Below are 108791 nucleotides of genomic sequence, written 5' to 3' on the forward strand. Positions count from 1 at the left end.
GGTGAAGTTAATCACCGATGAGCACGTGGTGCAATCCATGGAATTGAGCGGTTCCCCTTTAAGATTACCAGTAACTTACATAGAATCGGTGACGTTGGGGTGAGAGCAAAAAAGTTCAGCAAAATATGGCCCATGATGAATGTACATACTGTTTGTTATTACACAAGTTTGTCATTTTAGTTTTGAAATGACAATGACAGCGTTTGTGTTTTAATGATAGCCAACACCTATTGGTCAAGTCGGGTAAATTCATCATTACATCCACTATTCTGGATGACCAAGTTGTTTACATGGAACTGTCTACATTTGTATGTGACAAGTATTTGCATTACATAGTTTTCGTGAGTTGTTATATTTTAACATAAACGGTCAGGGCATGTCACAGGTATGGCTTCAGAACTTAATTTAAAAACAAAATGGAAATCCGTCGGCCATTTTGAATCTGATCTAAAAAACAGAATGATGTGCATCACAGTTCGAAGTTTTGTCCATGCCAGACAAAGATCCTAGTTCTGGAATTTCAGAAATGCTAGAGTTTGATGAATTTTTAACATTAAAATGGCCGCCATTCAGCTATTTAGATTTGGATCATCAAACAAATACATTTGTGGAACATGCTGTATGATTTACACAATCAGTCGAGAATAGCAATCTTAACAAAATGGCAACCAGCCAGCCATTTTGAATTTGATCTGGAAATGAATGTATCCCAAGATATAATTTGATCAGTCCGCAAGTCCCTATTATTGGACTGCGATCAAATGGGCACAAATAATGTTTTTTGGTACCAGTGCAAGTGATCTATCCACACCCAATGTCATTACAAGGTTTTCAAAATGATCCAAATCCATGAAATAAAAAAAAATCAATTCCATCAGAATGCAGACTGATGTTGACGTTGCCAAAAACTGGGAACTTGGACAATGGGATATAGTAGGCGGCAGGCCATTGATGGTACCAGTCCGACCACTAATTAGCTGTCTCACATATGTCAGGTTCAAAGATATAACACTTCACACAAGTCCATAGTGAATACACAGATATATTCAAGATGATGTAAGGCTTGTTCCAGAGTTCATTTCATATTCAGGGTTGTTCCATTCACTATGTAGGGGTGAGAGGCTAATCTTCCGAAGCTTCAATAATGGCCTCACTGTTTGCTAAATCCCAATAATGTTCAACACCGTGATTACGGAACTGTTCTTTTGCAATTCTCTCTGTAGGGCAAGCTTTGAATTTAATATCGCCAAATGCTCTGTTTTTATTCATTCCTTCCCACACTAAGCAGCATTTATTTCCTTTCTTTTCCCTTTCGTCATCAGAATCGTCATCGTCATCTGAAAAATAAGTATAACATTAATAAAGGGTGTCCTGTCATCCTAACCATGCATGTGCACAATGATCTGGTCACTGTACAGAAAACAGTATCATGGCCAAGGAGTTAAAGCACATATAAATAAGAATCATTCATCAAGCAAAACTTTCTGAAATTTCTGTAATCTGTAACCATAGAGACCAGTGATCTTAACAGTACGTGATGTGGATGACCATTAACTAATATTGAGCATGCTTTCAGTAAAAGTGAATACTGTAAAATAATTTATTTTAGATGGAATTAATTTTCACTGATTTTTGATTAGTTGAATGTAAAATATAGGAAAAATGTATATTCGCTGGATTTTATTTTCACTGAATTATTCCTTAAACGAAAATAGCGAAAATTAATTCCAATAGAAAATAAAGTATGCTGAAGTAATAGAATGATGTGTGTTGTCAAAATAAGACATGTTGACACTAATACGTACCGTCATCTTTGCTTCTCTTATCATCATTCCATTTTATTCGCTGTAACATTAGCCTTTTAAACTTTCTCTGTTGCTTTGGACCTGAATATAATTATCAATACAATGTAGCGTTATTTAAGAATCAATACAAGATACACATTTTACATCTACCTACTCTACTATAAGCAGTGTTTGAAATTCCTACCTACCTGGTAACTTTTCTGATAACAATTAAAACCTATCTGTGCGATGGTCTGCTAATAATTGTTTACAGTTTATTTCGACAACAGTTTTGAAAATACAAATTTACTAAATACATGTTTATTGTGTATGCATTAAACAGTGTTTATGACATGAATCTTGCGTGTTTATCATGTGACTTCGTGTGACGCAGTCTTTAGTTTGTAGCCATCTTGAACAGTTCAGTTTTTTAGTCCAGTGTTTTGATTTTCTCCGAGTTTAAATTTACTTGAATTTACTCCTCACGACTATATTTCGAACACCATGGAGAGCAACATACTGAAAAAATCAAAACAGTCAGTCTTGAATCGAAAAAAGAATTAGAAACAGTAAATTCCCCGCAACGTAAGAAGCCGAAAAAGGCTGACAAAATAACTGCTTCTAAAAGGCAGTCTATGTAAGGTGTGAATACTCCCATTCTTAGTGTTTCCACACAACTTGCTGCAATATCTGCTGTAAAAGGTAATCTTATCCTACCAACAGGACGTTGTTCACGTTTAATTGCCTTTAGCAATAAGTTTAACCTCAAAAGTTCACCACATTTACATTTCAAGGGATTCGGTACATCAGACTCAATATAAGCAAACCTAACTCCAGCAATATACAATAGTATAGTAGACACACTTAAGTGTAATAAGAACTATAAATTATTCCTTTTGTGTGTTGGCCGTCTAACAGGACTTATCTTCATAAGAGGGTACACACTAGTTGACAGAATTTTAAGTGTTTGTGGAGTATTTCAAAATAATATTAATATTTTTGTACACAATTTTAAGAAATTTTAAACACTACTATAAGACTCAAATACATATTTATCTCATATGACTTTTTTTTATTCTTTGCAATCTGTATAGTGGTGAGTATATGATTACACGCAAAACTTGTATACACTAGTATTCTTGGAAGTGATTATCCGGGCATTTTACTAACCTGGCAACAACAACCAGTGAAAATAACAGTCGAAAACTCATGAAAAAACTGTATTATGGACTCTCCTGAACAGTGCAACAAGATTACCTCTCATGTGCAACCAACATGTATATAAATTTGGTTGTCACATAATTGAATTAGTGTTCTTTTCTAGGCTTTAGGTGTTTCACAGAAGCCCATAAAAATGTGGTGTGCTCTTTAGAAACGTAGAATGGTCTGTAACATTGCTCCAGCCCCGAGAATAAATTGATTGTTCTAAATCTAGGTGTATATATAGAATGTTCACTGGATTACCTCCTTCAACAACCACCACATTAACATCTCGATATAACACTACAAAACCAGTCATATGCAGCTGATTACAGTTGGCTTCGATTTTAAATTTTCTAGAAGGATTCTGTAAATCTCGTATTCTGTAAACTGATGTATGAACCCCACAGGATGTGTCCTCAGTAATCTTCTTAAGCTTCTTGGCACTTTTCTGTTCAGCTGTGAGTTTTCTTGCTTGGTTAGCTTCTTCGTGAGCTCTAAAGGAAATACGACATTGTGAAACTATTACATACTTGGCCTTCATTTAACCTTTTTACCACCAGACTTTCTCGCCAGAATTTTTTTGCACTTTTTTCTTATATTCTTGAATATTTCTAGAAATGAACCTTAATTAAGACAAAATTTAGGTCAATTTTTAGTTTTTACTGAAAAAAATTTGGCTATTTTTGTCCTAATCTTCTGAAGGGAAGTGCAGACTATAAACAGGACTGTTATGTGAATTTGTGATAAAAGAGGGAACTGGTGGTGAAAATGTTTGAGAGACATAAAAATGTACATTGTAATAGAAGTTATTAGATTGATTGCACGAGTAACAAATTTGAAAAAAGAAAATGTTGATTGCGATCACATACACAACGTATGTATCTCCAGTGCTGAAATACAGGACAGATAGTTTGGCATCACATACTGCAAAACTGTTTTCATTGTATACAATACATGAAGGTTGTCCAAAACTTATAAATGACAGATTGTGGTAATGATGGTTCATATTGGCAAAGCTCAGCTGATGTGTATATTTTCTGAATTATTATTCCGTTAATAATCCGTTAACATCCGTTGAAATTAAAAAAAAAATCCTAAAAGCAAATATGAATGAACAGAATTCTGCATGAAAGCTGTTCACACAAGATTTGCTACAGAATACTGTGGAATACTTTATTTTCGCTGGAATTAATTTTCGCTGAAAAGGCTTTTTGGGCGTTTTGCTTGGAATTTATTTTCACTGATTTTTCATGAGTTTAATGTGAAATATAGGAAAAAAAGTATATTCGCTGGATTTTATTTTCATGGAATCATCCCTTCAGCGAAAATATTCTACAGTACATTATTAGTACAGTATGGCAATGTGTTGGGAAATATGGTTTTCATAATATAACATACTACCACTCACTTTGTGTCAAGACAACAGTAATATGGGCAGAACCTCTAACAGATTATAAACAAATATTAGTTACCAGCCAATTTAAATATATTTTGATCAAGTTTTGAATCAAACGGGAATGTGGGGTAGTTTCAACTATTAAATAGTTTGATGGTATAACAAATATAATCTATGTACTGGCATAATGATCATCTGAGCCACATTAATTAATACAATCGATTTCTTGACTTTTAGGATATTCTGTCTTACAGTGACGTATCACAACATAATTAAAAGTGCTATACTTACTTTTGTCTTTTTGCCATCTGTGCTCTGACATGTGCTTCTACTTTAGTAGGATCTTGTACGGCTTCATTTCCAAGTACTCTCATCAAATTAGCCAGTCTTACTACAAAGCAGAGAGTAGAGTGTGAGAGGATACTATAATGGTTCAATCAGGCAATCTAGGGACTGTTAACCTTAAGTCTACGGCCAGTAGACATCTCAAGTCTAGTTCTAATGGTCATCTTAAGCCTAGGACTGGCAGTAATCTAAAGCCGAGGGCCACTGGTAACCTTCAGTCCAGAAACAGTGGCCATCACTAGTCCAGGACCAGTGCCATCTCTTGTCTAAGGTCAGTGGTCATCTCAAGTCTAGTTCCAATGGTCATCTTAAGCCTAGGACTGGCAGTAATCTAAAGCCGAGGGCCACTGGTAACCTTCAGTCCAGAAACAGTGGCCATCACTAGTCCAGTACCAGTGCCATCTCTCGTCTAAGGCCAGTGGCCATCTCTAGTCTAAGGCCAGTGGCCATCTCTAGTCCAAGGTTAGTAATCATTTTAAATCTGCAGACAGTTGTAACATCAAGTCCAGGGTAAGTGGAATTTATCATGCCAGTTGTATTTAGGGTACAATCTATACTCAACTTCAATTATTCATACTAAACAACAAGCATGAAATGCGGTATGCGGTGGTTGCAGTGCCCAGGAGCCATACCATGATACGCGTTTATTATGTTTATTTATTCCTTCCTTACATATGTAATTATTCACGAATAATTGATGATGAATCCCTCATCGCGAATACATAGACCGCCCAGGAAAAACCAGGTATAAAAACCTGTTAAGGGGAAAAACATCTGGAAACCTGTACCAGACGCAATGTCAGATGTACTAGGGGTGGATGTCGAGCATCATTCATATTAAGAAAAGTATACATTCATAAAAATAAAAAATACCATGTGAGTTGTTTGCAGTTGAGACTGAATACAATAGAATACTCTTCTTACTATAAACTCATGAGCACCTGGCTACTTAGCCACTAACCAATCAGAGCTGGTGAAATCCCACCTGTGAATAATTTACATACGAATAGATAGCAATTATCTGCTAATCTACGAAACGCAGATAATTTATCATACCTTTGGGTTCAGGTGGTGGTTCCAAACCAAGCCTTATTTTCTCGGTTGTTTCCCTCTGTCCTTCCCTTCTACCTTGTCTTCTTAATTTCTTTCTCTCTTTTTTAGTGAGGAATATGGGTTGTTCAACCGGCTTCATTGGTTCATCTACAAACAGAGAAAAACCAATGAATACATTTCTGTATGTTCAAACGTATAAATAAACCATCCACACAGTTGATATTTTGATTGATGCTCAGTCTTCCTTAGAAAATATTGTAATGTAATATTTACTATATTCAAGAAGACCACATAACTAAGCAGTGTATATTTAAGCAGTATTGCTTTTACCCATTACATCATTTTAAAGAGGAACCGATACTATAAATAGTGGCATAATGGCCACTGCAATTAGTATGCTAATCCGAACCAAGCCACTCACATCGTGGAGGGAGCTCCGGGAAATGTGCCATTTAGGATGTTTAGAGATCAAGCTGGGATACCAAATACATTTCTACGGGGGCATGAATATGTACGCTAGCAATTACACTCATATGGTTGGGCATTTGATATATAAATGTTGTTGTTTTCTGTCGAAATGTGCCACGACAAGTAAAAATCCTGAGTTTAAAATGGCGGCTAATATATGCAACACGTGGTGCAATCCATGGGATTGAGCGGTTCCCCTTTAACATCACAGAAGTTATCAATAGAGGGCACCACTTCTAGGGAAGAAGTACTGGTATTTAATAACTTTGGAACTGCTATTACCAGGGCTAATTTCTTAGGCATAAGATCTAACAGTAAAAAAAAGTTTATGCCTTGGAATATTAGTCAGATTGACGTACACCATATTTGTGGATATTACAAATTTAAATGTGTTACCTGGCGGCCTCATCTGTGCTGGATGCTCTATTAAACTGGTTATTCCGGTATATTTTTCATTTTTTTTTCCATCTGAATCTGTTTTACTGTGAACATCTTTATAACTGTCAGAAGGCAATATAAAAGCATCCCACCATTCCACTTCAGGGATCTCTTCCTCAGCCTGAAAAATCAAAATAATTAAATCAGAATAATAATAAAAAATAATAATCAGAAAAAGTAAACCAATAGCCAACACAACAGGAATACGACTCCTTAAATGAACTTTGATTTTTTAATCAAATCTGTACATGGTTGTAGCCAATTCAGATTTCCCACAATGGTTATTACAAAAAATGTTAAAATTAAAAATGAGAAGATAAAAAATATCACAAAAATTATTCACAGAGATTTAAAGTCACTCAACAAATCTGATAATTCCTCAGATGAGTGGAATCAAGGTCAATCTACTTTTTTTATTTTAGGAAATGACATTTCAAATGTCAACTGGCTTGAAAGACACTGTACTCTGTCGATACTATTTTTATTTTATTTTGACAGTTTTAATTTTTGTAATTTTATGGGATGCGAGTACGCTGGCTTCATGTAATTAAAACATCTCAACAAACACCTTAGTATAATCACATATGAGAAATCAATCTCGTCTTGTGCAATACATTGCTATAACTGTATAATGTACATACCACTTGTTTTTTTGGCACAATCAAAGCTAGCTTAGTGGCACATGAAATACCAGTCTTCTTGGCTGCTTGTGCAATTTCCTGTTGAAGACGTTCTAACTGAGACTGAAAATAAACACATGGTTGAAAAAAAAAAATTATTAACATGTTCGATATCCTTGAGCATTATAAACAAGACAAATTAAAGGATACAACAGTTAATATCATAAAAACATGCTACTGTAAAATGACTAATTTTCACTGGGTTTAAATTTCGCTGATTTACCATTTCAGGCATATTCAGTGGAGTTTAAATACACGGTTTTATCATTTAGATAATGTGTTCTATGCTGAATTTAACATATTCACTGGGTTTTAATTTGGCGCATTTTCCAGTCAGCGAAATAAGCTAAATTAAAACACAGTGAATAATTAATCCTTTTACAGTAGATACACAGCATACAAGCAAACCAGAATACTGTAGTCAATTCATTTAGAAAGTAATACATGCATGTTGAATTTCTTAATCTTATTACCATTTCCATTGGTGTCAATACATACAACTTATGCTAGCAAGCATTGGAGGAAAAATCTAAATAAAATTATACATGTGAATACACACCTTGGCTCGAACTCTTTGAGCAATCTGTTCAAATTTACCCTGGTCATGAAACTTGAATTGCCTCTTGGCTCTACCTGAGGGCGCTGCAAAGACTCTTGGATCATAGAATTGACTAGATTCATTGAAGACATCCACAGCTTTTTCTTGCACCAGTTTGAATTCCTGTCGTTTTTTGGCTCTGATATTGGCCTGTGAAAAAAAAAGTATGGGGTGTGACTTGAGAATTTGTAAAGTGATGAAATGTGTGATGTGAAAAGTCCTCCTAATGACTAGAAATTGAGTTAACCCATAATGCATGCAATACACATCTTGTAGTGCGTTTGGTATCTCTGAGTTCTGTAGTACAATAAGTGTTCAGGTTATTTTTTACACTGCAAGTCAAAGAAACTGTGAGATGGTGCAGTGATTTATTCCTCTACAAATGTGATTTGCCCCAGAGTCTTCAGTGACATAAAGAATTACCGGACTACTGGCTGTGATTGGGTCACCAATATGTATCCTTCCATAGCTATCTAAACATCACTTCATATCAGTGAAATTAATTAATTACATTTATGTTATTGCAGCATTAATTAATACTTCTAAACTTTTTAAATAAATCTAAACATGGGATCTATTTAGTGTAAAATACAGCGACTATAAAAATTTAATCACACTGCCAGCCAAACACTGAATTTATGCAACTGTGAATAATAGGCACATTAGAAAAATGGAAATTAATGCAAAGTAGTATTTTGATCAAATCTGTAGTTGCTTAGAAATGATGTCCAACTGGTCTAAAAGTAAGAAATTGTAATGCGTAAAAAAATGTAAAAATGTTTCTCCACAATTTTTGAGGAAAATTATGAAATGGATATGGTGTTTATAATCCAAAAAGAGAAGTAGGACAACTACAACAATGGGTGATCAGATATCAAGATAGGATATATATTTTGTTGAAAGCAACAGTGACACAAGATCTCCCCTCAAATAGTGATGCAATCTCTATCGTGATCGCATCCAATGTTTTCCTGATCTATGTAACCATGATATTGTGTATAGCGTAGACTTTAACGAGAAGGAATGGAACACAAGAGAAAATATTGAGTAACATGACTTCATTGTTCTCATGCGATTTCAGCAACCATTTTTGTACAAGGTCTATTTACCTTCAATGTTGGCATCCTTTGTGTCAGTTGAATTGCTTTACCAGTAGCATCAACAGTCCTTCCTTGGTCATCTAAAATCAATGGTGTTGGTCTGAAAAACAGTGAACAGTGTCCAGCAACATTAGAGTTGATACTGTGATAGTGGTTTGTCATACGCTTGTCAAAACCGAACACATGAAAAACAGTAAACAAATTAGAGTTAACAAGTCATTGAAAATGACACAGTCCCCGTTAAATTATTGAAAGTTCTCTTTGTGCTCGTCATATTAAAGCGGAGGGGTTGTCGGGAGCGTGTCCTTGAAACTTGAGTTCCAATTGGTGTATACAACAGATTGTTTATTTACATCAAAACACGTGTTCCGTGTAGTAGTAATATGGCCAAAAATAAAAACAGCCGTTATTCAGCCATCTTTGATCTGATTATGAAACACACTGATATGTATGATGTATGTGCCAAATACGAATGAAAATGGTACATAAATTGTGGAAATATAGTAGTAAGGCCAAAAAGTCAGATGGCTGTCAAACGGTCATCCTTGACCAGATTTTGAAACAAATTGTCATGGACATGCATCCTAACATGTATAAAGTACATGTATGTGCCAAATTGGAATGAAAACTGACAGAGCACGTCCAAGATATCGCATAAAAAAAACAAGATGCCTGCCAGTCGACCATCTTTGATCCAATTGCGAAATAAATCGTCATGGACATGTATCCTAACATGTATAATCTATGTACCAAGTTTGAATGACAACTGACAAAGCATGTCCAAAATACAACATTTTCAAAAAACAAGATGGCTGCCAGTCGGCAATCATACATCCTATTGTGAAATAAATCGTCATGGACATGTATCCTAACATGTATAATCTATGTACTAAGTTTGAATGAACATTTTCAAAAAACAAGATTGCTGCCAGTCGGCCATCTTTGATCCAATTGTGAAATAAATCGTCACGGACATGTATCCTAACATGTATAATCTATGTACCAAGTTTGAATGACAACTGACAAAGCATGTCCAAAATACAACATTTTCAAAAAACAAGATGGCTGCCAGTCGGCAATCATACATCCTATTGTGAAATAAATCGTCATGGACATGTATCCTAACATGTATAATCTATGTACTAAGTTTGAATGAACATTTTCAAAAAACAAGATGGCTGCCAGTCGGCCATCTTTGATCCAATTGTGAAATAAATCGTCACGGACATGTATCCTAACATGTATAATCTATGTACCAAGTTTGAATGAAAACTGACAAAGCATGTCCAAAATACAACATTTTCAAAAAAACAAGATGGCTGCCAGTCAGCCATTTTGAATCGAATCGCCAAACCACTGCATGTGCATATGTCCCACATAAAGTACGAGGCACATGCAAAGAATGAACAGAATCGGTCAAAGGGATTCTGAGATATGACTCCGGATTTGATTGAAGCATTTTTGTGATTTGATTGAAACATCTTTTTAATTTGATTGAAACATTTTTGTAATTTGATTAAAACATTTTTGGAATTTGATTGAAACATCTTTGTAATTTGATTGAAACATTTTTGTACTTTGATTGAAACATCTCTGTAATTTGATTGAAACATCTTTTAATTTGATCGAAACATTTTTGTAATTTGATTGAAACTTTGTAATTTGATTGAAATATCTTTGTAATTTGATTGAAACATTATTGTAATTTGGTTGAAACATTTTTGTAATTTGATTGAAACATCTTTGTAATTTGATTGAAACATTTGTGTACTTTGATTGGAACATTTTTGTACTTCGAAACATCTTTGTAATTTGATTGAAATATCTTTGTAATTTGATTGAAACATTTTTGTAATTTGATTGAAATATCTTTGTACTTTGATTGAAACTTTGTAATTTGATACATCTTTGTAATTTGATTGGAACATCTTTGTAATTTGATTGAAATATCTTTGTAATTTGATTGAAACTTTGTAATTTGATCGAAACATTTTTGTAATTTGATTGAAACATTTTGTGATTTGAATGAAACATTTTTGTAGTTTGAAACATTTTTGTGATTTGATTGAAACATTTTTGTGATTTGATTGAAACGTTTTTGTTGTTTGATTGAAACATTTTTGTAATTTGATTGAAATATCTTTGTAATTTGATTGAAACATTATTGTAATTTGAATGAAACATTTTTGTAGTTTGAAACATTTTTGTGATTTGATTAAAACATTTTTGTGATTTGATTGAAACGTTTTTGTTGTTTGATTGAAACATTTTTGTAATTTGATTGAAATATCTTTGTAATTTGATTGAAACATTATTGTAATTTGGTTGAAACATTTTTGTAATTTGATTGAAACATCTTTGTAATTTGATTGAAACATTTGTGTACTTTGATTGGAACATTTTTGTACTTCGAAACATCTTTGTAATTTGATTGAAATATCTTTGTAATTTGATTGAAACATTTTTGTAATTTGATTGAAATATCTTTGTTATTTGATTGAAACATCTTTCTAATTTGATTGAAACATTATTATAATTTGATTGAAACATCTTTGTAATTTGATCAAACATTTTTTTAATTTGATTGAAACATTTTTGTACTTTGATTGAAACATCTTTGTAATTTGATTGAAACATTTCTGTAATTTGATTGAAACATCTATATTTATTTCACTAGAATTAATTTCTATTTAGCATATACATGTAGAAAGAAGGCCTTGAAGTACACATAAAAAATCATCTATATTACATCATACATAGAAAATAATCTCTTCCATCGATGCTAGAAAAAAATGAAATTAACATAAAAAATAAAGTCCAATGAAATAATTTATTTAAGTATTTTATTTGTAATTTTCATGCCATCATAGGGCCTTGGTATACACTCAAAACAACATAGATCACCCCCTATTACATTTTTATACATTGTATGTCATGCTTATGTGGATTGTGATTTGAATACTCACTTTGAAGGCTGACCTGGTATCATTCTAATTCCTGGTATATTCCCCGGTAACAAACCAGGTTGCCTGTTAAGAGTAGCCTGAATTCTTGCCTGGATTTCAGCAGCTTTCCTGGCTTTTTCTAAAGCTTCATTCATCAAGGCTTGTGACTGAGCCTGAGGCATCATGGACTGTACTGACATGGACCCTGGGGCCTGTAAACATTACAGAAACATTACATTCACTATTAGTAGTGCTTACGCAAATGGAATATTTTAATGATCTAATACACAGTAAATGCAATTTCTAGTGTATGAGGGTTGTCATTGGAGATGCACTTTCAAATACGCTAAGCATTGTTCAAAAGAAATAATGTAGGATAGACATGCCATGGATGTACAGCCAAACTGTTGCCCTGTTTAGAAAGCCTTGTTAGCAATCAGAAATACTGACTGTATTTCTAACTGGTAAGGTATATGGACAGCATACCAGAGGTTGAACTTCAAGAAATTATTGTCGGATTCGCACAGTTTTGCTGCAGCCGACAACCCGCGGTAGTCACTATGAATCAGTGCATGATTGTGTTTGCAAAAGTTGTATTTGACCTCAGTTAAATTGAATGATTAGATTGGGCAAGCCAAGTGCTGGATCCCAAAATCAGTGTTCTTGTAACTGCAACTCTCATCAATTTTAAATTTAAACCAATAGATTTTGCCGTCTTATATCAGGTCACAGCTTAACTGACACAAACATGTGACCATGTTTCCATGGAAACGCATCACAGCAATTGACTTCATGTTCCATCTACCATAGAAACACAAGAGCATGCAGCGCTATGTTGTATTTCGTCAACTGTGAATATAAGGTTATAGTGGGAATTCTGCCCTTCCAAAAATATTCGTGCCTTACGAATATACTAAGGCAATTTTACAATATTTTGCCCTGAAAAGGGGTGTCATTTCAACTTTGAAAGTTCAAGCCCTGCCATAGAAATGTACAATCAGAAGTGACATGATTCTTAAAAAATAGCACAAGTAGCAAAGTTATAATTAGAAACGTGGTGTATCTTACCAAACCTGTCAGCTGTTCTTTCCTAGCTTCTATAGCTCTCCTTGCATTGGCCATCATTTCTTTGATTCCTTGTTCTGTTAACTGACCCGGACTAGGTTGTGAATTCAATACTGGTATATTGGGTTCTTCCTCAATATTCATTGGTAATTTAGCTTTCTTCACTCGTACCTCATCCCCATCATCCTGCTGTGCCTAGTAAATATCATATATTGATGATTTCAACAAGCAGCCTTTGTTCAGATAAACATATTTGAAATGGTAGCAGAAAATATAATAATAATAATAACTTTATTGCCTCCGTGTAAATAGATTTACAAAGGAAAATACAGTAAAAAAGAGTTTTAAAATAATAACAACAAAAGAACGTAACTAATATTTAAATTATGATGGCCAACTCACACAAGTGAGAACAAGTTTCGCAGGTTAACAAAAAAATCGCAAAATTGTTTTGCATTGAAAATTTCTTTTGGGCCATAATACAAAGATTGTCAGCAACTTTCGTGAATTTTTTTTTCATCATATCACGAAAGCAAAACTAAGTGATTTACATAATTTGATATGGGACCATGTAACACATACGATGTGCGTAAAATACACTATACATATATACATGAAAACGATAGTGGCTTTTTGCTAACAATATACAACTAAACTAAAGGGTGGTGGTTATCACACAGTATGTGTTTCTATTTTGGGTATTTTACATGCGTTGTGTACGTCGCTCTGAGTCCTATAACAACAGGAAGCGACACAACAACCTTTGACAATTAATTTGTCAATTACTGATGCGCACACATGAAATTTTTCAGAATGGATTATATCTCATGTTTTAACAGCTCACAGTAAAATTTGTGGAACCACCCAAATTTTAAAACCAACATTTGTTAACCATCTGTTTAATTATTCTAAAAAATAACATGCCAGATACACATGAATTACTACAGTAATGACCAGAATTGTTGACATATCATTAACTTTGACAGTCAGTGGTAAATTATGTTTTTTCTTCTTTTTCATCAGCCATCATTATCTTGCTGATTACATTAGCATATTTAATGATGTTTTCCAAATTTGGCCAAAATGATTTGAGGCTGTGACGAAAGTTGAGTTATTTGCAAAATGATATTGATACATTGTTTGGAACATCTCGGTAAAACTTGGGCCTGGTTCCAGGCCTACCAGTTGAATATAAATATCTCAGTTAAGGTAGAGATGCAGTTTATTTGTGAATTTCAATCAAAAATAGTTTTTTTCGTTTTTTATATAGATTTTTATCTAAAGAACATTCTGTGAAAATTTGACCAATGAATTCTTATTGGAACACCGTTAAAATTGCTGTTTATTTTCTGGTTAAAAATAAAAAACACTCACACGTGGCAATGTTTATGTCCAATTGCCTGATTTGCATGAGTAACCAAATAACAGGACCTTTGATTGACAATATGCAAATCGAGATTGTACGGGTCATAGTTCATTCAATTCACGCGCATGTGCAATTATTCTCAAATCAGTTCTCGCTCGCTAGCAAACCAAACATTATATTTCCTCAGTGTTTTTTTCCTAATTTGTATCATTACATTATGCGTGGTGTGAAAAGAAAGAGAGGTAGAAAGAAGATTCAGATGATTTCTATGTCGGAAGAGACAAAAGCTACACTGAAGGCATCAGCCCACCGAACGAAAAACAAAATTGATGTGAGCGTCCAAACATGACTTTCCCTGAAGGCATGAATCCGAGTTTCTGATTGACTGAGAGATTTTATTTTTAAATAATTGTTCTCAAAAAATAAACTGAGCATGTGAAGAATAATTTAACATTGTTTACAGTGATAACTGCTCATTGTCGAAACGAAGCTTACCCATTCACGCTAGTCACAATAAACATCATACTCTTGAATCACAGGGGGTCTTGAATAGGCGTCAATGACTACGGTAAAACTTAGACTCTATTTTAGGCATCAGGAATTATTGAAATATCCGAAAATGACGCCAAAATACACCTTAAAAGTCCCATTTTATTTTTTTTCTAAATCCCATCCCGAATTTACGGCAGAATCTGGTCCCTCAAATAAGGGACACGTGAGCTTTGATTCTAACCGGATATATTGCACTGGGTCGGGGAGATACAAACTTTTGTGTATCTTTTGTCCAATGGGTACCTGTACTTCGATCATTCGCAAGTTTTGCTAGTTAGTGCGAGACAGCTTTGTTTGCAATCGGACGAACTCCGTTTAATTCAATGAAGCAAACAACTGACAATGCTAAAATAAATTGCAGAAGTACGCTAAAATTAATTGAAAATAACCAAATAATTTCAATGAAATATAAATCACAGAGAGAGGTAACTTGATACATTATGGTAACAACTCTTTTGACGCGCTGACCGCTTCTCCGCGTCTGATGTTTTGCTTTCCTTGTCATAATACTTACTGATTGATGATTTTGTTTTGATTTTTGAGTTTTTTAGCCTGCAACACGGCCACGACCTTTGCTTTTTCCGTGAAAAAGGGGGAAGTTTACATAAATTTGACGGACATTCCATAAACTAACGAAGCACACTGTTTAGCACTCCTATTTTTTTCATTTGCCGATTTCTATTCAGAAAAATTCGACCGCTCGAAAATGCACCTTAATTTTGCACTCTTAAAACATGTCAGATTTCCAACACAAATTATTTAAAAACGGTCGAAATTTTAAAACTTTTACGTTAGGAGCTGGAGCTCTCTTCTTGCAGGCGACCGTCGCCGGTAGTACAACAGCATGTTTTGTACGTACAAACGGTACATCCGTGCGCTGATTGTCTGCGACTGTCTTAGAAAATCCCTGAATAAGGCGTTGCCAAAATCGGAAAAATAAAAAAATGCCTCCTTAAAAAACGAACATAATTCAAATATGTCTTTTAACAAATATGTTGCAGTGGGAAAAATGGGATTGGAAACGATGAACAAAACTTCTGTGCCTCGCGTTTCAATTCTAGGATTACGCGATTATTCATTATTGTGCGTTCGCTTCCTGGAGTTGGTTCTCAATACTACATAAAAATCATCAAGGATAAATAATTTAATATCCCACTTTGTACTCTTCACGGTAAACCATAGGCTCTGAAATACTCGTAGATTTTTTATTGAAAATACATCGAAGAGAAGCCATGATGTTTTGATCGTGATAAAATGTCACCTTCCTAGGACCGCCCCCTGTTTAATAATTCATGAGATGACGTCATATTTACTGGACATTACCACGTGTTTTTACCGACCCCATCAAAACACTGGTATGAATGACGTGTTTCTGATTTATATATTCAAGAGCAGTTGTTCTGGTCCAACGATTTTACATAAAATGTCTATGTCTATACGTTAACTTTCAATTTTAATAGTCTAGAAAGTATGACAAAGTATGACAAAGCAGTAATTCCCGGTTTAACGCGCAAATATGCAAATTAGCCTTTTTCTCGTCTTCTATTTTTGGTGAATTCTTGGGTTTTAAATTAAAATAGCTGATAGACGCTTTGGCCATTTGCCTCGAAATTTTTACACATTATTGACAAGGTGTTCCCCCTTCAAAATGCGTCCGGACAGTTTATTACAGCGAGTGGAACAAAAATAACAAGTCCGCAATTAACATGGATATATAAATTATGCAAAAATAGAAAAGAGTGAACTTTGAGGTCATGATGTGCGACTTTGAAAGCCGTTAGAGAGATGAGTGGACGCATTTGAATTAGTAGTATACCAAGGTATCCAGTGATGTAATTTTACCCACGAATGGACTTGAAGTTTTTAAGCTAATTTTTTTTAAACCACTTTTGTCCAAAAAAGCATATTTTTGACCCAAAATCAAAAACGCATTCTGGATATTTAAAATAAAGACAAGTTTTACAAAGTTTGTATAATAAGCTTTCAGAAAATATATAACATGTTGGATATATAATACCATCTTCATTGTCTAATTACTCAATTAAAAAGCAAGCCAAATAAACTGCATCTCTACCTTAAAACTGTTATTCTCCTCTCAGAATTGGTGTTTAATACTTACTAGTGCTTTTTTAAGAAATAAACTTTTAGTTTACAATGCAGTTCTACTCAAACATCAGCCAAATAAAACTTCGGGATGGCAATAGGAAAGAATTATCTGAACCACACATATTTTTGGAAATTATGATCGCAGGAATGTACTGTAAAACATGTTTTAAAATCGACTTGCAATTTTAGCGAATTGTGGTAAAATAACTAACGAAATGTTGATTTAGCGAATCTCTCTTGTCATTGTTAATTTCCTGTTTTCGCAATACTTGTTTGTCGCGTGCCAAAACAAATGTGCAGTTATCACCTCCATAAAAATAAAGAAAAACTGTCAAGTGTAATTGGGAAGCGCCCCAGATTTTTATGTTCCGGATTACTGTATACAAATCCCCAAGCCTTGGCCATTTTGAATTTATAATAAAGTCGTTAGCGACATCTTGAATCAGCGAATCAGTTCTCTCGCTAAAATAACATGCTCGTGAAAAAGACATGTTTTACAGTACATGCATGTTCTGTATCAATTCAGTCTCATGAAGAAAACTTACCTTTACTGCTCTTTTTCTTTGCCTGTTGCTTGCTTTTATTTCTCCGACAGCATTATATAATTGTTTCACAAATTTGGGTGCGGATTCATCTAAAAAAGGCTTTAAATTATCTGTAAAATATGATAAAGAAAAACACATTGAGTTCCCATACGTTTATCAGCCTGAACATAACGATTCTCCAAATTCAGTGTTCACTTTCAGTTTGTACACGTATCCTGGAGAGAAGTGTGAATTAGAAGTTATTTTTAAAATTAAAATGTTTTAAGCGTCATAATAAAAAAATAATATTGTAAACTTGGCGAGCCACACTTTGAGACCAACTGCACAGTTTTAGTAGTGTAAAGTCTATAATGGTGAATTTACTGTAGACCAGGGTTTGATTATAATAACATGTATGTGTTCTGTGTCCAAATAAAATATGGTATGCAAGCTGAAGGTAAGATACGTGTAAAAGGGGTGCTATTTAGTTATTTTTCACGTATAAGTATTTACCATGTTTAGGGTTGAATATTTTAAAAGCTATACTACAGCATGGGTACCAAGTCCGACCATCCCTGGGTAACTAATCTACTAATTTCAGCCAATTTGCATCTACTCTAATAAGTACCAAGCTTGTTTTTTTCTGTTTAATAACATATTTTGAAGTGACGTGAAAAAAACAAGGCCTGGGATGAGATTTCGCACACTCGTTTACGGTTAATTTTATTCTGAGAAATATCATCCCAGTCTTTTGGGGTGTAGGAATCTATTGCCCCCCCCCCCTCGGATTATTGCCTATTACCCTAGGCAAAAAAACGCCCTCTATGATCACAATCTTACTGCAAGATACAGTAACTCAGAACCTATATCGAAAAATGTAAACAACTTGCCAACTGTCTTCTGTTCGTCCATTCCTTTTGATACACAATTCAACGCGGCGGTTACAACTGTCGGTTCGGAGAACCCCAATACTTTTTTCACTGTCTTGTCCAGCCATGGCTTCAACTGTTCTACGTCACGTCTCGACAAAGACATGGTGACTTTCAAGGATTCCTTCGTTGGTGTCGGGACAAAATATTATTAGTTCGTGATTTTGAAACCACAACGACAGTTTGAAATATAATCGTCGATCTCGGTAAAACCTTGATTTTCACTTAATTTCCGGACGGCGGAGATACACACGGAAAACTACGGAGAGAAGCGTGTCACATACTTTACATGGAGGCAGCCATTTTGAACGTACCAACATCGTTCAGATGTAAACACTACTGTAATCTCCCAGTAACAATCAATTTGATTGGACGAGGGAGAAGACCAATCAGGAGTTTGCTTAAACAAAACCCATAAATTCGGTGTTCTCATAAAAATGTTGAAATATATTATGTTGATAAGGTAATGGAAGTGGTTACGAGTTATAACCCAATAAATATTGATCTTCGACTGACAGTTTAATTGAATTTTATTTAATTTGCAAAGCCAATCACATCACTCGTTATAAAATAAGTTTGCGCATGACTGTTCTAGAACGCGGAAGTGTCAGAGTTGCTGGTACATGGTAAAGTAGTGGTCAAAGGGCGCAATTTACACGTTTAACGACGAATTCGCAATATCGCATTGTTTTTGGAACTCTAAAACATAATCCCGGTTTTATTTACAGTAAGTATATCAGGAGTTGAACACCAGTTGCGTGTTTTATTTAGAATATAGCGCCCTCTATACACAAACATAATTTAAAGTTCTATTCTTTTCTATATTGCGTTCAAACAAACATGTTTTGTCTGAGGTCATGACACAAATCAAGTAGTTACGATGTTTTCCATGTCAGTCTTGGTGAATTTTGACGCTCACCGTCAAAGTATATTTTTCTTATCAGGACGAACAAAAATCCGTCATTCAAATCGGTGTTTCAAATATAATGAGTGTGTGAAAAACATTTTTGTTTGGCCTTGTGTTATAGTGGTTAAAGGGTGGCGGTCGTCGCCGCAGTGCATGTGCGACATTTGTGTTGATAAACATTGATTTTCCCACAATCCAATGCGCTCTTCTGATAGAAATCACGAGTGTAAGTTTTGACCTGGGCGTGACTTGCACTAATTAACCCCGGTGACTCTTTCAATACCTTTCAATACCAAAGCAATTACCTAATTAAAGCTTGGTAACGTCTCAGTTTGTACTCGTTGGTCTTTGCAACAGTCAAAGTCGCCATCTTTGTTTAAACGAGACCCATATCTCACGCATGCATGGTGCAAGGACCACTGCTCTTTAACAGCATGCAGCTGATTTGTAGGAATCTGAAAAACGCGTTTCACAACTTGTCTCTTATTTAGTTTTATGTGTCATTCAAGATGGCGGCCCCCATATAGTAAATATCGTATTTATTTTATTATCACGTGTGCGCTAGCTGACTGTGCTTTACAGTTAGTTACGTCTGTGTGTATGCATGTCTGTCTGTGTGTGTGTGTGTCCGTTAGAAAACCAATCTTCAGATTTCATGAACTTCGTAGTGTGGTACATAAATGCTCTGGAACAATGCACACACCTGATTTGTCTTTGGTTAAAACCAATTAATTAATGAATATTAATTTGCTAAACTGCATAATAATTAGCCTTTTTCAACTTTTCGATTGATATCTCAAAAACTGTAATTGCATTTCAATGAAACTTGGTATATAGATGCCCTGGGACAATGTAAACCCCTGATCAGTTTTTGGTTGAATTCAATGCATATCATTTCCCTAATTTTCATAATAATTACCTAATTTTTTATTTTATCCACCAATGTCTCAAGAATCATTTATCAAATTTCACTGGAACTTGGTACCTAGGTGCTCTGGAATAAGCCATGTACATGTTTATGGTTAAATTTTATGATAACTTTACCTAATTTACATAAATTAACCAATTCATATGTGTTCCACAGTTATTTTGGGTACCACTCATCAAATTTCAATGAAACTGGTACATAGGTGCTTTTGGATAATCCACAGATCTGATTACTTCAGGGTTGAAACCATGCATATTAAATACCTATATTGTGTAAATGAGGCCATCTGACCTCACTGATATGCATAACTAATATCTTTAGCACTGTTACAGACAAATAAGGACATGCAACTAATGCTATATTGCAGACATTGCACAAGAGATGACATCACATGCCCATATATGGTCATATGACCTCATTAAAATGCGTAAATGTAATATCGATCACATGTGGTCATGTAACCTGATTGATATAATACTAATATTCATTATTGTAATTATATCCTTATTTGGATCCTGATAAAGTTGAACAATAAAAAAGAAAAACAAAACATAACATTTAAAAAAATCAACGGGAAAATGAAAAATTATAAATCCATAAATGTATGGCGAATTTATGAAGCAGCTGGCAGTTTTATTTTATTTAAATTTTCATAGTATACAATATGCAGATCTAATTCTGTGTGTGTGTCAACAATAACACATTTCTAACCATTATCCCTGTGTAAACTGAGAACAGACTTCTCAAGGTAGAGTGAACCAAGTGAGTATTGGTCACCAGATCCGGGAGGAGAATAACACACTGGAGAGGAGCACTTGTAGCCAAGGTGTTTATTGCTCAACTGCTAGGCCTGGAACTGAGTCTAAATACTCACGAGATGTTCCATACAATGTATCAATATCATTATGCAAATAACTAAACTAAACGTCATAGCCTCAAATCATTACATTCCTTTCCCCTTATAGAGGATGAAAACTCTGTTTTTAAAAACTTTGAGATACACTTGAAAATACTTTGAACTCAATAATAACAAGTTAAATATATAACCATAAATACCAACAAACAATTCTAAAATATCGCTATGCTGCAGTACCTGGATAAACTTAATATCTAGCACCTGATATTTAGGTGATAGGTGAAGCACCAAGCCGCACACAACACTCATCATTTTTTTTTTTACTCATACTTCACTCATACAACTACTCACAACTAATTTGGGAAGTCAACCCACATCTGACTGCCATGCTCTTGACAAGCCATCAGCATTGCCATTTTCAACCCCTTTTTTATGTTGGAAATTTATCTGGTAACCTTGCAAGGTCAGACTCCAACGCATCAGTCTACGATTCCGTTCGCGCAATTGATTCAGCCATTTTAAAGGATGATGGTCACTCTGAACAGTAAATGCTCTACCATACAAATATGGATATAATGCTTCCACTGCCCAAACAATGGCCAAACATTCCTTCTCAATAGTCGCATAATTCATTTCACGAGGCAACAACTTCCTACTGATGTATACTATGGGATGTTCTTCTCCTTTGTCATTATTTTGACTTAACACCCCACCAATACCATGATCACAAGCGTCAACCTGCAAGACAAAAGGTTTGGTATAATCTGGATTATGCAGTACAGGTTCAGATGTCAATGCTTGCTTCAATTTACAAAATGATGTCTCACAGTCTTCAGTCCATATTACTTGATTTGAACACTTCTTCTTTGTTAACTCTGTCAAATAAAAAGCAATTTCAGAGAAGTTAGGAATGAATTTACGATAATATCCCACTAAACCCAAAAATGCTCTAACATTTTGTTTAGTCTTGGGTCTTGGAAAATTATTAACAGCTTGCACCTTGTCCAGCATAGCTCTTATCACTCCACTACCTGCCATATATCCAACAAAGGACACTTGTGGCCCACCAATATAACACTTGCTAGACTTCACAGTCAACTTTGCATTCCTCAATCGCTCAAGTACAGCCTGCAAATGTAACAAATGCTCTTTCCAGCTAACATCATGTACCTCTATATCATCCATATATGCACCAGCATACTCATTTGTACCTTGCAGTATCTGATTTATTAACCTTTGTAGGGTTGCTGGACCATTTTTCATGCCAAAAGGCATCACTGTAAATTCAAAGAGACCAAATTGAGTTATGAAAGCAGATTTCTCACAGGAAGATTTACTCAAAGGAATTTGCCAATATCCCTTTGACAAATCAAAAGTAGAAATATAACAGGCAACAACAAACTTTTCTATGAGATCCTCCACACGTGCCATGGGATAAGCATCAAATTTGGTGACACTGTTAAGAGATCTATAATCTACACAGAACCTAACTGTACCATCTTTCTTACCCACTAACACAATAGGACTTGCCCATGGACTTTTAGATGGTCTAATAACACCTGATTTCAGCATTTTATCTAACTCTTCTCTCACTGTGGACTGTACTGCTTGAGGTAACCTGTATGGTTTCTGACGTAAGGGAAAGTCTTCACAAGTAACCACTTCATGTTCCACCAATCCAGTCAGCCCTGGTGCATCTGTAAACACGTCACCATAACGCTCTAGTAACTGTAATACTTCTGCCCGCTGCTCTTCTGTCAGATTTTCATATATTTTCACATCTTTCCAGTTTTCCTTACCTTTCTTTTCTGCTACTGTGTCTAACAGCCCATTTTCTTCCTTGACCACATCCACTATATCGACGAAACATGCATCCAATACATCATTTTCTTCCTTGACTACTTCTACTATATCCACGAAACATGCAATCTCTTCCCTCTCCTTCCAAGGCCTCAACATATTAATATGGTACACTCGGCAAGTTTTCCTTCGACTACCAACATTCACCTCATAATCTACAGCTGTCATTTTCCTTGTAACTTGAAATAGTCCTTGCCATTCTGCCTGTAACTTCTGACTTCTTGATGGGAGTAACACCAGCACCTTTTCACCAATATCAAAAGATCTATCACGAGCTTTCACATCATACCATCTTTTCTGTTTAGCCTGTGCGACCACCATATTCTGCTTCACTACTTCCATCATCTCCCCAATCTTATCCCTCATGTTAATTACATATTCCGCTAAATTTTCCTCTTCTGGAATATCTCCAGTCCACCCTTCCTTTAACACAGCCAAAGGTCCTCTTACATGTCTTCCATATAATAACTCAAATGGAGCAAATCCTGTGCTTGCTTGTGGAACTTCTCGGTAAGCAAACAACAAGTATGGTAAATAGGTATCCCACACCTTTGGGTGTTCTGCTGTGTAGCGACGCAACATACATTTAAGAGTACCATTGAACCGCTCAACAAGCCCATTGCATTGTGGATGATAAATACTAGTTTTCAATTTGTTAATGTGTAGCTTAACACACATATCACTTATAAGTTTAGACATAAAATTTGTCCCTTGATCACTAAGTAACTCATTTGGAATACCTACCCGACTAAAAATCTCAATTAAACAATCTGCTACTGTTTCAGCTTCCATATTTGGAATTGGTAAAGCTTCTGGATATCTAGTGGCATAATCACACAACACCAATATATATTTATTACCTTTTTTACTTCTTGGTAAAGGCCCTACCAGATCTATTGCTACCTTCCGAAATGGTACATCCACAATTGGCATTGATATCATCGGGACTTTTTCATGAGCATATCTCTTAGCAGATTTTTGGCATTCAGCACACGTTCTGCAATAATGTGCCACATCTGAAAATATCCCTGGCCAATAAAAATGCTGCAGTAACCTTTGTTTTGTCTTCTCTATTCCTAAATGACCAGCTAAAGGAATATCGTGAGCAATCCTTAACAACTCACCTCTACACTTTAACGGGACCACTAACTGAGTCACCTCAGCTGCTTCAGCTGAGTTCATGGGCCTCCATTGACGAAATAATAGACCATCCTTCCAGAAAAAACAAACTTTATTTGCTATCATATTTTCTGGCACTACTACTTCACGGACCTTTGTCAATGTTACATCTGATTGCTGTAACTTTATCAACTCCTCTCGTCTCAATTTGAATACATCAAATACTTCATTATCACTTACTGGTAACTGAATCTCATCATTATGATCCTCAGCTTTATCTAACTCACCTTGATCATCTATGCTGTCATTAGTATCACCAACATCAACAACACTTTCTGGCAGTTGCTCCACTGGTCTTGCATGAACATCTGTTAATTGTTCATTACACCTTACCTTAGCATTTTTCTCTTTTAATGCTTTACTTTTTCCTCTAGTGACAACATAAGCTGTACTCTTTTGACTATCTTTAGTCATACTTACATATACCTCATTACCCAAGATAACATCTTCAGCTAAGGTATCTAAAACCCCTACATCCAATTTTCCTCTATAAAACTTACAATTCAAATGTACTCTTGCCATGGGTACTTGCCTTGTACTACTATCTGCAAGTCTAACACACACATACTGTCCCAACAAGTATGCACATTTCGATACAAACTTTGACTTTATCAATGTCTGAGTACAACCTGTATCCTGTAAAACTACCACTTCCTGTCCATTCAGCAGTCCCTTGCACCTATGTATATCCATACAACTACCATATAAACACTTATCTACATTTTTCTTAGATTCACCTGCACAATAAAATACTTTACTACCCTTGCCTGATCCACTATTTGAACTAGGCTTGAGATTCATAGGACATGTTGTAGTAATATGACCAGGTTTACCACACTTGAAACATGTATTAGCTTGACTATTCTTATTAGATTGTTGAACAGAATTAGATTGCCATTTTCTAAATTTTCCATTTGATGCCATTGACTTATCTGTTTTAGGTTTACCATGAGCAGCAATATACTGCTCAGCTAATTTAATGACCTCACCTTTTGATTTAGGTTCTCTTTCACGAATCCATATCTTCAATTCATAAGGTGAATTCTCTATGATTTGCTCCCTCAACAACAGATCTATCATTGTCTCCATACTGTCAACTTCTGCTGCTTCCAACCAATGCTCTAACAAATTCTCCATTCTGGCACCCCATTCGGTAAATGACTCGCATCTCACATCCCACTTTACACTTCTAAAGCATGTTTCGCGGCCAATGATGTGCAATTGCAATCTTTTCAAATGTTCTTAGATAAACATTAATATCATCACCTTCCTTAAAATGAGAAATGTTAGGACCCTTGTCTACAATTACAGTACTATTATCTGTACTATGCTCCCTACCTTGCATACGTAACTTCTCCAATTCTAAATCCCGCAACTTCATTTCCACTTCATGTCTTCTCTTTTGCTCCTCAGCAATCCTTACTGCTTTCAATTTTTCCATTTCTAGCTTCTGTTTAAGCATAACCATCTGTAATTCATATTCACGCTCTTCGCGCCTGAGCCTCACTGTATCCTGATGCTTTGGATCCCAATCCTGCAAGCCCTTATTCAAATTCCCTTCCAAATTAGAATGCATGGGAGTCAGTAGTGGTGGACCCCCAGAAAAATCAGCAGCATCCCCTGTATCATTCATACTCACAACTTATTTTTACTCACACACTGACAAGTATAACATGCAGCTACGGTACCTACCTACCAAAGAACAAATTACCCACTGTTTAGTTTAACCACAAGGAAACCAAACAGGATGTTACAAACTAGAAACCAATTATTTATCCAAACACTGCACTTTTTTTTTATACACAGCCTTTTCTGACTTTCCTTTCCTTTGATACTTGATAGGTCAATCTTTGTTATTGTAAACAAACCAAAGCACTAAAGGTTGGCATAACAACCACCAGTTGCTAAGTGAGTGATGTAAAATGTTCTAAAAGTTAGTTAAAATGTTGCAAAAGTAAATCTACAGTCAGTGAAAAAGAGTTCTAGAAGAGCTGAAACAATGTTGCAATCAAATCAAAAATGTTCCATTTCAACGTACACTGCTTCCACGAGCTGTCAATCAATTCAGTTCAAACCGGCTTTTCACACAGCTGGCAAATTTACATTCCCCGATCTGTCACTTGGATAAAAATATAGTTGACATTGATAACTTCACAGCATTTCTTGAAGGCAAGTTATCTATTCAATGTACAGGCAATTCTGATATCACAGGCAGTTTATTTCTTCACAGCTGGTTGAGTTGAGTGTAGAGAAAAATCAACTCACCAAATCCCAGTTCTTCTGTACAGTTAGTACTCAAAGTAGTATTTCATCTTCCTTCAACTTGCGATGCACAAGTCTCTCCCTCTACTGTGTTGTACACAGAAGGTTGTTCTAGATGTTACAGAGCTCAACAGGCCTTTTCCACAGATTCAAGTTCCTCAGTACTTTGCAAAGAATTATTATTTCTTCAGTAGTATTTCTTCCCCCTTTTTCTTTAACCGCTGCCACCATATGTAAACTGAGAACAGACTTCTCAAGGTAGAGTGAACCAAGTGAGTATTGGTCACCAGATCCGGGAGGAGAATAACACACTGGAGAGGAGCACTTGTAGCCAAGGTGTTTATTGCTCAACTGCTAGGCCTGGAACTGAGTCTAAATACTCAGAGATGTTCCATACAATGTATCAATATCATTATGCAAATAACTAAACTAAACGTCATAGCCTCAAATCATTACACCCTGGTATCACTGAATGCACTGAGTGATTCGAACATTTTGTTTACATAAACAGAGATGATCAAGAGTATTATTATTATTATTATTATTGAAAAATGCATTATGTACATAATACATGCTTTACCTATATGCAAGGACACAATTAAAATGCCCCAAGAGGAACTCTTACAACCAGTTCTTTCACAGACTCGAGTATTTCTAGAAATGAATGTTTGTCATGTGATTTCATGATCTTCTCTCAATTCTGTGACTTCTCCAACTCGCATAAAATCTTCATCACATATCACGTCACTTGCATCCTCATCCTCATCTTATAAATCCTCAGTCTAAAGTAATTATATTTTATTTTAATCACTTTTTTTGTGGTATTTTTATGCACAGATACAAATAATCATGACAAACTTTTTAACAAAGACTATAATGATGAATAAGACATCACAAATCAGCAAAAGTCTAGGCGTTTCCGGTGACGATGAAGAGGTGGATGAGGAACAGCTCGAAAAATCCAAAAAAGAAGCCATGTTAGAAGACAAGAGAATTGCAGAAAGAAGGTATCATAAATTATCAAAACATTAGCCTGTTAAAAACATGAAGAAATGAGACAATCGTAATGTTTCCTGTGGGTTTTATGTGCCCTAAATTGCAGTCAAGCTGTTAAAATTGTTACATAGTCAATACTTTTTTTCTGAAATAGATTGAAACGTGATGCATGCATACTGTTCATTTACTTGTATAGTAATAGTCTGTGGAAGATACATGGTAAATCAAATACAATGGCTAAAAGTAGTTTAAAATCTGTTGGGTACTATGCACTGATAAATATATACATCATAAAATGTTGAGATTGGTATATGGACTGTTAAATTAAATTTTATAAACAATATACACTAAGTTAGGTGGCTGTGTTTAAGGCCACATTGTAAATATGCTTTGTTTAAAAGAAAAGAACCCCTAGTACTAACAAAATGAAATGTGTGTTAAGGTGAGAGAAGAATCTAGTATGTATTAATATATCATGATTTTTGGGAAAAAACAACATAATTTTTTACACAGTTTGACTTTCAACTTGTTCTGGGAATTTTTTACAAATTTGCATTGTTCGAATGTAACATTTAAAATGTTTAACATCATACTGTAAAATACTGAAGGAATGATTCAGTGAAAATAAAATCCAGCAAATATACTTTTTTTTCTATATTTTACATTAAACTCGTTAAAAATCAGTGAAAATAAATTCCATACAAAACACCCAAAAAATCTTTTCAGCGAAAATTTATTCCAGCGAAAATAAAGTATTTCACAGTATATGTCTATTTTGAATAATCATGTAGGAAGTAATATGATAGCACTTTGTAGACTAACTAGTTAAAGTCTATCAAATAAACAAAAACTTACAAAATAAATATTTTTTTATTTGGTTTCAGAGAACAACACGCTTTAAAGCATGCTGCAAAGAAAGCTGATCGGGCAAAGAAGCGGAATGAAATTCGTGAGAAGTACGGCCTGAAAAATAAAGACTATGATGATGCTATTATATCATCACATCAAAAAACTGCATCATCTGGTTCCGTTGCATCAAAAGGAAGTACTTCTTCTGCAAATCAAAGTAAACAAAACAAAGATTGCTCTGTAATGTAAAAAACAAAGTAACAACACCTCATACCACTAGAGGGGGCTGTGTTAGTCTAGTATTTAAATGTAGTGCTGTATATGTAATTGAAAGACGAATTTTGAATCAGAACCATGAAGCTTAGTAACAAACTGTTTTTTTTCCTGACCTGAATCCAAATATTTTCAGACACAAAATGATTCTACTAATCCTATGCAGATGTAATGGTGCTTCTAATAAGATACATGTAATCAACATAAAAATTAAATTAATACATTATTATTATTTACAATGTCATATATATTTTACTGTTCTGTTATTTGCATGTATTATAAAATAAAAATAATTTATATTGTATTTTAGAATTTCTCTTCTTTTGTGAATTTTGTAAGTACCGATACACCAAACTCGTCTTGTCAAACAGGATGCGGCAAGACGACCACCGTCCTTTAACATATCTTATTGTTTGTTTTTGTCAAAAGCAAAAACCCTTCCCTTTTTTTTTGTAATGCTGACAAATTGAAAGACACGCTGTTAAAGATATATCAAGAAACAGGAAAATTAATCAAAGAAAGCTTAAAAAAAACTTTATTGGAGACATGAAAAACAATTAAGGAATACTGTTTGTATTACTATATTAGAAGCGCATCTTCATTGCACATAAAGCATTGTGTTTATTGCATACAAAATATGTCTTGAAATATGTCTTATTTTGACCATAGGTTGTCTTTGACCTTTATTTTTACAGCAGGCATATGTGCTTCTAATAGTGAAAATAATCAGGGTGGTTCCAGGTAGCTATGACTTAATAATTATAAATATTTAATGAAATGATGACCATATATGACTTGATATTTTGGTTATATCTTGTCAGACCACAAAATAATAGCACCAGTTGCATGTCCCCATCTGCAACAGTACTTAGTACATTGCAGTTAGGCATATAAAGAAACACGCATGAAACTAATACATGTAGCAGGTAATTAATATGCACGAAGTTATCAAATCGGTGGATCTGTGGCACCTATGTACCTAGTTTTATTAACATTTGATCAGTGGTATGCAAGATACATGTACCTTTGGAGCACCTATGAATTAGTTAATTTATGCAAAGTAGAAAGCTCACAATTTTACCCTAAACTGAACAAGTATTTGGCTATAGTTTCATTGACTCTGATGTGTGGTTGAGATATTGGTATAAAGATAAATATTGGCTAATTTATATGCAAATCAGGCAATTAATATGCATGGATTTCAAGTAGAATTTGATCAGGTCAGATTTTTGTCCTAGTGTGTCTATTTACCAAATTTCATTGAAATCTGTTTAATGGTATATGTCAATTTCCAGAGTTAAAAAGGTAGAAGCCTACTCATGATTTGAAATGCCCAGAATTTATTCATTTTGTACTTCTGGGCAATAGAAGAATATTGACTTAAAACAAGCAGCCTGTCGGCTGAGATAGCTCCGCTGTTAGCAATGCACATTTCAATTAAAGAACTGAAGATATCATTAAAAAATGAACAATATGTATAGTATCAAAGCAATCAGACTTGATGTTTTCAACAGGAATTTGAAAATATCACTTTTCACCAAAAATGACAAAAATATTCATCAAAATTAGATAATTAAAGATATCATCACGAAATGAACAAATCTGAGAGTTCCACATGTAGTACTATATATGTAATATCAAAGCAGTCAGACTTGCTTTTTTTTAAAAAAAGAAGTCGAAAGTATCACTTTTTACCAAAAATGATAAAAATATTCACTAAAATTAGAAACTTACTGAAGATATCACGAAAGAAACAAATCTTGAAGAGGTCCACATGTAGTACCTATATATGTAATATCAAAGCAATTGGACTTGCGGTTTTTAACAAGTCGAAAATATCACTTTTTACCAAAAATGACAAAATATTCATCAAAATTAGAGAATTGAAGAGATCATCATGATATGAACAAATCTAAGAGAGGCCTACCCAACTATCAAAGTATTCAGGCTTGTAGTTTTCAAGAAGATGTCGAAAAAGAAAGACATGGACGCCGCCGGACAATCACACATATGATAAGCTCCGCTCGACAAAGTCGACAGCAGAGCTAAAAACTTAGGGGTCACCAGGTTACTAGTAATTTTCGAGAAAATCATGTTTGTATTTTTAGTTGATAGCAGCCATTTTGGCAGTATTATAGGGATTTTATCATAGGTTCCTATGGCAGAGATATTATGCCATATCAAACTGTAGACTGGGTTGTAAAAAATGTAATTTTTGTTCAACATTGCGTACTATGGAATTGTTCAAAAAATACGTCAATGTAACACACAAAAGAATGCTATTTTATGTCGCCATGGGCCAATAGCTCCACGATTTTACATAATAAACCGATGGACATTGTCATGCGATATATGACCAACTTCCTCAAAATTACGCGGGACGCTCGTCACCTGCGCATACGCGACGATTACAACACTCGCTCATGGGTAGACGCTAGTTTGTAAACAATGACACGCTGACAATGACGTATGCACAGGTGACGACTCCCCCGCTTTAATTTTCTGTTGCAAATTGTACTAGTACTTGAATAGTATAATGCCAGAATTATGTGACTGGGTGACGTAATTTGAAAACATTCGTTTTCTGTAAACAAGTCTTCACTACTCCATGCACAGTCACTTGTTACCCATAACAAGTCTTTTATTAACAATCGGAGGTCCGTACTACACATAAAAATAGTCTATTTTTATGTGTAGTGGAGGAGGTAACAAGTGACTGTGCTCCATGCCCATACATTCTGCCTGCTCTACATATTTGAGATGTTCGCTGTTTCTGCGCAATTTTAAAACAAATAAACAGTTTTTTATTCGCTCAACTTTCGAAAGTAAAAGGAAACCCCATTCTCGCCCGCCAGAGTATTTTTTCCGCCCACTCAAAAAACCATCAATTGCCGAAAGAGGTTTGCAACGATGGGAAACCCCGAACTCCGCACAGTTCGATACGCGTTACTTATCATCACTGCACAAAGCAGATTTGCATAGAACTCATTTGCATATTCGAATATGTTCGAACCACAACCCCTTGGCGGTTAACAAAGTTATGCGAAAGGTTACTTTAATCACTTTAATAAGACGTTTCACGCCCTGAATCCGAATAAAATGTTTAGTGATTAGAACAAAATATACAAGACTTGCTTTAGAAAACTGCAATAATTTCCTAGATGCCAAAGCATTATAATGTACAATAAATAAATAACTTTATACACTTACTAGAACCTTAGTGTTCTATGACTGTTAGACGCGGAAAATCGAACCCGTTCAAGCCAGAAATAGTATTGAAATATTCACCAGAATACAAGATGAACGGAAATGTTAGGAAACCCCTTTCAGTGAAATTAGTCTTTAATGTTTCTTTCCCAACTATATTCGTTAACAGAACGTTTCTTTCGTCCAAGTTTTAGTGTATCACGTGCGCCATTTCACCACTATAACATTACCTCGCAAAACATAGTCCGCGATAAAATGGTTCGTATTTACGTTTTTACTGAAGTCTGAAGTCTGTCAGACATTAATAAATAGTTCGGATGTCACATACGTTTTTTTCCATTTTTTGTAGTACGTTTTCAGATGTAACAGCTACAGGGAAATGGCCGTGCGTAGTGAGGTGATTGACCACAAAATTGAAGGCTGCCTGTGGCAGAGGCACTATTGCGTAAAGCGCAAAGCCCTCTGGGAAGGAGATTGGGGAAACCCCTGAATGGCCACGAGCGTAAGCGCTGACGTCAGCACAGGGAGTTGGACAAACTTATGTATTTTAATAAATTATTAAATAATAAATTGTTATATAACTTTTCTTTTACCCCTCCTGGTCTTTTACCCCCCTTGTTTATACCACTCTTTCCTTTATCACAACTTAGTTACGCGCTATGTTATATGCAAATTTTAACGCGCGATGTAGACACGCCCTATTATAGAGATATTTTACTATAATAGGGCGTGTCTACATCGCGCGTTAAAATTTGCATATAACATTAGCGCGTAACAAAGTTGTTATAAAGGAAAGAGTGGTATAAACAAGGATCAGTGATTACTTGAAATCGATACCTGGAAGTCGGGGGTAAAAGAAAAGTTATATAACAATTTATTAATTAATAATTTATTAAAATACATAAGTTTGTCCAACTCCCTGTGACGTCAGGTTAACAATCATTCTCCATCCAGAGACTATGGGTCTTTTATCACTAAGCTAGGTAGTCGCCAGGGAACGTCCCACTCGTCTCTACCACAAGCTAATTTAAATATTAATGACCGGACCTACTTTTTGCTTTGCCATGAGTGCGTTCGCGTCGCTCCGCGAGGGTGCCCCAAACGACGTGACAGGAAGTAGATGTATTGGCTCGTTGCTATGCGAGGGAAACTCGTATAAAATGTATAAAATTTATTTTGAAATCACGCCCACTAGCATTTTATGTTTGAGAAAATTACCTAAACACCTTTTTACCTATCGATTTCGTAGTTCGTTATCTTTTTCCCAACATCGCCCAGTAGTGACGTCATATAGCAGTCGAACGAAAACTGGGCAGCCGCGAGCCGTCCGCGTCACCTCGAGGCAACAACGCGAACGCACAGACGATTTGAACGGCAATTCACATCTACGTCTCCTACCGCAGGATCTTCTTTTTCTTTATTTTAACATTTTGAAAATATTTTAGCACTGAATGTAAAAATATTTGATATATTTATTTTAAATAACACACTTTTTTTTCAATAGAAGCTTAGGATATAAGAAACAAATGAATTTTAAAAAAACGCTATTTGAAAATCGTTCTGCTACTTGAAAAAAAGTCGGTCGGCTACTTGAAAATTGCTCCGTTACATGAAAATCGGTCGGCTACATGAAAATCGGTCGGCTACATGAAAATCGGTCGGCTACATGAAAATCGGCCGACTATATGAAAATCGGTCGGCTACATGAAAATCGGTCGGCTACATGAAAATCAGTCGGCTATATGAAAATCGGTCGGCTACATGAAAATCGGTCGGCTACATGAAAATCGGTCGACTACATGAAAATCGGTCAGCTACATGAAAATCGGTCGGTTACTTGAAAATCACGGTAACACAAATTATTAATTTATTAAAACATTTATTATTAATTATTAAAACAAGCGGGAAACTATATGCACCCCAATGAGCTAAAGATGATGCATTTGTGTCTCGTATTGTTTAATTATTTTTAAATCTATATAACGGCATAGTGTAAAACTCGTATGTATATTTACTAAAATCTTGCTACACGTGACGTACAATGAAGAGTTTAAATTTAAATCGAAAGCAATGAATTGACATAAACACGTAGCTCTTTAAACGAACTTTGCGAAGAAATACTACGCGTGATAATTTACGCATGTTTTGCAATAACTTGCATACTAGTATATATTTTTCGCTGTTATTGTAATTAACATTATTGTTGTTTAGGAGTTAAAATGGTATAGAAATCCATTTATGTATTATTATCACCACCGGAGGAGGGATACACGTGTTCACGTGGATTTGAATCGTCACCTGGTTTGTTTCTACTATTATAATACTACGTCGTACAACTTCATCTATCTAGTACTCAAATACCAATTTGATCTACGCATATATCCGTTTTGGCAATTGAGATTCTGTCATCGTTTTTAATATCCGAAGTACATGATTAGTTTTCGTCCATTCTTGAGTATTACAAATCATTATTATAGTTCATATAGAAATATTTTGTTTATACCACATAGCGTTTATTGGAAAATATTGCGTCATGTAACTACGACTCGTCTCAATTGGCCATGTTGTACCGGAGCACCGAGTTACTGACGTTATATGACATATTTTTATAGCTCCATTGGTAAGGCTGTTTTAAACAAATCTATACCTCGTCATAGATCATTTGAAGGTGATCAAATTATGATTGAGTATAGACCAAACATCAGCCATGATATGTGCATGGGCTTTATGAGCGAGATTTTTTCTTGTCGTTTTTCGCTTTCTTTTAAATTTTAGAGATCATGTGTGCACGATATATTCACAACATGATGGTAGACCAAATTGTTGAAAATGTCCTCATAGCATGTAGGTAAGCTTTGTGTGTCGCGCCAAAATTGCACACATTTCAATTATTACAGATAACATAATGTTTGTTTGTGCAATTAGTTTAGTTGACCGTTCTATCGCCCTAGCTTTGACAATCACACCGATTTTTTAAATAAGTCATAAACATTAGTGTGCCCGATTTACAACCCGTAGTTGCGAATCATGTGATATGACGGTCGGCAAGGGGTATTTTCGTAAGCTGTAATCAATTGTTTTTATTTTTCGTAATAATGTAATTTAAAAAATAAAAAAACGTAATTTCGTAGACATGAGCAAGGTGTAAAACGTAATCAGCTATTCTATTCTTCCGTAATTCGTACACAAATCTTATTTTTTGTAAGTGTATAAACCATTTTCCACATTAAATGTTGTAATTCGTACGAAATTACAAACTTGTAATTCCTCATTTGAAGCCCGGTGTCATGCGAAGAATTTTCCGTGCGCTAAAACTTCCGGGTGAGGTCGTCGCACAAGCGCAATGCAGTTCTTGAATTTTCTTCGCGGTGTAGTGGATTCTCGTAAATAATGTGCATTGTTCAATGAAAATAAACGTTCTGCTGTTGACGCATCGACGGCAGATGGCTAAGTTGTAACGTATATCTCGAATGTAGGTAGTTTCGGCCACACATGTGTTTTATATCTTGTTGATTGAATCTCAGACTAGTATTACTAGTCTGAGATTGAATCTATGCAGTTTTATATATTTAGTAATCCAAAATCTAAATAAATGCATATAACAGCAAAGACTGTGTTTGAAACTATTTCCGTAAAACTATCAGTAAATACAAATAGTACATTTATAAACAAAATACAACAACCTAGCGAGCACCTCTGCTTGTGTAAACACCAGATGTGTTATTTACTTAAGGATTATAAATGATTAATATTATTTTGCCTGGCGTTGTACATAATACGTGTCGCATTGTTTTTGTAATTCAACTATTCTATTGTTTTATTAAAATAAAATGTGAAAAAGTTTTCTCTTCTAGTTTCCTTTTATTGATGATTCCACATACATGTCAAGCATGCTCACGTATAATTTTATTTTTCAAAACATGGAAAAATAATTGCTAAGAATTGAGAATAGTTGATATCGTCACAAAAAGAACATATCTAATATAGATTAACACAGGATACCTACATAACATTTATCAAATGAATTGAGCTGGTAGTTTTCAAGAAGTCGTCGGAAATAGCAGTTTTGACATAAATGACCCAAAATATTTTTAAAAAAATACAATATTGACACAAAATCTGAGAGAGACCCATTCAAGGTAGTAGTATATTATTATTATTAGTATTCAAGTCGCAAATACAAAACTTGTTATAATTTATAGTTATTTCGTCAATAACATAATGAAATTAAACAATTGTTAAGTTTAAGAGCTAATCCTTACAACAGACAATGATGATTATTGTTTCGCCTCGTATATTATATTTCTGATGTTTTGTCTGGCATCAGATTTGTATTTGTTACTATAATATTATTTTAATAACTTGTCAAAAGATCCATTTCTTACCTCTATATCTGAACAGATTATATCATGATTATTATTTTATAGGACTATAGAATTTGAACAACTCACTGTAGTTTGTTTAGTGAATTATTATTATTATTATTATTATTATTATTATTATTATTATTATTATTATTATTATTATTATTATTATTATTATTATTATTATATGCATATTTAATTTGTATGCTCATTTGCTAAAACAATGAGCGAGTTAGCGTGACGTTCGAAGTTAACACGATGTTCTAAATATTCTGACTTTTACAATGACATGTACGCAATGTTATCTACACTTTATTTAATGCGGTGTGCAAGTGTCCTCGTCAAGCATTGTTCTTAGTAGAACACCGGAAAATATATCAAACCGGAACTAATATCGCACGTTAACGTTCGACATTAATTCCTGGCCTGATTCGCGCATATGCGTCGCACAAACCCATGAGATTTGTCACAGCAGAACGCGTTCACCGGAGGTTATTCTATGTGTGACATTCTTTGGCTCTTAAATCAAATTTATTAAAATAACTGTAAAATGTAATTATGAATTTGTTTTATCAGTGTAAAGTGTAAAAACCATTTTTCACTATACATGAAATTTTCATTTTATTTTTTGTAAAAACGTAAAATGCCTTTTTAATTTTCTGTAACCTGTATCAGCTACCCCCCTCGCCCACCCTGTGATATATGTTGACAGCATGAAGACGCTCGTTTTATAGGTGAATAAAAGCTAAACTTAGTAGTGGTAAAGCCACGAAACTGATTTGTAGTGGTGTAAACGTGATACACGGTACAGTAGATTTTGGTAACGAGTCGTAACAATTTATGGTTGTATAGGGTTAGAATGGCGCACTGACTTATAACATGTTTACATTCAAAGCCTAGAGTCAGCATGCCAATACAATCAACACATGCAAATATGATGTTTCAAGTATACAGATTGGTTGACTTCATTTTATTTAACAAACAGATGAATACGTTGTTTACCAGACTTCGTAAGCATACACAAGCAATGGTATACATTGCATGTTGTACTTCCGGGTCATATCTGCAGGTCGAAGGTTATCTCGCAACATACACGCGATTTTCTAGATAGAGGAGCAATTTTCATATAGCGGCGCGATTTTCAAGTAGCCGACCGAATTTTTCAAGTAGCGGAGCGATTTTCATGTAGCGGAGCAGTTTTCAAGTAGCCGAGCAATTTTCAAGTACTAGTAGCCGACCGATTTTTTTCAAGTAGCGGAGCGATTTTCATGTAAGGGCGCGATTTTCATGTAGCGGAGCAGTTTTCAAATAGCCGACTGACTTTCATGTAGCGGACCAATTGTATATATGGGCCACCGTAATGAAACGCTCAATCTCCTTCCTCGAGGCCTGTTTGCGGAGTTCGTGACACGCTATGGCCATCTGACGCATGCGCAGGTGCCGACTTCCCCGCTTTAATATCAAGCTGGAAATTTGAGATGTAAACTTTTTGACAGTATGTTGTCGTTTATTGGATGTTTGGTCGGCTTTTTATGCTGAATCAATCCATGTTTTTTCTGCTTTATTGACTGAATAGGTCATTGAAGTCATTGACCCCAGCGGGGTACACATCCACCGGCAGCTATGCATACACTCGATCAGGGTCGCCCAAAGTAGGAAAGCACTGCTATAAACAACATGTATTCAAGTTTAAAAGGTATTCTACACATTCCACAAGGAATCTCGCGATTTCGTTATTTCGCTGAATATCAAGAGTCGTACATAGATGTGGGTCATAGCTCAGTTGTGTCGGTCTGTGTAATCACCGTCCCTCAGGTGTTGAGGGACAGTGTTGTATGATAGACACTTCTTTTTTTCATTCTGAATGTTTCTAGCATGGAATGACAACCATGCTTTATTGTACTTAGATCTATGTCCATTTTTAGGATACGACTTCAATAAAGACTATTATTATGAAACCTACTACTAGTATTCCCGGATATTATTAGGGTTGTGTAGACACAGAAGAGTTGTACATAGGTACCGAAATCGAAGTTGCGTTTGCGTATCTCATAAATACAGCATTGCTTCACTCTTGTAATTTTGTTCACCATTTATATACAAAATAGCAATTTGAAAAATTTAATAAAATAAATAAAATACTATTAAATCTTTGATTGGCTTAGGCGTTTATATACGGTCGTGTCAGGACGAGATACATTAGCATACAGCTGCCGTATCAGGCTAGTACTACATTCTAACGATTGATTGCTACGTCATATGACACCACATAGCCGTGTTCGATGTTAGAAAGGTACCGCTCTCTATTAGTTTTTGCATTATTCCGCTGTTTTAACAACACATAAGGTAAGGTAAATTCTAGCTTAGGCCAGACTTTTATCAGGGGCGTCGATCCATTCTGAAAAGTGAGGGGGACACTTTTGTGTCCGCGTAAACGGCCAATGTCCGCGCTTACGCGAACAGGGGGGTGTCTGAGAAGGGGGGACTGCCCTATGCTCCGACATCTCTATGTTCTGACACACAGTATACTTGTGTCAAACTTAATCTGACTAGCCGTGCGTGACATTTTACTACCTTGATATAATCAGGATGTCCTGTGGGTTAATACTGGAAATCCAACTTTAGTGTAGTCCAGCCATGATGCTCGAAAGTCCGTGAAGGCGGGATCTTGCATAATGTTATCGGATAATTATCAGAGAATTATCAAACAATGTTGCCCATTGTATCATTCTAATACTTCGACAATTATTTGACAATATTCGTGTCTGTTGGATGTGGTTCCAACCTTAAATCCTCCGATTGCCTAACTATCGAAGTTTTAGATCGATAATTATCGGAGAATTATTTTACCTTTTTTTATGAAAGTTGTACTTCGATATTCATCAGTCGCGGAATTGCAAGGTTGCCGTTTACATCCGGTAGCACCTTTCCAAGTTTATCTACATATTAATTAAAATCATTTATTTATTTATTTATTATGCGAGAGATGAATAGGCACTGCATTTAGCATTCCGTAGTGTTTGCATAAGTTTTTGAGATTGCCAAAAAAATACAAAGGTTTCACACTATCTCTTTCCATTTCTATAATATTGTGTGTTTTCGGCCAACATTCCTTGTTTACCTCCACACGTTATACGTTTTCCTATCAATCTAAGACATTGATAGGTCTCAGAGAATTAAACCACCACCCAGCTGTAGACCCTGTCTAATATCAAACTAAAACATCGAGAATTATCAGATATTTATCCGATAATTCAAATGTACAATAGGCCGGCTTCCTCTAATGCGATGCATAATTCATCATTCAAGGTTAAGGTCCATATTAGACAGATTTCCTTAAGGAAGTCAGAAAGCACTATTCTATTCTATTCTTCGTTGTTCCATTGCATTGTTCTGATATTCCTCTTTATTCTGAAAATATTCCCATATGTTACACTCATAATTTACAGTTGGTATAACACACAATTTAAATACTTATCCTTATATCTGCCAAAACATGTATATCCCGTATTTATACTTTACATTATTTCTTTGTCAATATCCTTTGTGTTCTGCAGATGTATTTGAAACTGCCTATTCGCTCCATTGTGCAGTCGTCGATTTTGTATTTTACGTTTGTGTAAATTACCCAAACTTCTTTGCTACATATGTTACTTATGTAAATCTTAGGCCAGGCAACGTCTCGCCATCTATTTGAATTCCATTTTTATCTATATGTTATTTCTTGGCAGTGTAATAGCGTTCTCTTAAATAAATAAATAAATAAATAAATAAATAAATAAATAAATAAATAAATAAATAAATAAATAAATAAATAAATAAATAAATAAATAAATAAATAAATAAATAAATAAATAAATAAATAAATAAATAAATAAAATATTGAGAAAGTGTCATGAATTTGTTTTTGCGTATCTGTTGACCGACTTAAGTAGCTGATTACGAGCGAATTGCTGTGTTATGTCTGTCATCGTTTAGGCCTATTTGAAGTTTTGGACGGAACTTGGCTCAGTGATTTGGAACTAATTACGAGATAACCGTCGCTATTCTGACTATTTATTCTGACAGTTGGTATCCGTAGTTATTAATGTAGTGAACGATTAATCAAAAGATATGACGTATTCAGTACTTAGTGTGATTGGCTTTATGATTGAAGGTTATGCCTTAGAGTCTTTTTACTGCTTTGTAATTGGGGAGTACAGCAGAACAGACGCAGTTCTGGAGAGCCTTGGGGCGAGTGTTGACGCAGTCTAAGAGAGTCTTGGGTCAGCCTTTCGATAGTCTTGGGGACTTTTCCCCAGGGCGCTGTGTCTTATAGAGTGCTCCACAGACCGACTAAGACGAGAGTTGAAACGTATTTCGTTGTGCTTGTCTTATTTGACTGTAAAGTATAAGTGACTTCCCCGATCCCGCACCTCAAGGGGACGCGATAGAGAGACGAGACGAGATTTCCCCCCCCCCTGGCAAGTGTGGAGAACCCCGTGGAGAAGATTTTCCCCCTGATAAAAGCATAAAAGACTTATTTTCAAATAAATGAATATGTCATGACTAATTCATTTTATCATAGACAGGATTTGCCCAGAAAAAGCCATTTGATGATTTTGAACAACGTATAATAAAGTTAATGAATTCATAATGTCAATAAGTAATGGATTATACGATGTAATATCCAACGTAATACTTGTACGCTACACCAATATAGCTTTAATTTGATATATAACATGATGGTGTTTGTCTGAGGTATTCCTATTTAATTAACATGTGACAGGCTATTACGTAATTATATCTTTGTATAAGGTTGATCCCATAAAATTCCCTTTTATTTGACGCTGTGTATAATTTTTTAAAGCTAACATATTTACCCTGATTTTCGGGGGTAAAACGGCACAGATTCTACAGCCAAAATTGACCAAATTAATTCCCATGTTTTCGTCTATTTTATGGCATGTAAATTTGACAGCCTTTTTTTAATTTTAATTGCACAGTCAATATTCTGTAACTAGACTGATCGCGCTGAACAGAGAAAAAACATGTTGCTTTGTTCGACCATGGGGAGGGGTATTTATCCAATTTTGGCTTCCTACCACTAGCGTACATATTTCCATTGAAAATATGGCACATTCTGGCCGGCTCAGAATTTATTGGATGATTGTCGAACTTAAAAGTACTAAACAATGTAATTTAGGTCTCCCCGAGTACAAGCTGTCAGAGGCCCACATGAAGACTGTCAGGTACATAGTTTATTGTTGACCTGAACGTTTGGCAATAATTAAAACAAGTAACCTGTAGAATGCTGTGTGGGTAATATTTTTATATTGATTTTTGTTGCATTTGCAGCAAATAGTTACCAAACAATGAGAAATCTATAGGATTGGATATACCTCTCAGCTGGCTTCACATGCATAGTTCAAGACTGCCTAACCGGTGCTTATACCAGGATTTAGTTGCAGCACTGTGGTCTGTGGTTACAGCTTCATTTTCCGAGTAATCACAAGAAATTGACATTACAATAAAAAATAAAAGACTGGCACTCCCATACAATTAATAGCAAGTGAAATTCCTGGAATTGAAACATAGATTTTGAAGTCACTGGTGTAGGCATTGAATAACTTCAAGTTGGCATAAAGACGAGGTAGTTTATTTAATCAGTGCTGAACTAGAGGTTGAAATTATAATTAAGTTCGTTGTCATATAATTTGTTTATTTAAATTTCTCCTGAATTCAAATAGAATACACTGGTGAAAGGATGTTTTTGCGGTGTGGTTACATTGTGTATGGAGTGGTAGGGTTGGGTGTCATATAATTTTGTCATTTTCAACTCTCATGAAATCACACAGAATTTCACTTAATTTATTTTCGATGAAAAGTTTTCAAGCATACGGTGTGAATCAAATTTTCACTGTGCTGTGTCAAGTCTCAATAGAGCATGAGGGAAATGGCATTTTCACTGGAATTTATTTTAGCGGAAAAATGTTCACAGTGAAAGGAAGTATTCCACATTATTACATATATACTGCAGTTTATTTTGATTCGTCCCTGAAATCAAAATCGGTACTTCCACACCCCATATGCAAATGAGGTCTGAGAGCGAATAAAGTAGTCCGTTCAAGAGTAGCGTTTTTCGAAACATAGCAGAAATAAACAATATTTAGAAGTACGATACTTTACGTTTGGGTACATGAATATATTTGCCGAGTGAAATGAAATTTGAACAACAGTAATGGTACTTCTAAGCAGTAACTTATTTTGACTAAAACTAATTTGCATATCACCCATGCAATGATGTTTTTGGTATTTCCACGGTCAATATGCAAATGAACATGGTATTGGCGATTCGCTCCACTTGGATTGCCCTTAAAATCACTTTAATTTTGTGTATCTGTGTGTGTGTGTGTGATTTCTAGTGTTTTCACGTATTAATTCTTCTGTGATTTGTTTGGCTTGGCCGATTTCGCTCAAACTTAGCAGGTAGGTCACACCTTCACCCTAGTTATCAGGAAATATATCTCCTACAAATTTTGGATACAACACCTCAGACATAGCTCATTTTGCTCAGCTTGAGTGTGGGCACAAAGTTACTATTGGTAAAATCTGAAAACAAATTCTGACCACCGTTTCCATGGAAACAGCCAACAACTGAATTTGTTAATACCTTCACGCCAAATGTATCACACCCTACATTTCTATGATTAAAAAGCATGGACGTAGCTCATTCTAATCCGCTTGAGTGTGAGCAACAATTTACTGAGATTTTTTCTGGCTTGGCTAATTTTGTTTATAATTGACAGGCAGGTCGTACCGTCACTAATTGGCAAAACAATCCTGGTCCACAGCTACCATGGCAACAGCCAAAAACTGTTTTTTGAATACTTTCGACCCCAAATTTATTACCTCCCACTAGTCTTGTATTCATGCCTTTTATTTTGGCTACGTTGCACACCGGTAAGAGATCACCGACACCGACAGTGTTACACTGTATCAACGTAATCCCGACGCAACTTTGAACTTTGAATGAACTGTAAATGCTGCCTGCAATCTAGAAAATACTATCGGTTGGAAATAACAAATTTAAGGGATTGTTCAGTTACTCTGGCCTGGGGGGGGTGGTCCGGCAGATTCCATTTTGTCAGCTGTAAATCTCAGTTGACCCACCTCTATCAACAACAAAAAGTGGGCGACCCCCTAACATTATATTTTAAAACATGCTGACCCCCCCCCGAAAAACAAAGAAACATTAACAGTTTTGGCTCTGACATGATTACAAAATGTATGATGTGCATTGAAAATATCGTGGTATGCCGTAATTTTTAGTGTTTGCATTTAATAGACCAGTCACCTTAGGAGGGGAGGGGAAGCATAAAGCCAAAAAACGACTACAGAAAAGGCTGCAGGAAGTAGGGAAATCTATGCTGCTAAAGATAGTAAATAAAAACAAAGCTGTTGAGTACTCACTTGATAAACGCCCTTATAAGATAGGAAATGAGGATTTGAATCTAGGCGGTTTGAAAACTAATTTGGATTTAATATATCTTTCATCTCTTATAGACCAGGAAAGCTTTACACCTGAAGCACAGTCTGTGCTTATGAAAACAAAGGAAACTTTGATTTTTGTATAAATTTGTGTTGGATTTTGGTATTTTACAGAGCAAAATATGCATATTTAAAAGTTAAAAAAACAAAAAAACTATTTATTAATATACATGAATCCATTTAACTTTTTTGATTTGCTGAACAAAAACTGTCACTGCTCTTTGTACTAATTGCTGTGTTTTTCCGTCTCCAGCTACAATTGGATAAATCCAGTAAATATCTTATACAATGGTGACTTCAGACTTTAAATAAAATAATCTGATATCACATGGACTTGGGATGTGTTCAAAACTTAACTGTATAATTGCATGGGGCTCTGCCGCATTGCATAATCTGTTAGTTATTTGTCAACTTCAATCCCAAAATATTTAGCCTATAACATTTTTTGCATCAACAAATTTATAGGCAATATGGGTAATAGTTATTATTAAGAACACATTTGTACGATTAACTTTTTAATATATTGTTCTGAAATAAAATTTAAAAAAATATATGCATAAGCGCGTGTGTGAATTGTGGAAAACAGGGTGACCCCCCCCCCCCATTCGCAAAATCAAAAACAGGGTAACCCCCCTACTGATCCACCCCCCAGGCCGAAGTAACTGACCAATCCCTAACAACAGCATACGTTCTAGCAATAAAATAAAATGACTTCTAAGGACTGAATGTTTTTTTGCGAACTTTGTATACGGTGCCTGGTTTTAGTTATAAACCGACGTTAGCTTCACGTTCATGTCCTACCATGGCAACAGCCGAAAACATATTGCTAGTTTTTTTTTAGTGGAGTGGATCGCCAACCGGCTTGTTTTCATTGGCAAAATCGTTCAGCAACATGTTTGGCATATTAGGTGTACATCACATGGACTACTACGATTGAGAGAACTTTATGTATGTTGAATGAGTTTTATAAACCCCGAAGGGCTCTTGGAAGATCCACCCGCAGTAAAATTAGCGATTGCCATGGAGGCGCAACCATCAACATCAAAATCCCAGGAGGTTTCTGCTGGCGACGTTACCCAGTTCCAAATAAAGATCACCAACGCCAAATAAGCAACATTTTAACCGGTAATCAAGATTAATTCAATCCACGGCTAACAAGCAACATTACAAGTGAAGTTGTAGCGTGAAGCTCAGCGACTACTGCTGACAACGTAAGTCATGCTTGCGTGCCTTCACCATTGTATTCCAACCAATCACGTGGTGTGCCGTTCTCTTTCAAACCCGGGATTCGATCAATAGGGGAGTTTCAGTAAAAAAAACACATTGCAAATCAGGATAGATGTTACTTTTCATTATACACATCTCTGTTGATACAATCCCTCACATATTCTATTCCCAGTTATACCTGCGTAAATGGATTAGCCTCTTTTGATGTTGACATTCAGAGTAAAATCACGTGACAGGCTGTTAAAATTGGCTGTTGCATACACTTTCGCCGCTCTGGAAAATGTGTTTAGTTAGCTCTCATTCAAGCAACAATGCAGATTTCCCAGTGGGAGTGAAACTATTCGACTCTGCCATTAAAAAATAGGGGTGTTTTGAGCAAAAAACGAATAACCCTGGAGTGCACACAACACACTGAATTTCGGAACAAATCGTGCAGTATTTACAGCAGCAGAATACCACAGAAATATCAGACGAAACATGGAAACACTATATATATGTATTTCGGCCTGAACCCTCTCTATTGCAATTCCAGGAATTACCCCCCATATGTGCAACCATTTTCCACCTTGGTATCACCCCCCCCCCCGAAAACAAACTCTTAATACCACGCTGAAGCGTTTGGTAATAACAAAAGCTGATATTACAATGACTTCACTACCAAGGCATGCAAATTTTAATCATTTTTTAAACCGTGCATTTGACCACCCATTGAAAGGTAACGTGTAAGAATCGTCATAAATATGTATTTTAATGTATTTTAATAAATTATTGAATAATAAAATGTTATATAACTTTTCTTTTACCCCCTCCCCTTCCTGGTATCTATTTCAAGTAATCACTATTTTTATTTTGTAAACACATTTCCGTCTGCTATTTTTGTCAGGTTCAAGTCGTTCACCAGCATTTTTGGCATGTTAGATGTACATCACATAGAATACTAGGATTGGGAGAACTTAATGTATGTTGACCACCTGGAAACTGAGTTTTATAAATCTTGAAGGGCTCTCGGTAGATCCACCCGCAGCCTGGACCCGCAGTAAAATCAGCGATTACTATGGAGCCGCAACCATCAACATCGAGATACCAGGAGGTTTCTGCTGGCGACGTTGCGGCGTTACTCAGTTCCAAATAAAGATTACCAACGTCAAATGAGCAACATTTGACCGGTAACCAAGACTCTATCCACGACCAGCAAGCAACATAACAAACGAAGTTGTAGTGGGCAGCTCACGAGTCAGCGACGACCGATGTCAACGAAAGTCATTCCGTCAGTGGAGTACCGCACTTGCACGGCATGTTTGCCAATGCACAGATCTGTGGAGGAACTTTTAACTTCAACATAAACCGTGTATCGTAGTCGCCCAGTTTAAGTTCTGGTTCTGTCGTGGTCCCAACTAAAGGGCGACAGTCGTCGTGCTGCGCCCTGTTCGATATGGGACTCATAGCGACGTATACAGCGCGTGTAAAATACATTGTTTATTTACTTGAAGTTCGAACACGCGCTGCGCGACGACTACCGCGCTTAAACATCCACGAGTTATTTATTCGGACAATGACTCAAATTAGACGTCTGATTATATTATTTTCACGAGTACACTGACACGCGTTCTACACTGACACGCGTTGCTAGGTCGCAGCACTGTCTTGGAGCATATTAATGGGCAATTGGGTTCCCCGACCTAAATTTCTATCCCGGTTTGTTGCACGTTCTTTCTTTAATATGAAATAATCAAATATGGGACATATGTAATAATAACAGAACCCCACACCCTCCCCGTGGCTTTGCTCGTGAAAATACGGCAGCAGGATACACCGCATCACTCGTGAAAATAACTTCCATACGCAATGAAAGCCACGGGGAGGGTAAGGGGTTCTGTCATAATACTTCATTATCACTGAAAACATTTTTCCCCTGAAATAAATTCCAGTGAAAATGCCATTTCCCTCACACTCTATTGAGACACAGCACAGTGAAATTGGATTCACATGTAATGCTTGAAAACATGTCAGCAAAAATAAATTAAGTGAAATTCTACGTGACTTCATAAGAGTTGGAAATGAACAAATTACACCCGACCCTACCACTCCATATACAATGTAAACTACACCCCAAAACATCCTTTACTACCGTGTTTCACCAGTGTATTCTATTTTACTTCAGGAGAAATTGAAATAAACAAATTAATTATAATTTCAGCCTCTAGTTGAGCACTGATTAAATCATAAACTACCTCGTCTTTATGTCAACTTGAAGTTATTCATTGCCTACATCAGTGACTTCAAAATATATGTTTCAATCCCAGGAATTTCACTCGCTGTTAATTGCATGGGAGTGCCAGTCTTTCATGAATTTCTATTGTCATGTCAATTTCTTGCGATTACTCGGAACATGAAGCTGTAACCACAGACCGTCTAGGTGCTGTAACTAAATCCTGGTGTAAGCACCATATGAACTATGAACAACGCATGTGACGCCAGCTGTGGGATATATTCAATCCTATAGATTTCTCATTGTTTGGTAACTATTTGCTGCAAATGCAACAAAAATCAATATAAAAAATATTACCCACACAGTATTCTACAGGTTACTTGTTTATATTATATTTTATCTGAAAATAGCTTTATGAAAACCCTACTCACTTCGCGCATGTTACTTTAATTTAGTCAAAATTGAAACACCATTTTCACGTGTTTTCTCTAATAATTTACCCAATTTTGAACCGAATGGACTCCTTAGGTTTCGTATTTAACACTAGGTCTTGGTGGACACTATTATCAATTGGTGAATGCAGCAATGGTCGAGAAAACAGCACAAACTCAACTTTGAAATAATCCTAAGAATGGAACCCTTTTTTTAGCTCCATGTCCTGAGCAACCAAACTTATATGTTGCAAACGTAGGGGTATTCTCAACAACCATCCCAAAGTACCGTTTTCTGAAAGTTTCCGGCCCTTGTTTTCACCGTGGTGGTTGCTAGACGATGAAAATGCCCGGATGTCTGCCACAAGTATCTGAAGAATAAATCAAGAAAACTACACAAATTGACTACATTTACGAATACAAGACTGGTTACCGTGTCGTGAACTCGCAGTGGTTCGTAACCAGTCTTGTGATTGGGTCTTGACACATTATGAATAGGCCACGCCTCCAACTGTGTCGAGCATTCAGTTGACCGTTAGAATATTTGTAAATGTAGTCAATTTGTGTAGTTTTCTTGATTTATTCTGCAGATATCGCTACAATATAGGTGAGACTTTGGCGAAATTTGAAAGAGCAACTAATATTCTTCAAGCTGGATTTTGTTTATAGGTTTTAGTTTTGACTCCCGTGTGCGAAGCCACGCCACTAGGAAATACCATTATTCCACGGGGGTGACAATACAGTGACTGTATCAGCAGTCTAAAAATTAAACATGTCCCTTTATGTTTTTAGCCAAGTTTGAACAAAATCCGTTTATACACGACAAATATTTGGTTGCAGAATGGTGAAAATGTGTAATTTTGATTCATTTCTGGATTTAAAATGGCTTACATTCGGTTAACGCAAATTGAATCTCGAAACAAATTTGTGAACAAATTATATGAATTTCTTATGAGTAATTCATGAACAATACAAAATATTTAAAAATTACAATTGTTATACGATTATATATGTAAGGGGTTATCCCAACTTTTTGAATGATAATTTTTCGATCAGAGAACATCAATGTTTCAATGTTTCTGGCCAAGCTGATATATAATGCTGATATAAAGGATAGATGGCATCTTCGTGTTACAAGCAAACAGACTAGCCAGTCTCACTCTACATATATCACCTGATATCACTAGGGTGGATGACAATTTTAGTTTTGCCCTTAAATGGTATTATGACGTCATTCAAAATGGCCGCCATAACGGTACGGACCCATTTCAAAAAAATGGCCATATCATGAAAATATATGAGCAAAAGAGCTATAAATTGGCATGAATGATACTCGAACCACAGTTGCCAAGCTGTGTAAACATTATCGCCGAAGGTTTACAATTTGTGGTTTTAAATAACAAACAGATTTTCAACAACCTGCTGCATGTCATTAACAGACTGACTCTTTTATGGCTTCTCATAAGAATTATAAAAAATATTTATTTATTTATTTATTTATTTATTTATTTATTTATTTATTTATTTATTTATTTATTTATTTATTTATTTACTTTTTATTTTAGACAAAATAAACATTTCAGGGGAAAATTACAAAAACATCTATTTTCGGTTTTGTGCATTCAATGTTTTTTCTATATAATAGGTTGATATATTAGTACATTTTATCCCGAGTATATTACGTATTATAACATGCTTGATCTTAATCTAGCTATCTTACTGGTTGGAACAGATTTGTATATGTGACACTAAAATACCTGCGTTTGCATCCAAAACTAAATAAACTGTTCATCGTGATTGTGGATGGTAGGTCAACTGATCGGAACTGGTAATCTTGGCCCAAAATATCAATGCGAATTATTATTGCCTATGATTTTGTGCGGAGTTCGGGTCCGTAAATAGCTCACTGGACACAAAAATCACCGGATGTTCCTATTCTAAAGTGTGTGTTTGATTGGCGGGCGAATGAAGGCATGTAATAATATATATAATGTACTAGTATTAAATGTCACGCCTATCACTCTGTTTTGTGTTGTTGACTGTTTCATTAGTCTTTCAGGGGCGGCGGCACGAAATTTTGCATGAGCCGGGCGAGATCTAAACCTTCTGAAACGCTATTTCCAGTATTTTGAGGGGCAAATTTTGCTGACTCCAAAGATTTCAGCTTTATTTTCCGCCACCCCCCCCCCCGCCGCCCGGTGCCCCCGCCACTGTCTCTTATACGTGAGTTCAACAAAGTTTAACGTACGTACACTAGACTGTGTTGAACTAGTACACACAGACCGCATGTCAGGTTTTCGCTTAAGATGCCATGTCAGGATAGTTTGACTATTTACCCATAATTCCTCGGCTATCTACTGCCATATCACCCTCATTAATAGCTTACTAGTACGTCATATGTTGTGAAACAGGGTCACATGACGAATTCAGTGATACAATAAACACAATACATGCCGTATCAGGCTAATTGGAATTCCAAGCTTGTTCATAAAAAGGGTTCTACAGAATTCCAACTCAGTTTTTTTATTGACTGAAAGACTGCGATCCAACCAATCGAATCTATACGTCACAGTCCCTCTATAGTGTGTACGCGTATTTCTAAATATCAGGCTTTCGAGATCATTCCTGATAAAAAACGAATATTTACGTTTGGCTGTTCTGCGTATTTGTTTGCAGGTCACATCCGGTCAGTGGCATTTTTTAGTGACTTGGTAAGGCGTGGTTTACCCTTTTTTGATGCGTCGACTATTCGTTCGAAAAACATCTAGTGATTAGTTACATTACAGCCAATCATCGTACCTGTCACAGTTGCACAGTGTAGGCATTCAGCAGCTGAAAAAAATCAGGTTTCTGCATTCATTTCATTCATTCATTCTGGTGGACGTTCCGCGCATACAACCCGAGACCAACAGTCAAGTTGGACTATAGACTTATGGTAGGTTACTTATTTCATTCATTTACTGCGGAGACCAACGAGTGAAAAACTCTAATGATAGTGCACGGTAAAACTAATAATTCTACGGTAAAACGCTAATATTGCACGGTAAAACTAATAATTCTACGGTAAAACTTTAATATTACATGGTAAAACTAAGAATTCTACGGTAAAACTTTAATATTACATGGTAAAACTACGAATTCTACGGTAAAACCCTAATATTGCAGGTAAAACTAATAATCCTACGGTAAAACTTTAATATTACATGGTAAAACTAAGAATTCTACGGTAAAACTTTAATATTACACGGTAAAACTAATAATTCTACGGTAAAATTCTAATATTGCACTGTAAAACTAATAATTCTACGGTAAAACTTTAATATTACATGGTAAAACTAAGAATTCTACGGTAAAACTTTAATATTACATGGTAAAACTAAGAATTCTACGGTAAAACTTTAATATTACATGGTAAAACTACGAATTCTACGGTAAAACCCTAATATTGCAGGTAAAACTAATAATTCTACGGTAAAACTTTAATATTACATGGTAAAACTAAGAATTCTTCGGTAAAACCCTAATATTGCACGGTAAAACTAATAATTCTACGGTAAAACTTTAATATTACATGGTAAAACTAAGAATTCTACGGTAAAACCCTAATATTGTACGGCAAAACTCCACAATTAGACGGCAAAACTGAATAATTAGACAGCATAATAATAATAATTATTTCACAGCAAAACTCCATAATTTCTCAACAAAACTCCACAATTTGTAGGCAAAACTACACAATTTGATGACAAAACTGTATAACTTCACATCAAAAGTCTATTATGCCAAGGAAAAACTCTATAATTTCACAACAAATCTCTACTATTTCACGGTGAAACTATGAGTACAGCAAAACTCTCCGTTTCTCGCGGCGTAAGTTGGCATTGCTTCCCATAATTCCCGTCATTTCCCCGTACTGCCCATAGATTGAATGGAAGTATACTTCTGATAGTGGTTAGTGGCCGAAGAGTTTTCTTGTACATATGATGTCGAGCTGACTCACGATATACTAGTATATCATTTCCCTCGACGCAATGATCCCGGGACCCGCCGTAGGCGGCAGTATTTTCATTCGAGGTCAATTTTGGATCACCAGGTCATTCCTAAACGCGTAATTAGGACTGAGTCGAGAATCAATTTTGGGTGCCAGAAATCATCCAAAGACGTTTATTTGGGTATAATTTGCGCTGTTAAGACAAAGTTCAGGCTAATAAAATAAGATTGACGACGTTTTCCCATGAGAAAAAAGTCAATTATTTGTTGAAAAAGGCGGAGAAAAATTGATACGCAGAAATTGTGACGTTGACTCCACGCATGCAATGCAGCGTCATGGAAATTGTCTACAGTACACGTACACGCATCTTTCGATGACGTGATTATTTTGCCAGCCAGCCCAGGACGCCGTACAGACATTGTACTAAGGTAAGAGCCTTTGCCCTTTTCCACAAATTTTAATATATTCTTAACAATTGCTTTACCTCTAAAACTCTGCACACCATGCTCTGATCATTCAGTGTTTTGTACTAAACGACTCATCGCTTAGCAAAGCTAATTTTCAGGATTTATTGGCACATGATGTCATGAATCAGAGAAACTAATGACCAAAAATAAATATTGCATCGTATATAAATGATGACAGCGATTTACTAGACCTATGGCCTGTGAACTCATATGATGTGTGTGCACGGTGCGACTAGTAACAATTACCTAACCTACCGGTCCTTCACGGCCACAGTTGTCGCGATGCATCTCAATAAAATAGCATCTAAAACCAATTAAGGCCGATATGTGTAAATACTTGTACATTAATAGTCCAGTCTATGCAACCAGCAATAATGACATGCAAGAATGGAATTGGCAAAATGATGACCTCGGATGTAGCCATGTCTAGGGGCATGGATATGATTTATAGTCTTTGCCCATTAATGTAATGTTATAACACAGTCCCTCTATCAGATAGAGGGACTGTGGTTATAATGTATATGAAGTATGTGATCATGATCTTCATGATCATTTGTGATCACACCATTGATTATTCGGCATAGGCTACCACACACTATAATATTGAGCAGAAAGTCATGCAAGAAATTGCATTTGATTCACCACATTGGCATGGCTGGCTGTATTCATTCTTACTTTTTCATGATCATTGTTTGGCTCACTACAAGTTTCTTGTGATTTAGGCGGATTTTTGTCACATGCAAGAAACAGCAAGAGCTGCAATGTGTACATCAGGGGGCTTTTATCATGCTTGTGATGTTGCTACTGTAGGTAAATGGCCACAGCAGGAATGTACATAACTGTCATTTATTAGGCAGAAACTGATAGGGGCCAATTCCTTTTGCTCACTACATACACATGTACATCAGTGAAGGTTTTTCTGTTGTCAGCTGCCATTTTTGAAATGGTGCCACCGATCAACAGTTCATGCCACTCACCTCAACCTTAAACAATGACATGTGTTGTCATTTGTTATTAATTTTATTTTTATGGAAATGAGTTACCTTTTTCTAAAATAAACAAAATTTGATAGTAATATCATCATGTGAAAAAAAAAATTGTTTAAAATGTTTGTATTTGATATAGACTGAACATGTTGGGGAAAAAATAAATCTAAAATAATAAAATCCCTGCCTAACTACCCAATAGTTTTCACTCTAATATTGGAAACACCAAATTTGTTTTTCATTGGCCTCGTAATGGTTTGAGATCTTTTTAACATGGTCCACATAAATAATGAGGGATGAACTGAGATTCTGTACAAACAGGTCCATGCATTTACATTCTATGTTTCTGGTTTGATGTTGACTCATTTACAGCCCTGTCATTGGTGATACAAGAAGTTTACTCCTTATAGCATGTGTGTGGGTTGTCTTATGCAACCCAACAATGCTGTTTTTGCACATGGTCAATTCACTCCGGTTATATGTCAGATGACACATTACCATTGCCATGCGATAAATTCATTACTTTTACCGGTTCTATCAGTCTGATGGAATTGATGTCATCATTGATGAAGTACAATTACATTCCATATAGTCTCTTTGCACCTACTTTATTTCTTTTTCATTCTGAATGGACAGTTGGATGAACATACAATAGCCTAAAAGTAAGGGGGTATATTTGTACAACACCCTGTAACTTTGCATGATATGGGTCTATAATACTGTCTTGTAAACAGTTAACTACTGCTTTTGTACAGTTTATTGTTGCTGCACATATACTTATTGAAAACAACAAGATATAGTATTTTCGGCAATATGACTACTACCAAATTGGTCGGTGGTGATACCTATCATTTGGGTCTTCCGTCGACACTTATCTGCTTTTGCACCATGAGTCGTTCCATGCACATCATACCAGATTTAATCATGACACTTCATTTACAACACTAATTTACTTCATTATAATGTGCATAACCTGTGTTTTCATTGAGAGGATGCTTGAATGCATGGTAGTGCTTTCAGCATCCTCTCACTAGTTATTTACAATGTGCCTCAAGATTTAATTTATGGAAAGTCCAATCATATCCAAAGCATTTCAACAATGTTCTTCCTATTGAACATTCCTTTACTCAACACCTTACTCAAATCATTCATTACAATATATAATCCTTACCACTTGTTTTTTTATTTTCTTCCAGGCGAGATAATTCAACCATCACCTGTATCTCCTATTGGTTCAACTTTTTACTTTATTCTTACTCGAATTTTGTATATTGATGGTTAAGATAAAAAATAAAAAATTTATTTTTTCCTTGTTCATCACAGACGTTTATTCTATTCACACTATTTTTACATGGTTGTCTTCCAACTAGTCATGCTGACTGATGTCTAATAGCAGCTGGCCAAATTACAATCGAGTGGTGGGTGGGTCACAGTCAAGTACAAATAAGCCATTCACTGCCAAAGAACAAATATAATCATTCTTTCCGATCAAGTACTTTAACCCTCTTGATTCAAATGATATAACCAAAAGACGTAAGACATCACCTACTTCCTATAACACACAACACCATATTCACATAATTGTTCATACATGTATACATTGTCACAGCAAAATCAATTACATAAATTTACCAATGGCTCCAGCAAATCATCTGCCCATATTAACTATAGCCTCTTTTGTAATCCCTCTAATACTTCTATTTTGTGTTTCAATTACATAATGTTAGTCCAAAAATGTCAGCTTCTATTATTTGAACACAATCCTATTATCAAGGTCACGTTTGTATTGCGCTGGTCCCACTAACTCTGGGTTTGATGGTATAGAGGGAAAATACTGTCTTCATGGTTACGGTGACAGTACTTGATGAGATGGGTGGGGCAATCAGATAGGGAATAGCGGGAAGCAGTAGGAAGTTAGTCAGTCTAGTCAGCAACTCAGCAGCTCACAGATGTTCAAGTTCAATTACATCAAATATTAATTTTAAAAGTTCATTTAGTTTTCCCCTTATGTGATAACAGTGTAGTCCGACACTGTCCCTGTACTATGTGCTGCATTGCTTTCGGACACAGGTTTCCAGAGAATTTCCCGCAATATAAAGTATAGGGTTTTTTACTCTGGTTTTTCCTGAGTGGCGGGCATAGTATAACAGGGAGATCACAACAAGTAACAGCCCACCCTGGTATAACGTGTCATGTAATAATTTCTTTTCCTATCCACGTCTGTAAATAAAGCTGCCGCATCTCTGGCTCATCCGTCGGGGTCTAATGCTGCCGCATCTCTGGCTCATCCATCATTATTGAATGAATGAAGTGTAATGGAATTTATTCAATGATATAAGAGTCACGTGACAAGTTTCAAATGTCGTTAGCGAGGGAAAAGCGGGTCATTGAAGCTAGTTTTATTATTCATAGTACCATAGGTTCGCATGTAGATGGTGTAGCACGATAAGTAAGATGTCGTTAGAAAACTTTGAGTTTGATGATTTTCTTAAAAGTGGCTCTGTTTATAAAAAAATGTGACTCCTCTGAATTTACGAGAGTAAAAGCGCGGTAGTCGTCGCGCTGCGCATGTGCGAGATATATGGTCTCATATAAACAAAGATGGCGACTTTGACTGTTGCGCAGATCAACGAGTACGAACTGACACGTTTCCAAGCTATAATTAGGTAATTTTCTTGTGATTGGAAGGTATCGAAGGAGTCACCGGCGGTAATCAGTGCAAGTCGCGCCCAGGTCAAACCTCATACTTGTGATTTCCATTTGAAGAGCGCATTGGATTGTGGGAAAATCAATGTTTATCAACACAAATGTCGAACATGCGCAGCACGACGACTACGCGCTTTATCCATGATTTCACGCTATAGTGTATTTTACTTTCACTTGATAAATATCACGAGGCTCATATATCTCTTTTGTTCACTGATTTGGCTATGTTGTGTAGCCGTCAATTGTGTTGTCGATTATTTTCAGTCGTTAGTTTTGTGTCTTGTACTTGTGATTTTCCCTACACAACATTTGTAGATAGATCTGCCGTATATTATTTCCACTTTACAGATCATGCCCATTCCTGAATCGTAATCGCAACTTTTTTGGAAATTACGATATCAAAAACTGAAATCACAAACCATAAGTCAAATGTGAATGTTAAAGGTATCTAAAGAGAAATTATTGCTCAATTTACAGGAATTAAAGGGGACGGTCGTCGCGCTGCGCATGTGCGACATTTGTGTTGATAAACATTGATTTCCCACAATCCAATGGGCTCTTCTAATGAAAATCACAAGTATGAGGTATTATTGTTGATATACATATAACCTGTAAAGTAGCCAACACACGTTCAGTATTAAACTATAAAACAATTTTAACGCTAGCAACGACATGTTTATATTTTGAAAGGTGAACACGAAGGTCGCTGTAAATTGCATGATACTTGCATGATACTTTAATCCATTCGTTGATTTTTGATCTAAAGCCTATGAAACTTCGTTGCATCCGAGACCTGCATATTGAGAGGCCTAAACAAGCGGTGTTTTTTTTTCCAAGGTATTCCAAGGTAGATATTTGAAAACGGCAATTTATACCCTTAAACACGTAACGTGCCTGGTCAAAATATTTATCCCTATTTACGCGTTTTTTTTTTTTTTGCCCCACACATAAACACACTGAATATATCCGATTAAAAATAATGATCCAGAATTATATTATTTGCATATTACATCATACAAATCCTCAGCAGTTGCTGGCTTGTTAGCTGTTGTATATATCTGGTAGTGTCGCTTATGTGTGCGCTTCGAATAGGAATACAACATTCAGCACCCATCAATGCATGGAACGTAAATTTCAATTGACCTCACTGTGATGACGCATGCGTTGTAGAATACGGGTGTTATGACGTAGATATATCTAATGAATATTATTTGAAAGTGGAATTATTAATAGAAAGCATTTAGTATGAAACTCCGGAATCCAGAATGAATTTAGTATGAATCACGTATATTCGGTCTTGACCCCCACTTTGTCTATTGTGGTTATTTGAAGACTGTAAACGCTTTCTATCATCATACTAAACTGGTCACCAAATTTAACAACTGTCTTTTCGTTTTACAATTAAATCTAAATGAGCTACGGCAAGTCGCGATAGGTCTCGATTGTACACATCGCAATTAGAGGCTGTTCCCGGCTCAATGCGTCTAGTATACAATACCGTATTAGATCTATTAGCAGTACATATGCTTACATAAATGACAGAGGTGTGTTATTGACATAACAATCCCTATTAGTATCACATGTTCTTACAAGATGACAAAGGTGTGTCTATATACATAGTAAGCCATATTTTATTAATCCAGTATAAAATATAAAATTTGCTCTGTTATTAATACTTATGCTTATATAAGAGCGATGGTCGTCGCGACACACATGAGCGATATATGAGTCTCATACATTAATTAAAAAAATGGTGACTTTGACTATTGCGCAGACCAAGTAGTACAAACTGAAACGTTACTGAGTTTTAATTTGGTATCTTTTAGGTGATTGGAAGGCATTGAACGAGTCACCTATGATAATTAGTGCAAATCGCGCCCAGGTCAAAACTAGTACTCATTGTTTACTGCATCACCTACCAGAAAATCCGTGGAAATAATCAATTTCATTTATTACTCGTTTGGCCATAGACCCTCTCTTTTAGAGGGTCTATGGTTTGGCTTAGTTACAGATTACAGTGGAACGATGCATGCCCGCCTCGGTAATTATGGCACGGAGAAACTGACTCCACATTGGAAGAAAGTCTTGCCGTCGGTGCTTCCAAGGTAGCGACCAGCGCCTCCGTCCCTTCAACGACGCAGGTCTTTTCTCAGTCGTCAATCCCGCTACACTGAGCCACGGTTACTCTTTTTTAGTAACCGTGATTGAGCAAGGGACCCGACCGTGGCAACTCTCGATCTCCCTCAGTCCGCGATAGCTGGCAAGCCTCGTCTCTAAGTGGCAAGATGTATGCTTTATGAACGTATCTTATGTACCGAATTTATTCGGCACGATCTTAGTCTTTTTAATGATTAAAGCATGATGCAATCGAAGAAAAGACAGGAAATGAGAACGTGCAAAAATGAGTAAATTCACCCCGCCAAAAAAGGAATCGACGCGGCGAATTCAAACTGAGTTGGATTCAAAAAAACAGGCAAAAACTGGAGCCGTTATAATGGCAGAAGTTAAAGTCGATCGCACAAACACTAGATTTCTAGGAAATGCTCAGTGAAGATCAGTAAGCTTGCAGAGGAAAAAAAATAATCCGTCTACATCGCAGTGGAACATAAAAGAATTGGAACTGACAGGCCTCGGGTACTATGGGGTGAGAATACCGCCAAAATTAGCTTGGTGTCATTATTTGAACATTGTTTAGTTGTTTGGTCTTTATTTGGAAACTTGTTTGGTTATTATTTGGTCATTATTCGGTTATTTGGTTTTTATTTAAACATTATTTTGTGTTTATTCCATTATTGTGTTATTACTGCAGCATCCTATTGCTATTGTTTCATCATTTCAACTTTATTTCTTAATTATTTCATTATTGTGTAATTGCTACAATATTATTTTGTCATTGTTCATTGTATTACATTCAATTGTCATAAGATTCGGTTATTGTCACGTCCAAATGTCTTGACATTCGGTTCGCTTGACTTTACCTCAACATTCGGTTCGCTTGATTTGCGATTACCTCAACATTCGGTTTGCTTGACTTGCGATTACCTCAACATTCGATTACCTGACCTACATTAGCTGACCCCGCTATACATGTAATATTCAATCCATAGTCCCGGGCCGCCTCAGATAAAGCGTTGCTCGTGATTGCAATGTAGCCTTTGTAAAAGTTAGTGGGAATTTCTGAATGATGGCCGTTTCATCACATCCAGGGAACTGACTGAGGTCGTCAGAGCCTGTCGTGACGAAATATCAAATGCCGCAAAACTTGTTGCTGACACGACGCGCTCATAGCGAAATTCGCGAGAAATGATCCGACTTTATCATTACATGTATATGATGACCAGAATGTGCTAAGAGCTAATCACAAGACTCGTTACTGTGTCGCGAACTCGCGAAACTTGAAAGAGCTGGCTGGAGCCTTTATGCCTTGTCTATTTATACACTATATACCAGCCGATCACGCCCCCTCCCCTCGCCCATAGGTACCGCATACAGTTTATTATAGTTCCTGGGCTCCCTGTGGTCTAAGCTGTGAAAAGTGAAATTAACAATTCTTTTCTGGTGACGAGGCAGCTTGTTGGAACTGGCACCGGCATTACTAATGTATTACAATCATGCAGGACTGTGTTACACTCAGGTGCAGCCAATGGAGCTGTTCATCGAAAAAGCTGATTCAAGGGGATTTTTGTTGAGGGCAGGGGATTTTTTCTATTTTTTGTAGGAGGCGGGAAATATCAGTAACCCCCCCCCCCCCAGTGGGCGGGGCTGATTTCTTAAAAAAATGGAAGAACAGGGGAACTTTTTTAGTGGATAGGGTACTTACAGCCAAAACAAGGTCAGCTTTAACGTTCAGTTGCGAGACATAATAAAAAAGGCAGCCAGCGACACATTTCGAAAATAAAAATACAAAATAAACTCAATCAGAGGCGTCGACCACGCGCGTTGGGAATAAATATTACGCATTGTGACACAGTTTCACAAGCCTCTTTCACTCAGGCAATATAATTATGCCATTTCCCAACGCACTTATAATTAATACCTTGACAAAAACACCACAAGAAAAATGTAAATCAGGCTTGTAATTACTAGTAACTCAACCTCGAACGCAATATTCATCACTGTAAAAGTGGATAAATTCGAACCAGCCAGCTCATGACCGGAGACGTCCAGTCGTCTTCGTTGAAAACTCGTCAATTCACCATAATCGTGGTGGTGAACTGTTTAGCTGATTTTTCAAAAGATCTTATGGATATTCAATTCATATTCATCCCAACTTATTTGAATATATCCTTTCGGGAATTTGAGACATTGTTCAAACGATCCTGTACAGGGTTATGTATGATGTCAACTAATAATACGCAATTATCCAGGCAGTACTAGAAATTATTGCTGATACTAATCATGTTTTGTAAGCTGGGAAGTTGGATACTTGAACGTGTAGTCCCCGGGCGTGTAGTAGACGAGAATAATCGTACTGTCACATGTTTTCGTCTCAACCGTCACAGTCCGCTTCATTGAATGTTTAGTTTGATAATATATATAGAAATAGCATATGTGTGTGCGTTTGCGTGAGTGATTGGGGTAAATAACAGCGAAAACTATTTCCAGCTAAAATAAAGTATTTTACTGTATATCAATTAGTCTTTGTGATCCCGAAATAAGATACTAGTAGTTGACCCTGAAGTACTCCTAACCTTAAGTCATAACATCTCAGACTACAAAAGTAACATTGATTTGCGTGATTTTTTTTCAAAAGATTTAGGGACACGGAAAAAACACGCAGAAATATTTTTTCCTTGTTTATACTCCACACAAAGAGTAATTTGTCAGTCGTGGCGAGTATGTGTGACAGTTTATTACTTCTGTGTGAATATAATTAAGTTATGTAATTTTTGGTACGGTATCACTCTTTTGGGAAGATAATGGAGGCTCTGAAAAGGACCGTTTAGTTTAGTTTGGTTAGAAAACGATATGAATTTACTCCATCTATGACCCGCGTATGTGTGTGTGTGTGGGGGGGGGGGGGGCGATCTTCTTAGCAGTGAAACTGAAACGGACACGTGAAAGTTACAACTCGACCTCGATTTATTCTTCAATAGCATACATACACAGTGGCAGCGCCAGCGGTCGCCCCACGAAAAAAATGTTGGGGTCGTCGCCCCTCCAAAATCAAGCGGAAACCTTTTGTGTCAGCAAAATTTCCCACTAATGCAGGAAATAGCGTTTTAGAGGGTCTAGATTTCAAAATTTTGCATGCCCCCGGACCCCCTAGAGGTTGTGAGCAGATCTCGCCCCTGATGTAAAATTTCGTGCCGCTCCATCTGAATTACAGATGCGAACTAAAACGCAAATGATTCAATACGAGCCTGAGTGTCAAAAACGTACAACGTTTTACGTTGCCATAGATTTCGTCGAGTAACAATTTTTAGGGCGGAGGCGTTCTCATTGACCTAATATTAATACGGTGTTTACTCCGATGTTCGAACAAATATTGGCTAAATTAATGCTCGATGTGCTTACTAGTAATTTTTCCATAGGATTACATGCATAAAATGAAATACGGAGAAAACATATGGTTATGAAATGATGATTCTAAGAAGTATACTGTCAATAAATGTGATATGAATAAACACAAACATACATTATTCTATAAACCGTCAAAGGTTATATATAAAGATCGATAAAACGAATGAATCCGGCCCATACATACTGATATTTCTGGAAATTACGTAAATACATTGTGTGGTGATACTGAGCAGCAAATGTTTATAACCACAGTTTCATCTATCGAGAACCTTGTGCAGCGAGCGAAATTTCACAGTTACAACTGCAACCCAGTTTATTTAGTCCATGGCGCAACTTATGAAAACCCGTTGCAATCGGGGCATGTATTTCGATGGAATTCAGCTCCCCGTCTACTAAATAGCAAATTTCTAGTCAACTACAGAATTGGGTTTTGTCAACCGTCGGAATAAGCTACTTTGGCGAGTAATATATGGGGAATTTGACGGAGGAGACATTCACAGCAATCGAATCAAAACAAAATTGAAACTGTGAAACTGCTTTGCGAGCGAAAGTCGACATTTACGAAAACCTCGAAGACAGCATAACTATGATTACTGCAGATGCGAGGCATGGCTGGCGAAAAACAGTCGTGACACTGACGTGATTGCTATTGGCAATAATACCCACAAATTCATTGCCAATGCAGTTGTTACCAACGAAGACATCCGATTTCGTAGCGCCATGAAATGAATGGCGCGCTATAAATTAGCCGTACAAGTATATCGGCATCTTGACAATAACGGATTGAACGCAAAAAAATCACGTCCATAACAGGAATATGTCTGTCATTAAGTACCTGAGATAAGAGAGGCCGGGGAATGAGAATCAGAATGATACATGGTTCAACTTTTACTAAAAAAAAGAACCGTGATGGCACTACCAAGTCCGCTGAAAGGCCGGTTATTGACCGTGTCAGTCGTGTCACGATCAACTGTGTAATAATTCCTCCTCACTTCAGTCATCGCATTTGGAGAAGTAATATTCTCTAACCAACAGGCTCTGACGACCTCAGTCAGTTCCCTGGATGTTGGCGAAACGACCATTATTTAAAAATTCCCGCTAACTTTTACAAAGGCCACATTGCCATCTTGAGCAATAATGCTTTATCGGAGGCGGCCCGGGACTATGGATTGAATACTACATGTATAGCGGGGTCAGCTAATGTAGGTCAGGTAATCGAATGTTGAGGTAATCGCAAGTCAAGCGAACCGAATGTTAAGGTAATCGCAAGTTAAGCGAACCGAATATCAAGACATTTGAACATGAAAATAATCGAATCTTATAACAATTGAATGTCAAGATAATGTCTAAATAACGACACAATTGTAACATTATGAAACAATGACAACATAATATTGTAGCAATTACACAATAATGAAATAATTAAGAAATAAAGTTGAAATAATAAAACAATAGCAATAGGATGCTGCAGTAATAACACAATAAAGGAATAAGCACAAAATAATGTTTAAATAAAGACCAAATAACCGAATAATGACCAAATAATAACCAAACAAGTTTCCAAATAAAGACCAAACAACTAAACAATGTTCAAATAATGACACCAAGCTAATTTTGGCGGTATTCTCACCCCATACGGGTACGTGATCGCCCTTGGGGATGACCCCTTAGGCGAGGCCTTTTTCTTAGAGAATGCTAACCTAGGGTGTTTCTTTAGACCCAGGTATTTTTTCTAGTAGTTTCCGTTTGGGGCTGTAAACGAGTAATAAATGAAATTCAGTATTTTCATGAATTTTCTGGTAGGTATGATTAGGTAAACAAACGGGTTTGTACAACCCTAATAATTTCACTCATTGTATTGTGGGAAAATCAATGTTCATTAACATAAATGTCTCATACGTGTATACATAAGTATACATCATCATATTTGTTTACCTTTTGCGCATGTCATTTGAACCCAAACAAAAAATAATGCTGACGTTTACAAATGTTATTTAATATGCATGTATGGATGTGTATGGGGAATATAAAAAGTGCATGGTTCAATAAACATCTATAATTATCAACTATCAAAGTCAACATTGTAGGTGGGAAAACAGTGAGCGTGTGGTTGTAGCAAAACAGTGCTTTATACACGTGCTAACAATATTGTTATTGTGTTCTATTTTAGTAGTTGATGATATGCATGTTAACAACCCATTGTGGGAGGAAAGCAGTCGGGTATACTATGCTATGGGCTGTGACCTTGATGGAGTCCCGCGGGAGTGTCTACAGCTTCCAATCTGTCATGCTAGAGAGATGAGGCTGAGGGGAAACATAATTCGACATTTACCACAAAATATTGGGTCTGTGTGGACAGAATTGAGAGGATTGTGGCTGCAAGGCAACAATCTGAGACAAATTCCAGAGTCAGTCGGTGAGCTCAAAATGCTAGAATCACTGGATATAAGTAGAAATCCATTGACAAGTATACCAAGATCATTGACCAAACTGACAAATTTGAAAATGTTTTCGTGTGATGCCATTGAAGGTGTTTCCTCAGAAGATATGGTAATTGAAGGAAACCAAACGAAAATCAGAAAACTATGGGATAAATTATTTCCACAGGAAATACTAGGTATGTATAAAAATAAACAACAACGGATAACGTTACAGCATTTTATTGAGTATAAACAAGGCCACGTGTTGCCAATAGATGAATTTTAAAAGAGAAATTCAGTTGCTTTTAGTGATAATTGTTATAAGTGAATTATGATTTAACTAAATACCAGTTCTATGACAGCATGTCTTGCCACAGATCCCATGTGTCGTTTGAAGTTGTCATACAATTTATGGAGTCAATGATCTGTCTGAATTATGATTTAACTAAATACGTCATTGTTTTATTTAGCATTTCGTTGTACAGGATGCTGATTTTTACGGTACCCAGTTCTAAATACAAGACTCCCGTCTTATCAATAATAGCTTTGATTCCAGGTTTCATCTGTCTGCCTTCTATTGGATAAGACAAAATCTCCAACATACACATTAGTCACTAAGAGAAAGCAATGCTACACATTGCAATCTTTCATGTATGGTCACGCAGTTGTTACCCTTGTCAATGTCCCGACACGCCAGTTGCATTCTGTCTGCAAGGAAGCCTAGTATCGTTATACCCATTTATTGTTGTGTAACCGGTCGTAGTTCGGAGTCGGGGAATAGTTTCAGTTTTTGGGGAAAGGAAAGTAATATATCGACCTGGTTCGGATCATAAGTTAGGGAATTTCTCGCTTGGCAAATGTGAGAAGTAAACTTGGGGATCAACTGACTCACTCGAAGAAAAAGATCAGATCAATAAGTAGAGTTAGTTCGTTTTAGTTCATAATTGTAAAACGCCAAAACAGAACAGTTCCGTCATAAAAACAGGGATAAGGTCTCGGGGACGTCCTTCGTGCGTGGGGATACTCGGGTCGGGGATCTCCTCGATTGGTTTTCCGATTCCTCCTTTTAAGGATATCTTGACCAATGGCTGGCTGCCATTTTAATCTTAATCACGTGATATGCAACAGCTAATCGAAATTAATACATTGGTACGTGACATTTATGACGTCACCTAACGGTGACTGACCAATGGCAGGTTGCAATTTTTTTGTCACGTGATATTTACAACGGCCAATCGAAATAGAATATTTTGTTACGTGATTTTTGTGACGTCACCTAACGGTAACAGTTGCTCCCATTTACTTACACCCACCATCCTCCCAAGACTGCTCTCACACCCATTAGCAGGTGTTGAACCAACCCTGGAGCAAATTAATTCATATAGGGTATGCTGGCCGCTTCTGGTAATTAGCAGCAGCAATAAAACCCTATTAAATAAACATATGTCAGGACACTTACTTTGTGATTAAATACAAGATGACCAAATAAATGACAAACACTGTAATGCTAAAATGCATCAAATTTAGACATTTTTGCCTTTCTTGAAAAGGGTATCATTCGTGTATAGAATAATTATATTTAGACTTGAACTTCTGATGCACAGATTCAAAATGACCATTACATTTTGTTTTCACGAATGGTGTTTCAGGACCATGTCTACACGAAGCCTAGAATTATCATATTCAAACTTCACTCATATGTCGTGCACTATGGTACAATTATATACACGTATTTGTGCCATGATGTTCCAGAGCCATACATGTGACACTTGTAGTACACTCGACATATACATCATCCCACAGTGATAGCATTTGTTAGAATTCCTCATCAAACATTTCCACATATACTTTGAAACACGATATCAGGCTCTTATTAGTGGATTTTATTTAAATTTGTACAACATCGGAACATTCACAATGTTCCAATTTAATGTGGCAAGAGAGTTTGTATAATAGTAATTTGTATTGTACTGATTTGTGTTATGTCTCATCTTATCAATCTAGCACATAGTGACAGATCTGGAGAAGACACAAATAAAAGTTGGGATGCTGCCAGAAGAACATCAAGAAAAAATAAATCTTATAAAGAGAATGAGCAGGCATCTGTTGGAGAAGCTAAGAATGGAGCTAAATCTGACCAGCTAAGACGTATTGATGAACGTTTAAGACGAGCAGAAGACAGTGAACTCAATGACTGTGATGAAATGCCTCATCATGTTAGTTATATATGTGTTTTTTTTTAATTTCCTAAATTAACAAATATATCACTTTATGTGTCTTGTAAAGACTGAGAACGCTGACTTGAAATGTCACTAATGATCGATAAGAGCTATATCTACCAGTCAGTTACAAGGTATACCCTTAATGCTATTGTGGCAGACCGTGCGGTACTCTCACTACATAAAACGGCCCTCGCTGTCAGTGTAGTATTTCGGGTAAAGGTCAGAAATAATAATTAATAATAATGCAATGGTTTGCCGGAGGACTACGTTCGTCTTATTCGGGCGCTAATAATTCTTGTTTCTATTTGTGCATTACGGCAACCGAGTGGGTCACGTTTTTTGTGTTTGATTTTCACTCAATCACACTAAGAATTTTTATTTGAATTTTAAAATGATTTAGTCGATTTCACAAATAAAACCGATATCAGACTTAAAGGAATTATGCATATTATACAGTTTGAAATTTCACTTACAAATTTACATTTGTAATCTTACTTTTATTTTCGAAAATGGATTTACATTTGAAAATTTACTTTTATTTTTGGAAATGGATTTATATTTGATGGATACTTATACGTCTCTGGAACTATTTCTCGAAGATAAACAGTTTTTTTTTATTCTAACCGATTGGCATTGTTTTTATTAATGTCTCTGTCGATTCCTCACTATTATATGCCGTTGGATGTTCAGTTCGCACACTGTAATACCATAGAATGTGTTATTTTGTTATTTGGTAAAATCCTAAAATTGTCCTTAACTGTTTCTTGGATATGAAATTATTAACTTAGTCTGGCGATTTTAAAGTTTGGACCCCCCCCATAAATAATCCTGTATCCGCCCCTGCGAGCACCAGTCAAGATAGGTATAAATATCGGTAATATTTTTCCGATTTGGTATAAATAACTTGAACATTGTGTTAATAATATGCTCTTATGTAAGTGACAGCGATGTTTCTATGTTCAAAATACATATTTTAATAAATCAATATACAATGCAACTGTTGGCTTACATGTGTTTCTATTGGAGATGCTCTTCTAATAGAGCAAATACGGTAACTGTTTTACTTGGAATAAACAGTGATGACAGAAATTGTACCTTGGTATAAATATGGGTATAGATTTTGCGACTATCCAGGTACAAAAATAGTCACACTCTTGAGCACTCGGGGGCACCTCCCCACCTAGCTATGTATCAACTGCCCCTGGGCTATTTCGACCACCGTATTGCTTGTTACTAATACCCCAAACATGTGCGACGAGACAAGTGGTTGTCTTTCAGGATTTGTTACATTAATATTTGTGACTTTTTACAGTATATAGAACATACTGACCCAGAAAGGAGCAACTGTGTAAAACAAGTTGGTCCTTGTGAATTAGAAAATGTCGGGTGTAACGAACTGGTAAGTAAAACATTTTTCATCAGTCTAAGACAGTGCAACTAATGCGAGCAATGTTTGCTTTCAGCCGTAAATTCACAAAATGATCTCGTTTACCAGCAAAATATTCCTTTTTTTATGTTCTGCGTTTTGTATTTTTAAATGTGCTTTAAATAAATGAACTTGTTAAAAAAAAACATTGATTCTTCTTGTTACTCGTCTGTCTCAGAATGATGCAACTATTAAAATAGAATTCATAACAGAATTCATAATAGAAAATACTCGTGTAAAATACCTGGTAATCTTCCACGTATTCCATTATAACAACTCATGAATAAAAAAATATATCTCAGACAATCCTCAGATTTGATATGAACATTACATATATGATTAGTTACTGATGCATGTGTTTTTATGTGTTCTCACTCGTTAATCTTGATCGTACTATGACAAAGAAATAATGGTATACATATGCACATTTGAACATGTCATCAAATTGAATATAGTGGTTTGGGGTAGCCAATATAATAAAACTATGGATTATGTTGAGGAAAAGTTTACTCTGTAGACAGCACGTTAGTGACTCCACCAACATTTGGTTATAATCTATATCGTTTTTCATTGTTTATACTAAAAATTTGACGAGATAATTTCATTGACAATGACTTTTTAAGTTTTGATAACTTGATTTCACCTGACCATTCTTATCAACCACGCAAGTTTCTAGCATTAAAACTGTATGGTGTATTTTTGATTTTTCTGTTGCTATATTTGTACTTTTAGGTAGAAATTAAGAAAATGACACAACATTTGGAGACATCTATCGTGAAACATCTCGATTTAACTCGCGATAAAGTACTGGTTATAGTTAAGGAGTATGATGCATTAAAAGCGGTTTTAGATGTACCAAGACTGTCCCAGAATGTGGGGGAAAGTGCAGACAAGATAGTGGTAGTAGAACGTGCTGTTCAGAAAGTTGAGCGAGACTTGGCTGATGTGACCACTAGTCAGCAAAATCAGCAATCAGCAAGACAAGCTAATATTGATAAGCAGTCCCGATTAACTAATGAGATGAAAGCCAAGACCATCATTCTTGACTCTAAGCTATCTACGTATGAAGGAATCGTTGCTGTACTCAACGGTCAGATTGAGAGAGTTGCCAACGTTGTGCAGGCCACGGAAAAAGAGCAGAAACAAGACAGAGATTTGTTGGCCTCTCTGGAGAGAAAAATTAAATCACAGGACCGCATCATCGCACTGAAGGATGTGTACTTAGCTGAGCAAGATCTACGAATTCAGTCGCTGGAGATGGCTTCCTACGATGGTGTATTGGTGTGGAAAATTACTGACTTCAACCGTAAACGAAACGAAAGTATATCTGGCCGTACTACATCCATCTACTCGCCATGCTTCTTCACCAGTCGCCATGGTTACAAGATGTGCGCAAGGATTTATTTAAATGGAGATGGGATGGGAAAGGGCAATCATATCTCGCTGTTTTTTGTCATCATGAAGGGTACATTCGATGGACTGTTGAGATGGCCATTCATGCAAAAGGTAATGTTATTTTGACGTAATAACTTGCAAGTTGAATGGGCCAAGTTCTTTTTTATTTGGAACCAGCAAAATCATTTGAAATATGTGAAAATTGTATGTTTAAAGTGGGAAATTCAGCAATAATTTACATATATACTAGTACTTAGCTAAGACTCATTTTGTTGGAACAGGTCATCACGCAGCGAGTGTTCGAATTTCATGTAAACAATCAATGTATTTCACGCGCGTTTGTACGTCGCTATGAGATCCATATCGATCAGGACTAAAATTGAGAATAAAATGGGTTACATGTTCCTTCAGGTTGTCATATACCCGCATACTATTCAATCCTAATCATAGTTTTGCTAGTTTGTTGGCCTCTATACCAAATCCTACTGACACAAATTGTGACATTTGTGTGTTAGTACAACGAACATGATATACAAGCAATACAATATTGTACCTTATGTCCGCCATCCATAATGTTTACAAACTAATTGTGAACAAACATATATATCTATAAATGGTTTGATCGGGCTACTGTGCTGTATAATAGTTTTGTACTGAGTAAATGACAGGGTGGATGCACATTAAATCTGATTCTTAAAAAAAATATGCATTTTATGGGCAAGATTTTTTTTTGAAATGATGCAAACCATTTCATTTGAACTTTTTTATAATTTTGATTTATGTTGATTTTATTTCCAGGTCACTTTCATGATTTTGGATCAAAAAAACCAAGACCATGTGATCGACTCATTTCGTCCTACGACTACATCGAATTCGTTCCAACGTCCTACTGGCGACATGAATATTGCAAGTGGCTGTCCGTTATTCATGCCTTTATCTCAACTGGATAGTCGTCGACATGCTTATGTAAAGGACGACTGTATGTTTATCAAGGTGATCGTAGATACTACAGATTTAAATTGAGATGTTGGTATTCATTTTTCTTTCACATTCGCGTGCAAAGTTCACAATGTATAATCAGTGTGTCTGTATGTAATGTAGATAATGATAATAATGTATTAATTGTTATCTGGTTTGGAACGCATATATAGTTTGCTTAAATCTAGTCGAGTCGAAAATGTATCCAGTGAAAGCATTTAGTGGAGGGTCATAAGCCTAATAATTACAATCGTGTGTACTGTCATGAATTTGTTTGCGCGTATCTGTTGACAGACTTATTTAGCTGATTACTTGTGAATGGCTGTGTAACTAATTACGATATAACCGTCGCTATCCGGACTACTATTTCTGACAGTTGGTATTCGCATTTAGTAATATAGTGAACGATTAATCAAAAGATATGACGTGTCCAGTACTTAGTGTGATTGGTTGAATGTGCGGAGGCCACGCCTTAGAGTCTTTTAACTGCTTTGTAATTGGTTAAGGTTTTGAAAGTGAATAAAGTTGTTTTAGTTGGTCTTGGCGAGTACACCACGAGAGACGCAGTCTAGGGACAGAGTCTTGGGTCAGCCTTGCGATAGTCTTGGGGACTTTTCCCCAGGGCGATGTGTCGTATAGAGTGCTCGACTGACCGACTAAAGACGAGAGTTGAAACGTATTTCGTTGTGTGTGTCTTATTTGACTGTAAAGTTTAAGTGACGTTCCCGATCCCGTACCTCAAGCAGACGTGTATACAGACAGAGACGAGATTTCACCCTGACATGTATTGGAGAACTCCGCCCAGGGGAGAGAATTCCCCCGTGATACTACAACAAGTATAAAAAATAGAAACAACATGACGCAAGAATCAAGCATATCCATGAGAAGCACAAGATAAACACTTTCAATTGACGAACAAACGAAGATGAAAGAAGCTACGCCACTCAGAAGAAAAACAACGCCAAAACAGTAAAACGAATGCTCTCGATATAGGAAAACATTTGCCGGAATGGAGTGCCACGGGACTTCATTTTGAAACCATTACTGTTTATTATGTATGTGAACGATCTCCCCGATCACGTAAGTTCATCATACTGCTCAACTTATGCCGACGATACAAAACTTTATAAATCTATCATAAATGTTACAGACTGTTTCACCCTCCATAATGATTCAAATAGGCTCCATGATTGGTGTAAGACTTGGTTTCTCAAGCTAAATCCACAGAAGTGTAACGTTACCTCGTTCATTAAGAAACGCTCGACTCGACAATTATAAGATAGATGGTTTGCATATTGGACGTGTCACTCAAGTTAAAGACCTTGGTGTCATATTGATGGATAACCTTAGTTGGTCCGCTCATGTTGGCACTATTGTGACAAAAGCATACCAAATTGCCAGGTCTAATAAAGCGCACACGTAGACAATTTACTAGACTGGCGCAGTCGGGGCGATTAATTTGTTTTTGTAGTTTAAATAAAATGGAGGTGTTAGCGCGAAATCCCCTGTAACTGCGAAATCACCCCGACTGGTTTATTCTGCATGGCCCTCTATCGACACTGCAGGAACCCGTCGATTTTTCAACAGGTAATTATGTTAATGAGTGCACTAATTGACAATCATCTAAGCCAACCACAACGTCTCTTCAACTGACCTCTGACCGAGAAGACGTCGGCTGATTGTAGCAGCCGACTTTTTTAATTCTACGACTAGTACGAGTTACTTTTTTACACATTGTGATGAAGTAGAAACGACGACTACGACAAACTCGAATTTTAACGTGCCGCCATGTTGGGTCTGCAGTGAACCTTTACCATGTTGACCTCATTATGCACGTATTTCCGCGCCCACCTCATTATAATAAGTGCATTCATGAATATTTAATAGCAATGAATTTCCTGCAGAATAAACCATCCGGGGTGATTTCGCGAATTTGTTTATTTTATTTAAACTACAAAAACAAATCAATCGCCCCGACTGCGCCAGTCTACCAATTTACCAGCATTACATGTCTACGCAGTCGGCTCGAATACTGTACTCAAATCTGGTCACTACATCAAAAATACCCGGGCTTGCGATTTTGTATTACAAAGGATGTTTACGATCTACTGACTTGCCCACGTGAGACAGCAAGACCACATTATGATTGGCTCATTTGAAAACCCAGGTGGTGTACCTGAATCTGGGCCATTTATGCCTATTTAGTGAATTTATTCATTGTATTTTTCTGTGCTTTGTTTCTTGCAATTATTTTGAGAGGTATTAAAGCCAGGAACTTTACCTTGATATTTTGGTGTATGTGTATTTCATTTCCAGTACTATTGTCTTGTCTACCCCATTTTAGCAGAGAAAGAACCCCCTGTCCAATGTGAGTTCTATGGGTGCCCCTCTCAATACCAATAAACAGGCCTTACATTCCGACACCCGGCTGACCGTAGATGTTCTGAGCGAAACGGTTTTGATTATTAAAAAAATGTAAAAAAAAATATAATTCTATAATAATATTAAGTTTGCAAAAGAGAGGTGTGGAGTGAGTAGGAAATCTGAGAAAGTTATTAATAATTTAATCGGATTCAAAGTTGTGATATGGGCATTTCTAGAAACAACGGTAAATGGGGTAAAATTAAAGAATGGATCTTGGAACATAATGGCGTATACAAGAAATTATTCCAGCTTTAGGGGCAATGATTTTTACAAAGTTTTAATCAAATGACACCCAAAATATTTAGATGGCGAAACGCCCTCAATAGATGTCCCGTTGATACTCAAGCCGCCCTCAATGTTCACACATTTCTGTGAGGTTTTTAGTATCATGTAATTGTTTTTTTTTATTATTTTAATAGTGAGCTTGTTTGCACTGCACCATTCACATACTTTCTTTAGATAATTAGTAATATTGAAGAGGTTAAAGTATTAATTTTGATGATTTGAAAGAAATTGGTATCGTCGGCAAAAAACGGGAGATCAAATCCATTTGTGGATTTATTTATTTGGTCAGTGAAATATTAACAATGTGGGTCAAGGTATGAGAAATGTAATTAGCAGCATATATAATTAACTTAGGGTGTATCTGATCATGTTCTGTGCGGTGTAATGATTATAAAATCAGTGGAACTAGTTATCTTCGCAACTAGGCTAGGGCCAACGATGACGATAAAGTCATTGAAATCTTCCGCATATTTTTTTTGTGATGACTGTTATATTGACGTTTTGAGAATTTTGTTTTATCGAAATTCAAAATACCATTGATTACTTTCCAAGTTTTACTTGCATTAATGTGAGCCAAAAACAATTTTACCTCTAAGTATGCACTCAGACAGTACGCCACGCATCGACTTCTGCTGTGCGTCGGTCGATACTCCAGCTGTACTCTCTTCGTGCACAGGGGCGGATCCAGAAAAATGTATTGGGGGGGGGGTCCAAACTTCGCTTAAAATTTACGGAGCGTAGAGAAGCTATGCGTAATCCAGATGCATTTTCATGAGTTGGGGGGGGGGTGCCCCCCGGCCCCCCTCTGGATCCACTACTGTTCGTGCATACTTTGAGGTATTCTCGTAATAACATTATATTATTACGTAATCTCTATTGATATACCTCAATTAACTAAAAAGCACGGTGAATGTATTCCGTAAACGTCTTCGACTTTTTTCATAGCTATCCCAATCAAATTCTTTACACTTTTGCTAGAGGTTATAGTTACGGATTACCAATAACAAGGTATTAGTTTGAATCCAGCTTGGCCAAGCTCTTCATTACTATAATACTCTTCTAAGCTTATGACACTTATTGCAGGGGTGAGTTTAGAAGTGCCCGACACTAACAAATGTATGAATAATTATCTACATATGAACGAGCCAAAACTGTCGAGATATAAAATAAGTGTGGTTGTTAATAATATACTCATTATGGCAATTGAAAAATCCACGTAGAAAGAAATAGTGAAGTTGATATAATGACACGGCTAGGACAATGAGTCGTTTGCCAAACGTGGTAACCCATATACTTTCCATTATATCTGTACAATATACTGTGAGCCGCAGACCAGTAACCTTCTAGTTAGTTGTACACATGCTGTGCTCGTCTCAAGTATATGACTTATCAATGAAGGAAAGTGTGTGTTTTTCCAAAACCAAAATTATAATAAGTTATAGATGCTATGGTCCATCTTAAATTCTGTGTAGCAGTCATGGAGTCGCAGCTGTCACGAATCCCGGCCAGTGGTGTTGGCCTCGCCAAATGAGTGTAATTATCGTATTCCATATCCAATATCAACTACACAACAGGTGATTTGTGACTAATAATAAATTTAAACTTGTACTGTAGACTGCATATAAAGTGTACATTTCGTATACATAAACTTGTATTAATTATCTATTATTGTATTATCGGGTGTTTTAGGTTGAAACATTACATGTGTATTTGTTTTCTGCAGTAATTCAAATTGAAATTGAAAAGAAAAGCACGTAGTTAATTATTAACAATCTGGATGAACATGGAGAATGCGTTTGCTTTCTGAAATTGAATAGTTCAAAGGGGAAATATTTAAATCACATGTTGGAATGATGTGATGTGATGTCACCCGTCATTAATTACGGTTTATCAATCTTCATTGGGTTACGAATTACTTTGCCAAGTGTATCGATTTTCAGTTGTATTTACAGGCTGGTAAGACCTTATAACACCATTGCATACAATTAATTCTTTCACAATCTAGTGCCAGGGATCGTTCTAATATGCTCACTGATGAATTTGAATTTTATCAAGGATCTTTAAGTGCAAACAATTGTTACGATTCGTAAAGTCAGTTTACAGTTTATTTCTAAAACTCCAGCCATAAATACAGTTGCTATGATTTCAAACGTGTGACCATTGCAACTCTACGTTCATTTTTCTATGAGCCTAACAACAATATAGTGCGCAGAAGTATTACAATGCAACAACGGTGACTGTGTTTAAAAGCTGTGTTTCTTTAATGTATTTTTATAGAATATATGGAAAACTATTATTAGAGTGAGCTAAGTATTAAAATATTCATCCCCCAAGTAACCGATTGTAAAATGTCAGATCAATCTTTGACTGGGAAAGAAATCTTCTGCTGTAGATGTATATATATATATTTGTATTAGCTGATATGCTATATTGAATTATTTGACTGGACAGTGCATTAAAGAAAATGTCCACAGTATTACAAGAGGCAAACACGTTAGTTGTGTAGAATCTGCCAAATCATTATGTTGAGGCGATGACCGGAGAAACGATTCTTTGCTAGTAAATATGTAATTAAAGAGGTTGAATTATGATATAATTAAGCATATACTGTAGTCCAATACGTTTTTTTTTTTCACAAATACATTGTTCTGGTACAGTTTACATCTCAGAAATCTGGCTAAAACACACCAACATCTTCTAACGGCATATTATTGTGTTGTTGCTAGGCAAAATAATTTGAGTTCTGTTCACATTATACAATAGAATATTTGTTGGTTTTAAACGCACGTGATGTGCTGTTTGATTACATCAGTGACGATGCAGGCTCGTTCACGCACTGTTATAGGCTCACGTTTTATCAAATGGATAATTGGGGATAGTCTTAGTTGGTTTTAAACAACCAACTGCGAACGAGGGCGTCATGACAAAATTTTAAATAATTAGGAACTATGTAGGCAAACATAACATGTGACACATAAATTTTGAAATTACATGCGTAATAATACTATTTGGATCATTTGATTTACACTCAGTTATGTTGGTTTACCTTTTCATATGAGTAGTCAACACAAAGTGCAGCACTCAGGCAATGCCACGATTGCGATTAACTCAAAGTTTTAAAACTGAGCTCAATACAACCAATACAATATGATCTCGATGCGGTCGGTGTGCGTATCACTAACTTACTGTCCAAGTTAATTAATTTATTTTGTTATACTCGTTGTAGTTCTATAATGCCTCTGGGGATGCACTACATCGCGAATTTATATACTTACTTGCACGGAAACAACTGATGTGCTTTGTTTAGTCATATATTCTTATTCCAATTCTCGCCTACAATCTTTCTGTTACCAAGGTAACCATGTTGGAAATGCATTTACGATATGTGGAAGTTAATAATTGCCTAAAGTCCAAACACAAATTAATGAGCTTGCAGAAAATCAACTTTCAATTATCCCAAGTATTCAGCATGTCGTTTTACACATATCGCTGTATTTCCAATAAAAGCTCAAACGCGAGCAATTACCAAAAGATATATTTACATTTACTGTGCGGAGTTGGTGAATCACTTAACTCAATTCCTATGGAAAATATTGATGCAAATGTTATTACTGTTATTACTGATCCAGGTTATGGTCCGCAGGTGCCAGGATAGCACTTGGAATTTGCACTTACTAAAAAAAAGTCAGGAGAGACAACAGTGGCACTCAATGTCCAGAGCTGTCGCCTGGCACAAACACCTTAAAATTACACACATGAGCAACTCTTTTAAACCAAGGTCGCATTATTTCGTGTTTCCAGGGAACAGCTTTGGTGTATCAATAGCAAAAAAATGTACAAATTTAGTTTCCCTTTCTCAGTTGTGAGCAATATGAATTTACTGTATATTCAGTTCTGTCAACCTCAAGTATTTTTTTAAGTTTTATGAATAGCTAGATGTATCGAGCAATGGCTCTTTATAGATATCCTAGAAGAAAATGTTAGAAACATATTGGTGACACTTAAGGTATTATATCAAGTTTTAATAACAACGGTCACGTTCACATGCCAAATACGCTGAATACACCATAAGTACTCTAGTGACAGAGCGCTTGTATGACGTCAAAATTACGTATATCGTTGAAAGTAAAAACTGTGTTTAATTGAGTACTAGTTAATCATCTAGAACATAATAAAACATAATCTTCATCCATGAACGACTAAATTCAAAACTATATCGACGCTTGTAACGTTTCATCCAGTAACGTCATTCGTTGCTAGAGAACACGAATACGAGCAATACCCAATGACGCAACATGTTTAAAACACTGTATATAATGGGCAAATTAAAAATGTGCTTTGTTATATTTATGTTACTACCTGTTATACCGTTTCAGTAATAACATGTCAAATATAATAATATTTTTCAGTGATTTCAGCTTAGTCGTTCAGATGTGGTGGATAAACATTTTGTGTCAAATCCATTGATGATCATCGAACATTGCCGACTAGCCATCTTTTTATGATATAATAAGGTGTAGGGCGTCTCCAATAATTGCTACTCCCATCAACAAGTCAAGTAGATTATTATCCGCTGTATCAACGATGATGATTTACATTTACATATAAACCGACAGTATATAAAATCATTTCATAGTCACTATTACAGTTATAGACAAAGCATCAAACAGACAACATTGTCGTTGTCTTCTTCTTCATTAACTCTTGTATTCACGATATCATCGTACCGCAAGAAATCTGTCTGTGACTTCTCCCGACCCCGGTCTTTCTCATGGATTCATCTAGCATGGCGGCAAATTCGACTGAAACCTTCCTAGATGTCAGTGCAACGGATTGCACTCAACAGTTTCTGAATACCATTGTGTAAATGACACAGCTCTCGACAGTATTGAAACATTTATCGATATCACTATAGCGAATTTCACAGATACGTTTGTCGATATTACAGTACAAAATTCAACTGAAACATATTTTAATATCAATGCAACGAATATAACTGAAGAAGTACTGGACATTATTGGTGTGAAATCGTATGAAGAAGTTTTCGATGTAATATCAGCGTGTATGCTCGTCATTGTTGCGTTGGTTGGAACTGCCGGTAATTTTAAAGTGTGTAATATTGTCTACAGTAACAAGGAACTAAGAACCCCTGCGAACATTCAGCTAGTATCGTTAGCTATAACAGATATGCTAGTTTGTATCGTAACATCTTCGCTGCGGTTTGGTTTATTAGTGAAAAGTCTTCTACATAAGGAAATCAACAACTGTAGTTTCTTCGGGAGCTATCAGTGTTTCAAGGGCGATTGGTGTAGCAGATAGATGTACACCAAGCACCAAGAGAATGGTGACCTTCTGTTCGATAACTATCTGTTGGACTACAGGGATAGGATATGCCACATGGAAGGCATGGGCCGGGGAAGACCTCTCGTGCAATTTAGAACCCGTAACTCAGGAAGTGAAAAACGCATCACGAGTTGGCGTACTCATTAATAACACTGTTTGTAATGATTTGTGTCATATTCCTACATCTACCGCGTGATCAATCGGTATGAGAAATCGTTTCAACGAGCTATGAAGGCAAGCGGCAATAGCCAGCAAAGTCAACGCAAACCAATGCACCTTGCTACACTGAAGGTGGTCGCTTCAGTCATTTCTTTGTTTATAATATCATATTTGCCAGTCACATGTTATGGTGCGGTTGTAGTCAATATTGACAGATATAGAAAGTAAGTAATGCCTTTATTGAAATCATATCCTGTTCAGGATCTGGATTTTTAAAATACAATAAAGTTTCAAATACATACAGAATGGCAAGACGAAAAATACAAATGAAGATATAGTGAAAACATTAAAATCAAATAAAAACGGAGAACAAGGAATGATTAGAAAAACAAAACAGAAAAGGTATCTTAATAAGTTATATCAATTATAAAGCAGCTGGATTTTTTGTTTCGAGTGTCATTTCTTAAATTGAAGCACTCAAAGATATATTTTGCCAAATGAATTAGTGATTGTTTATCTTTTGTTTTTAGAATGTCTACAGTGTTTTCAATATCAGATTTGTCAATTGTTGTAATGACCTTTGTGGTATGGAGGAACTTGTTTCTTAAATCAGCATAGAGAGAACGTTTTAATAGAAAATGGCTTTCATCTTCTATTTGTTTTTCCTGACAGTAGTGGCATTTTCTCTCTTCTACTGTTTGGAAACGAACATGTAAATAGTTTGCTTATATCGTTTGTGTGTTTGGGCAGCATGATAAATCCTATAATATACTCCTTAACCTTCAATCAGTTTAAACATTCCCTACCCTTTATGAAAAAAACAAAACTACCAACAAAATACAGTCAATAAACGAGCCAGAACAGGACAGAAACCCCGTGTGATAACAATGGCCATCTGACGCATGCGTAGTGACGCTTTAATGTCTTCTACTATATTAAAGCATTTATAAATGCGGAATTGATGGCATATATTTGAGAGAGCTGAAGTGTGAATGAATATTGTTTATAGAGTTGTAAAAGTAAAATGAGAACTGGAAGACTATTACTCTAAAATCATGCAGGTCAGGTCAACAGTTGAAAACATTTGGCTGAAAATGTAGAAAGTTTTTAGGAAAATCGTTAAAGTGACATGAAAGGTCGGACAAGATGTGCTGGAAGTTCTCAAAAACACTCTGCAACATCAAAATGTGTTGAAAAAGCTGTCTGAAAACAAGTTGGACGAAGTAAAAATAGTGGGATACAAAGTCGAAAACGTTGGATGAAAAGTTGGGAAAACATTTAAAAGTGGGTTAGAAAGTGGTAAGTTGTCAAAATTACACAGAATGTTGGAAAACTATACTACAAAAAGTTATTCAGAAAGTCTAAAATATTGACAAGAAAATCATAAAAATTGCCTTGAAAGACGATAACATGTCGTTAACATTGATTGTAAACTAGTTCATGTGGCATATGTACAAGCGAAGAATCTACTGACAGAGCATGTAACCACAGTCCATGATAGAGGGACTGTGATGTAACCTTTGATTACCAGTCACCACGATCTGATTTGTATACATACATACATACATTAATATTCGTATTCTCGTACTTGTTAATATTCAATTATCTACTACTATTAAATTATCTTTATTGCGAATTACGACATAAACGAATATAATATTGTACAAGTTGATCAAAACAAAGTAAAAAATTGTTGTAAAGTAGTTTGGAAAGTAATAAAAGTTGGATGTTAAGGCGGTTTAAAAGACGGGGGAAAAGTTGTGAAAAATCTAAAAAAAATACGCAGAAAAATCGGAAAAAATGGTCTGGAATTATTTACATTACAGGAAAGTCGTAATATAAACTGCAAAATTGAACTGGAAAGTAAAAAAAGTTGGCAAGTTATTAATATAACATGTGTAAAACAAAATTAATAGTAGCTTTGAAAGTCACAAGATTGAGGTGACAATTTCAAAAGTTACATTGAAAGTTGTCGAGATTGTATAGAAAGTCGTTAAGATGATTTAAAATGTAGAACAAATAAGTGGAATGTTGAAAAAGTTGGGTGGATTGTCGAAATATTTGGCTATAAAAACTTTGAAAAGTAACTTTGAAAGTAGAAAATGAATGGAAAGTCGTTATAGCTGTATAGCAATATAACTGTCGGGAAAAGTTGTGAAAGTAGACTGCAACGTTGAAATAGTAGGTGGACAAAAATGCAACTAGAAACAAAATATTATCCGTTCCGATAGTAAATGTAAAACTTGTTGATTTTTGTTGAAAGATATTTTCTGACTTGGGAAAATGAAAATTCAGGAAAAAGTGGAAACATTTCAATGAAAATACAAAAAAACGTGGTAATAAGCCGGGAAAAAATAAAAAGTCGATTAAATAGTCGAAAAAAAAGTCGTAAACGACTTTGCAATTTATTCATACCAGCCCTTGAAAATTTGCACACCATTCTGCCTAACCAAGAAAAACAAACATGCAAATTCTCACTGGCTACAGCGTAACATTTTCACATTTTTGGGAGGAATTTTGTTAACGGGCACATTTACATTGCGAAATACACGCGTATCACATCTTTTTGATTTCATTTTCTCTTAAACAATCATTTTTTTAAACTAGTAATCCCCATTTATCACCTGTATTGCATAGTTCTTTTAGCTGCTCATTTTATACCCATGTACACTCACGTATCAAATATGTCGCTGACTTCTTCGGGGGTTGCATGTCTGCCGGTGTTTTTTTTGACTTTTTATATTTTTGTCCTATCGTCGCCAGTTGTTTGGTAGGTTACGCATGCGCAATTAAAATGACATCGTATCTGTCGGGGATCGGGAAATGTGGGTCACCGTAGGTCAATGACCGCACTTGTACTTTCAGCGAGCTTTGCAGTCGACATGCCAGTGTGCGTGGGAATAGTTTCGCTGCACATAATCACTGAAAATTGTGATCCATGACAGGATGCTTGGAATTATTTCATTGATAATATCGTTACAAACGTTGTGTTTAGCTGCCAATCTGGGTAAGTACACAAGTACGTTCACACATATTTGCAACGCTGCAGTTCCAGGAAATCCAATAATTACGCGGGAAAGATGAAAATAAGAAACACGCGCCTCGTAGCTGAAGTTGAGTGACTGTTTCTGGCTTGTGACGCACAACCATTGGGTTTACAATACAATATGCTGATTTGCGATTTGTATAAGTATTCCCACGTTTTGTTCAGTAGTTATGATGTCTTAAACCACGAAGACAAACTAACTGGCCCCGACGTACGTCCCAATATTGACTTTCAAGATGGCGCCGGCAGCTGAACTCGTACATCGAATTTTGACAAATGTCTGATGTAATTTTAATTTTTGTGACAGGATCTGTTCGTGCACTGTCAGTTCAAGTTGCATTGAAAGAGTCCGAACAATATTGTATGAACTCGGCCTGCAATCACTTTCATGTAGTCGTGGTTCAATTTGATTAACGACTTTGAAGTTTCTGCCGGGAGTTTCTGGGTCCCATTTTGACGATCGTGGTAGGATCTAATATTCGTCCTTGCAAAAATTATGTGAACTCCTGTTTAGTTATAAACTTGACTGTTATTATTTTAGTTTATTGTTTCAGTTATTTACTTATTTTATGAATAATTAATCTCATTAATTAAAATGTTTCAAAAAAGCTGTTTACATATTTTATAACATATTTAGCAAACGTTTCATTCACAGTCAGCTGGCGCACCGTGATAATAAAATAAATACGAGATTTACTATATGGGGGCCGCCATCTTGAATGACGCATAAAACTAATATGCGTCATTCAAGATGGCGGCCCCCATATAGTAAATATCGTATTTATTTTATTATCACGTGTGCGCCAGCTGACTGTGGTTTCATTCAGTGCGACATTCCACGATGTGCCGCAAAGCCAATCAAATTTTGGTTGATAAATCTATACTGGGTTGTCCCTCCGTGGTGACTTCACGGTGAGCGTTCTGATTGATCAACGACAGTTTTCAAATTTAGTTGTGTATTTATAATCCGTAAATTTTGTAAACAGGTTTTCTGAAAGCACTCCAATGCCTATTTACGTTATTTGTGATAATGCTTTCAATCCTTTAATTTTATGTTTTTAAAAATTTCTATATCCATTTAATAAACAGAGGATTCTTATCTGGGATGTTACATAGTTAAACCAGAAGAGCGAGAAACTCAAGTGTCGAGCGGAATTTATAATTTCAATGAGATCAATCCCATGCTATGTATTAGTCTATGCAAGAGAAGAGATTACAGTCATGCAGCATTGCAGCAGGGTTTCCACTGTTTGTGTGGTAATGAAGTTGGCATGGACATTGCAGATGATGACAAGTGTAACATTAAATGTGTTGGATTTCCTACATACCATTGTGGCGGCTATGGTTACGCCAGTGTTTATAGTACAGATGAATCTGTTAAGGGCTTTGAAACACTCGATCCAGGTAAAAAAAGATTGTATTTACTAGTAGTCGCATTACAGATATTGCACTGATGAGTTATCCTGTTTTACCTGTTATATGTTGAAACAGAGCTTCAATTGAAAATGTAGTCTAAAGTTGTGCTAATACACCTCGGTAATTCTTATCATCTTGAATATTTTAAGCAACAATCGTGGTCAAGCAACTGATTTACATACCATATCGTGTAATGGTTGCCTGGGTATTAACGCGAAATGCACCAGGCACTTAGCCAGCCACCTGTCTACCTGTAATTTTAGACAGGAACTCAACATATTACCCCATAGACAGGTACCAAATTTGATTATGTAGGCTAAATTTCTACAAACCTGTCAACTTTTGATTGAAAAATTCTATTTTTTGTGTGCAGAGTATAGTCTGTATAGATTTTAGACAGGCACATTTTATTTTTTGGCTTTACCCCTGATATGTTCTGACTGATTCTTATTCCTAGTGAATTAAGAATTTCTTGACAAAATAAAAAAATTATGGCAACCAAGATTGCATCAAATCAGTTTTCAGGGCTTGAACTTGACAGAGGTATTAAAGGAAATACCTAAAATTTATTACATCAAAACCTCTGGATTCTAGTTTGGTTCCAGTAAATTCCTATTTTTCCAAAAGTATTTCATATTTACAAAAACATTATTACCGGTAGTGTTTATGGGTGAATATCTCAGGTTACAAAGATCAAAATGTTGTTTCATATTGTTGAAACCATGTGTATGTAATAGAATTCTGGCCAGAAAAACACATCTCCACCAGCTCTTACAAAACTCTTACAAAATAAATGTAAACTAAACACATGTCAGATCTGCTACCGTCAGTATTCTCAGAAAAGCACCTACCGTAGTTTCTTTGCCCAGATTCACAGGTCGCCTGTACTTGTTAATAAACAAATCTTCACACGAGTCTAAAAGCTGATGCATTTGAAGTGTACACCCGCATACATCACATTTCAGATACAACTTGGTGAGAAAAAAAAATCATTGGCAAACTAACAACAACCATATGGGCTGCAAACTCTGCTAGGCTAATTGCTCGTATGAGACCATAAACACAATTTATTTTGGGGTGGTTCAACTTCCTAATAAAAATATTCCAAAAGGAAGCACATTCACTCGGCCAATCTGATTACAATATCCCTCAGCCAATTAAATTTCTAAATCACACAGCCAATCATGTTACATTATCACACAGCCAATCATCTTGCAATATCACATGACCAATCATATTGCATTATCACACAGCCAATCATCTTGCAATATCACACAGTCAATCATATTGCAATATCACACAGCCAATCATCTTGCAATATCACAGTCAATCATATTGCAATATCACACAGCCATTCATATTGAAATATCCCACATCCAATCGAATTGCAATATCATACAGCCAATCATATTGCATTATCACACAGCCAATCATCTTGCAATATCTCACATCCAATCGAATTGCAATATCACACAGCCAATCATATTGCATTATCACACAGCCAATCATCTTGCAATATCACACAGCCATTCATATTGAAATATCCCACATCCAATCGAATTGCAATATCACACAGCCAATCATATTGCATTATCACACAGCCAATCATCTTGCAATATCACACAGCCATTCATATTGAAATATCCCACATCCAATCTAATTGCAATATCACACAGCCAATCATATTGCATTATCACACAGCCATTCATATTGAAATATCCCACATCCAATCGAATTGCAATATCACACAGCCAATCATCTTGCAATATCACACAGCCATTCATATTGCATTATCACACAGCCATTCATATTGAAATATCCCACATCCAATCGAATTGCAATATCACACAGCCAATCATCTTGCAATATCACACAGCCATTCATATTGAAATATCCCACATTCAATGGAATTGCAATATCAGACGGCAAATCATATTATGATATCACACAGCCATATTGTAATAAATTATTTCATTTCTGTAGCATATAATTATATAATCAGGCCAATTGATATTCAGGGCACAAAAATTGTTGGTGAGGCAATCATAAATAGATTTTGAATCGGGTGCTTTTCAAATTCTTTAATTTCACTGAAAAAATTTACAGTGGGGAAATTTTGCAAAAATATGTCATAAATATTTGTTTTTGCAAAAATCAGCAGACCTTATAATATACATTGCGTTCAATTTATTACAGGTACTGCAGTAGAATACTGGCTGAAAACCACCACACTGGGCAGTCATGGTATTTCCTCTGTAATCAGTGGCTGACGGAAAAACATAAACCATGCTCCTATAAAGTTTTGAATTTTGAAGAAATGATCATGAATAAACACTTGTTGACAGTGACATCACATTCTGATATGTGTGTGAAACACCTGACAACATTGAGTCTATTCATCAGACATATCAATAATAGTGTCACTCACTTTGAGTGTCTCACATCCCTGTTTGCATTCATGTGTACTGCCATGTTTGTGAATACCATACTCCTTTATGAGCAAGCTGAATTTGAAGGTGAAGGTGCAGAAGAATTTGATGTGTTTACAGCATTGATGAGAGGGGTGTTAGGAAGAATTATCGCCATGCCAGTCAATTGGCTTCTGGTGCTGATCTTCAGAAACTCGCAAAGACGGACAGTTCAAAGAAAAGGTGGTTTAAAACCAACAAAACAACATTCTTTAGTAGAAGTGAAAATCGACAATCTTTTTAAAGAAAGTTCAAGAAAAATGAACAAGTCTTCAGTTGATATTCCCTTCATATCTGTTGATGATGCAAGTTCCTCAATCGGAGACGCTTCACAGATGAGGGCCATACGCCAGAGGTCTGACAGAAAATCCACTGGTTCTTCAGTAGATGAGATGGAGACATTTAATGGAGGTGATGTTCCAACAGTTGAACTTGAAGGCGTTTCGTTAGAGGTGTTACCGAAACACACGAAGCACAGGAGACCACATGTTGGTAGTCCAATGAACAGTACTGATGAAGAATCTATGCATAGAAGGGATCGTTACAGTGAGCAAAAAATTGAAGGATGTCACAGCAAGACTTCACATTCAAGTGACAGAAAGAAAAAACTTCTTAAAGTGTCGTCTGAGAGACATCATCGCCGGCCATCATCACATTCAAGTGATGAGATTAAACTTCTTAAAGTGCCGTCTGAGAGACAAAATCACCGGTCATCATCACATTCAAGTGACGAGAAGATGAAACTGTATAAAGTGCCGTCAAAAAGACATCACAGCCGGTCATCATCACATCACCGATCTCCAAGTCACCATAGAAGAAGAAAACATGATGATGAAAAACAAAATGTTCATCAGCGGAAAAGTCGAAAAGACTTGCATGAAGAAAGTCGTCATAGTCGTCACAATGGTAAAAGTGCTTCACATTCATATTCACCTCATCGTCACCATAGTAACAGCGCTTCACGTCATCGTCACCATAGTAACAGCGTTTCACATTCATCTTCACCATAGTAACAGCGCTTCACATTCATCTTCACGTCATCGTCACGATGGTAATAGTGCTTCACATTCATCTTCACGTCATCGTCACCATAGTCACAGTGCTTCTCGATCACCTTCACGCCATCGACATCGTAGTAAAGATAAAATTTCTAAAGATGGCGATAGATCTTCGTCTCGTCACATACATCATTCGAGAAGTTCTCATCATTCGCGTAGCTCAGTCGACACCGTCATCATTCTCACCATCATCAAAGTAAAGATGGTGATGATGATGATCTTAATGTCGAAAAGAAGCATCACCATCATCATAAGAAGAAACGTCAACACAGCTCCGGTCGTCACAGTCGTTCACGAAGTCCAAGTCGCACTAAGCACCACAGTGACCATACAAAACAGGGTCATCATCACAGTAGACACAGGCATCATCATAAGCATCGCCATCGCAGGCATCGTCGTCACAGAGGCAATAAATCTGGAACAAAGACAACTCCTTTATGCTGGGGGAAATGGCGACGCACAGCCAACATCTTGGATGAAATTTTCAGCATTGTTATCTCTAATATTACAAGGTCCAGTTTTGCCTTGGTGGATGACTCTCATTGCGTGGTGTATCGCACTCCCTGTGATCATTGGTGCCGTTTTCTTGAGTGCTTGGTATGGCCCTCGATATGGCCAGATGCAGGCCTATAGTTGGATTATATCGATCTTTATTACGTTATTAGAAATACTTTTTGTTGTGGAGCCTCTGATTCTTTTTTTCATCATCATTTTCTATGTGATATTCTCGAAAAGATCTAGCCTCAGATCAGAGTCACGGTTGTTTGAAAGTCAGTATACTGCTAGTAATGCTGGAGAAGGCAAGACATCCAACGACAAAAGCGTGACATGTATACCCAAGACTAGCATGGATGCAAAACTGTTGAGCAGTATATCCTTGGTCAATAGGACTACCAGGCGAAGTAGATGGATCACTGTGTCTTTACAGTGGTTTATGAGTGTAACCTTCTTCGGAATTGTTTTAATGTTGGCACATGGGCAGAAGAACCAAGCAGCGTACCACCTTCATCAAAATGTTTATAATAGCATGGTTTATTCATCTAATGAAACGCAGTTAAAATCATTTCATGAGATAAGTAAATTTTGCCTAATTTATAATAATAATAATATAATATAAACATGTGCAGTTTTAGTCTCTGTGTGTGCCAGTATGTCAAAATCTTGTTCCACAAGTAAACGCTGACTGATTGAAATAAAATTCAATACACAGCTTCTTTATTATTATTTTTTGTACAAATCATGTATATTAATTAGATAATCTGCATAATTGCAGTCAGCATTTAGCACATGTTGAACAGTATGCAGTACTGTAAAACATGTTGAAAAAGCGACATGCAATTTTAGCGAATTGTAGTGAAATGACGTAATAGCGAAATGTTGATTTAGCGAATCTCTCTTGTCATTGTTGATTTCTTTGTTTGGCGGCCATTTTGAATTAATAATAAAGTCATTAGTGACATCTTGAATTAGTGAATTAGTTTTCTTGCTAAATTCGCTAAAAGACGTGTTTTACAGTATGTTCATTGACAAATGGATTAGTGCATGTAAAGCATTTTAGGTAAAATGTGTGTTGTGTTTATATTTTGTAATCGATCCGCACTGATTAATTAAATTAAAAAACTGATTACATGATTAAAACACCTATCACATTATAACTGATACAATGTGGAAAAACTTTTATTTCTAGATTGGAACAACTGATGATTACTGGCGATGGAATGAGAAGGTATTATTACCTGGTTTATATTCGATAGGTACCAATAATCAGTGGGTTATACTAGGCTCACCCAGAATGAGACTGCTCAGAGTCAATGCATCGGATGGTGAGTTTCCATTCATTACAAAATCCCAGTCATCAATTGATAAGATGACATGATTATTTAACCTTTTCACCACCAGTTCCCTCTTCTCATCACGATTTCATAAAATAGTACTGTTTATGGTCTGCACTTTCCTTCACATGTTTGAGACAAAAATAGCTAAATTTTTTGAGTGAAAACTGAAAATATAGTCCAATTTGGCTGTTGGCTCTAAAATGAAGGTTTATTTCCAGAAATATTGAGAAATATTAGCAAAAAAGTGAAGAAAACTTGGGCAAGAAAGTCTGGTGGTGAAAAGGCTAAATAAATTTTTGGGCATATTAGCACATATTCTCCTAAAATGAGCTCTATGCGCATTACATAAGGTAAAAGTCTATCAATAAAAATCACAAGAAATATAGAAAAGAAAAACAAATTAAAACATGTAATATTAACTACAGTGATATGTTTTTAGTGCCCTCTTAAATGATGAATGTGAGACTGAATGGTGGATTGAGAAGGGTATGCAATTCCAAATGTTTGGACCTGAATATTGTAATGCATGTTCACTGTATTATTTAGTCTTGGTGCGTGGTTTCATTAATATACAATCGTCTGATGACGAACGCAATTGTCTAGCGGGATGGTATTATGTAGAAGATCTGACAGGTGCCAGTGTTACTTATGCATAAGTAGTAGTGCACCATGTTGATTCTTTAACTAAGGATTGTGGGCATAGCGTGATTTCATAGCCACCATTGTGAAAATATGAGAAAATGACCTCCCTCTTTAATATAAAAACTGAGTCATTTGTTAATGATCTGTTATTCAATAAATGAAATTTTGGAGATGTGATTTCAGTTTATTTTAGATGAATGTGTTGGTAAATACGTTCTTTCCTCAACTGGGCAACTGTTTTTCACTACCTACCTGAGGTGCTCTGTTAACTTATCAATCATGTATTGTGTAAGGTTCTTTTACTTTTACTATGTTCTATGATGGAACTAAACTTCTAAGAACTAAGTATATAGCCACAACTTAAACTCTAAAACCAGGAATCACTTTGATAATTGCTGGCAAGCTAGGAATGGATAGCTCTTCTGAATGCATTTATACAAGTGGTTAGGATAGTTATGTTATTAAATTACAAATGATTTGAATAGATGAGTTTTGAGTTGTAGCAACATCAGTTTGTTTCTATGCAAGAATAGCAGGGTTTTGATTTCTATGGTTTCCCTTCGTTCCTGATGTTCCTATGAGCTATTGAACGTTTAAGCAGCGAAATCAACAGACAAAGTTTGAACGTTTTCACATCAAAGCATGCAAGTTTCAAAGGTAACTGCCAAACTTGAAACTAGTCTATTGGGTGAGAGATAATTAGGTGATGACCTTAGTAAGGTTTGCTGAAACTTGACAAACTTATCACTCATGATGGCAAGATTATTTTTATAGGCATTCTGTGAAAGAAATACTTTTACCAATGTGCACATGTTTGTCTTGACAGGCGAGTGTAATTATGAAACTGTTGAAGACTATAAGACAATGAAGTGCGAGACTGGTTACTCAGCCTACACAGAGGACACCACACAATATGTATGGGGCTGGGAAGTTATGAAATCTGGTGAGAATCAACCTGATGGCTACAGATATTATAAACCAATAGAACTTGGCGAGCAAGATGACTATTATGGGATGTATGCTACATACGGTAGTGGGGGATACACTGTGGACCTTGATAAAGGATACGACAATGCACTGTTTGTTATACAAGAACTGGAATTTGCAGCGTGGATTGATACTTACACTAGGGCTGTGTTTACAGAGTTCACTGTATTGGATGTACAGAGTCGACAGGTAACTGTGGCAACTTTGACAGCTGAAATAGCACCGACAGGAGATCTGCAAACAGCTGTGGAGCTCATTACGCTAACTTTATACCCCGCTTGTAATCATATTGGCTATTATCGCACTTGTTACGATGTACTCTGAGACTAAAAAGCTAGTACAAGAAGGGCATAGTTACGTTACTTCTTTTCAACATCTTGTTGATGTTTTCGCAATTGTCGCATTCTGGGCTGCAGTCGGTGTTTATTTTAACCATGCAATGGTTCTGCAAAACGTAATAATAAACACCAATATTTTCTACACTGTAAGGAACGGAGCATACATGGAGGAATACCTTCACTTGGCGTTTGCAGTTTTAGTCTTCTTTGCATCACTCAAACTTCTGTGCGTGTTATCCACAGTGAATAACTTTGCCTTACTTCTTGTAGTTTGTGAATCTACGATCAAGCAAGTTTTGAAATCTGTTATTGTTCCTTATTATGTTTGTCACGTTCGTATATGTGGGACGCTTTCTTTACGGGGACAAAGAAAGTGAGCTGCATAGCTTGAAGAGAACCGTCCAGACGCTACTGTATTACCCGCTCAGCGGAGCCCGTCAGATCAATCCAAAAGACAGTACTTGGACTATGCCATATTTTTAAACTTTGTATTTAGTATTTCTTAGCATCACCATCTACCTGGTGTTTTATGTGATCACGCTGCATGCCTTCACAGCATCAAGGCAGATAAATATTCTAAAAGATTTCGCCAATACGGGCAAGATGTCGGCGATATGTAAAGAATACATCAAGCGCATGCTGTGGAAAGGTGGAGTCGAGAAGATGAGAAAACTTACCAATATGAAAGCTAGAAGAATGCGATATAGAAGAAATCGATTGATAATGCCACCTCCTTTACCACAACTTCAGAGATTAGAAAAGCATGTTGATAACATGCTGAAGCAAACAGTGAATGAAAATAAAGTATTATTCCGTGACAGAAGGAAACTACTAGATGAGATCACCAGACAAAGAAAATAAGAATTAACACTGTCAAATTTTGTCCAGTTTTTGAAGAAATCTTTTTACATAGTCTTGTTAAAAGACAGCATTTTTGTTGTTGTTTTTTTGTCCCAAGCTACATGTAAATATAAAAATAACTCAAAGCTTTGATCGCTTGCCAAAGATCTTGGTGCAACACTTTTTTAAATTTACGTGCTTTTCTGTAACTTTCTTGTTAATTTTGGACCAAATGGAAATCAATTTTCTATTTTAAAAAAAAAGAGGTCCTGATTCGATTTTTTGAAGAAATATGGAAGCAATTATGCAGGATTATTTTGTAAAATGTAATACAAGGGAACATGCGCTGTGATTTGCCAAATTTATATTTTTGAATTCTGCCAAAATGATTTTTAAGGGACCGGTAGTAATGAATACACAAGGGATTACATATTAGAATGTACTTTTGTGAACAGTACCTAGACAAATGAAAGATTGTAATTTCTTTCTATTTGAATGTATTCTTATACCCTGCAAGAGACATTTTTGGGTCAGGAAGACTGAACATTAAATTTGGGAAAATTCAAGGCATTGAAGAAGTCAGTGACTTGTACAATTCATCCTCACCAATGTCCTCTAATTTTCAAATTACCAAAATTGATAATGTTGAAAATTAAACAACTTGCAGTGGATTTAAAGTTATGTGATTACCGGTACTATGGTTGTTCCATTAGTAGCACATGTAACGATATAAATGACAGGTATATTTATGGTCAAAACGCAATATACAGTAACTGCAATTGTTGGTTTATGTGCTCTTCTAATTCAGAAAATATGGCAGTCAGTATTCTGTGCAAAAGTATGTCGGTCAGTATTTTACGACAAAAACTAGTATAAATTTATATTTACTAGTATTCAATGATGAATAAGAAATTAGGTGTAAATTTGTCATTGCAACTTGAATGCTGGCAATGATGTTCTTTTTATAATTGAAAAATTACTAGAAACTAATTTTTTTCAGAGCCTAAGGCCTACTAAACACTGCATTCTGTTTTAAAAACAGATATGTACATGTATATCTTTGTTACTCATCCATTCCAGACAAAAGTATGCACATATTCAAAACTTGCATTATATTAGGAAACTTACAGTACAAGTGAGAGGAAAGGGCATTATTGAGCTGTACATTTAATATTTGTAGTTACAGATACATTTCAAATTTCTGAAATATATAATCATGTTTTTTGGAGTTCTGATGATCTATTTTTACATTTTGAAGAAATAAAATTTGACCAATAATTTGTTACTTTTCTGTGTTATTGTATAATATTATTGAGAGTCACATACTGCCCCAGTCTGATTTGGGGATCCAGAGTCAAAATGAAATGAAGTTGTTTGACTACATGGAAGCACAAAATGAAGACAGCAGAAGTGAGCGGGAGTCAATATGGCATCGCCCTCATTGCATCGGTCACGTGGCTTGTGACATGAAGGAAAATCTGAGGTCATGGGGCTTCCCAGAGCTAGATTTCTCTCTCGTCATTGGCTGAATCGCAGATTAATGACTACAGTTCAAAATAGTCATTTTGACTGACCCCGAGTCTATGGTGGGTAATTGAACGTAGTGAATGATAGCATGTGGCTGTAGGAATGAAAGCGCAAACTAAAATGCTGTGCCTCCAATTTCTTTAGTTTTTACACCCTGAATTTCATTTTATCAAGCTACAGAATTATTAAAATCGTTCAAACTTGGTTCGATAAACATAATGGACCCTTGATGCACATCATTTTTTACCCAGATTTGATTGAAAATGGCCAACTATCTAATGAATGCCGATTTTGGAACTAACGTGACGGAACTGATAATGTTCGAATTTTACACATGCATCATGTATCGTCAGTTTCAGAATCTGATTCAAGATGCTGATCGTCAGTTTTGTGCGAGAAATGCCTTGGGCAGAATAAAGGAAAGAATCTCACAAATAAACTGGCTTCACTTTGTATCATGTCTGTCACATTAGTGTAAATAATTATTTGGCACTAATATTGACGGTCACTTAAAACTGAACAGGAAAAAATAAATTTGTAGAAAAAAAGATCTGATTATTGTTGCTTCAATACCAAAAACTACTATTATAATAGATGTAGATCACTCATTAACTGGATGTAGATTTTATGTCAAAGTGGTGACATTTCAACATGCATGTACATACCTTTATCAGATCTATCTGGCAGACATCCAGTTATGTTCACGAACTGGCAACCGTTGTGGTGAAAACTCTTAAAAATGTTATTTGCGATAGTAGTCAAGACTAACAAGATCACCCCTACATGTGCAACACACATAAATTTGGTTTTCTCAGGAATACTTCAAAGTTGAGTTTGTGCTGTTTCTTTGACTTTTAGCCGCTTGCAAAAAGCTCATAGAAATACTTGGTAGAGTGGTGCATATCTAAGCAACATAGAACATTCTGTGACGTAGCTCTGCCCCCAAGCATATTTACATTTCCAAACCATTACCAACATCAGTCAACACTGATTGATATCATTAGAGGTCAAAACCACTTCATCCACCCGCTAATTGATTCTATTACCAATGAAGAGTGATATTAAATATTACTACAACTGTAGATGTATGAACCATATTGAAACAGTTTTTTCATATCACAGCAGCTGACTGTTCAAATAATTTCTATTTCAATTACCGACTTAATAAAATGCAATTACTAACTGTATTTCTAATGGATACGTTATATATTTGTCAATGAATACTAAACATGGGATGAGAAATGATGTGCACACAACCTTAGGTCGGATTAGTTTATTACATAAACTCGCTTAAAAACTGACAAATACAAGTTCACAAACAATATGAATCAAAACTACATGTATCTCATGGTTAGTTAAATCACGGTTACTAAAAAAAGATCTTTTTCAGTAACCGTGGTTATATGCTTCAATTTAAGACTTAATAATTTACATGCATCTGTGGACTTTGCAAGCGCAGCCAATCACAAGCAGCCCTTAATTTGCATAGTTAATAAACACCTGCATTGCAGCCTTTTCTCCTACCCAATGTACCCATTTGTATGCTGCGTAACTACTAGTACTAGTATTTTACTTTGAAACGTGAACATTTAGTTGGTACTTTACTTTTTCTGTCAGACACTGGATTCCTAGTAATACAACCTAGGCTCCTCATCAGATCCAAGATACTTGTGTTTCATCATCTTGGCTGACCAAAATTTATAAATAAGTGACTTTATACATCACTTTATTTCACTAGAGAAGACTTTGCAGTGGTACTTCCCATTATTGCAGCAAATTATCAACCATACATGGACTTGTGGTTTAAAGAAGCCACAAATAATTTTGTTCACAAAAATAACCATTATATACATCTTCAACTGTTTCAATTACTCAAAGCAATCTGACGGTTGATTTTTAAGCAGTTCTAAAATTTAATTGGTTTCTAGTGTCCTTGCATATTCCTTATTGATTATGTTGATTGTCTCGTCGATTTTCTTTTCTGCAATTCATCTTTTCCATGTGTCCTTTGTGTTCTGTGATGACGTAGTTCAGAAGACGTTTGATCGCTGTGTGCATGACACTTGCACAGTATTAGTGATGGGTATATTTACGAGTTCTGACAAGTTTCCATCCCTATAGTACATCCACGAAGAAGTCTCACTGAAATTAACTTACAACTTCATAACTTTACATGCAAGCCCTGGCAGGGCAATATCACGTCAACGCAGGTAACATCTTGTACACCAATGCACCTTCTAAATAGTCTGGATCTTTTTGTGCGAATAGTTTTTCTCTTAAATATTCTCTATAATCATCACTGCTTGACAGTTTCATAGAAAACCATTCAAAATGGGGAATCTACAAAGACGTGATATGAAAAAAAGACGACGTCAATTAATAGGCAAATAGTTCAGACGTTGACTTTAGAAAACGTCTTGCAAGCTGGAAATAGTTTTACTGAACAAAGAAATTTGAGTAAATTAGAGGATTGTTGTAATGTGTATTGAAGTGACTTCAAAATGGTTTGAATTTGGTTTAGACAGTGAAGTAATTCCTTATCAAATGTAAGATGTAAATCATTTGAATCTCACTATTGAAAATTTTAACGATTTTACATCATACATAAAAAAGATATTTTGCAAAAAGTCACCGACACTCAGTTTAGCAGGGCATCAAAGAAATTGTTACTTTTACTTAATTTTTACTGAGTCACGAAAATGCACACAAATTTGTCTCTTGAAAAATGAAAGCAACTTACAGTATATGTAGAAGTGTAAACCAAACCTTGCATTGGCTGAATACATATACATGTACTTAATTATTTTGACCACATGAAAATCTCTGTAATTTATGTTAATGCATGCACTAATAATAGAGCAAATACGGTACACTGATAGCTAGGATGAATACCAGTGAATGTTTATTTCATAAGTACACCAGTGAAATTATACAAAATATCAGTACATACCGCTACGTATCTATATCCCATTATTTCCAAGTGTCTTCTCTTCATATCTATGTAACCGAGTGGGTGCTGTGAGTTGGTACAAAATGACTTTGAAGACAGGAACTCAATAGCAACTCTGTATACAACACAAAACACAAAGAAGCTATACAAGATTTGCCCATCAATTTAATTACTCAAACATAGAAAAACTATGAAAACATTGCCCACAAACGCAAACACAGAAATTATCGTAAAGCCTTGCACATCTAATTGAATGCATAGAGAAACTATGTAAGCTATGCCTAAATATGCTTATTCAACAGAAAGCCATGTCCATCTATTGAATAAACCATTTTCCGTTCACTGCAAGATCCCGCGTTATGTGTGAAATCAAACGTAAAATCAGGACAAATAAAGACCATAGTGGCAACAAACATTGCATGGAATTCCACAAACGTGAAAGTATTTTGGGGGTTATTTCATGATGGTCAATTTCATTGAACTAAGGGTATTCAAATATTCCCCAGTCAAAGATCGGTCTTTCGATGTGAGCTACGAAATAAAGAAATTCAAGTTCAAAATCAAATTGTTTGATTTTTTGTTGAGACGTTATGTACGCATCTTTCATCTGCAGCTTGCAGTTGAACGGGAAATCACCTATTACACAAACATAAAGAAACTACATGTATGTAAGCCTTGCATGAATATTAAAACACAAAAGTTGTTCATACCTCTCAGCTCCAGGAGGAAGAACTTTTTTCTGTGATCCCCACTGCATAACGTCTGAAAGTAATTGACTTGACATTTTACCATCTATATTCAGAACACTACCATAGTCCGCACAAACCAGAGGTGTATTGTCGCTCCCTAAAACACACTCAAAATCTGTAATTCAATAGTAAAAATAATTACCGGGTAATTCTGGCATTGCAAAGGTAAATAAAGATAGGAGTACATTTTACTTGCCACTTACCAAGGGTGTAATGGTAAGATGTGACAACCCATGATCTCATGAATGCTGCACCGCCTACCACTTCACTTAACATACTCTGCATATCAAACAGTACTTACCAATGGTGTAATGGTAAGGTATTATAACCCATGATCTCACGAATGCTGCACCGCCTACCACTTCACTTAACGTACTCTGTATATCAAACAGTACTTACCAATGGTGTAATGGTAAGGTGTTATAACCCATGATCTCACGAATGCTGCACCGCCTACCACTTCACTTAACATACTCTGTATATCAAACAGTACTTACCAATGGTGTAATGGTAAGGTATTATAACCCATGATCCCATGAATGCTGCACCACCTACCACTTCACTTAACATACTCTGTATATCAAATAGTACTTACCAATGGTGTAATGGTAAGGTGTTATAACCCATGATCTCATGAATGCTGCACCACCTACCACTTCACTTAACATACTCTGTATATCAAACAGTACTTACCAATGGTGTAATGTAAGGTGTTATAACCCATGATTTCATGAATGCTGCATCGCCTACCACTTCACTTAACATACTCTGTATATCAAACAGTACTTACCAATGGTGTAATGGTAAGGTGTTATAACCCATGATCTCATGAATGCTGCACCACCTACCGCTTCACTTAACATACTCTGTATATCAAACAGTACTTACCAATGGTGTAATGGTAAGGTGTTATAACCCATGATCTCATGAATGCTGCACCGCCTACCACTTCACTCAACATACTCCGTATATCAAACAGTACTTACCAATGGTGTAATGGTAAGGTGTTATAACCCATGATTTCATGAATGCTGCACCACCTACCACTTCACTTAACATACCCCGTATATCAAACAGTACTTACCAATGGTGTAATGGTAAGGTGTTATAACCCATGATCTTATGAATGCTGCACCGCCTACCACTTCACTTAACATACTCCGTATATCAAACAGTACTTACCAATGGTGTAATGGTAAGATGTTATAACCCATGATTTCATGAATGCTGCACCACCTACCACTTCACTTAACATACCCCGTATATCAAACAGTACTTACCAATGGTGTAATGGTAAGGTGTTATAACCCATGATCTCATGAATGCTGCACCACCTACCACTTCACTTAACATACTCTGCATATCAAACAGTACTTACCAATGGTGTAATGGTAAGGTATTATAACCCATGATCTCACGAATGCTGCACCACCTACCACTTCACTTAACATACTCTGTATATCAAACAGTACTTACCAATGGTGTAATGGTAAGGTATTATAACCCATGATCTCACGAATGCTGCACCACCTACCACTTCACTTAACATACTCTGTATATCAAAACAGTACTTACCAATGGTGTAATGGTAAGGTGTTATAACCCATGATCTCACGAATGCTGCACCACCTACCACTTCACTTAACATACTCTGTATATCAAAACAGTACTTACCAATGGTGTAATGGTAAGGTGTTATAACCCATGATCTCACGAATGCTGCACCACCTACCACTTCACTTAACATACTCTGTATATCAAACAGTACTTACCAATGGTGTAATGGTAAGGTATTATAACCCATGATCTCACGAATGCTGCACCACCTACCACTTCACTTAACATACTCTGTATATCAAACAGTACTTACCAATGGTGTAATGGTAAGGTATTATAACCCATGATCTCACGAATGCTGCACCACCTACCACTTCACTTAACATACTCTGTATATCAAACAGTACTTACCAATGGTGTAATGGTAAGATGTTATAACCCATGATCTCACGAATGCTGCACCACCTACCACTTCACTTAACATACTCTGTATATCAAACAGTACTTACCAATGGTGTAATGGTAAGGTATTATAACCCATGATCTCACGAATGCTGCACCACCTACCACTTCACTTAACATACTCTGTATATCAAACAGTACTTACCAATGGTGTAATGGTAAGGTATTATAACCCATGATCTCACGAATGCTGCACCACCTACCACTTCACTTAACATACTCTGTATATCAAACAGTACTTACCAATGGTGTAATGGTAAGGTGTTATAACCCATGATCTCACGAATGCTGCACCACCTACCACTTCACTTAACATACTCTGTATATCAAACAGTACTTACCAATGGTGTAATGGTAAGGTGTTATAACCCATGATCTCATGAATGCTGCACCGCCTACCACTTCACTTAACATACTCTGTATATCAAACAGTACTTACCAATGGTGTAATGGTAAGGTATTATAACCCATGATCTCACGAATGCTGCACCACCTACCACTTCACTTAACATACTCTGTATATCAAACAGTACTTACCAATGGTGTAATGGTAAGGTATTATAACCCATGATCTCATGAATGCTGCACCACCTACCACTTCACTTAACATACTCTGTATATCAAACAGTACTTACCAATGGTGTAATGGTAAGATGTTATAACCCATGATCTCATGAATGCTGCACCACCTACCACTTCACTTAACATACTCTGTATATCAAACAGTACTTACCAATGGTGTAATGGTAAGGTGTTATAACCCATGATCTCATGAATGCTGCACCACCTACCACTTCACTTAACATACTCTGTATATCAAACAGTACTTACCAATGGTGTAATGGTAAGGTGTTATAACCCATGATCTCATGAATGCTGCACCGCCTACCACTTCACTTAACATACTCTGTATATCAAACAGTACTTACCAATGGTGTAATGGTAAGGTGTTATAACCCATGATCTCACGAATGCTGCACCACCTACCACTTCACTTAACATACTCTGTATATCAAACAGTACTTACCAATGGTGTAATGGTAAGGTGTTATAACCCATGATCTCATGAATGCTGCACCACCTACCACTTCACTCAAAGTACTCTGTATATCAAACAGTACTTTAGGAATGAAAGAATGAGAACCTAAATAATCGAAAAAAAAAGTGAAAAAAAAAAGCATTTGTGATCATCAGTAATCGGTTACTTTGTTCGTCCACACGACAACTTTGAGACAGAAGCACAAGAGGTCACTGTTGTGCCCGTACCCTATTTGGTAAGTTATTGAGTTATGTATGGTTGAAAACCAAAAAGAAATTCTGTGACTGGCTAGGTTGTCAAAATTGTCAAAATGTAGTCCAGCACAGGAAGGAAATAAATTTTCCATGGCTAAATTCACCACATGTACATTGCAACCCCAGTGCTCACTGGAAAACACAATTATAGTAACATTAAAAAAACGTGCTTAGTAAATAGCTATTTTAGAAAAAAAGTTATGAAACGGGACACAGGAATAATGGAAATCAAAATGTGTATTTCATATTGTTGATAAGATATGAAATATTGTGCAGTTACGAAAGGCAGTACAATCATGAATGAGAATAATTCAGATAAAGTTATGTATTGGTGTTACCATAGATACATTACACTTACGACTTTTGAAATGTGTTTCACAGTACTCATCATGGAACCATGGTATTCTTGTTTCAGGACACTCTAAACGAACAGCTCTGTTCAATTCCATTAACTTCTGCCGACACAGATCACTATGAAATGGTGGCATGTCTTGTAATGTAACACAGATACAAAAATGTATGCCATCAAGATTAAAGTTTGGTATAATCACAGGGGTATTTCTAGAAAAAATGAACAAGAGGGAGCACACACAGGCAATCGACCTGGAAACGCCATATCGGAAGGTTTCTGCATCGTTTTAACAGTGTATCTATCGCCATTGAAATATTTTTGGAGTAGTTTTAGTGTATTTGGTGTATTATATTTGAGAAAGATTTCATCTTGGACGGTAGCACGGAAGTGCATGGCTCAGGAGATATATTTATGACTTGAAAGTTCAATCGACAATTTGTTAAGAGGGCGCCAGCCAAAAGTATCAGGGCGCTGAGACCCTGTTCTCTGGTTTAGAAAAACACCTGTAATCAGTTGATGATATGGGTATTAATTAGTGTTTGATTATAGGATAATAATGTATAAAAGCTGATTTCACAATCAGGTTTATTGGATTATATCAATCTGTTCAGATAAAATGCATAAAACGTGTACACCTCAAAAGACTAAGCGCTGAGATTTTACTGAATGCTATCATGCCAGGGTACCAGTCAGCTTTTATATAGAAATGCTACAAGGCCACAAGAAATAAACTGCACAGTTCCAATAACATACACACTTCCAAACTAGCCATGTAAACTTGAGGTCTGGTGAATCGCTATATACATGTGACTATGTAGTCAGCACTGAATTTTGTGTCATCAATGATTGTCAATCTCCATGACACACATGCATGGTCTGACCCATAATGTTGAAGACCCCCCACAACACATCAGATTAATTCTACTAGTATATTATTCATGGATTTGTTAAAGTCTAACAATCATAGGCGGCATCTAGTTTTTTCAAAATCAGATTGGAATTTGTTTTCCTACATCAGACCTAATTTGTTTTTGCACTAGCTTTCTGCTTAGTTAACAAAACCTATATTAATTAATGATGTGTATAGTCTAATCAAGTTTAGAACAGGGAATAAATTTTGGGTACGGTTAACAATTTTTTTTTGGCCTACAAGTAAATCAGATGAAATTAATGTAAAAAGGAAGTGTAAATAAATTTGGTTTACACTGGCATTGGAAATCCAACTATGACTTTAGAAAACGAAGTAATGTGATGTACAATTCTTGAATTTTGGGTCTCATGCTCAAAATAATTTGACAAAGATTTTTACCCTAAACTTATATTATCAATACAGGAAAAGTTTAAAAAATAAAAAAAAAAACAATATGATAGGATTACCTTCTAAGATGTCATCCAGTTTCGTCAGGAAATCTAATCCAAATATATGGTTAATAACCTTCTCAGGAAACTGTTGTAGCATCGCCAAGTCATGGGCTACCTTGATGAGGTAGTTAGGATGATACTGATCCATAAACGCCTCACACTTCTCTATACACGTCTGTAAAAACGACTCAACATTTGGCGGGTAATAGTTGAGAAACGCATAGGGTAAGAGTATTCGGTTAAGGTTCAGATAGTTTAGCTGATTGGGTTGTTTCACTACAATATTAGCGATAGTGTCCAAGAGTGGTTTATGTCGGCATCGCGTCCTCATTAAATATATAGCACATTCAGGAGCTGACTTCGGTGACACTTTGTGCAGAAGTTTATTATAATGTTCCATAGTTTCTTCCAAGAGGGATGCGTCAATCCCTTCTTCCGTCATTGCTAACATGATAGCGTTCTGTAATTTCACACTCGTTACCTGGTCTAACTGTTTAATTGCTTGTCGGTTCAGTTCTTTTCGTAAATCACCGTAGCTAATTTGATAGGCAGACAGCAGTGTCTGATCAAGAAGGATCTTCTTAATGGCAACAGAGGTCCTGTTTAATTCAGCAACGTCAAACTTGCTCATAGCACCCTTGACCTTTGCCAAGATCACCTGATGAGGATAATCAGTGTCAAGGTTTGACAGCACATGCACAATCATGCTAACAAAATGTGGATCAATACTTTTCTCTAATCCCTCTTTGAGCTTGTTTCCAAACAGCTTGCTGATTTCCACGTCGATAAAATCTAAGATAATTAGATTCCTAGCTGTCCAAGTCAAATCCTCAAGGTCGGCTTCTGTGACCCGTTTTTTCAAATAACGACAAACCATTTTTAGGATGCTAACTGATCTATAGTTCATCTTGCGCAAAGTTCTACAAATATTACTCAGAGCAGCAAAGGACATATCAGGGATTTTATCCAGAACGATATCTTCAAGATGAATTTTCAACTCTGTGGACGCATCGGGAGCCAATATATCGAAAATGTGAGAGAAAGTTAGAGGGCATACGACCGTCGAGTAAATTTGTTTGAAGTGGTTAGAAATTGCAGTCTTAAGCCCAATATGGTGATAGTCCAATGAGGAATAGCATCTATGCGATATGCATAAATCGACCAATCCAAAAGAGTCTATGTTCTCAATTATAAGACTAGCGCACTTATCTAACAGCGAAGCCTCACAGATTGAGGCGTATGCCACAGCTTGCAGGATTCTCCGAATATCATGTGGGTACACCGAATCACTCTCAAACAAATACATAGCTTTTTTGACCAGTTTGGTTTGGAAATCAGCCGAGCACACACCCATTAGAACATACATCAAGTTCGAGAACTGTCGTACGCTTTCAATATTATTTAGATCTTTTTGTAGTCGTGAAGCAAGTTGTCCTGCAATTGGACTATTACGTAAAGACATTTCCTGGAGGCAAACCGCAAACCTCGATAAATCAGCGAAGTCCAATTGTTGTATTCTTCGGGTTGCTTCGATAACAATTTGCTGTACAGACGAAGAAGCAGGGTCCACTTTGAGTCGTAGCAACGCATACAATACCTTGATCAGAGATGTATCATCAAATTCAGCAGCGTTTGTTTCTATGGCAACACACAGATTTTGAAATACTGTGTGTTCATTGATTTCACTAAAATTCCTTGAGCTGTCTGGTTTTTGTTTCTGCAACTCCCATATGATGTCTATTGCAGCAAAGACTTGCAGATTATTTAACACGAATTTATGTTTTGTCAAGACATCAAATATCCTACCCTCAGTATCTGCTTCTAATATCTGTGCCGTGATAGGATCAGGATCGACTACAATATGGTTTTTGGCTCGATAAAACCCATTAGAAGACGTCTTGATTGTCTCTACATGTAGACTCGGGACTGTATCAGTTTTATCACGCCCATTAGGTTGAACATCGTAAAGCGAACGATGGAATGGCGTCATCGCGTAACTAAATGACACTGGACGTTGACGTCTTAACAACAAAGGATAAATCCTTTGAAGCAGGATTTTTGAACTCATCGTGAGTTTAAAGTTAATATATTGAAAGCATCACAAAATCACGCAACAAACATAACTTGGGTTCAGAAATCCGACAACACCATAAACTACATGTACTGTATCTATGTGGAAGGAAAAAGAAAGACAATAAATACACTAGTATTCTGTGGTACAGAGTGTGGTTTGTGAGTTTTATGGGTCAAAAAAAAAATCCCTGTTGGTTAAATCAAAGACACTAGTGTCTTTGGTTAAATAGTAAACAAAACTGAAATGAATCAGAACATGAAACAGATTACATGATGTATAATGTAGTTGTAAAATTGGATTGTGATCAGTCAATGTATGTCAGAAAAATGGCTCGAGCTAGCATTAGCAATCAGCCATTTTGAAACTGGAAAGAAACATTACGGTCTTGTTATACGAAATGTATGTTCAAGGCATGTACCAAGATAAACAATAACTGTTCTTACAACTATATATAATCAAGATCTGATTCCAGAATGGCAGAAATGCTTTATTTTAACATTAAAATGGCTGCCGTTCGGCCATCATAAATCTGATTGTCAAACAAATTACATGAAGTACATTGTAAGATGTATCTATAAAGTTGGAAGGTGTTTGGTTAAGGCATGTCAGATACGGCCATGAGTCAACCATTTTGAATCTGATCTGAACATTTTGATGAATTTAAGCATTAAAATGGCGGTCATTTGGCCATGTTGAAACAAATCATGAAACCACTATGATTATGTATGTATCCCGTGTATGTGTATGTGTCAAGTTTAAGTGTCATTGGCAAAGGCATGTCACAGGAGGACATAGACAATCATCTAAATAAGCACAATAGTCAGAAACCCAGCTTGCCAAGTTGATGTTGTGATGTACGGGACATTATGGCGGTGACAGGAAAGTCAACGTAAAGGTCGTATAAATAATGACGCAATTAAAACATCTAAGATCGACATCATCGATTATTAGCGATTGGATTTCAAAGCACCGAATCTCTGAAGTTAGTATCACGCAATGTTTTCATTAACTTAACTGTCTCGAATTAAAATTATAACAAAATGAATGCACAAGTTCCACTAAATAACAAATAATTACCATGCTGTTTCTGTTCGTATGGAAGTCGCCATCTTGTATATTGTAATGAATGATGGGAAATTGTACATTACCAAACTCGCCTGTGGTGGCGCTTTCTAAAGTTGGAGTCTGATAATGGTGGTTTTGCATTCTCTATTGCGTTTGCCTCGTGTCTTTGCTTTAACCACAAGGGACTGTGCTTTAACAGACAGGTCTTAAGATGAGGCACCCGGGCAAAAGCCTTGGCACAGATCTAGAAGCAGTACCTACACACGAATTGGTGACGTCATAAAATACATGACCTTCAATCGGGGTCGTTTCCTCGGTATATACGAATTGGTATATACAAATTACAATAAAGATACTTAAGACATTACACATAAGGTAAAACAAATCACGTGACAATATAATGATAATAACGGTAATAAATCCTAGCTTAACAGTTGAAGAGAACGCTCATATAGTCAGTCGGGTGACGCCGAGGGTCACGAACTGTGTTGCAAAATGGCCGTGTGGTTGAAACTGGGTCATGGCGTGACGGGTGAGGAAGACATCATTAAACACTCAAAATCACAATAAAACGGGGAAGTGGTTGCATATTACGGCGTAGCTACCATGGGAAATAAAAAAACGCCCAATACAAACGACATGGGTTCGAATCACACTAGATACACACTCACCAGAACCGAAGCAATCAGAAACCAGCAATCGTTTTGGCTTTTCCGTTCAACTCATCGGAACACTAGAGTAGTTAGAAAAATGAACACCACTTAACGACCAACGTCGTGGCGTGGTACACAAGCGTGCCATCAAAATAAAACAAAATTAGCTTGAAAAGACAGTGGGTTCGAGTCCCGCTCAGAGCTACCGTAAAAACGTAAATCAAATAAACTGAAATCTCTCAAACCGTAAACAAGTAAACAAAGAACGTCGCAAAAAATAATAAACCTCACAAAACTGCACCATACAAAACTGAATGAATAAATAATAAAATAACTAACGTCTTAAACTGGACGACGCGCAATTTGTTCAACAGTTTCCTGATTGTGACAAGAGATAAACAAGACCCAAGTCAAGGTAAGTTTTGTTAAAGTGTCGATGGCGTTCCCTATATTACGAAAACAATTCAGGCAACAGACGAATATCTTCTGTGGTGTTGTTGAATTTATACCGTGTCTGCGGAATTGTTGATTGAGGGTTCGAAGCCAGCAGTTAACGTTTTGTTAGAAAGTTTCACAATTAAATCAAATATCCAATGATACCAGTATATTTATTTCATTATTTTAACAACTTGCAATGGTGGAAGTTGGTCAAACACGAGTTCTTACACCTAAATAAGTCTAAAATATTTGTCGACACATTTATTCTCTCAACCTTGTAGAGGTGGAAATTAATTAAACAACAGGTATTTACTCACAAATATAATGGTCAATATTTGTCCATACATTCATTCTGTCAATTTAAGAACTTGTAATTGTTGGAATTAATCAAATGAGAGTTGTCTACACCAAAATAAGTTTCAAATACTTGTCCATACATTTATTCTCTCAATTTAACAACTTGTAATGGTGTAAAATAATTAAACGAGAGTTGTCTACACCAAAATAAGTCTAAAATATTTGTCCGCACATTTATTCTCTCAATTTAACAACTTGTAATGGTGTAAAATAATTAAACGAGAGTTGTCTACACCAAAATAAGTCTAAAATATTTGTCCGCACATTTATTCTCTCAATTTAACAACTTGTAATTGTGGGAATTAATCAAACGAGAGCTGTCTACACCAAAATAAGTCTAAAATATTTGTCCGCACACTTATTCTCTCAACCTTGTAGAGGTGGAAATTAATTAAACAACAGGTATTTACTCACAAATATAATGGTCAATATTTGTCCATACATTCATTCTGTCAATTTAAGAACTTGTAATTGTTGGAATTAATCAAATGAGAGTTGTCTACACCAAAATAAGTTTCAAATACTTGTCCATACATTTATTCTCTCAATTTAACAACTTGTAATGGTGTAAAATAATTAAACGAGAGCTGTCTACACCAAAATAAGTCTAAAATATTTGTCCGCACATTTAGTCTCTCAATTTAACAACATGTAATTGTGGGAATTAATCAAACGAGAGATGTCTACACAAAAATAAGTCTAAAATATTTGTCCGCACATTTATTCTCTCAATTTAACAACTTTTAATTGTGGGAATTAATCAAACGAGAGCTGTCTACACCAAAATAAGTCTAAAATATTTGTCTGCACACTTATTCTCTCAATTTAACAACTTGTAATGGTGTAAAACAATTAAACGAGAGCTGTCTACACCAAAATAAGTCTAAAATATTTGTCCACACATTTATTCTCTCAATTTAACAACTTGTAATGGTGTAAAATAATTAAACGAGAGCTGTCTACACCAAAATAAGTCTAAAATATTTGTCTGCACATTTATTCTTTCAATTTAACAACCTGTAATTGTGGGAATTAATCAAACGTGAGTTGTTTACATCAAACTAAGTATTAAATATTTGTTGAGACATTTATTCTCTCAATTTAACAACTTGTAATGGTGTAAAATAATTAAACGAGAGTTGTCTACACCAAAATTAATCTCAAATATTTGTCCACACATTTATTGTCACAATTTAACCACTTGTTAATAGTGGAAATTACTTAAACGCGACTTGTTTAATCAGTTGACATCAATGCAACCATGGAGACAGTGCACAACAGAGTATCATTGTTGAGCAATTATAAACAGGAACGTGTCTTGGCATTATTGTTAGGGTCGGGTCAGGTATGGGCAACGCAAATGGCAAACACCCAATTGGCAAGATGTACACTAACGGGTTATGGCATGCATATAGTTTACACAAGTAAAAACACAAAATTGGCAATTTTTTGGACAATTGTAACTCAATAATAGAAATATGTTGTATTTCTATATATATACACACTATATAGTCTTATCAAATGCAAATACATCCAGTCAATCCATTGTGGTCTTGTGGGTCAGTTCTCTACATAGTGACCAGAAGGACCTGGGTTCAATTCCCTTGCCTGTCCATCTTTTTTTTGCAAACACCATTTGGCAATAAAGCTAAATATGACAACAAATTATTTAATTTGCATGACTACCCACATAGCTCAGTTGATTTGTACTATGTCAGCAATGTGAGCGATCGCTGGTTCGAATCCAGTATGTTTAGTTAGATTTTTGAATGCTAGTGAAGACAGTGTCCTATGAATAGGACTTAAATCCTAACTCCTGTGTGAAGACACTCGTGGTACAGTGGACAAGACAGTGCGCTGGGAACTCAAAGATCGCAAGTTCGAATCACGGATTGGACACTCCTACAAAAGACATGAAAGACGTTAAAATATTAACAGCGGATTCAAAAACTCAAGTCAGGAAAACAGAACACAAGAATACTACCCCACGTGGAAGCCAGTCAAAGAACGAACACAGTTGACAGCTAATAAATAAATAAACGCTGCTCGGACTGATATATTGAATATATATGATATATTGAAGATAATATTTGGTAATCGTAGTCCTAAATAACTATTAAAAATAGCTAGACGTTTCGAGCAATGGCACTTGCACTTGCTTCTATGCTATCGATAAAGAGCCATTGCTCGAAACGTCTAGCTATTTTTAATAGTTATTTAGGACTACGATTACCAAATATTATCTTCAATATATCAGTTGACAGCTGTAGGTCACATGCAACAACAGACACGAGGAGCATGGCTGCTCTCCAAATGGGTCCCTTCTTTTGTATTGACCCCCTAAGGATTGCTAATCCCCCTTTCTAACTCTTCCCCCCAAAATAATATATCGCCCCTTTTAAAATGTAATGACCCACAAATTAATGAATATTCATGAGCACAGAAACTGCTACGTCATGAAAAATTAGCATAATTTAAAAAAATTTGCATAAAGTGTAGGTACTCCTTCTGGAGCTCTGCCAAAGCCTTCACGGTGCTTTAGAGCCCTACATATAACAGTGTTTTTATATCCTCGGGGCGGACATCCGGGCATTTTCACCGCTTGGCAACCCTCGCGGTGAAAACAAAGGTCAAAAACTTGCAGAAAACGGTACTTTGGGATGGTTGTTGAGACTCCCATGAACAGTGTAACAAGATTAGCCCTGCGTGTGTAACATATATAAATTTGGTTGTTCAAGATTACTTCAAACTTGAGTTTGTGTTGTTTTCTCGAATTTTCACCGGCTCGATCGCCCGGCGTTCCACAGCAGCGCGCACAGAGCCCATAGAAATGTACGTACAGAGTGGTGCGCGTCTTAGCAACGTGGAACGTCTTGTGACGTAGCTCCGCCCCCGAGGATATAGTATTACTCGGTGTCTGTTTGAGAAATAAACAAACAAATATTGCTGGTATCAGTAAATATCGTATAAGATAGATGGTGAAATATCAGTTTTAGAAAATTTAACAAACCCTCTGAAATTATTCTAGGTAAATAAATATATTCCATAGTTCAGTACTAATAGTACTGGATTACTGAATGATGACCTCACGCTCAACAACAGCGAAAACAAGAGATACAGACATACAGCTAGCTTTGTCGAGTCATTCTTCACCACTTGTTCGCAAATCACTCACCAGCACAGATTTTGAATTATTTTTATGGTAGTAAACTATATTAAATGTTTTTGCTTTTACATATTTTAGTAAGTTCCGAAATTGTGTTGTTTTTTCTCGATGTTATAAAAATTGTGTGTTAACAGTGACACTTTGCTCACATGGTACGGTGAGGTATTTCTTTGCGGACTTCTCAAGTGTGTTACTATGGCA

General features: G+C 36.1%; 6 protein-coding genes and 1 long non-coding RNA gene across 9 annotated transcripts; 4 read left to right on the forward strand and 3 right to left on the reverse strand.

Moving 5' to 3' along the window:
- Positions 1-1024: 1024 nt before the first annotated feature.
- LOC100378152 (U4/U6 small nuclear ribonucleoprotein Prp3) lies at positions 1025-18888 on the reverse strand. Its single transcript, XM_002731079.3, has 13 exons — positions 18514-18888; positions 17645-17754; positions 13079-13270; positions 12032-12222; positions 9075-9165; positions 7927-8115; positions 7329-7430; positions 6646-6808; positions 5785-5928; positions 4675-4774; positions 3249-3481; positions 1806-1886; positions 1025-1337 (listed from the first exon to the last, which is right to left on the reverse strand). Exons 1-13 carry the CDS (start codon positions 18656-18658, stop codon positions 1123-1125), a joined length of 1956 nt encoding a protein of 651 aa, XP_002731125.1. The 5' UTR covers positions 18659-18888; the 3' UTR covers positions 1025-1122.
- A 261-nt stretch (positions 18889-19149) lies between these two features.
- Positions 19150-28974, forward strand: LOC100370837 (uncharacterized). Its single transcript, XM_085494912.1, has 3 exons — positions 19150-19279; positions 27382-27551; positions 28425-28974. The coding sequence occupies exons 2-3, from the start codon at positions 27394-27396 to the stop codon at positions 28636-28638; spliced, it is 372 nt and encodes a 123-aa protein (XP_085351038.1). The 5' UTR covers positions 19150-19279; positions 27382-27393; the 3' UTR covers positions 28639-28974.
- On the reverse strand, positions 21610-25419 carry LOC144360597 (uncharacterized). Its single transcript, XM_078013258.2, has one exon. It carries the CDS (start codon positions 25417-25419, stop codon positions 21610-21612), a length of 3810 nt encoding a protein of 1269 aa, XP_077869384.2.
- Positions 28975-38491: 9517 nt separating the features above from the next.
- LOC100368383 (TNF receptor-associated factor 1-like) lies at positions 38492-70423 on the forward strand. Of its 3 annotated transcripts, none has more exons than XM_085494919.1 (6): positions 38492-38579; positions 63477-63920; positions 65728-65939; positions 67258-67344; positions 68104-68877; positions 69565-70423. In XM_085494919.1, the coding sequence occupies exons 2-6, from the start codon at positions 63485-63487 to the stop codon at positions 69787-69789; spliced, it is 1734 nt and encodes a 577-aa protein (XP_085351045.1). In that variant the 5' UTR covers positions 38492-38579; positions 63477-63484; the 3' UTR covers positions 69790-70423. The 3 variants fall into 3 exon arrangements, with proteins under 3 accessions (XP_085351045.1, XP_006820821.3, XP_085351046.1); XM_006820758.3 differs by lacking the exon at positions 38492-38579 and adding an exon at positions 50345-50565 and having other exon boundaries at positions 63474-63920; XM_085494920.1 differs by lacking the exon at positions 38492-38579 and adding an exon at positions 50345-50565.
- On the forward strand, positions 51578-54389 carry LOC146729688 (uncharacterized). The gene is made up of 2 exons (XR_014928018.1): positions 51578-52049; positions 54271-54389. It is a non-coding gene; the product is annotated as an uncharacterized LOC146729688 (long non-coding RNA).
- A 15977-nt stretch (positions 70424-86400) lies between the features above and the next one.
- LOC146729689 (polycystin-2-like) lies at positions 86401-91865 on the forward strand. Its single transcript, XM_085494837.1, has 2 exons — positions 86401-87766; positions 89247-91865. Exons 1-2 carry the CDS (start codon positions 87736-87738, stop codon positions 89729-89731), a joined length of 516 nt encoding a protein of 171 aa, XP_085350963.1. The 5' UTR covers positions 86401-87735; the 3' UTR covers positions 89732-91865.
- Positions 91866-93354: 1489 nt separating this feature from the next.
- LOC100368235 (FAST kinase domain-containing protein 1, mitochondrial-like) lies at positions 93355-104032 on the reverse strand. The gene is made up of 7 exons (XM_085494943.1): positions 103989-104032; positions 100853-103006; positions 99482-99613; positions 98858-98974; positions 95773-95926; positions 95063-95177; positions 93355-94452 (listed from the first exon to the last, which is right to left on the reverse strand). Exons 2-7 carry the CDS (start codon positions 102903-102905, stop codon positions 94309-94311), a joined length of 2715 nt encoding a protein of 904 aa, XP_085351069.1. The 5' UTR covers positions 102906-103006; positions 103989-104032; the 3' UTR covers positions 93355-94308.
- Positions 104033-108791: the final 4759 nt, after the last annotated feature.

The sequence above is a fragment of the Saccoglossus kowalevskii genome, chromosome 21 (genome assembly GCF_978046115.1).
Source record: "Saccoglossus kowalevskii chromosome 21, keSacKowa6.1, whole genome shotgun sequence".
Lineage (NCBI taxonomy): Eukaryota > Metazoa > Hemichordata > Enteropneusta > Harrimaniidae > Saccoglossus > Saccoglossus kowalevskii.

What these genes read in the sequence shown, in the direction of transcription:
- LOC100378152 (XM_002731079.3), bottom strand. Translation starts at nt 18,658, where the DNA reads ATGTCTTTGTCGAGACGTGACGTAGAACAGTTGAAGCCATGGCTGGAC. An exon ending in GGACGAACAGAAGACAGTTG is followed by an intron (nt 17,755 to 18,513) that starts GCAAGTTGTTTA and finishes CATATTTTACAG; the next exon opens with ATAATTTAAAGCCTTTTTTA. An exon ending in AAAGGATGCCAACATTGAAG is followed by an intron (nt 8,116 to 9,074) that starts GTAAATAGACCT and finishes TTTTTTTCACAG; the next exon opens with GCCAATATCAGAGCCAAAAA.
- LOC144360597 (XM_078013258.2), bottom strand. Translation starts at nt 25,419, where the DNA reads ATGGAGAATTTGTTAGAGCATTGGTTGGAAGCAGCAGAAGTTGACAGT.
- LOC100370837 (XM_085494912.1), top strand. Translation starts at nt 27,394, where the DNA reads ATGACAAACTTTTTAACAAAGACTATAATGATGAATAAGACATCACAA. An exon ending in AAGAGAATTGCAGAAAGAAG is followed by an intron (nt 27,552 to 28,424) that starts GTATCATAAATT and finishes ATTTGGTTTCAG; the next exon opens with AGAACAACACGCTTTAAAGC.
- LOC100368383 (XM_085494919.1), top strand. Translation starts at nt 63,485, where the DNA reads ATGCATGTTAACAACCCATTGTGGGAGGAAAGCAGTCGGGTATACTAT. An exon ending in ATTTCCACAGGAAATACTAG is followed by an intron (nt 63,921 to 65,727) that starts GTATGTATAAAA and finishes TTATCAATCTAG; the next exon opens with CACATAGTGACAGATCTGGA. An exon ending in GATGGCCATTCATGCAAAAG is followed by an intron (nt 68,878 to 69,564) that starts GTAATGTTATTT and finishes TTTTATTTCCAG; the next exon opens with GTCACTTTCATGATTTTGGA.
- LOC146729689 (XM_085494837.1), top strand. Translation starts at nt 87,736, where the DNA reads ATGAGACTGCTCAGAGTCAATGCATCGGATG. An exon ending in CAGAGTCAATGCATCGGATG is followed by an intron (nt 87,767 to 89,246) that starts GTGAGTTTCCAT and finishes TTGTCTTGACAG; the next exon opens with GCGAGTGTAATTATGAAACT.
- LOC100368235 (XM_085494943.1), bottom strand. Translation starts at nt 102,905, where the DNA reads ATGAGTTCAAAAATCCTGCTTCAAAGGATTTATCCTTTGTTGTTAAGA. An exon ending in ACTGGATGACATCTTAGAAG is followed by an intron (nt 99,614 to 100,852) that starts GTAATCCTATCA and finishes TTACATTACAAG; the next exon opens with ACATGCCACCATTTCATAGT. An exon ending in TGAAACACATTTCAAAAGTC is followed by an intron (nt 98,975 to 99,481) that starts GTAAGTGTAATG and finishes TCGATTATTTAG; the next exon opens with GTTCTCATTCTTTCATTCCT.